The following is a 121153-nucleotide window of genomic DNA, read 5'->3' on the forward strand; positions in this document are numbered from 1 at the left end:
TCTTCCTGTTACAGTTAGAGCTGCAGTATTTCTGGTCAGATGATCTCTTCCTGTTACAGTTACAGCTGCAGTATTTCTGGTCAGGTGATCTCTTCCTGTTACAGTTAGAGCTGTAGTATTTCTGGTCAGGGGATCTCTTCCTATTACAGTTAGAGCTGCAGTATTTCTGGTCAGCTGATCTCTTCCTGTTACAGTTAGTGTTGTAGTATTTCTGGTCAGGTGATCTCTGAGGCAGCACAGATAGAGTCACGAAATGGTGGTTTAAGGCAAGAGATGTAAAAGGGCAATATTTATGTAAATATATATTCCAGTTTGGTAAGATTCTTTAATATGTCATTCAATTTGATATAAACTATCTGTTGCTTTGGGGTATAGTTATATATTTTTGGGGTATAGTTTTGGTGTCTGTGGTACTGAGAGGAGGAGTTGCTGTCTGTGGCACCGAAGACAGCAGAGGAGTTACCTTTGATACTGAGAATTGCCAAGTAGCTGTCTGTAATACTGACAACTGCCAAGAAACTGTATATGGTACTTAGAACGACCAAGGAACTGTCCCAAGAACTGCTGGTGAACTGTCTGTGGAATGGGACTGCAAAGAACCCATTTATAGTATTTAGAACTACCACAGAGGTCCTGTCTATTTTACTGAAGATTGAGGACAAGGAATTGTCTATGGCACTGAGAGGAGGACAATGTACTTTCTGTGGTACTGAGAGGAGGACAAGGAACTGTCTGTGGTACTGAGAGGAGGACAATGTACTTTCTGTGGTACTGAGAGGAGGACAAGGAACTGTCTGTGGTACTGAGAGGAGGACAAGGAACTGTCTGTGGTACTGAGAGGAGGACAAGGAACTGTCTGTGGTACTGAGAAGAGGACAAGGAACTGTCTGTGGTACTGAGAGGAGGACAAGGAACTGTCTGTGGTACTGAGAAGAGGACAAGGAACTGTCTGTGGTACTGAGAGGAGGACAAGGAACTGTTTGTGGTACTGAGAGGAGGACAAGGAACTGTCTGTGGTACTGAGAGGAGGACAAGGAACTGTCTTTGGTACTGAGAGGAGGACAAGGAACTGTCTGTGGTACTGAGAAGAGGACAAGGAACTGTCTGTGGTACTGAGAGGAGGACAAGGAACTGTTTGTGGTACTGAGAGGAGGACAAGGAACTGTCTGTGGTACTGAGAGGAGGACAAGGAACTGTCTTTGGTACTGAGAGGAGGACAAGGAACTGTCTGTGGTACTGAGAGGAGGACAAGGAACTGTCTGTGGTACTGAGAAGAGGACAGGGAACTGTCTGTGGTACTGAGTTGAAGACAAGGAACTGTTTGTGGTACTGAGAGGAGGACAAGGAACTGTCTGTGGTACTGAGAGGAAGACAAGGAACTGTCTTTGGTACTGAGAGGAGGACAAGGAACTGTTTGTGGTACTGAGAGGAGGACAAGGAACTGTCTGTGGTACTGAGAGGAGGACAAGGAACTGTCTGTGGTACTGAGAGGAGGACAAGGAACTGTTTGTGGTACTGAGAGGAGGACAAGGAACTGTCTGTGGTACTGAGAGGAGGACAAGGAACTGTCTGTGGTACTTAGAGGAGGACAAGGAACTGTCTGTGGTACTGAGAGGAGGACAAGGAACTGTCTTTGGTACTGAGAGGAGGACAAGGAACTGTCTGTGGTACTGAGAAGAGGACAAGGAACTGTCTGTGGTACTGAGAGGAGGACAAGGAACTGTTTGTGGTACTGAGAGGAGGACAAGGAACTGTCTGTGGTACTGAGAGGAGGACAAGGAACTGTCTGTGGTACTGAGAGGAGGACAAGGAACTGTCTTTGGTACTGAGAGGAGGACAAGGAACTGTCTGTGGTACTGAGAAGAGGACAAGGAACTGTTTGTGGTACTGAGAGGAGGACAAGGAACTGTTTGTGGTACTGAGAGGAGGACAAGGAACTGTCTGTGGTACTGAGAGGAGGACAAGGAACTGTTTGTGGTACTGAGAGGAGGACAAGGAACTGTCTGTGGTACTTAGAGGAGGACAAGGAACTGTCTGTGGTACTGAGAGGAGGACAAGGAACTGTCTGTGGTACTGAGAGGAGGACAAGGAACTGTCTTTGGTACTGAGAGGAGGACAATGAACTTTCTGTGGTACTGAGAGGAGGACAAGGAACTGTCTTTGGTACTGAGAGGAGGACAAGGAACTGTCTTTGGTACTGAGAGGAGGACAAGGAACTGTCTGTGGTACTGAGAGGAGGACAAGGAACTGTCTGTGGTACTGAGAGGAGGACAAGGAACTGTCTGTGGTACTGAGAGGAGGACAAGGAACTGTCTGTGGTACTGAGAGGAGGACAAGGAACTGTCTGTGGTACTGAGAGGAGGACAAGGGACTGTCTGTGGTACTGAGAGGATGACAAGGAGCTGTCTGTGGTACTGAGAGGAGGACAGGGAGCTGTCTTTGGTACTGAGAGGAGGACAAGAAACTGTCTGTGGTACTGAGAGGAGGACAATGAGCTGAATGTGGTACTGAGAGGAGGACAAGGTACTGTCTGTGGTACTGAGAGGAGGACATGGAACTGTTTGTGGAACTGAGAGGAGGACAAGGAACTTTCTGTGGAACTGAGAGGAGGACAAGGAACTTTCTTAAAACTGAAAAGGGAGTGGCTTATGACATTGAGAATTGCTAAGGAGCTGTCTGTGGTCCTAAAACTGTAAAATGTGCTCTGTCATCTTCAGAACCAAAAAATTAGCCATCTGTGGTACAGAGAAGTGCCAAGAAGCAGAGAAGGAGTTGTCTGTTGCACTAACAACTACTGAGCTTCTGTCTGTGGTACTGAGAACTGCAGAAGAGCTGTTTATGGTAATGAAAAGTGTGTCATTAAAATGACCCATTGTTGGTTCCAATCCACTGTACAGACCTTTCTCACACTCACAAATAAAACACTAACGCTCAGAACAAATCCCCCTCCATTTCCCCAATGTGTTTGTCCCTGATGTGTCAGAAACAAATAATGTGATTTTATTGAGAGGCAACAGCTTTGTGATTGTGAGGATTCTGCTCATAAAACCAATAAACTGGAATCTCCCCTCCGCTCTACAGGGACCAGAGACTGGGGGCAGGCGAGAGAAGCACAGGGGGCACAGGGATAGGTTGTAAACACCAATATCTGTGGCTGAACAAAAGCCGTCACATTATTTTAAACACAGAACATTTACATAAAAATCCTAGTAGATATTATTTGGGGGGTTGCAGAAAAGCTGGAGTTGAAGTTGCATATTGTACCAACTCTTTGTATACCCATACTCTATAAAATATCCTACTGCCACAGCCCTTTCCCATGACACAGTCTTGACTTATTATATAGACAATATCCCACAGTTATAGACCTATCTGACTCCACCTTGTCATGCAAACTCTCCCACTATCCTGCATTCTCAATACTTCTCACTATCTGTAATAGCCCCTTCCCTTGACCAATTCCCCTTCAGGGTCTGAATTAGGTGTAGGCTTCATAGGTATGTGCCTAGGGCATTGGGAGGGGGCATTCTGGAAGTGGTACAGCAATGGTAGGGGGTGTGAGGGGAGGGGCGGCGAGGGCATTGGTACAGAGGGTGAGGTTGGGCATTGCATCAGGCAAGTAGTATTGCCTTGGGAGTCAATACTATTTAGCATTGCCTTGCTATCCATGTATTCCACAGCTCCTCCTCATGACACCATCTCCCCTTGCTATACACACATGTTCCTATTCCCTTGGCACCATCTCTCATCTAACAGGTAAAGTCCATTTTTCTGACTGCATTACTAGATCTGCTGTACCTCAGCTACAGCCCCTTCCCAGATAAACCACTGAAGCACAAGGAAGTCCTACACCCCATTCTGCTAAGTATAGGGCTTGGAGTGTTTGCCCTGTTCCTTCCTCCATAAAGAGTGATATCAGCAATGGGGACCAGTCATTGAGTGAGTTTTTGTCTCTGTCCCTGGTGCTGAAGATTCTCCAGACCATAACAGGAAGGGTAATGTGATTTAATTTGCTCAATGAGGACAACATACCCATGTACTAATGCAGAAGCACTTGCCCACAGAAATACCTCTTATCTTCTAGCAGACACAGTTTCATCCAGTCCAATCAGCCATTATTTTGATGCACCGACTGACCTCGTTGAGGGTTTAGTTGAGAGACTGCAGCTCCTGCCTGAGCAACTGAACACATCCAGGCACAAGGAGAGAAGGGAGGCAGAGAAAAGGGAATAGGAGGGGCACTCGGAATGACTGGAAGCTTTAGAGGGGGCTGAGTGATTTTATTTGTATTTTCCAGCTCACGTCAGCAGGATTAACCCCCTTATACCCAAAGGGAGTGTAAATCAGATCCACTCAGAGCACTGTAGCGCCTCTGCTCCTGAACAGGTTAAATAAAGAGCAGTTGTTGTCTGCATAAGAGAATGGGCGCTTGGTAGCACAGACGCAGGAATACAGCAGCAACTTCTCCCAGGAGGCACATCAAACATTATCACCAGCCCTTGTGCTGCATTGCCCTCACAGCTATCCATTTATAGAGGGGATTCATTAGCAGTTCTGACTATCCCTCTCGGACACCTAGACCACCCCTCCCCAAACACACTCACCCCTCCTTCCCAAGCACTTGGGCTGTCTCTGTCGGAGAGCTGCAGTTGAGCTCTAAGGAAGATGGACTGAAGGCACCTCCTGGGGACGGTGCTACTTCTTGGGAAGGACAATCCAATGGCAGTGGCTAACGGCAGCCTGGATTAATTCAACTCACCGGTTAGAGACAATCAGTGAACTCATCAAGGGTAAGGAGACCAACCCAACCTTCACTGAGAGCCAAGTACAACCTGGAAGTTTTGATATAATGTTATTTTTTGTTTGTTTGCCCCGTGGTAGCTCTCATCTTCTTGTTGTTCAGAGAGAGATATTACTGTTGTGGGGCTGTTATTTCTCTCTTAGGGGCATTAAATTCTCATTCCACCAAAAATATCCAATGCTATAGCATGAAAAAAATAGTCTGTCTGTGCTTTGTTCCAACTCCATTATAGTCTAAAGGGAAATCTGGGGTTTAATGGCTAAACAAGTTTTTCTCATCAACTTGAATCCAGCCCCGTGTGGGAGATGTCACAAGATGTTGTTGCCTTCACAAGCATGCCGATTCTTTTCTACTTCTAGGATCTGGTTAAAGGGGTTGATGGGTTTGTGTAAAATGTCAGGGGTGTCAGGAGGTGACACCATTCTTTAAAGGACTTTGTATTGTGCCTTTTATATCATCTCACCCGCCTTGGCTATGCAATCAATAATGTATCCTAGACTGGTAGTGAGTATTTATTGGGATTAAGAAAATTCTCAGCATGCACAGTCTGAAATTGACAAGATGTTTGAGGGTGATCAAAACTGCAGTTATTGTTGGGGGATTAGTTTAATGACTCAAAGATCAGTGCTCAATTTATGTTAATTTACCATAAGAGGTTTGATGGTGGTCAGACTTATAGTTGCCTTTGAATGGGGGGAATTAGTTTAATGACATCTGAAGGATCATTGGATGATTAAAGTCAAGATTTCTCAGTAACATTGGAGGTTTGAGGGTTATTGGACCTGCAGTTATTGTTGGGGGTGGGGGATATTAGCTTAATTGCATCTGAAGGAACATAGGTTGATTTAAGTCAAGATTTCTATGTTCCATTAGAGGTTTGAGGGTCGTTGGCCTTCCCGTAGTTGGGAGTGGGGGATATTAGTTTAATTGCATCTGAAGGAGCATAGGTTGATTTAAGTCAAGATTTCTATGTTCCATTAGAGGTTTGAGGGTCGTTGGCCTTCCCGTAGTTGGGAGTGGGGGATATTAGTTTAATTGCATCTGAAGGAGCATAGGTTGATTTAAGTCAAGATTTCTATGTTCCATTAGAGGTTTGAGGGTCGTTGGCCTTCCCGTAGTTGGGAGTGGGGGATATTAGTTTAATTGCATCTGAAGGAGCATAGGTTGATTTAAGTCAAGTTTTCTCTGTTCTATTAGAGGTTTGAGGGTTGCTGGACCTGCTGTTGTTGTTGGGGGTGGGGGATATTAGTTTTATGACATCTGAAGGAGCATACTGTAGGTTGATTTAAGTCAAGATTTCTCTGTACCATTAAAGGTTTGAAGGTGGTTGGACCTGCAGTTATTGTTGGGGGTGGGGTATATTAGTTTAATGGCATCTGAAGGAGCATAGGTTTATTTAAGTCAAGATTTCTCTGTACCATTAGAGGTTTGAGGGTGGTTGGACCTGCAGTTGTTGTTGGGTGTTGGGGGTATTAGTTTGATTGCATCTGAAGGAGCATAGGTTGATTTAAGTCAAGATTTCTCTGTACCATTAGAGGTTTAAGGGTGGTTGGACCTGCAGTTGTTGTTGGGGTTGGGGGTTAGTTTGATGACATCTGTAGATAGATAGATTCTTTTATTTGTCACCTACAATGTTATACAAGTACAACCTGTAGTGAAATGTACCCTGATCATTCCAAAACTGTGTAATTTTTTAAAACAACAATATACTCCTGCAAATAAAAATAGTGCAACAGTGCTTACATCCAACTGACAGTGCAGTGCGTTAAATAATACATACTAAATATATAATAAATAAAATGTACTACCATATTTTTTAAAAAAAAACACAGCTGCGTTATGCTTATAATAGGAAATGACATGTTTAATTTCCTGCTGGGGAACACTAACTGCAAGATCAGTTCTTCTTGCTACCTTGGGAGGTTTGAGTGTGGCCAGACCTGTAGCTATTGAGAGGGGATTAGTTTGATGATGTCTGAAGCATCAAATGTTGATTTAAGATCTTGAAGAGTTGAGACTGATAGAAAACATATGAGAAACCCAAGGATCCTATTGATCCCCATTGCTTTACCTGACAAGTCACTAAAATTAAAAGTAGAATTTGGCTGGCTCAAAACATCATAATTACATAATTTCAAAAGCCCAAACCCATAGGTAACCAATCACTTCTACCTTCTGTTACTGGCACAATACCAACGTATTTAGGACTTGTTTGAACCAACTGGGAGATGTTAATTGCCCCACCCCCGCCAAACGTTTAAATCACCAAATTCCCAGATGTATTCCTGTACAATATACCCACTAATGTGTAAGATAAGCTGCAACATCTGTCTCCTGTCTAAGGGTAAATACTTCAGGATTCTCTGTAATGCAGGGGTCGGGCAGCAGATTGAAAGACACATAGGAACATAATAGTTGATATTTAAATCCAGTGCGGTGAATTAATCTGGTTTCAGACACAGGCAGTTCATTTTTATCAGATTTAGCCCAGGCATTTTGGACATGGTTCCCGATGGCAGATAAAACTGATTCAGACAGTTCTGACATTATATCTCAACCGTTTGTTATTGATTAATTGGACCTGTGACTACCCCATAACCCGAATTATGTTCTAAGCACCATCTATTCATCCACTGGTGTAAGATCATCACTATTGTCGTTCAAGAACAAAAAGAAGGCTGTTAATAGACTATGTATTAAGGGCTTGATATTTCTTGAAAAGAAATTAGAGCAGTAAAGCAGGAGATTGTTTTTCACTGAATCAGTCCCAAATTTATCCCAAGAGTAGAAATGACCGTATTGTGATTCCTGGTGTGGAAATTCAGACTGTGACAATTTTCACACCTCAGAAAAGGCAAATCTCACTGCATAAAATATTGAATTTTTACACCTGGAGTGATAATTTACCACCAGCAATTTATTTTTTTCACTTTAAGTATCTGTTGCCCAACTTGAGCAATTTCCTTCTGAAATTACCATTGCTAAACTGAACATCACCTGTCTGTCTCTATGTACCCAGTAACATGCCAGTCTCCACTACTGATCCCTTATGTACCCAGTATCATGCCAGTCTCCCCTACTGATCCCTCTGCCCATGTACCCAGTATCATGCCAGTCTCCCCTACTGATCCCTTATGTACCCAGTATCATGCCAGCCTTCCCTACTGATCCCTCTGCCCATGTACCCAGTATCATGCCAGTCTCCCCTACTGATCCCTTATGTACCCAGTATCATACCAGCCTTCCCTACTGATCCCTCTGCCCATGTACCCAGTATCATGCCAGCCTTCCCTACTGATCCCTCTGCCCATGTACCCAGTATCATGCCAGCCTTCCCTACTGATCCCTCTGCCCATGCAACCAGTATCATGCCAGTCTCCCCTATTGATCCCCCTGCCCATGTACCCAGTATCATGCCAATCTCCCCTACTGATCCCTTATGTACCCAGTATCATGCCAGCCTTCCCTACTGATCCCTCTGCCCATGCACCCAGTATCATGCCAGTCTCCCCTATTGATCCCTCTGCCCATGTACCCAGTATCATGCCAGTCTCCCCTACTGATCCCTCTGCCCATGCACCCAGTATTATGCCAGTCTCCCCTACTGATCCCTTATGTACCCAGTATCATGCCAGCCTTCCCTACTGATCCCTCTGCCCATGTACCCAGTATCATGCCAGTCTCCCCTATTGATCCCTCTGCCTATGTACCCAGTATCATGCCAGCCTTCCCTATATATAGGGTATAGAATATATAGAGAAGCCCCCATTAACTTGCATTACATTTATTAAGCAATTTGCTTTCATTCCCCAGGGCTTAATGATCCAATGGAGTGTTAGTTCTGCCCACCATAGCACAGATCTGGGTAGAAATCCCTCTGCTTATAATATAAGAAGGCTGAAAGTATTGAAAAGGTAAATAGGATGGAAACCATTAAATGTCAGTTGCACTTTAGTGGTCCTGTCTGAAATGCAGCCGCTAAACTACAGCTCCCAGTATCCCCTGACAAATGTAACCTCCACTGAGGGAATCCCTGATAAAGCTGGGAGCTGCCATGGGGCACTTGCCTCCTTCCCTCTCCCCACTGAAAAGCTCTAAATGCTCCAGGCTGAGCTCAGCGGAATATCTGATGCATGTTTGTTATATGTGAGTAAGACTGACCCATGCCAGGCCTATAATTCAGCAGCTGCATAAATTGGCCTGTGATAAATCCCCATTATTGTTTTTATACATTAAACCCTGGGATTTACATTAGCGAGGCCTCCTAATGGCTGCGTGATTAATTTGCCCTTTGTTACGGGAACAAAGCCCATTACGGCCAGGCATCTGATGGAGGAGAGTTAGCATGAAGGCCAGAAAAGAATAAATTACTCCTAATGCAACTTGATTTCCTCTATTGCCTTCCTCTGCCCGGGTAAATGGCACAGATAGATTTCTGGAGGGTTTTCCATTCATACTGAGAGCCGAGGTCAAGTGCCTCCCTGAGAGTTGTATTCGTTGCTTTCCGGCTGACTGATCATGGTAAATAATGGCAGCAACTCGGGGACTTGTCCTTTCCTAACAGGCAGTGCACTCGGTAGGGAATTGTCAGCAGAGAAATTCCTTTGCAACCCATGGGTTTATCTCTTTGGGGCAGGAGCTGCAACAGTAACACATTTACTGAGTGCAAAGAAAGGTGCAAATTGCAATAAACAGTCTGCCATGTTTTCTGCACTTTGTGTTTTGACGAGTATTATGAAAAATTCATATGGAGGTCAGGGACCGGCACTCCCCCGTAAATACAGTGCTGCCTGCATTTGTTTGTGCTGTTTGCAATGGGGCCGGCAGGGGTAGGGCAATAGTGATGGGCGAATTTCTCCCGTTTCGCCGAAAAATGACATTTTTTTTGACACCAGCGACAATTCCAACACTGGCGACAATTCTGATGCCCATTAAAGTCAATGGCCGCCTAGAATTCAACGCCGGAGTCAGAATGGTCACCGGTGAATTTTCGCAGCAATTTTGCGAATTTATTCACTGGCGGCGAAACGCGGAATTCCTGCCGAATAAATTCGCCCATCACTAATGGGCAACCCATTTGGAGCAAGGAAATAATTGTTGTTGAACTTGATGGACCATTAATATCTCTTTCCAGCCTTCTGTAGCGTGGGGCTTGAATTCTGTGGTTACTGGTAAAACTCCATTGACCCGTCCATTGCTTGTCTTGTATAACCTGCTTTTATTAAGTGACCTTTCATATTCTGAGCTCTTTCTCCCAAAGCTAATGAACTTTTACTGCAATATTTAAAGTATCTGCAGGTCCTGTTATTGTTGCTTTTTGGGGGGGGGGGGGTAGTTACTGTGTGCGATGAAGTCTTTGCCATCACTCTGGGCTGACGGCCAATAGAGGTGGATAAAGGAAAGTTCTTTAAATCTGGGTCACCAGTGTCTCTCCGACTCCTCTCTAAAAATACTTTAACTTTGCATCTAACTGTCTCTCTCCTCTAACAAGGCAATGACACCGCTCAGGAGGGACATTTGTTATGATGAGCTATTTCTGAATATTTCTTGGCTGCTCTTCTGGGCTGCTCTTAATTAGCACCACAGGGGGATTCTGGGCCTGCCAGTAAGTGGAGGCTATGAAGGTTTTTCCACATGAATTGGAATTCCAAGGTCGGCATTTCACTAAGTCTAGTTCTAGTCTAGTTCTAGTCTAGTTCCAAATTTATTTCAGGTGGACTTGTTTTTTGTGAGCAGCTGAGCAGAGCAAATGTAATTGTCATTTTTATGGTTTATTGGGTTAAGGTTGAACTTACAAGAGGTTTTTAGAAGATTCATCTTAGATTACTTCTTCAACTCTTTCCTGTTTGATTGGATCACAAAACCTCTTCAAGAGGAACCTAAACCTAGAGAGGGTGTTGAGTTGGAAGCCATATGCTGCTGCCTTAGTTTCATTACTGATCACATGGGGCATATCTGGACCTCCCTGGACATAAGGCACACTATTGATACAGCTCATTTGGAGCTCCACTAGATCTTCTCTAGAATCCACTTGCACATTTATTTCTGGTCCTGTTAACGAAACAATTGACAGTAAGAGCATACCTCAACCTTGGTGTTGTAGCTGGACTGAGTCACATGGCCCACCATAAAATGAACATCTAAAGTCCAATACAATGGATGGGCTTTAAAGTCCTTACTACTCCAGTGGGATTAGGTTCTACTTTCCAACAGTTCCACGAGGTCCTAGTAACACAAGTGGTTCACCAAACTGCTTTTTATAGGTGTATTCTAGGACTGAGAAGCTAGTGAGCATGACTTTTTGTGGTTACAGCACAAGTGTAGTAGATACCTGGGAGCAAGCAGTTGGTGGCAAAGGTACTCCACACTAAAGTATCTGAGCCGGTACATAATTTTAAGGAGGGACCCTGACACTGGTATTTACCAAATATGAATGAAGCATTCCACTGTTGTTGAACTTACAATCCCGGCATGCTCAGTAGAGTCATGATGCTCAGGTGAAGGTAGGAGCACCATGTCAGCAGGCCGCTATAGAACATAAGAGAGTCTGGAAGAGCTGAGTGCATGAAACGAGTGGGAACGTTGATATTTCTGAGATACTTGTAAAGTGCAGAAGAAATATTGTAGCTCAGTGGGATATTATTGCCATAATTCACGTGGAGGGCCCTTGATTTAGAGCTGCTGTAATATGAGCACCATTGTATCTTATCTTCCCCGTGTTTGAGAACAATACTCGAAATGCTATGTTACAATATAATTTAGATGCAGGCTGCCTGTGGAAAGTACATATTAGTAGTAATGAGGAGGGAGCACAAGTGCAGCCAGCTACCTATTCTCATCTAGAGATGTGCACTAACTAGTCAACTGGGCATGAAGAACCAGGCTCAACATAGTAATCTGGTGCAGGCGAGACTTGTTTTGATCAGGCAGTATATGCCCCTTTGGGTATTGGACATGGTGTGTATTGGCATGGTGCCACCAACCCTGCAGGGGAGCTGAGGAACTGGGTGCAGAGCTCTTTTGTGGGGGTCTAGCGGCTGCTGTTGGGGATGGGGCCTTTGAAAAAGTTCTATGACTTTGGAGAAGGTTTTAGGATTAAAATAGAACATAGATTCTTCAGACTTTGCATATGAAAAATATGTCTTTCGCTGTGTTTCTTTGCACGACAGGAGGCTGCTGCCTGCCCTAGTTCTGATTGTTAGAGACTGTAGAGAAGACTATAGAGAATGATGTACTGGGGTGTTGCTGAGGAATAGGGATTGTGCGCACCTTGGCACATAGATATGCCTCACTTAATTGGATTCCCCGGCGTGTTTATCTCTGCCAGAGGTTCCTCAGTATAAATAGGAGTGACAGGCTGTGAATAACAGATCACAATGCGTTGCACAGCGGCTGTGACTGATGAAGGGAGACGTAAAACAATGAGGAGAATAACAGATGAGATCTGGGCTAAATAAGCAAAAAGTTTCCCATTCAGTTACTATTCTCATCATGGTCTTTCACAGATGATTTAAACACGAGCCTCCCTTGTCTCCCTTGTACTGCTCCTTCTGCTCAATTCATTGCTCCGACCCCAGACTCTTGTTCCAATACCCCAACAACCTGCAATTACATAAATTCCAAATCTCATATGTCAAAGCATCACCTCTCCTGTGCAACTCAGACCATAAATACTAAACCCTCTCAGGCATATTTTGACTCCTTCCACTGCAGAGGAATTGTCAGGGCTGCTCTCTCCATCCCAAACCACCAGAGGTTCTCAAGGCTCCCACTACAATTGATCACAAGTCTCTTATATACAGACGTGTCCTCACAACTTTATCCTACTCAACTGGAATATTTCCACTGACCTTGTTGCCCAAGTACTTAGGAAAACATCCTCAGAATCAATTTCCTCTCAGACCCATTTTACTGTCAAAAACTCATACAATGGATTGTTATTTGCAAAACTTTCAGGACATTAAGTACTTTCCAATCAGGTTACTTATCTAAAAGCTAATGAATCACATCCTTGTTGCCAGGACCAGGATACTATATCATTCTCATTCTCCATTCTGCAGCAATTAATACAACTGACCACTCAATCCTTCTAAATATGGTCCATATGCTTGGGATCAGTGGTTCTGCTTTATCCAGCTTGTCTTCCTTTCTTTTTTTAAGTGTTCCTTCAATGTAAATATTTCTTAGTCCTCTTCCCCTGTTGAACAGTGCTCCAAGGGTCTGTCTTAGGCCTTCTTTGCCCGCTAGACCATCTGCCTTGACCCTTCCTTCATTTCTTCCTTTGGTGTCTCACACCACCTCCATGCTGACAACACACAGATCTTCTACTCCTGCCCTGACATTAGCCCTATCATTCAGGCTAAAGAAACACAATGCATGCAGACACCCAAAACGGAACTTCCTAAACTTGGCCGGGAGGGGAAACTACCAGACAGCAGATCTGCCACTGCAAGAATACATCCCTTCTTGTGTCCATCTACTGGCAAAACATTGACCCTTATCCATTTCAGAATCGTCTAATGAAGTCTTCCTCCACCCACTGCATTCCACCCTTAATGCTGCTCCCTATCATCTCTTATCTTATTTACTACTTTCTCTTTGGACTGGTTCTCCTAGGGCCCAATAGAGAACCCAACACCTTGGGCCCACTCTCAACAGTTATATATAGATAGGGCCAAAGGGTATATGCTTGTACATTAGAGCTGTTAGGCAATTCTCTGTAGACCATATAAAACCAGTATATAAAGGTTTCAGTGCTTTCAGCTATGAGGCAGCAAATTCAATATTAAATATGCTTCATTCAGTGCACTTGCACACGTCTCTCTCATGTAAGGGATCTTTTGGTTCTGCACCAGGTGCCCTTTAAAATCATTTAATTCCATGAATTGTTCCCCAGTAACAGAGTCGAGGGAAAGTCGCTTGACGTCAGTGGTGGAAGAACCTCAGGAAATCTCTGAGCCTGCAGCACATAAAGCCAGTGGAGCGTTCTACTACGCACAGTGAAAGTGGAAGATAATTTACTCGCTTTAGTTTTCTGTTGAATAGAGGTTCTAAGACTGCAGAGTGTGCCCTCAGGCCCCCAATTCCAAAGCTTAACCTGTGATGTACCAATCTAACCACATGTGTTTGCATGTGTGGCTTGGTCACATATTAGCAGAACAATTGTCCAGCACAGAGGATGGCCAACTAACCACAGGGTAGTGTGTAACAAACCTCAGGATCTTAATCCGTGCATTTAACCCACTTTCTATTTCCATTTGATCCAGTTCTACAGGCAGCAGCAGCAGGAGGGAGTACAGGGTTGGAATAATTTACAAGTCCAGGGAAGTCATTACTTTAACAAGGTGGAACCAAAGGGAATTCTCCAGCTGTGACCTGCAGAGGGAGACCCATCTATCATCCTACAGGATCAGCACATCTCCCAGTCCATAATTATCTATATTTGTCTTTGTCTTCCTCAGTAAGGGCAGTGCCACATTGTGCCCAAATATAATAAAGCTGTTATATATGGGCAGATGTTCAGAAAGAAGGAAGGCACATTGCAAGCAGGGGGTGGAGAGTACAGGGAAGGTTTTATTCAACAAGTAAAGCTCCAAGAACTTTTATACTTCAGCAGTTCAAAGCAATTTTACTTTTGTTGCTAAAATGTGCACCTCTTTCTTGGCACAAGCATCACGAGCCTTGTTCTTCAATAGAAACTCAATATTCCATCACAAAAAGCAAGCCAAACTCACAGCAGAAAGCAGACACATTAATAAAGTTGTAGTATTTGTTCTAAATATAAGAAAACAGAAGGACTTATTTCAACCCTAATGGCTTGATAGAAGTGTGTCGAGGTTGCTAACGATATATGTTCATGCAAGGCATTTACGTTAGCAGGGGCAGCTGATATTTTTGTTAGGTTTTAAGAAGCCAATAAAGCAACCCGTCATCAGAGGCAGGTCAATTGGTTGAGGGGAGCAGGGAACAAGTTTAGATTCCGAACTTTTATTTTTCATCTGTCCACACAACTGAGGAACCTGCTAATGAATAACAGACCCAGTTGATGCATAAACCTGTCTGACTTAGGAGGAAACTCAAAAGCATGCGTCTGTGTTTTTGGGCCGACCCCACATGACTCTGTTCCGTGTATCAGACTCTGTGCCTGCTAAACATGGAAGTGTAATGGCACGAGATCAGTCTCCACCTGCCTCTGAAATACAGGTGAAGAGAAGTATGGCAGATGCATAGTGTGTCCTTGCCCTAATGAGAAAGATTTGGGGGTGTTTATAGAAAACAGACTGTGCAACTCTAGGCAGTGTCATTCTGTGGCTAATAAAGCAAATAAAGTTCTGTCTTGTATAAAAAGGGCATTAACTCAAGGGATGAAAACATAATTTTGCCTCTTTTCAGGTCCCTGGTGAGGCCTCATCTGGAGTATGCATGAGGCATAGCGGTGGGACAGGCAATTTGTGATTGATAGCTGAGACTTTAGAATGAGTTTATAACAGGTAAAGCTGTTTTACTAATAAAAAAAAATAATCTGGGTTTCATGTTCAATTTGAAAAGAACTTTTATTAAACTGATTTTTATGTCTGGGTGACAGGTTCCCTTTAATAGAAATAGAAATAGATGGCTAAACACAAAACATAAAGAAAACATTGGGTCAATTGAAACCATAAGTAGAAATAACAGTAACTAAATGGTTAATTAGTCAATACTTTTTTGCTACACTCAGTCCCATGTTACCTTGTTGTACAGGTGCCATATCCCATGCGGCAGGTGTTCGGGTATTATATCTGGCTACAAAGAAAATTCAGTAACAATGTACGCTTATATTAAAAGTAACCATATATATATATATATATATATATATATATATATATATATATATATATATATATATATATATATATATATATAGGCAATGTATGGCTGGTGCACACGGTAAAAGGAATCCCATGCCTGTGCCACAGAGCCGAAACGTTGAAAATAAACTTTGGAACTTTTTCCTTATACTAAGTCCTGGTTGGTGCGGTTTGTTTTTCTAACTATTAATATATATATATATATATATATATATATATATATATATATATATATATATATATAGATATATATAAAACCAAAGGAATGGTGCACTCCGTAGACAAAATTAATACCTGGGTGCCAGCATGGAAAATAAGCAGTGAAAAAGGATTGCGGCACTCACAGGGTTTTAGTGAAAAAACAAAAAATATTTTATTATTAAGCCTCAACGTTTCGATCCCCCACAGGGATCTTTGTCAGGAGAAAAAACTTGCAAAAACTTGTTTGTTTTTGCTCCTGACGAAGATCCCTGTGGGGGATCGAAACGTTGAGGCTTAATAATAAAATATTTTTTGTTTTTTCACTAAAACACTGTGAGTGCCGCAATCCTTTTTCACTATATATATATATATCCAAGTCCAAAGGTGCACTCCGTAGACAAAGGCAGTACCTGGGTACCTGGGTGCTTTGTCAGGAGAAAACAAATGAACTCTGTTTGTTCATTTGTTTTCTCCTGACCAAGAGCCCTGTGTGGGCTCGAAACGTTGAGTTCAATAAAAACCTTTTATTTGCACTAAAAAGACCCTGTGAGTGCCGCTATTTTGCAAAGCTATATATATATATATATATATATATATGACAACTCACTCTAGTGCACTCCAAACCAAGCATGGCAACTGCCTGGGCGCTGGTCCAAAATCAATGCATAGTACTACAAACGCACCCCTAGGACTTAATCAGTGAAAAAATCATGTTTCGGCACTGTTACTGGGGTAATATATGATGTAAATCATGATGTAAATCATATAAATCATATAAAGGTCATAGAACTCCGAGGTGACTTCTAATACCCTCATATTTTGCAACAGGAGGTACTTTATTTATTATAATACACAAGTTTTAGTGAGTCTTGTGAAATGACATCACTACTCGCGTTTATAAATGATGACATCACTACTTACCGTTTATAAGGAAATAATTTACAAGATATTCATGGCTTTTGTGTATTATATATATATATATGTAAATTATATCCTTATAATACACAAATGCCATGAATATCTTGTAAATTATTTCCTTATAAACGGTGAGTTCTGATGTCATCAGTTATAAATGGTGAGTTCTGATGTCATTTCTGTCACATGACTCACTGAAACGTGTGTATTATAATAAATAAAGTACCCCCAGTTGCAAAATATGAGGATATTAGAAGTTACCTCGGAGTTCCATGACCTGTATAAAAACACTCGGCCTTCGGCCTCGTACTTTTATATGATCATGAAACTCCTCGGTAACTTATCGTTTTTTGTGCTCCTCGACTATCGAATTGGCGTAAATTCGCCTGAGTAGAATGATTTGAATAGATCGAGCTCAAAAACGATGCGACTATTCGCCCATTCGATAGTCGAAGTACTGTCTCTTTTAAAAATACTTCGACTGCCTACTTCGCCACCTAAAACCTACCGAATTGCTTTAAAAGCCTATGGGAAAGTGTCCTAGGCTTGTTTTCTAAGTTTTTGATTGAATAAAAAGGCATTCGATCCAATGAAAATCCTTCGATCGAATATTCGATCGGGCGAATATGCGCCCATTCGACTATTCGCCAGCGCGTAAATTCACCCGAATTGCCTATTCGATTCTATTCCCCAGTCGAATTTCGAGGGATTTAATTCGTTCGATCGTTCGATTTGAAGGATTTTAATCCATCGATCGAACAATTTTTCTTGACAATCAAAAAATACTTAGAAAGCCTATGGGGACCTTCCTCATAGGCTAACATTGACTTTGGTAGGTTTTAGGTGGCGAAGTGGGGGGTCGAAGTTTTTTTTAAAGAGACAGTACTTCGACTATCGAATGGTCGAATAGTCAAAGATTTTTAGTTCGAATCCTTCGATTCAAAGTCGTAGTCGAAGGTCAAAGTAGCCAATTCGATGGTCAAAGTAGCCAAAAAAAACCATTCGAAATTCAAAGTTTTTTTTTATTCTATTCCTTCACTTGAACTAAGTAAATGGGCCCCTTAGTGTCTCATCAATGTGTATGAATATGTTTATACCACATTATAGTCCTAGCGCTGCTACCCTGGTGCCCCATACTGAATGCAATTATTTAGGGCAGCCTCTGGCTACATTTTACTTTCTGTTTAGAGAGAGAGAGTCATTCGTTAACTTTTTCCTAGGGGCTGTCATCGATCTCCAGGGGAGTAGAATTGATTTTTTTGGCACAATACAGTAATTGCAAATAACATAATGTCGTATACGAGTCCACAGTATAATCACGACACCAAGAAGCAGACTAGGGGGGGAGTGTGTATCGGGCAAGATAAGCTCATTTATTGTGTAACCTCAGCCCAAAACTGCTGAATTTCTGTACAATCCCAAAATACACGTGAGACTGTCCCCATGGAGGTTGTGCATTTCGGGCAGATATCAGATGCTGTGGGTAGAGTTTCGCCAGACTGTACTGAGTATATTCTGTCTGATGTATCATCTCAGGTACTTGTATTAGGGCGACTTTCTCCATATGATCCTCCAGTTGGGGAATATCCCGTCTCCACTTTTGTTTAGACTTATCCAATGGATGGGGGGCCTGTCTGCAAGACCATTGTGTAACGTAATCATAGTGGTTTTCGCAGGCCTGGCTTGAGTAAATATTTTGGGATCCAGTCACATACCCCACAGTCACATTACTGGCAGCTCTGCAAGAATTCTGTTCCACGTCGGCTGCAGGCGTAGGATGGTTTTGCTCTATTTAAATATCCATAGGAAGCTTTATATGTCTGCATTATGTTCATCCGCCCCTGCTCCGTCTGTCAGAACCCGGCGCGTGACAAACCCAACCGACTGTTCTTTGGTGAACAAAACTGTGAGTGTGTAACTTACCCGGCTCCCAGCGGCTGAGGGGCCCAGAGTCTTACCTCCCAACTGCCCGTTTTCTGTGGGACAGATTGTGACAGCTCAGCCCGTAGTCCCGGGTTTCTTACTGAAATGTCCCGACTTTCTCTTTGATCCCCTGCACTGACTTGAGAAAAAGATACAATGTTTTTGAAACTTAATGAAAGGGGTTGTTCACCTTCAAACAACTAGTTGTTTTCAGATAAATCAGCAGAAATAACCAATTACTTTCTATTTTCTACGTGTCACTGTTTTTCTTATCTTGAAGTGTAAAATTTCATTTTTCACTTTCTAAAGCAGCTCTGAGAGGGGGGTCGCCGACCCTGTAAACTGTTTTAAATGGATTCATTTAGTTGATACATTTCTTATCTCTGTCCCTGCTGAGCAGAATCCCTGGGTTTCATTATAATTGATACAATAGTTACTGATACTCCAGAGATGCTGCTGAGAAATGGATCAACTCAATGTTGTAAAATTGTAACAGTTCAGAATCTGCACCTGAATTACTGAGTGTCAGACTCAAACACCAGAGACACCAACATTCAACTTAGACTTTGGAAAAACAGTAAAAAAATAGTCTGATCCTGGTAGAGCACAGTTCCACCAACATTGGGACTCAGTAGGAAACATGGATTCGTAGCTGATGCCCGAAAATTCCTTTAATGGGGATATAACTCCCAAAGTAAAATATCACCTAGTCAGGGAAAATGTAATTCTAAGCAATTTTCCAAAATACACTGAGTTATATACGTCATTGCTATTAAAAGCAACATCGGTCTGTCCCTTTCTGTTCTCTGCACTGCTGGTTCTAACTATTGAAACAACGTAGCAGAAGCTAAGGGGCCTGTGAAATAACTACGACAGGTTGTGTAATACAGTGGAGGTTGCTGGGAATTGTAGTTCTATAGCTAACCCATACCTGCTGTGAGTAATCCTTTCACTTACTATTCAGAAACGACAAACCCTTTTCTCTTGAACGTTCTAAATCTGCACTCGGCCCTGTGCTCCGGATTCTCTGTATCTAGGATACCAGGCAGCCTTGTCATACGCTCAGCATTTCTAATTCACCCGGCATTTCAGGCTAATTTCCTTGTTTTTGCTAAAAGGAACATAGATCTCAGAGATACATATTTTTTTTATATTTTTTATCTGTTCTTTACAGACTTTGTTATCAGCCAGGGAACTGGGGAAAGGCTCATACTGATTGGACAAACATTGGGACTTATATAATCCCAGAGCTGCACTGACAGGAAAAGTAATTAGAAATTGTATTAGACTTAGCAATAAATAGGAACACACATGTAAGGGACACTCAAAATTAGGCATCTCCTATGTAATGTAAGCTTGATGATAACAAGCAATATATGGTTAAAAGAGATCCCTATGGTAAAACGCAATATAGCAGCAGATCAGATATTATAAGCATTTACCCCAAATCTCCCCCTAACTGACCTTCAGGCTGTTACATTGGGGTAACAGTCACCCTGCCATAGTTCCAGGGGTACCCAGGGTACAAATAAGCACTCACCCCAAATCTCCCCCTAACTGACCTTCAGACTGGGCCCCCTTAGCTCATAACAAGGTTACAGATATATAGAAACATTGGGGTGTCACCCTGCTATAGTTCCAGGGGTACCCAGGGTACAAATAAGCACTCACCCCAAATCTCCCCCCTAACTGACCTTCAGATTGGGCCCCCTTAGCTCATAACAAGGTTACAGATATATAGAAACATTGGGGTAACAGTCACCCTGCTATAGTTCCAGGGGTACCCAGGGCACAAATAAACACTCACCCCAAATCTCCCCCTAACTGACCTTCAGACTGGGCCCCCTTAGCTCATAACAAGGTTACAGATATATAGAAACATTGGGGTGTCACCCTGCTATAGTTCCAGGGGTACCCAGGGTACAAATAAGCACTCACCCCAAATCTCCTCCTAACTGGCCTTCAGACTGGGCCCCCTTAGCTCATAACAAGGTTACAGATATATAGAAACATTGGGGTGTCACCCTGCTATAGTTCCAGGGGTACCCAGGGTACAAATAAGCACTCACCCCAAATCTCCCCCTAACTGACCTTCAGACTGGGCCCCTTAGCTCATAACAAGGTTACAGATATATAGAAACATTGGGGTAACAGTCACCCTGCTATAGTTCCAGGGGTACCCAGGGCACAAATAAACACTCACCCCAAATCTCCCCCTAACTGACCTTCAGACTGGGCCCCCTTAGCTCATAACAAGGTTACAGATATATAGAAACATTGGGGTAACAGTCACCCTGCTATAGTTCCAGGGGTACCCAGGGTACAAATAAGCACTCACCCCAAATCTCTCCCTAACTGACCTTCAGACTGGGCCCTTTAGCTCATAACAAGGTTACAGATATATAGAAACATTGGGGTAACAGTCACCCTGCTATAGTTCCAGGGGTACCCAGGGCACAAATAAACACTCACCCCAAATCTCCCCCTAACTGACCTTCAGACTGGGCCCCCTTAGCTCATAACAAGGTTACAGATATATAGAAACATTGGGGTAACAGTCACCCTGCTATAGTTCCAGGGGTACCCAGGGCACAAATAAACACTCACCCCAAATCTCTCCCTAACTGACCTTCAGACTGGGCCCTTTAGCTCATAACAAGGTTACAGATATATAGAAACATTTGGGTAACAGTCACCCTGCTATAGTTCCAGGGGTACCCAGGGCACAAATAAACACTCACCCCAAATCTCCCCCTAACTGACCTTCAGACTGGACCCCCTTAGCTCATAACAAGGTTACAGATATATAGAAACATTGGGGTAACAGTCACCCTGCTATAGTTCCAGGGGTACCCAGGGTACAAATAAGCACTCACCCCAAATCTCCCCCTAACTGACCTTCAGACTGGGCCCCCTTAGCTCATAACAAGGTTACAGATATATAGAAACATTGGGGTGTCACCCTGCTATAGTTCCAGGGGTACCCAGGGCACAAATAAGCACTCACCCCAAATCTCCCCCTAACTGACCTTCAGACTGGGCCCTTTAGCTCATAACAAGGTTACAGATATATAGAAACATTGGGGTAACAGTCACCCTGCTAATACACCTTAGATCCATGGCTGAAGTGCCTAGATTAACTTTACTTTAACAGACAGTAAAGGGAAAATAAAGTCTTCCAATGGAGCGAGAATGTTGAATTGAAATTGTCCATGTTTGGTGCCAAGACAGACTGTGCCCTTGTGCTGAGTGTGTCTGACAGGCCATGGCTGGGCTTATTTACTGGTACAGTGTCACCATAGCATGAAACGTTCAGAGAAATGAACATCTGACAAATCCTTTGAGGGGGAGAAGATCAACGTGACAAGTTACAAGCGTGAGTCGGAGAAGCACTGATATCTATGTATGGAGATGTGACAGGGGCTACTGACATGGTGTTGAGGAGTTTACTAGAGGGAATGTCTGATATGATAGGATCTTGCCATCCTGATGAGTCTTCCATCTGCCAAAGAATGGAGTGTGGGAGGACACTGGCTGATGTTTGCTTTTGGATGAAGCGGAACCATCTGCTTATGTGATAGATCTGTGGCTGGTGCCTCTCTAGTGCGCAGAGACACTAACCATACACAAAAGGCAGATCTTCTTTGAGGTGGGGACCTCAGAATGTGGGTGGTAGATATACATTCTACTGAGTTATTATTAGGCTGAGTGTTTTGCTAGAAGCTATGAAACACAAAATCAAGTTGAGAAGGTGAGACCCACTAACAGCAATTGTTCTTCAATCAGCAAGATGGGCTATGGTTAGAGCTGGTTGAGGGAACCTTCCAGGAGACATTGTTTTGCCTTTGAATCGCCCTCCCCATTCCTTCTCATCACACCAACATCGGAAGAGAAGAAGGCAGTTGATCAAATTCCTTTTTCCCTTTATTTTCCTCCTTATCTGTAAGGGCCATGGTACATGCAGTTTTTAAAGTCACAACGTAGTGACAATCCAAATGTCACAAGCTGGAGGCAGTATAGGGCTCTTTTACACATAGCTAACTTCTCAGATATCAGGGGGTGTGTGTGGGGGGAGGTAGTACGGGCAAATAAAGGAACCACAATCCATTAGTGCTGCCTCTATGATCTTTCCTAGAAACAAGTGACTAGAGCTCAACATCAGATGGAATATCAATACATGCCCAGAAATGTATGCAAATCAATCCTAATTGGTTAATGCGTGAGTCACTAACAATGTTACCAAAGAGTTGATTTAAAGAGGCTGAAGATACAGTCATTAGCCAAGAACTGAAACCGTTGTGATAACGAGAGGCCTTTCCAATGGGAACATCATTTAGAATATTTCAGTTTGCAATGAGGTGTGTCCCTGGGATGATCAGAGATGAAATAACCCTGTGTTGGTAGAATTGGCCAGACTTACTGGAGGGTGACCAACCTCAACTTGGCTGGGATGGGGGAAATCTCAGTCGCAGATGGGGGGGCACAATTATCTAGCCGAATGTGGTCACATAGGGAAATCTGGTTGCTATGGGTTACTGCATTTGGGAAAAGTTGAATTTCCTTGATGTAACCTTGGGTGTAACTTTGTAGTGAAATGTTGGGGCATCCAGGGTCAGACTGGGCTGGTGGGACATGGGAAAAATACAGCCCATAAATGATCTGCTGACCCAGGCCTGGTCCCTGCTAGCAAGAAGAGAGCTAGCTCCAATTCTCTGGCATTGAATACAAAGTACTGTAGATTCTCAGAGACAGGAATATTCAGAATGAAATGAAGATAGCTGAGACAGTTACAGAACTGTATATTGATCTTCTCTGTCTTATGGCTTCTCCTTACGGCTCTTAGATCACTCACTTTCCCCAGAACATCCCAGTTTTTGAGCTTAATGAAAAACTCTTGACTAGCAGAATTTTCAAGTTCTTCTTGTCAGCATGAAGTTTCTCTGCAAGATAAAATGAAAAGCGGGTCTTATACAAAATATTGGCTTGTCATTTTGATTCATTAGACACAATTCTTGGTTCTTGTTTCCGCTGCTCGGTGACAAGACGTTCATTCTTGAGTTTCCTCATGGATCTACTAATGGTTCATCAGCTGTGAGCTCAGCAGAAACACTTTACTGTAGCCTGTCAATACTCAAATCCAAATTCTCTTCATCTGAGAGATGTTCAACCTCCTGTTGCATTTTCTTGGCAAAGAGGAGCAGATTTGCTTCGTGTATAAATATCACAGCGGCTTTTGACACATGTGAGAAGAACATTTTCAGATACTTACTTGAAAGTTTTGTAGTCGTTGATGACATTTTGCAGAAGAGGTGTAAGGCCAAAGGCCTCAGAGGTAGTGAGGACCAAGGGAGGAGGTAGCAAAAGTCCAAATTCGCGGTACAAATAGGGATGAGACGAGAGAATGGTCAAACAGGCAATAATATCAGTCCAGGCAGAAGAGGTTCGAAGTCGAAGAATCGAAGAATCGAAGTCGAAGAATCAGGCAAGAGGTCGGTACACAAAATAGGCAAGAATATCACAAGAACACACCCAGGAATAGCAAGCTAAAACCTATAATTGGGCATAGGTGAATTCCCAGAGCTCCTTAATATAGTCCCAGATTTGGCGCCAATTTGGACGCATCGGCGTCATAACGTGCGCGCGGACGCGCTGGCGTCAGCGACCGACGCGCTGACGTGTGCGACTGACCGGCGACCAATCAGAGTGCGGGAAGAGGACGACATCATCCGGCTGCGTCCGTGAGGAACCAGGAAGCCGCCATCTTGGACACCATCTTGTAAACAAATCTCGGACTCCATTACAGTACCCCCCTCCCTAGGGGGGGCCTCAGGACCACCTGGGTTAGAAGGAAACTGCCGATGAAATTTTCGGACCAGGAGAGGAGCATGGACATCTGAACTTTTAATCCAGGAGCATTCCTCAGGGCCGAACCCCTTCCACTCAATGAGGTATTGTAGGGTACCCCTCGAAACCCGAGAATCCAGGATTCTTTTCACCTCAAATTCCTGATGACCTTCCACCAAGACAGGAGCTGAGGAGGAAGAAGAAGAAGAAGTACCTGCAGGTTTGAGCAAGGAGACATGGAAGGCGTTCGGAATCCGCATTTCCGGGGGAAGATGTAATCGGACCGCCACCGGATTGATGATCTCAGTGATGGAGAAGGGGCCAATAAACTTGGGACCAAGTTTAGGAGAGGGGACTTTGAGACGAATGTTCCGTGTAGACAGCCAAACCTTGTCACCAGGTGCATACTGAGGGGAAGGGATTCTTCTCTGATCGGCAAATTTCTTCTGGACCAAGGAACTTTTCTCCAGATTGACGACAGTGGCGTGCCAGATGGCTGACATGTGGGCAGCTTGGTCATTGGCGGCAGGGACATTGGTGAGTAATAAGTCCTGAGGAAAAGCCAAAGGGTTAAGACCATACATACAAAAAAAAGGGGATTTTTCAGAAGAAACGTGTAAAGCATTGTTATGTGCGAATTCAGCCCATGGAAGTAGATCAGCCCAATCGTCTTGGCACAATGATACATGGCATCGAAGAAACTGTTCCAGGGCCTGGTTAACCCTCTCGGCTGCTCCATTAGACTGTGGATGGTAAGAAGAAGAAAATTGAAGAAAAACACCAAGGGCTTTACACAGGGACCTCCAAAACTTGGAAACAAATTGAGAACCACGGTCAGAGACAATTTCAGCAGGGAAACCGTGGAGGCGAAAAATGTGTTTAATAAATAATGAAGAAAGTTCAGGAGCAGAGGGGAGTTTCCGAAGAGGAGTAAAATGTGCGACTTTACTGAATCTATCAGTTACCACCCAAATAACTGTATAACCAGAGGAGTTAGGGAGATCCACAATGAAGTCCATAGATAGATGAGTCCATGGGCGAGATGGGATGGGTAACGGTAGGAGTAGCCCTTTAGGAGGGGAACGTCCAGACTTGGATACAGCACACACAGAGCAAGAAGAAACAAAGTCTTTGAGATCCTTTCTTAGGGAAGGCCACCATACAAGGCGAGACAGAAGTTCAGTGGTTTTTCTGATTCCAGGATGCCCCGCCTGTTTGGAGCTGTGGGACTGAACCAGAATGGAATTACGGAGTTCAGGAGGAACAAAAGCAACACCAGCAGGGGTTCCTACAGGAGCAGAGGATTGAACTGACAATAACTGGGAGGCCAAGGAAGGAAATAGAGCAGCGATGATCTTTGTAGGAGGTACAATGGATTCTGGTTAGACAGAAGAGATGTCTTCGAGAAGAAAGCTTCTGGAAAGAGCGTCCGCCTTCTTGTTTCTAGCACCAGGACGAAAAGTTAGAATGAAATTAAAACGAGAGAAGAATAGTGCCCACCTGGCTTGACGAGGATTGAGGTGTTTGAGTGTCTGGATATACTCTAGATTTTTATGGTCCGTAAAGATGGTCACAGGGACAGAAGAGCCTTCCAGTAAATGTCTCCACTCCTCTAGGGCAAGTTTAACGGCCAGTAACTCACGATTTCCAACATCATAATTCTGTTCAGAAGAGGTGAATTTTTTCGAGAAGAAAGCGCAAGGATGTAGTTTCCCATCAGTAGACGCTCTTTGGGATAAAATTGCTCCAGCACCGACATCTGAGGCATCAACTTCAATGAAGAATGGCTGGCAAGGTTCAGGGTGTCTGAGAATGGGAGCAGAAGAAAAAGAAGCTTTAAGATTCTTGAATGCTTCCAAAGCTGAAGATGGCCAATGCTGAGGCTTACCCCCTTTTCGGATAAGAGAAAGAATGGGAGCAATTTTGGATGAGAACCCCTTGATAAATTGTCTGTAATAGTTAGCGAAGCCAATAAATCTTTGGATAGCTTTGATACTGGTGGGAAGAGGCCAGTCCTGGATAGCGGAGATCTTGGCAGGATCCATTCTGAAACCCTGTTGAGAAATAATGTAACCAAGGAAAGAGATGGACGACACTTCAAAAGAACACTTCTCCAACTTGGCAATAAGTTATTTCTTCGCAGACGGGAAAGGACTTCATAATGCCCGTCGCGGGTGTTGAATGCGGTCTTCCATTCATCTCCCTCTCTGACCCGGATTAAATTATACGCCCCACGAAGATCCAACTTGGTGAAAAGACAAGCCCCTTTGAGTTGATCGAACAGTTCAGAGATGAGAGGAAGGGGATAACGGTTTTTAATAGTAATTTTGTTTAGACCTCTATAATCAATGCAGGGCCGCAAACCTCCATCTTTTTTCTCTACAAAGAAGAAGCCGGCTCCAGCCGGGGAAGAGGAAGGACGAATAAAGCCTCTTTGCAGATTCTCTTGAATGTACTCCTTCATGGCAAGGGTCTCGGAAGGAGAAAGCGGGTAGGTGCGACCCCTGGGAGGCATGGTTCCAGGAAGGAGTTCGATGGGGCAATCATAGGGACGATGGGGAGGCAGGACTTCGGCAGACTTTTTATTGAAGACGTCAGAAAAGGCTTGATAAACAAAGGGCAAAGAAGAATTTGAAGACACAGATGAAACTTTAATGATGGATTTGGTGGGTAAACAATTTTGTTGGCAGAAAGAACTCCATCGGGAAATCTGAGACGAAGCCCAGTCTATTACTGGGTTATGAATATTCAACCAGGGTAAGCCAAGCACAACGGGAGTAGAAGGACAATCAATTAAAAGGAAGGATAGTCTTTCAAGATGCATGGTTCCCACAATAACAGTAAGTTCATCGGTGGAGTGGGAAATTGTAGCAGAAGACAATGGACGATCATCAATCGCCAATGCACGAAGGGGAACAGCCAGAGATCGCAGGGGAATGGAGTGGCTTTCAGCGAAGACTTTATCCATGAAATTCCCAGCTGCGCCGGAGTCAAGGAAAGCTTCAGAAGAAATCGTCTGGGTTCCAAAACGAATCTGCACAGGAAGGAGGAAGCGTTGAGCAGAAGAATGGGGAGAAGGAGCAATTCCACCCAGGTAAGTCTCCCCAGTCTTACCTAGGTGTTGGCGTTTCCCGGCTTCACTGGGCACTCATAGGCGAAGTGGGATTTTCCACCACAATAGAGGCAAAGTCCAGCCGCCCTTCTCCGAAGCTTCTCCTGTTCGGTCAGACAGGCCCGTCCGATTTGCATAGGCTCTTCCGAAGGCAAGGAAGAAGAAGAGGAAGCCGCAGGAGTAGGAGAAGGCAAGGTGGAAGCCGGATTGGGAAGGAAGGGTCTTTGAAATCGAGGAGCCAGAGTAGGTTGGAACCTGTGGAATCTCTTGGTTGGGGAGCGCTCTCTGTCGAGTTCAGCTTGAAACTCCCTCTGCCGAGTATCTACCTTTATGGCCAAGGCGACTAGATCTTCCCAACGGGATGGAATTTCCCTGGACACCAGATCACTCTTTATGCGTATCGCCAGGCCGTTGTAAAAGGCAGCGTGATACCCGTCATTATTCCACGAAGTCTCTGCAACCAGGATGCGGAATTCAATAGCGTACTCCGAGACAGGGCGAGTTCCCTGTTGAAGATGGAACAGGCGTGCAGAAGAAGCTGTGGCCCGACCTGGAGCATCAAAGACCACATGAAGTTCGTGAACGAAGGACCTGGCATTGTCGATAATAGGATCCTCCTTTTCCCATAAAGGTGAAGCCCACTCCAATGCCTTCCCTTGCAGGCGGGAGAATATGAAGCCCACCTTGGCACGTTCGGAAACGAATTGGCTGGGTGAGAGTGCAAAGTGGACCTCGCACTGATTGATAAACCCACGGCAGGCTGCAGGATCACCACTGTAGAGTGGGGGAGCCGGAATGCGGGGCTCGGAGACGTGGAGTGGAGCCACAGATACAGATACAGGTTCAGGATCAGCGGGTGTTAGAGCCGACAGCTTTGCCAGTATTGTTTCCAGAGCCTGACCAAAATGGGACTGCTGTACCTCATAGGACTGCATCCGGGAAGCCAGACCATGAATCGCTCCACCGACATCAGGCGGCGCTGGATTTTCCTCCGAAGGGTCCATGGCCCAATTATAATGTAAGGCCAAAGGCCTCAGAGGTAGTGAGGACCAAGGGAGGAGGTAGCAAAAGTCCAAATTTGCGGTACAAATAGGGATGAGACGAGAGAATGGTCAAACAGGCAATAATATCAGTCCAGGCAGAAGAGGTTCGAAGTCGAAGAATCAGGCAAGAGGTCGGTACACAAAATAGGCAAGAATATCACAAGAACACACCCAGGAATAGCAAGCTAAAACCTATAATTGGGCATAGGTGAATTCCCAGAGCTCCTTAATATAGTCCCAGATTTGGCGCCAATTTGGACGCATCGGCGTCATAACGTGCGCGCAGACGCGCTGGCGTCAGCGACCGACGCTCTGACGTGTGCGACTGACGCCGGCGCCAATTATTGACGCCGACGTCCATTCCGTCGCCGGCGACCAATCAGAGTGCGGGAAGAGGACGACATCATCCGGCTGCGTCCGTGAGGAACCAGGGAGCCGCCATCTTGGACGCCATCTTGTAAACAAATCTCGGACTCCATTACAAGAGGTTCCTGGGGTGGAATTTTAAGCAGCTGATATATTTTATAAATAACCTCCAGATGATCTAATGAATATCTAAACATGCTTAGATAATGGTTATGCTCAAATGTCCTCTTCTTTATACCCTAAAACTGCCCTATAACTCTGGACTTCATCTGAGAGCAAAGACTTAACAGACAACCTTCTTTGTTTTCTTCCCTTATCTTTCAAGACAATCTAACCATTGTGGTAGGACAATGAATGACCTCCACCCCCCATTGCAAAGGGTACTGGAACAGGAGTTGTGGCAGGGGCTTCAGCCCGAGGGTCACTTAGGGTGAGACCTGAGGAGGGTGGCTATTTACTTTCGTAGATACACCTAAAAGTCAGCTAGGGTCAGAATTGTGAACAAATAGTTTCTGTTTTAGATATTCTTGGAACTACAGCTTAATGGCTGATTTGCAACTGCTTTCCTTTATCTGTAATCTTGTTATAGGCTAAGATGGCCCTGGCCAAATATTGGACCTCCTAGGTGGGCTTGATTTGAAAAAGTCAGACACATACAAGCAAATTTACAAGCACAGCATTGATTTATTATAACTCACCATTGGTAAGTCCAACTGATTTTGAAAAGTGTGCACAAAGGAAAAATTGGGTCACTTACAACCTCAAGGGTAGTATCTGCCAACTCAGTTTGTGATTTTCACCCACAACGTAAAATTTTGTCCCCCATTTAGTCCTGGAATTATTTCCATGTTTAGGGTGGCAGGAGTCAAGGAAAGCTTCAGAAGAAATCGTCTGGGTTCCAAAACGAATCTGCACAGGAAGGAGGAAGCGTTGAGCAGAAGAATGGGGAGAAGGAGCAATTCCACCCAGGTAAGTCTCCCCAGTCTTACCTAGGTGTTGGCGTTTCCCGGCTTCACTGGGCACTCATAGGCGAAGTGGGATTTTCCACCACAATAGAGGCAAAGTCCAGCCGCCCTTCTCCGAAGCTTCTCCTGTTCGGTCAGACAGGCCCGTCCGATTTGCATAGGCTCTTCCGAAGGCAAGGAAGAAGAAGAGGAAGCCGCAGGAGTAGGAGAAGGCAAGGTGGAAGCCGGATTGGGAAGGAAGGGTCTTTGAAATCGAGGAGCCAGAGTAGGTTGGAACCTGTGGAATCTCTTGGTTGGGGAGCGCTCTCTGTCGAGTTCAGCTTGAAACTCCCTCTGCCGAGTATCTACCTTTATGGCCAAGGCGACTAGATCTTCCCAACGGGATGGAATTTCCCTGGACACCAGATCACTCTTTATGCGTATCGCCAGGCCGTTGTAAAAGGCAGCGTGATACCCGTCATTATTCCACGAAGTCTCTGCAACCAGGATGCGGAATTCAATAGCGTACTCCGAGATAGGGCGAGTTCCCTGTTGAAGATGGAACAGGCGTGCAGAAGAAGCTGTGGCCCGACCTGGAGCATCAAAGACCACATGAAGTTCGTGAACGAAGGACCTGGCATTGTCGATAATAGGATCCTCCTTTTCCCATAAAGGTGAAGCCCACTCCAATGCCTTCCCTTGCAGGCGGGAGAATATGAAGCCCACCTTGGCACGTTCGGAAACGAATTGGCTGGGTGAGAGTGCAAAGTGGACCTCGCACTGATTGATAAACCCACGGCAGGCTGCAGGATCACCACTGTAGAGTGGGGGAGCCGGAATGCGGGGCTCGGAGACGTGGAGTGGAGCCACAGATACAGATACAGGTTCAGGATCAGCGGGTGTTAGAGCCGACAGCTTTGCCAGTATTGTTTCCAGAGCCTGACCAAAATGGGACTGCTGTACCTCATAGGACTGCATCCGGGAAGCCAGACCATGAATCGCTCCACCGACATCAGGCGGCGCTGGATTTTCCTCCGAAGGGTCCATGGCCCAATTATAATGTAAGGCCAAAGGCCTCAGAGGTAGTGAGGACCAAGGGAGGAGGTAGCAAAAGTCCAAATTTGCGGTACAAATAGGGATGAGACGAGAGAATGGTCAAACAGGCAATAATATCAGTCCAGGCAGAAGAGGTTCGAAGTCGAAGAATCAGGCAAGAGGTCGGTACACAAAATAGGCAAGAATATCACAAGAACACACCCAGGAATAGCAAGCTAAAACCTATAATTGGGCATAGGTGAATTCCCAGAGCTCCTTAATATAGTCCCAGATTTGGCGCCAATTTGGACGCATCGGCGTCATAACGTGCGCGCAGACGCGCTGGCGTCAGCGACCGACGCTCTGACGTGTGCGACTGACGCCGGCGCCAATTATTGACGCCGACGTCCATTCCGTCGCCGGCGACCAATCAGAGTGCGGGAAGAGGACGACATCATCCGGCTGCGTCCGTGAGGAACCAGGGAGCCGCCATCTTGGACGCCATCTTGTAAACAAATCTCGGACTCCATTACAAGAGGTTCCTGGGGTGGAATTTTAAGCAGCTGATATATTTTATAAATAACCTCCAGATGATCTAATGAATATCTAAACATGCTTAGATAATGGTTATGCTCAAATGTCCTCTTCTTTATACCCTAAAACTGCCCTATAACTCTGGACTTCATCTGAGAGCAAAGACTTAACAGACAACCTTCTTTGTTTTCTTCCCTTATCTTTCAAGACAATCTAACCTTTGTGGTAGGACAATGAATGACCTCCACCCCCCATTGCAAAGGGTACTGGAACAGGAGTTGTGGCAGGGGCTTCAGCCCGAGGGTCACTTAGGGTGAGACCTGAGGAGGGTGGCTATTTACTTTCGTAGATACACCTAAAAGTCAGCTAGGGTCAGAATTGTGAACAAATAGTTTCTGTTTTAGATATTCTTGGAACTACAGCTTAATGGCTGATTTGCAACTGCTTTCCTTTATCTGTAATCTTGTTATAGGCTAAGATGGCCCTGGCCAAATATTGGACCTCCTAGGTGGGCTTGATTTGAAAAAGTCAGACACATACAAGCAAATTTACAAGCACAGCATTGATTTATTATAACTCACCATTGGTAAGTCCAACTGATTTTGAAAAGTGTGCACAAAGGAAAAATTGGGTCACTTACAACCTCAAGGGTAGTATCTGCCAACTCAGTTTGTGATTTTCACCCACAACGTAAAATTTTGTCCCCCATTTAGTCCTGGAATTATTTCCATGTTTAGGGTGGCAGTAGCTCCAGAGGGTAGAGTCCTGCGCGGGTCCATTTTTTGGAACCCGTACGCGACCCGTACCCGCATCCTGCAATACGCAACCCGGACCTGCAACCCACATTTTTACCCGACCCGTCCCGCAAGTACCTTATCCACAATCTGGACCCCCCCGCGACCCGCTGACCATTAAGATTCAGGAAGTGCTGTCCTTGTAAACCGGAAGTGATATCATCGGAAGTAGCCGTGATCCAAAAAAAGAAGTAAAAATCGATATTGTGAAGACCCGCGGCCTGACCTGCGACCCGCAAACCCGAAGAACTGGCCATCACGCGTCTATACCCACACCTGGAGCATCTACCCACAACCCGCAGGGAACCGCAGGTTTTTGTGGGTAACCCACGGGTACCTGACCCGCTGCAGGACTCTACCAGAGGGTTCCCTTGGGTGGACACAATGGCACTTGGCACAACTATAAGGAATAACAAGGAGTGTTGGGACACAAGTACTTGATTACACACAACAATTGCATCCATTTTATCACAACCTTTCCTTGCAGTTGATCATAAATGAGCCCTAAAATAGAGGCTAAGACTGTGAGGCTAAGATGGTGAGCCAGAATTTTAAAGACAGGGCCATACCAAGGTGACCTTGTAGGTCCTGATTTTAAAATGTCTTCTTCCCAACATTTAGGGAAAATGATTGCGTTTGGGGCCCAGTAACTTCTAGTCAAGCCACTGGTCACAGTCTACAATAAAAATTAAAAAAATGTGCTTCACACCCATGTGATATCCCCTTAGATCCACCATGTATAAGGGGGCAGTAGAACGTGACAAATTCCCATTTACCCACGGATCTTCCCTGTTTTCTGTCTGTGGCCAGATCCAGTACTTTTTCACATTTCCTTGTATATTTCAGCCAAAAACCGATTTAGTTCTGAATGTAGACAACAAGCTCACTGCATTATTTATACGCCTTCACTGGAGCAACTTATTCAAAATATGCATCTCAATTACCAACGCTGAGCTGTAATGGCTTGAATAAATTATTAGGGGCAGGTTGATAAAGAGGCAGCACTCGTCCCTGTATTATGGTTCTTCTGGGAGCCTGAAACTTTCATGTGCTTTCTCAGCTGCAGAGTAAAGGCCTCCCCAAATCTCTATGTCATTTCTCATTACTGCCTGACACTTGCAGTTCCAAAATGAGATGGAAATCCATTCGGGGGAGGATATGGGGAAGCATTGTGATGCTCTAAGATTACCATCTCACTCTACTGTCTTGATCTTTTCCTAAAGTCTCTATCTCTTATGCATTATATCCCTTCAGTTTTCCCTATTTTCTCCATACTTCCCTATGTCCCCATATTGTCCTGCTATCTCTTGTCATAAGGTCTCTATCTCTCCTGCCTTATGTTCTCCATGTTGCCTTATTTTCTCCATCTGTCTAATTGTCTCCATCTTGCCTACTGGCTCCATTTTTCCTACTGTCTTCATCAGAGCCTTCTGTCTTCATTTTGCCCTACTGTCTCTACCTTGTCCTACTGTCTCCATCTTGTCCTGCTGTCTCCATCTTGCCCCATCGTCTCCATCTTGTCCTGCTGTCTCCATCTTGCCCCATCGTCTCCATCTTGTCCTGCTGTCTCCATCTTGCCCCATCGTCTCCATCTTACCATGCTGTCTCCATCTTGTCCTACTGTCTCCATCTTATCCTTCTGTCTTCATCTTGCTCTACTGTCTCTACCTTGTCCTACTGTCTCCATCTTGTCCTGCTGTCTCCATCTTGCCCCATCGTCTCCATCTTGTCCTGCTGTCTCCATCTTGCCCCATCGCCTCCATCTTACTGTGCTGTCCCCATCTTGTCCTACTGTCTCCATCTTATCCTTCTGTCTTGATCTTTCTCTGCTGTCTTACCCTGTTGTCTCCATTTTGTTATAATGTCTCCATCTTATCCTACTGTCTCCATCTTGCCCTATCGTCTCCATCTTAACCTGTTGTCTCCATTTTGTTCTAACGTCTCCATCTTGTCCCAACATCTCCATCTTGTTATGTGGTTCCTACTATCACCATTGTGTCCTACTGTCTTGATTTCTTTCCCTACAGTCACCATATTCCATCTGGTCATACTGTCCTTATCTCCATTCAGACTCATCTTGCCCTACTGTGTCAGAATTACTCTGCTGTCACCATCTTGCCATACTGTCACCATATTATGTCCCAGAAATAATATTGGTATTGGGCAGGTAGGAAGTGTGGGCTGGAGTATTTGTCAGGAGGTTGTGGCTCAACACAATGAAATCTATGCCCACCACTTTCATGTAGATACAGGTACGGCTCAATCCTTGGCTGCTCCAAGCCCATTACAGTCCATGGGAGAACTGGAGAAAGCAGACAAAAGTTTATGTAAGCAATAACCCAAATAGAATTCCAGGTGCCTTCCCTCTTCTTTTGTGTCTTTTCCAGGGGGTTGTGGGCCAGGCTACAAATTAAACTTCTTTTACATGTCCCTGAACTTTGATGATGTCACGTCCCATCTCCATAGCTCTCAGCTGTCACTGTTTCAATGGTGCAGTCCCAAATGATGAAGTTAATTAACCCTCGATATTCGACCAATAGTAAATGTGCCCCATAGTGTCAATCAATTAGTTACAAAGTTATTACTTATAACAGAAACAGTTTACTTTATACTGGTTACACCCGATCACTGTGTTCAAAATCTGAAAGACATAATTGAAATAAAAAACATTAAAAACAAAACTCAGTGGAAGACAGCTTGGAGATCATATTCTCTAGTTTCTTCTGTCTCTAGTTTTCTTATCCATTTAGCCTCTTTCCTCAACAGGATCTTCACTCAGTCCCCGCCCCCCTTGTCTAGGAATAGGTACATGATACACCAAATGTATAAAGGGATACTGTTTTTTCAAAACGCATCAGTTAATAGTGCTGCTCCAGCAGAATTCTGCACTGAAATCCATTTCTCAAAAGAGCAAACAGATTTTTTTATATTCAATTTTGAAATCTGACATGGGGCTAGACATATTGTCAATTTCCCAGCTGCCCCTGGTCATGTGACATGTGCTCTGATAAACTTCAATCACTCTTTACTGCTGTACTGCAAGTTGGAGTGGTATCACCCCCTCCCTTTTCCCCCCCAGCAGCCAAACAAAAGAACAATGGGAAGGTAACCAGATAGCAGCTCCCTAACACAAGATAACAGCTGCTTGGTAGATCTAAGAACAACACTCAATAGTAAAAACCCATGTCCCACTGAGACACATTCAGTTACATTGAGAAGGAAAAACAGCAGCCTGCCAGAAAGCAGTTCCATCCTAAAGTGCAGGCACAAGTCACATGACTGGGGGCAGCTGGGAAATTGACAAAATGTCTAGCCCCATGTCAGATTTCAAAATTGAATATAAAAAAAATCTGTTTGCTCTTTTTAGAAATGGATTTCAGTGCAGAATTCTGCTGGAGTAGCACTATTAACTGAAGCTGATAACGGCGTTCCCTGAATTTCCCCTCCATTTCGTCTAGTCTCTGGGGCAATATTCGCTCATCTGTCACAATCCGTTTAACCCTGCTGAGTTGGGATTTTTTCACCTGCGTGGGATGAAAGGAGTCGAAGTGCAGTGGGTTTGGTATATAAATCCACCCACAGGGATGTGCCATAACTCGCCACTCTTGTGCCAAAAAGCACCGGGACCATTGAGCTCAGTGAGTGGGGTTTCCGTCTGCCAATTGAGAGTGTCATGTCATACTGTTCTTCTTGTATCTCTCCTCTGGCTTACTGGAATGTATCTCATAAATAGCCTCACGCGTTTCATGCCATGGGCACATAATCTGTGTTTATAACTGTAATAATGTCTAATCTCTTTATAACAACAAGTTGGGCTGCCTGTGAGTAACTGCTCATTATGATCACATTGTAGGACTAAACCAAGGGTGTCCCAGGTCCAATAGGGAGGGATTCTTAATATTCTGGCTATTCACATTATATTATAACCCCCCTGATACTACTGGGGGTACCTCTTGCTATACCAGGAGAATTCTCTTTGTTTTGCCAGAGCAGCTCCATTTATGTCTCATTTTCTGTGTCGTTCTTGGTACATCGTCTGTATTGAAGCCAGTGAATAAGATGTGATTCATTATAAGACAAATTCCCCGGCATTGTAACACATTCTATTGCCCCACGGGGTTCCTTTATGTTAGAGAAGAACATTTCTCTGTGTTTGTCTCTTTCACTTTAAGGCTATTTCAGATGTTTTCACAGAAATGCAGCCAGAATTCACTGCAATATACAACATACAGGTATGAGATCTATTATCCAGAATGCTCCGGACCTGGAGTTTTTCAGATTTTCCATAATTTGGATCTCCTTACATTAAAGGGGTGGTTCACCTTTAAGGTAACTTTTAGTATGTTATAGAATAGCCATTTCTAAGCAACTTTTCAATTGGTCTTCATTATAGTTTTTTTATTTGTTTTTTTTTTCTTCTGACTCTTTCCAGCTTTCAAATAGGGGTCATTGACCCCATCTAAAAAACAAATGCTCTGTAAGGCTACAAATGTATTGTTATTGCTACTTTTTATTATTGATCTTTCTGTTCAGGCCTCTCCTAATTATATTCCAGTCTCTTATTCAAATCAATGCATGGTTGCTAGGGGAATTTGGACACTAGCAACCAGACGGCTAAAATAGCAAACTGGAGAGCTGCAGAATAAAAAGCTAAATAACTCAAAAAACACAAATAATAAAAAATGAAAACCAATTGCAAATTGCTCAGAATATCCCTCTCTACATCATACTAACAGTTAATTTAAAGGTGAACAATCTCTTTTAAGTCTTCTTAAAACTAATTTAAACATTAAATAAACCCAATAGGCTGGTTTTGCTGCCAATAAGGATTAATTGTATCTTAGTTGGGATCAAGTACAAACTATTGTTATATTATTACACAGAAAAAGCAAATCAATTTTAAAAATCTAAAAATGATTTGATTACAATGGAGTCTATAGGAGACGGCGTTCCTTTATTTCTAAGCTTTCTGTATAAGGGATTTGCGGATAACAGATCCCGTACCTGTATATGTATATAAGAGAGTCACATTTCTATTCCGAGGGGTCTCCTACTTCCCCCCCACCCATCCCTATTGAGCCGACCTGTTCCCTGGCGGCTGTCTCGTGTCAGGTTTGTTAAATGGATCTCTCCAGGCGGGAAACGAATGTCGTATTTTCCATGTTGACAGAACATCTGCTGGGCCACGATGGAGCCTTCTGAATGGACTCGCTGCACAACGGAAGCAGTCAATCTCTCCTCGTCTCACCACTGCTTGGGGTCTGGGACCCTCTGCTCTCAATAAGTCAATGTCTTCATCATCCTCATCATCCTCGTCTCCCTTCCCCTGTCTCCTGCTTCATAGGGACGTTATCTCGCTCACAACGTCTCTTTCTCTCCTCTGTCTCCTCATGTCACTCACTGGCCCTAGTAATGAATTACAGGTATGGGATCTGTAATCTGGAAACCTGTTACCCAGAAAGCTCCGAATTACAAGAAGACTGTCTCCCATAGAATTTTATCCAAATAATCCAGATTTTTAAAAACAATTTCCTTTTTCTGTGTAATAATAAAACAGTAACTTGTACTTGATCCCAACTAAGATATAATTAATCCTTATTAGAGGAAAAACCAGCCTATTGGGTTTATTTAATGTTTACATGATTTTCTAGTTGACTTAAAGGGTAAGTAAACCTTTAAAATAAGTGAATGTAAAATTGATGAGGGGGCTATTCTAAGCACTTTTGCAATGTACATTCATTATTTATTTTCTTTTGATTCCAAGATATTAAGGAATACATGTACTGTTAATATGAATGAATTTTGTTACAACAGCGCCACCTGCTGGTCAGTTTCCCACCAGTCTGACCAGCAAGTAGTCAAGGAAGTTGTCAGGAGAAAGAAAGAGGCTGATGTTCTTCTGCTTAGGAATAAAATTAGAAACCTTTCTCACATCTTTCCTAAGCAGAAGAACATCAGCCTCTTTCTTTCTCCTGACAACTTCCTTGACTACTTGCTGGTCAGACTGGTGGGAAAATGACCAGCAGGTGGCGCTGTTGTAACAAAATTCATTCATAACAGTACATGTATCAATTAATATCTTGCAATTAAATAAATAATGAATGTACATTGCAAAAGTGCTTAGAATAGCCCCCTCATCAATTTTACATACACTTATTTTAAAGGTTTTCTTATCCTTTAAGGGATGAAGATCAAAATTACAGAAATATCCATTATCTGGAAAACTCCAGGTCCCATACCTGTACCTCACCTGGTATATATATATATATAACCATTGGCGCATAAATGCTCCTTTATTAAAGACAATTTGACTTAAGCACCAGCAATTTGTTCTGCCAAAATATTCAGTTTGGTAATGAAAGAAATTGCGTCTCTCAGCCAAATTACTGCTGAATCTTTATTTGTTGTGAATTCTGCAGTTTTGGAACAGACTGTACAAAAGTAGCTGTTTTACAGAATCCCCCTGATTCAGCTCCCAAATGGATTTAATCATTTCCTTTTCTATGCAGGAAAATAGGGATATGATTCTGAGTGAAAACAATACTATTGCCCCTCACTCTAGGTTGCCTGTGAGATACAGTGAATATAGTGAATACTGTACCCCCTACTGACAAAAATAAGGATTTTATGTCACCTCTTTCATACAGGCCATGGAACACCAAGGTGACTGATTATATCATTATACAGAGACCTGTTATCCAGAATACTCAGGACCTGGGGTTTTCTGGAAAAGGAGTATTTCCGTAATTCAGATCTTCATACCTTGTCTACTAGAAAATCGTATAAACATTAAATAAACCCAATAGGCTGGTTTTGCCTCCAATAAGGATTAATTATATCTTAGTTGGGATCAAGTACAAGCGACTGTTTTATTATTACACAGAAAAAGGGAATTATTTTTTAAAATGTGAATCATTTGATTAAAATGGAGTCTATGGGAGATTGGAGATGAACTTTCCATAAATCTGAGCTTTTCACCAAGCTCTGTTTATAAGGATATTATTTACAGGATATTCATGGCTCTTGAGATTTATATATATATAATACACAAAAGCTATGAATATCTTTTAAATGATATCTTTATAAACAGTGAGTTCTGATGTCATTTCTGTCACATGACTCACTGAAACGTGTGTATTATAATAAATAAAGTACCCCCAGTTGCAAAATATAAGGATATCAGAAGTTACCTCGGAGTTCCATGACCTTTATAAAAACACTCGGCCTTCGGCCTCGTACTTTTATATGGTCATGAAACTCCTCGGTAACTTATAATATCCTTATAATTTACAATAGGGGCTACTTTATTCAATATATATATATATATATATATATATATATATATATATATATATATATATATATATATATATATATATATATATATATATACACACCTTAAAGGGATACTGTCATGGGGAAAAAAAAAATTCCAAAATGAATAAGTTAATAGTGCTGCTCCAGCAGAATTCTGCACTGAAATCCATTTCTCAAAAGAGCAAACAGATTTTTTATATTCAATTTTAAAATCTGACATGGGGCTAGACATTTTGTCAATTTCCCAGCTGCCCCTGGTCATGTGACTTGTGCCTGCACTTTAGGAGAGAAATGCTTTCTGGCAGGCTGCTGTTTTTCCTTCTCAATGTAACTGAATGTGTCTCAGTGGGACATGGATTTTACTATTGAGTGTTGTTCTTAGATCTACCAGGCAGCTGTTATCTTGTGTTAGGGAGCTGTTATCTGGTTACCTTCCCATTGTTCTGTTGTTAGGCTGCTGGGGGGGGGGAAAGGGAGGGGGGTGATATCACTCTAACTTGCAGCACAGCAGTAAAGAGTGATTGAAGTTTATCAGAGCACAAGTCACATGACCAGGGGCAGCTGGGAAATTGACAATATGTCTAGCCCAATGTCAGATTTCAAAATTGAATATAAAAAAATCTGTTTGCTCTTTTGAGAAATGGATTTCAGTGCAGAATTCTGCTGGAGCAGCACTATTAACTCATTCATTTTGAAAAAAATTTTTTTTCCCATGACAGTATCCCTTTAAGTCTACTAAAAAATTCTGTAAACATTAAATAAACCCAAGGCTGGTTTTGCCTCCAATAAGGATTAATTACATATTATTATTACAAGCGACTGTTTTATTATTACACTGAAAAAATAAATCATTTAAAGGGCACCTGTTGGGTAAAAATGTTATCCCCAACCAAAGGTGTGGGCTAATAGATTTGGATAAGATGATTTGGATAAAATGGAGTCTATGGGAGATGGCCATTCGGTAATTTGAAGCTTAACCGGTTTCCAGATAATGGATCCCATACCTATATATTTATATATTTCTGGTTAGCACCCGGTTATTGGTACTAAAGAGTGAGTGCCGGTTACTAGCACTGTTTATATATATATATCCTTGAAAAAGGTCCCCAGGTGGGACCGAAACGTCAGATTAAGATGTAAAATCACTTGAATAAAAACTATTTTCTTTATCTACAACATTGTGAGTGCTGATCCTCTCTATACTATCAATGTAAATTTGATCGTGCACCACCTGCAAAATAATATATATGTATATATATATAGAGATGTCGCGAACTGTTCGCCGGCGAACTTGTTCGCGCGAACATCGGGTGTTCGCGCTCGCCGGAAGTTCGCGAACGTCGCGCGACGTTCGCCATTTTGGGTTCGCCATTGTTGGCGCTTTTTTTTGCCCTCTCACCCCAGACCAGCAGGTACATGGCAGCCAATCAGGAAGCTCTCCCCTGGACCACTCCCCTTCCCTATAAAAACCGAAGCCCTGCAGCGTTTTTTCACTCTGCCTGTGTGTGCTGAAGAGATAGTGAAGAGAGAGAGCTGCTGCCTGTTAGTGATTTCAGGGACAGTTGAAAGTTTGCTGGCTAGTAATCGTTTTGATACTGCTCTGTTATTGGAGGGACAGAAGTCTGCAGGGGTTTGAGGGACATTTAAGCTTAGGTAGCTTTGCTGGCTAGTAATCTACCTTCTACTGCAGTGCTCTGTATGTAGCTGCAGTGGGCAGCTGTCCTGCTTCTGATCTCATCTGCTGACTGCTGCAATAACAGTAGTCCTTGTAAGGACTGCTTTTATTTATTTTTTTGTTGTTTTACTACTACTACTACTACTACTATAAGAGCCCAGTGCTATTAGTCTAGCAGTGTTGGGGAGTGGGACTGGTGTGCTAATCTGCTGCTCCTAGTAGTTCAGCAGCACCAACTTTAATTTTTTTTCTTTAATATTCATTTTTTTTTATTTTACTTTTTTTTATTTTACTACCGCTGTAGTAGTGTATAAGTTGACCTTTTAGGCATTATTTGCCCTGTAGGCTTTATTTGCACACTGTTTTCTTCAACCCGCCATCTAGCTGTGTGACCTTGTTCACATTCTGTCTAAATATCCATAATATTACCGTCTCCAGAAAAAACACCGGAGTGACTTTTTTCAAGCAGCCATAATATATTTTACGTAATCCGTATCCACCGCTGTAGTAGTGTATACGTTGACCTTGTAGGCATTATTTGCACAGTGTTTTCTTCAACCCGCCATCTAGCTGTGTGAGCTTGTTCACATTTTGTCTAAATATTGATAATATTATCGTCTCTAGAAAAACCACTTGAGTTACTTTTTTTCAAGCAGCATTCATATATTTTACGTAATCCGTATCCACCGCTGTAGTAGTGTATACGTTGACCTTGTAGGCATTATTTGCACACTGTTTTCTTCAACCCGCCATCTAGCTGTGTGACCTTGTTCACATTCTGTCTAAATATCCATAATATTACCGTCTCCAGAAAAAACACCGGAGTGACTTTTTTCAAGCAGCCATAATATATTTACGTAATCCGTATCCACCGCTGTAGTAGTGTATACGTTGACCTTGTAGGCATTATTTGCACACTGTTTTCTTCAACCCGCCATCTAGCTGTGTGACCTTGTTCACATTCTGTCTAAATATCCATAATATTACCGTCTCCAGAAAAAACACCGGAGTGACTTTTTTCAAGCAGCCATAATATATTTTACGTAATCCGTATCCACCGCTGTAGTAGTGTATACGTTGACCTTGTAGGCATTATTTGCACACTGTTTTCTTCAACCCGCCATCTAGCTGTGTGACCTTGTTCACATTCTGTCTAAATATCCATAATATTACCGTCTCCAGAAAAAACACCGGAGTGACTTTTTTCAAGCAGCCATAATATATTTTACGTAATCCGTATCCACCGATGTAGTAGTGTATACGTTGACCTTGTAGGCATTATTTGCACACTGTTTTCTTCAACCCGCCATCTAGCTGTGTGACCTTGTTCACATTCTGTCTAAATATCCATAATATTACCGTCTCCAGAAAAAACACCGGAGTGACTTTTTTCAAGCAGCCATAATATATTTTACGTAATCCGTATCCACCGCTGTAGTAGTGTATACGTTGACCTTGTAGGCATTATTTGCACACTGTTTTCTTCAACCCGCCATCTAGCTGTGTGACCTTGTTCACATTCTGTCTAAATATCCATAATATTACCGTCTCCAGAAAAAACACCGGAGTGACTTTTTTCAAGCAGCCATAATATATTTTACGTAATCCGTATCCACCGCTGTAGTAGTGTATACGTTGACCTTGTAGGCATTATTTGCACACTGTTTTCTTCAACCCGCCATCTAGCTGTGTGACCTTGTTCACATTCTGTCTAAATATCCATAATATTACCGTCTCCAGAAAAAACACCGGAGTGACTTTTTTCAAGCAGCCATAATATATTTTACGTAATCCGTATCCACCGCTGTAGTAGTGTATACGTTGACCTTGTAGGCATTATTTGCACACTGTTTTCTTCAACCCGCCATCTAGCTGTGTGAGCTTGTTCACATTTTGTCTAAATATCCATAATATTACCGTCTCCAGAAAAAACACCGGAGTGACTTTTTTCAAGCAGCCATAATATATTTTACGTAATCCGTATCCACCGCTGTAGTAGTGTATACGTTGACCTTGTAGGCATTATTTGCACACTGTTTTCTTCAACCCGCCATCTAGCTGTGTGAGCTTGTTCACATTTTGTCTAAATATTGATAATATTATCGTCTCTAGAAAAACCACTTGAGTTACTTTTTTCAAGCAGCATTCATATATTTTACGTAATCCGTATCCACCGCTGTAGTAGTGTATACGTTGACTTGTAGGCATTATTTGCACACTGTTTTCTTCAACCCGCCATCTAGCTGTGTGTATTATCGTTTCCAGAAAAAAACTGAGTTTTTTGTTGTTGTTGTTGTTTTTTTAAAAATAATGCCAGGCAAAGGCAGGCCGCCACGCAGAGGCCGTGCTAGGGGCCGTGCTGCTATGCAATCCTGTGGCCTAGCAAATTGCCCAGTTTTAAAAAGCCAATGACCCTGAACTCCCAAAATGCTGAAGAGGTAGTTGACTGGCTTACACAGCACACCCATCCTCTACCGTTCTAACTTTACCACAACATCCTCCTCATTCCTCCACTGCTATGGCCACCCACGTAACACTTCCTCCACCACCGGTGCCCCTTCTTCACTGGGGTCAGAGGAGTTATTTTCCCATTGAGTTTCTTGAACTGAGTAATGCGCAACCATTATTGCCAGAAGAAGATGAAGGAGATGAGGACCTTACACCAGATTTAATTCTGGCAGAGAACACGATAGAGATGGACATAATGAGTGATGAGGAGGAGGTCCCGCTGCTGCTTCCCTTCTGTGATGTGTCAGAAGAAATTTGATGCATCTGAGGAGAATGATGATGAGGAGATTGATGTTTTTGTGGGTGCCTAGTAGAAGAGAGCAAGAGGAGGGTAGTTCAGATGGAGAGACGGAGAGTCAGAGAGGCAGTAGGAGAATAAGACTTAGAAGAAGCAGGGAGGACAGCCCGCAGGGATCAGTAGGGCAACAACATGTATCGGCACCTGTGTTCAGCCGGCCAACGCACCCGCCATTGCCGCCAATACCGCCAACTCCGCCAACTTCTACTGTTACCGCCAGATCGCACACTTCCAAAAAGTCAGCAGTGTGGGATTTTTTTAATGTGTGTGCCTCTGACAAAAGCATTGTAATTTGCAATGAGTGCAGTCAGAAACTGAGCCTTGGTAAGCCCAACAGCCACATAGGTACAACTTTCTATGCGAAGGCACATGAGCGGCAAGCACAAAGCACTTTGGGAGCAACACCTCAAAGGCAACAGGCAAACTAAAAGCCACACTCTTCTGGTCCAGCATCTTACTGCTCTACCTCTGCTCTCCTTGACCCGTCTGAACCACCCTCCACTCCGCCTTCCACCTTGACCAACTGTTCCCATTCCCAGTCATCTGCCACCAGCCAAGTTTCTGTGAAGGCCATGTTTGAGCGTAAGAAGCCAATGTCTGACTGTCACCCCTTGCCGGCGTCTGACAGCTGGCTTGTCTGCACTCTTAGCCGCCAGCTTTTACCATACCAGCTGGTGGACTCTGAGGCCTTCCGCAAATTTGTAGCAATTGGGACACCGCAGTGGAAGGTACCCAGCCGCAATTTTTTTTCTAAAAAGGGAATACCACACCTGTACCAACATGTGCAGAGCCAAGTTACCGCATCTCTGTCACTTAGTGTTGGGCCAAAGGTCCATATGACTACTGACGCATGGTCCTCCAAGCATGGTCAGGGCAGGTATGTCACCTACACTGCCCACTGGGTGAACTTGGTAATGGCTGGGAAGCAGGGAATGGGTAGCTCAACAACAACAGTGGAGTTGGTGTCACCGCCACGGATTGCACGCGGTTCTGCACCACCTCTACTCCTCCATCGCTCTCTACCTCGTCTTCTTCTTCTTCTTACTCTGCTGCTGGGTCCTCCTTCTCCTCCTCCACACCTGTGCACCCCCAGCTCCCCCTAGGCTATTCGACGTGCCAGGTACGCCGTTGTCACGCTGTCTTGGGGATGACGTGCCTGGAAAGCAAAAACCATACCGGATCTGTACTCCTGTCATCTCTGCAGTCACAGGCCGATCGGTGGCTGACCCCACACCAACTGCAGATCGGAAAAGTGGTGTGTGTGACAATGGAAGCAATCTGTTGGCAGCGTTGAGACTAGGCAATTTAACACATGTGCCCTGCATGGCACATGTGTTAAATTTAATAGTCCAACGTTTTGTCTCCAAGTACCCAGGATTCCAGGACGTTCTCACCCAGTCCAGAAAGGTGTCGGCCCATTTCAGACGTTCCTACACAGCCATGGCACGCCTTGCTGACATTCAGCAGCGCTACAACATGCCAGTCAGGCGTTTGATTTCTGACAGCCAGACTCGCTGGAATTCAACGCTCCTTATGTTGGAACGTCTGCTGCAACAACAAAGGGCCGTCAACGAGTACCTTTTTGAACTGGGTGGTAGGACTGGATCTGCACAGCTGGGGATTTTTTTCCCCCGTTACTGGGTGCTTATGCGCGATGCCTGCAGGCTCATGCGACCTTTTGAAGAGGTGACAAATATGGTCAGTCGCACCGAAGGCACCATCAGCGACCTAATACCCTTCGCTTTCTTCCTGGAGCGTGCCGTGCGACGAGTGACAGATGAGGCTGTAGACCAGCGTGACGAGGAGCTGGAAGCGCACGATTTCTGGTCGGAATCACCAGAACGAACCCAGGCACCTGCTGCAACGCAGGGAGAGGTGCCAGAAGTGGAGTCAGAGGAGGAAGGTGGCTTTGTGGAGGAGGAGGAGGAGGACCAACAGGAGCAGGCTTCCCAGGGGGCTAGTGGTGACCTTTTGGGGACCCCTGGTCTTGTACGTGGCTGGGGGGAGGAGACCGTGGATGATGCAGTCCTTGATAATGAGGAAGCGGAGATGGATAGCTCTGCATCCAACCTTGTGAGAATGGGGTCTTTCATGCTGTCATGCCTGTTGAAGGACCCCCGTATCAAGAGGCTTAAGGAGAAGGACCTGTACTGGGTCGCAACGCTACTAGACCCTCGGTACAAGCATAAAGTGTCAGAAATGTTACCAACATACCACAAGTCCGAAAAGATGCGGCATTTACAAACCAGCCTGCAAAACATGTTGTACAATGCTTTTAAGGGTGATGTCACTTCAGGAACTCATCAACATTCCAGGGGCAGAGGTGCCAGTAATCCTGCCACGAGCACACCTGCAAGGACAAAGCCCTTTGGCCAGTCTGTAACGTCAGACATGCAAATGTTTTTCTGTCCAAGGCAGCGCCACAACCCTTCTGGATCCACCCTCAAAGAACGCCTCGACCGGCAGGTAGCGGACTACCTGGCATTAACTGCAGATATCGACACTCTGAGGAGCGATGAACCCCTGGACTACTGGGTGCGCAGGCTTGATCTGTGGCCAGAGCTGTCACAATTTGCCATGAACCTCTTGTCTTGCCCAGCCTCAAGTGTGCTCTCAGAAAGGACCTTCAGTGCAGCAGGAGGGATTGTAACTGAGAAGAGAACTCGCCTAGGTCACAAAAGTGTCGATTACCTGACCTTTATTAAAATGAATGAGGGGTGGATCTCGGAGGGTTACTGCACGCCGGAAGACTTGTTCTGACTTCTATGCAGCTGTCCTTCTCTTCAAGCCTCATGACTCCACACACAGCTGTCCTTTAGCGTCCTCCTCCTCCCTCCGCCACCGTTACAAACTAGGGTGCAAACCCTACTGGTTTAATTTTTTCTGGCCTCTGTGCTTCAGTGGCTGCAACCAAAAAAACTGGGCAAACAATGTCTACAAGGTCAACGTATGGCAAAAAATGACTATTTTCAGCATTTATATGGCATATTTTTTCTGGCAACTGTGCTTCAGTGGCTGCGTCCAAAAAAATGCATATTTTCTGCATTTATATGGCATAATTTTTCTGGCCTCTGTGCTTCAGTGGCTGCAACCAAAAAAATGCATATTTTCAGCATTTATATGGCATAATTTTTCTGGCCTCTGTGCTTCAGTGGCTGCAACCAAAAAAATTTATATTTTCAGCATTTATATGGCATAATTTTTCTGGCAACTGTGCTTCAGTGGCTGCGACCAAAAAAATGCATATTTTCAGCATTTATATGGCATAATTTTTCTGGCCTCTGTGCTTCAGTGGCTGCAACCAAAAAAATTTATATTTTCAGCATTTATATGGCATAATTTTTCTGGCAACTGTGCTTCAGTGGCTGCGACCAAAAAAATGCATATTTTCTGCATTTATATGGCATAATTTTTCTGGCCTCTGTGCTTCAGTGGCTGCAACCAAAAAAATTTATATTTTCAGCATTTATATGGCATAATTTTTCTGGCCTCTGTGCTTCAGTGGCTGCAACCAAAAAAATGCATATTTTCAGCATTTATATGGCATAATTTTTCTGGCAACTGTGCTTCAGTGGCTGCGACCAAAAAAATGACTATTTTCAGCATTTATATGGCATATTTTTTCTGGCCTCTGTGCTTCAGTGGCTGCGGCCAAAAAAACTGGGCAAACAATGCCTACAAGGTCAACGACGTTGACCTTGTAGGCATTGTTTGCCCAGTTTTTTTGGCCGCAGCCACTGAAGCACAGAGGCCAGAAAAAATATGCCATATAAATGCTGAAAATAGTCATTTTTTGCCATACGTTGACTCAACGTATATGGCAAAAAATTACTATTTTCAGCATTTATATGGCATATTTTTTCTGGCAACTGTGCTTCAGTGGCTGCGACCAAAAAAACTGGGCAAACAATGCCTACAAGGTCAACGTATGGCAAAAAATGACTATTTTCAGCATTTATATGGCATATTTTTTCTGGCAACTGTGCTTCAGTGGCTGCAACCAAAAAAACTGGGCAAACAATGTCTACAAGGTCAACGTATGGCGAAAAATTACTATTTTCAGCATTTATATGGCATATTTTTTCTGGCAACTGTGCTTCAGTGGCTGCGTCCAAAAAAACTGGGCAAACAATGCCTACAAGGTCAACGTATGGCAGTTGTTTAAAGAGAACAGTAGATTACTAGCCAGCAAAGCTACCTAAGCTAAAATGTCCCTCAAATCCCTGCAGACTTCTGTCCCTCCAATACAGAGCAGTATCAAGTAGATTACTAGCCAGCAAACTTACTATCATCTGTCCCTGAAATCACTAACAGCTCTCCCCCTACACTATCTCTTCCAAGCACACACAGGCAGATTTTTCAGATACATTTTTGCCCTTGATCCCCCTCTGGCATGCCACTGTCCAGGTCGTTGCACCCTTTAAACAACTTTAAAATCATTTTTCTGGCCAGAAATGTCTTTTCTAGATGTTAAAGTTCGCCTTCCCATTGAAGTCTATGGGGTTCGCGAACCGTTCGCGAACCGCTCGCATTTTTGCGCAAGTTCGCGAATATGTTCGCGAACTTTTTTTCCGACGTTCGCTACATCCCTATATATATATATATATATATATATATATATATATATATATATATATATATATATATATATATATATATATATATATATATATAAATATAATACACAAAAGCCATGAATATCCTGTGAATTATATCATATATAAACGGTGACTAGTGATGTCATCAGTTATAAACGGTGAGTAGTGATGTACTTTTTGTTACATGACCCACTAAAACGTGTGTTTTATAATAAATAAAGGACCCCTTTTTGGAAAGTCTGAGGATATTAGAAGTAACCTCGGAGTTCCATGGCCTGTATAAAAGCATATAGGGTCATGGAACTCCTCGGTGACTTATAATATCCTTATATTTTACATTAGGGGCTACTTTATTCACTATAGGTAGAAGATCACAACAAAAAGGCAGTACTGCAGCTTAACTGCTCAAACAATCACCAACACTACGGGGCCGATTCACTAAGGGTCGAATATCGAGGGTTAATTAACCCTCGATATTCGACTAGGAACTAAAAGTCGAAGGATTTAGCGCAGATAGTTCGATCGAACGATTATTCCTTCGATCGAACGATTAAATCCTTTGAATCGAACGATTCGAAGGATTTAAATCCAACGATTGAAGGAATATCCTTCGATCAAAAAAAGTTAGCCAAGCCTATGGGGACCTTCCCCATAGGCTAACATTGACTTCTGTAGCTTTTAGATGGCGAACTAGGGGGTCGAAGTTTTTTTTAAAGAGACAGTACTCCGACTATCGAATGGTCGAATAGTCGACCGATTTTTACTTCGAATCCTTCGATAGTCGTAGTCGAAGGTCGAAGTAGCCCATTCGATGGTCGAAGTAGCCCAAAAAAATCTTCGAATTTCGAAGTTTTTTAACTTCGAATCCTTCACTCGAAGTTAGTGAATCGCCCCCTACATGTTTCGAGCCCTATGAGGCTCTTTGTCACTTGCCAAACCATATAATGACACTAACACTGTGCAATTTAACAGACTTCTGCTTCCGGGAATAGATTTCTCTATCTAAGGGCCCTTACACACGGGCAGTTTTTCCATGCGTCTGGGTGAGTACAGCCCCCTTCAAAATAACTGAGTGCGTCTATTGCTGCGCTCCCGTGCGGCTGAACGGATAAAAGCGCAACGCAGGGGAGCGCAGACAAAAACAGCCGTGTATAAGAGGCCTAAGGGTCGAATGAAATGGAAAGTCAGGTTCAAAGAACAAGAGGTTTCAATGGCAGCCAGAAGCCCCCCCGTCCTGTAAGTAGTGGGATAAAGAGAGGGGGATAGTGACGTCCATGTTGACCCAAAACCCACAGGATCCACAAGATCCCCAAGACCAGAATCGGTTACACTGCAAAGCACTGTGGGTAAAACAAGTTGTGCCATTGTTAGTAAATGAGACCCAGTTCTAATGGCAGGAGGCCCCCAGGCTGATTGTCTCCTTATTACAACACATAGAAATCCAGTGCAGGTCAGTGGGGATCCCACATCCAGGAGTAATAACATTGGCGCATGCTGGGAGAACTCATGCAAGTCAATGCAAAGGTTCCAATCACACTGGGATAATGACTTTCAACTTTAGCTCAATCAATAGCAGCCCCGGCCCATTACCTCTCTGGGGCCAGAATACATACATATATATATATACACAGAGATATTCTGCTCGGCTTGTGTGGCTAATGACTTACTGTTTGCGCTGCAGGTAGCCAATCTTACTCAGAATAATTCTGATATATATCTAATCGCTGCATCTGCCGCTCCTGCACCATGAGACTGGGTTTAAAGGCCAATTTACCTTCAATTTTTTATTTTCCCTTTTTGAACAGAAACCTCAATGCTGCTATAACATAAGCTTTCTGTTTCAGCCCAGCATTTCAATGAATCCCAAAATACCCAAAGCTCAAGGGAGTAAGTATAATGGCTGAATACACCATGCGTAAACTTAAAGGGCTGTTCCTGCAAAGCTTTATGGGATCTCTCTGTACAGACTATGAGCAAACTTAGGGGACTGTTCCTGCTGAATTGTGCTTAGTACAGGGGAATACCTATGCTGCCATAGTTTTATGGGATCTCTCTGTACAGACTATGAGCAAACTTAGGGACTGTTCCTGCTGAATTGTGCTTAGTACAGAGGAATACCTATGCTGCCATAGTTTTATGGGATCTCTCTGTACAGACTATGAGCAAACTTAGGGGACTGTTCCTGCTGAATTGTGCTTAGTACAGGGGAATACCTATGCTGCCATAGTTTTATGGGATCTCTCTGTACAGACTATGAGCAAACTTAGGGGACTGTTCCTGCTGAATTGTGCTTAGTACAGGGAATACCTATACTGCCATAGTTTTATGGGATCTCTCTGTACAGACTATGAGCAAACTTAGGGGACTGTTCCTGCTGAATTGTGCCTAGTACAGGGAATACCTATGCTGCCATAGTATTATGGGATCTCTCTGTACAGACTATGAGCAAACTTAGGGGCTGTTCCTGCTGAATAGCATTTGATTTCAAAATGTAAGGTTAAACTGAAGGATGGCATAGGTCTTTCTGCAAAAGAGCAACCAGAGAGGTTGTTCCTGCAGAATTGTGTTCTACCTTACTATCTATATTTTTTCTTGCCCTAATACTTGTCTGCCCTCTTTTCCAGACAGCAGGATGGGTGTCCTAATGTCCAAGAGGCAGACGGTGGAGCAGGTGCAGAAAGTCAGCATCGCTGTGTCCGCATTTAAGGACGGATTGAAGGAACGGCCTCCCAGCAAGAGAAAGTCTGAAGGCTGCATCAGAAAAGGCAGCAAAGCTGATGTGTTGGACCAGGTGCTGGAGGAGGAAAAGGAGGAGAGTGGATCCAAACCCGACTCCCCGTGCCAGTCTCAGCCTCATCAGGAAAACCCTATAAACCGGGCAGCTTGGGAGAGACTTCGAGACGGGCGAGGGGTGGAGCCGGAGGAGTTTAATAAAAACAGTTGCTTCACTCCACCTGCCTTCATTAGGCCTAAACGAGCTCTGAACGATGATGAACCTCTTGAGATCAGCTTGGAGCAGCGGGAAGAGGTGAGGATCATAGGGAAGATAAAAGGGAAATGGATTATTTTTTTATGAAAAGTTTTAATTTCAATTAAGTTCAGCAAATTGAATGGGTCTCAATCCACTTACATGGAAACTGCCATATGTCTTCCTCTGTTTCATATATATATATATATATAATAGCCCAAAACACACGGCAATATAAATACATGTTTCATTTATATACTGTATTAATATGTCTCAAATGAGGGGATAAATGCACTGCTTACTCCGTGTATAACCAATTCTATGTAAAATATCCTAGAACACATGGATGACAAAATACAGTGCCAATTCCATGTATAATACCCCAGAACACACAGCAGGATAAATACAGGACCAATTCCATGTATAATACCCCAGAACACACAGCAGGATAAATACAGGGCCAATTCCATGTATAATACCCCAGAACACACAGCAGATAAATACAGGGCCAATTCCATGTATAATACCCCAGAACCCACAGCAGATAAATACAGGACCAATTCCATGTATAATACCCCAGAACCCACAGCAGGATAAATATAGTGCCAATTCCATGTATAATACCCCAGAACACACAGCAGGATAAATACAGGGCCAATTCCATGTATAATACCCCAGAACACACAGCAGGATAAATACAGTGCCAATTCCATGTATAATACCCCAGAACACACAGCAGATAAATACAGTGCCAATTCCATGTATAATACCCCAGAACACACAGCAGATAAATACAGTGCCAATTCCATGTATAATACCCCAGAACACACAGCAGATAAATACAGTACCAATTCCATGTATAATACCCAGAACACACAGCAGATAAATATAGTGCCAATTCCATGTAAAATACCCCAGAACACACAGCAGGATAAATACAGGACCAATTCCATGTATAATACCCCAGAACACACAGCAGGATAAATACAGTGTCAATTCCATGTATAATACCCCAGAACACACAGCAGATAAATACAGGACCAATTCCATGTATAATACCCCAGAACACACAGCAGATAAATATAGTGCCAATTCCATGTATAATACCGCAGAACACACAGCAGGATAAATACAGGACCAATTCCATGTATAATACCCCAGAACACACAGCAGGATAAATACAGTGCCAATTCCATGTATAATACCCCAGAACACACAGCAGATAAATACAGAGCCAATTCCATGCATAATACCCCAGAACACACAGCAGGATAAATACAGGGCCAATTCCATGTATAATACCCCAGAACACACAGCAGGATAAATACAGTGCCAATTCCATATATAATACCCCAGAACACACAGCAGGATAAATACAGTGCCAATTCCATGTATAATACCCCAGAACACACAGCAGATAAATACAGAGCCAATTCCATGTATAATACCCCAGAACACACAGCAGATAAATACAGGGCCAATTTCATGTATAATACCCCAGAATACACAGCAGATAAATACAGTGCCAATTTCATGTATATTACCCCAGAACACACAGCAGGATAAATACAGTGCCAATTCTATGTATAAAACCCCAGAACACACCTCCTTTGTTTTGTGGTTAATTCATTGGTATTGGGGGCTTAAATCCACCATTGGCAGTGATGTATATTAGTGCAGTGATTCCCAATACTGATCAGGAAACAAAGAAATTGGGCCATATCACATAACTCTCCCATGAATCCATGGGGTGCGCGGTGGCTTATTAAGCTGTTACCTGGAGCAGGGTGACCCCAGCAGACTGTATAATTAGGCACCCCCACATCTCTTTTAGCACTCAGCAATTTGTTTTAATTAGACCCAGGGGGACGTGAGCTGCACAAGAGGTGTAAGCGGCAAATCATCCCTGAAAGGTTTAATCTCTCGCACGTCACGGAGCTCAATGGCGGCACTGACGCTTCTCCTCCGTTTGAGAAAAGCAAGTGTCACACTGACCTTTTCAGCAAATGAGAATCTCACATCAATGAATTATTAAACAGGCGACATACCACTAATATAGATGGCAAGATGGGATTAAAGGGTAACTAAAATATAAAGGGCAAAAAAATGTAACATTTTCCATTGATAGTGACCTTTCATGCCCATCCTCCTCCTTATTCACCTCTTACTTGCCCTAAACTGTGTGATTGAATGAAGGACAATTTAAAGGCGAGAAGGTTTCTTGGCGCCTTTTCAGTTGGTCTTCAATTTTTTTAAATATTGACCTTTGCCTACTGCCTTTTTCCAGATTTAAAATGGGGGGTCAATGACCCTAGAAGCCATATAACAGTGGCTCTAAGAGGCTATACTTATATAATGTTACAGCCATAATAATTTAAGATCCACTGCAAACTGATTGCATCATTTTAAAAGTTAATTCAACGCTTATTTACCCCGACAAGGGCATATTTTTAGTTCCATTTATTCAGATCTTTTTGACTATAACATACAGAATGAGCTGCACAATGAATAGTAGCAGTGAGACTATCGACATACAAAGGGTTTGTATCTGACCTTTTGTTTATTTCTGATTTATACAAAATGATTAAAATGTTGCTCTGTCACCTTCATTCACAAGTTCATCCATTTCAAACGTCAGAATCTCAGCAGCACAATCCTGGCACGGTCCTCTGGTGCCCCGTAGGGAAAATTGCTTGTTGCCTGAAATTGCTGAGAAGCTGAACTGCAATTAATCATCTGTAAACCTATTTATTTTATATTTATCTGCAATAACATTTGAATAAAATCTTTTCCATACCTTGCAGAACCATTGTTCTAATTGTCTAGCTATACAGATATAGAATCTCTGTTATACAGATAGCTAGAATCTCAGCTGCCATAAAGCAGGACAGGACTGCTGCTTACAATGGGGATCAGATAGGATCTGTGCAGCCACTGGGACAGAATGTTCTGTTATACAGATAGCTAGAATCTCAGCTGCCATAAAGCAGGACAGGACTGCTGCTTACAACGGGGATCAGATAGGATCTGTGCAGCCACTGGGACAGAATGTTCTGTTATACAGATAGCTAGAATCTCAGCTGCCATAAAGCAGGGCAAGACTGCTGCTTACAATGGAGATCAGATAGGATCTGTGCAGCCACTGGGACAGAATGTTCTGTTATACAGATAGCTAGAATCTCAGCTGCCATAAAGCAGGACAGGACTGCTGCTTACAATGGGGATCAGATAGGATCTGTGCAGCCACTGGGACAGAATGTTCTGTTATACAGATAGCTAGAATCTCAGCTGCCATAAAGCAGGACAGGACTGCTGCTTACAATGGGGATCAGATAGGATCTGTACAGTCACTAGGACAGAATGTTCTGTTATACAGATAGCTAGAATCTCAGCTGCCATAAAGCAGGACAGGACTGCTGTTTACAATGGGGATCAGATAGGATCTGTGCAGCCACTGGGACAGAATGTTCTGTTATACAGATAGCTAGAATCTCAGCTGCCATAAAGCAGGACAGGACTGCTGCTTACAATGGGGATCAGATAGGATCTGTGCAGTCACTGGGACAGAATGTTCTGTTATACAGATAGCTAGAATCTCAGCTGCCATAAAGCAGGACAGGACTGCTGTGGGCTAATATACACAAAACTGGCAATGCATTATTCTACATTGTGTAATGTACAAGGGGGATTAAACATACAATTGTCACTGCATTGTGTACTTTAGGAGCTATTATACTTGGAATTGGCTCTGGGATGCCATGAGGAAATATTTGTATAGATATAAAAACCCTCCCCCAACACAAAAAAAACACCCTCTGCTGATGGTTGTGTTTGTGCCTTATAGGCCGGTACAGTAAGATCCTCTCCAATGACATACACACTAAAATATACAGTACACAGTTTAAATAAAACATTTATCCATTTTCCCCTTATTAAAATCTCAGGATGAAATGATGTCCCTGGATTGGAGCAGCCAAGTGTAATTCCCAATGGAAGTCACTGGAGATCCCGTGCCAAGTTATCACCCTTGCACAATAAGCTCTTGCCAACATCAGCTACATTCGGCCATGTGCCCAATGGCTACTCCAGGAGTAGGGTTACCGGTGGTCCAGTTTTCAACTGGGTAGCCTTGTTTCTGAAGGGGCTGTCTGATTCTGACTAATGCTACTGAACTGCACAAATCCACAGAGCCACAAGTATGTAGTAAAAACACTGTTTATTTTAGTTTAATACAAAAGGAAACATTGGCCCTATGTCTTTTGTGCCCTATAGTTCATGGTCTCAATGTAACAACCTCCCACCCACAACATCACAGGCCACCTCCTGATGTAATGACTTTGCCCATGACATCATCAGTCCGACTCTTGGTTTTTGTGCCAATAAAGGTGAAAACCATAGCCAGGAAAGACTATAGGGTTCATTTAGTTATTGCACCACAATTTATGCTTAAGTGTGGGTGTCCTGGAGTCGTAATTTCTGCCATCTTGGGTGGGAGTGACATGTGTATCCTATTCTTTTGGTGCAACTAGGCTTCGGTGAGCTGTGGTGTGGCTACCCTGGAGCTCCTACCTGGTTCAGAGGTCGTGGTTGCTCCAATGTTGATGTTGTTGGGTTTGGCGCTTAGTTCAAATTCTGCTTAAAGTCAACATTAAACTATAGCCTAACTAAAGAAGTAGCTAGAAATGTTGTACATGATGTTTTGTGCTTCTGTACCAGCCCAAGGCAACCACAGCCCTTTAGCAGTAAAGATTTGTGTCTCCAAAGATGCCCCAGTAGCTCCCCATCTTCTTTTCTGCTGATTCACTGCACATGCTCTGTGCTGCTGTCACTTACTGAGCTTAGGGAGCCACTCACAATATACAGTACACATAGAATAGAAATGTCACAATATAAGGCTGATTAGTAATTAATACACATAATTACTACATGGCAGCACAGAAACCAGTGCAATTAGCATCAGAATTGAATAATCAGCAAACCTGTAGCATCAGCTTATATTACAGCCAGGGAAGCTCATTTTCTGCTGGATAATTAGTGACGAGCCCTAAGCTTAGCTTCTCAACAGCCAATCAGAGCCCACTGAGCATGTGAGTGTCACAGACACTTTCCAAGATGGTGACCCCCTGTGACAAGTTTGAAGTCCTGGATCATTGCTGCTATTGACAAGCTCAAACTTTAGCCTCGTGCAATAAGTTCACTATATAAAATAGGACATTTTTAGCCATATTAATTGTAAGGCTTTAGTTGTCCTTTAAATGAGCAAATGATGATGAAGTTGATACTGCACCAGCAGGGACATCTATGGGGCCAACGTGCACCATCATTTCCAACCAGAGAATGGGACCTTCTCATTGGGCTTGTTGAACGGATAGGGCCACACCCTGTGATTTAGTTGCCGGCATGGCCCCAGCATGAAGACAAAGGGCAGCAGGCTGAATATGAGACCATTTTAGGGGCCATGAAACGCACTATAGAGGCACTGAATCTTATTTATCCTTTCCAGGAAACAAACACTATCCGAATTCCATAGAACCCTCAGCCAAGCCATTACCAGGAGGCTTTTAGCTCCATGCCTCGCAGGTCTTTAAGGGAACGTGAAAATCGTTGCAGCTTTTGTTTGTTACGTTTTAAATTCCGCCGCAGACACGAGCTACTCAATCCATACGCTGCACTTTCCTCCCTGAGATCGGAAGGAATCAATATCCCAGCCATTTATAACTCTATCCGGAAGCTCAATATTCCATTTAAGCGCTTGCACTTGATGCCTAAAGTAAATACTATTCAATTACCCGAGTCGGCACAAGGCAGGGCCTTCGTCTCTCCTTTCTAGAAGGGGCCCCTTATGTCCGACTTGTAATGAGAAAAACTTTGTTCTGCGCCGGACAGTAATAAAATAGAGGAATAGGGATTTACTAACAGACACAATGATTAAATCTGCAACTTATGGCTGCAGGTATAGGGGCCCCATGAGAACCTTAATTCATATACAGTTTCAATAAATATTGGTAAAACAAGTCAACCTCTAAACATTGTGGGGGCCTGAAATGTAATTTGCTGTGGGGCCGGGTAATATCTATTTGCGCTGCTGTATATGAGGCACCTTCTGTATTTAGTTATTTCCCCCTTTTCTCTGCAGGTCACCAACGATGAAATGTGTGAGATCTGTGAGGTGTGGACAGCAGAAAACCTCTATCCGTGCCGAATCTGCTCCAGGGTATTTCATGATGGCTGCCTACGTCGGATGGGGTATTTACGTAATGATAACACCCTGGAGGTGACGGAAATGGCGCACACAGAGACCGGCTGGAGCTGTTACTATTGTGTAAGTAAAAGAAAAAAGGGCAAACAAGGTGGGACTTGTAGCTTTCGGTATTGCCAGAGGGGTCCCTATTCAAAGGGTTACACATCTCTATAATAACAATATCCTGATGGTATAAAACAGTCTCTATGATGGGAATTCAGCTATTGGGGTGGGACTTGTGTCTCAGTATCACACTTTATATCATATATTAAATATCATGACAGCCAGCGGCTGAGTACAATATGTGCTGTGCCTGGTTCTGTAGATAAAACCTTAGAGGAGCCAAAGAGCAAAATGCCCTCAGGGGAAAGCAGAAATCAAAGGGAACGACTGGGGGAATTAGAACCTCGTATGGAGGATGGAATAAAGCCAGTCTTGCCATCATTGTATCAATAGAGATCCTCGCACACACTCTAAAGTCTTCCAACAAAGATGCGCTGCCTGTTTTTATCTATTCCCAAAGCATTTCACAAAGAGGGAATATGAAATAAAGGGCCAAAGGGCATCCTGGGAGTTCCATTTCCAACCACTTGTCCTAAGCCTAATTGGGAAGAGGCTGGGAAAGAAAGAAAATATATTAGAGGTCAGGGAGGGGTTTTAAAAAAGTGGGGTCTTGTTTTTTGTAATTGGATCGGAATTGTCCCTGCCCCTTCCTGTCTGGAGGAAAATCAGATTATAAATGAATTAAAGGTGTATTTGGAGACCAAATTCATCTGAATGTAAAAGAATTTTATTTTGCTTCAAAAAATTTTCATTTAAAACCTGGCCGGCCAGGAACCCAACATATAACAATATAAATACATAAAATTGTTTATAAATGATTCAGGTAGGTAAATTCACAGTAATGGGAATTTTCCAAAATTCAATGATTCCCCCGGTCTTATAACAAGCATTATGTAGAGCAAAATCGGTGTGAGTTACAGTTCTCCAACTTGGAAGTATTACGGTGGGAGTTATAGTTCTCCCATTTGATAATCAAGTAAAAGATAATTTTCCCAAATGGGTTGTCAGGCTTATTATGTGGAGATATATGTAGAGAAGGTTACAGAAGGGGTTAATTGGGGCGTCCCGCACACCCCTCTCTTTCCAGCTACATGTGACCCTGCGTTTCGGTCCTTCCTCAAGGTACAGTTGGGCACGGTCACTTAGCGCTGGATCCAGTAGCCTTTTCGTGATGTCTCCACTTTACAAGTAACTCTTTCCGAAAATCCAAGATGGCGTCTGATGTGTCTCAGCTCGTGCGTTCCACTGCGGAGCTCAAAACTCCGAACTTGCTCACACCGTATCTCAGCAATTTACTGGTTTTCACAGTTTCACAATTTCACGAGTCCTGGTATCTTGCAAGCGCTTGATCAAGTCTTTTATAGGCGAAACGCGACGCAGTATCTAGGGGCCCATTTACTTAGTTCGAGTGAAGGAATAGAGGAAAAAAAGTTCGAATTACGAATGGTCGAATATGGCTACTTTGACCATCGAATAGGCTACTTCAACCTTCGACCACGACCTTCGAATCAAACGATTCGAACTAAAAATCGTTCGACTATTCGACCATTCGATAGTCGAAGTACTGTCTCTTCAAAAAATTCTTCGACCCCCTAGTTCGCCACCTAAAACCTACCAAGGCCAATGTTAGCCTATGGGGAACGTCCCCATGGGCTTCCTAACAATTTCCTGATTGAAGGATAATCCTGTGATCGATGGATTAAAATCCTTCGAATCGTTCGAAGATTATTCCTTCGATCGTAGGAATGGTCAAAATCCTTCGACTTCGATATTCAAAGTCAAAGGATTTTACTTCGACGGTCGAATATCGAGGGTTAATTAACATTTTTATTTTTGTTGAATTTACCCCATAATCGTGAAATCATGAAAATCGTCAAGCAATCGGCATTTAAAAATTATGTATTTATATAAAAACTGGCCGGCCAGGTTTTAAATGAAAATCTTTTAAAGCAAAATAAAATTCTTATACATTCAGATTAATTTGGTCTCCAAATACACCTTTACTTCATTTATTACTGTTTTGTTATCTTCAAAAAGAACCTTGGGGATTTAAGGTGTGTTCCAGACCAATTAAAAAGACTTCTCCTTAATGCCACATGAGCTCTATTAATTCTTATTTTCAAAATCAGATTAGGCAGTTTATATGGAATTGAGATTGACTGAAAGCTTTTTTTTTTGGTGGTTTGGCTCCTAAAGGGTCAATGTGATATATTAATATATTGGCTCAAATGGAGTTTCATTTTCTTGTTATTATTATTATTATTATTATTATTATTATAGCGCTTTCTGGGTGCTCTTCCTAATGTAAAGATTGTAACGATGACACTTGTGTATTTGTATATAGTCAGCGAGACCCAGGAACCTGCTCCTCAGTATAGGACTGTGGATCCAATGCACAGAATGTCCTACCAAGGGAATAACTTACCCAAATATACACGGAATTACATACAATAAACACATGAGCTCCCAGCAGAGGAACAAACAGATAAGGTGTTGGTCAGACAAGGAATGTGCATTGGAAGTAGGGATGCACCGAATCCAGGATTCGGTTCGGGATTCGGCCAGGATTCAGCCTTTTTCAGCAGGATTCGGAATCCTTCTGGCAGGCCGAACCGAATCCTAATTTGCATATGCAAATTAGGGCCAGGGAGGGAAATCGGGTGACTTTTTGTCACAAAACAAGGAAGTAAAAAATGTTTTCCCCTTCCCAGCCCTAATTTGCATATGCAAATTAGGATTCGGTTCGGTATTCGGCCGAATCTTTCACAAAGAATTCGGGGGTTCGGCTGAATCCAAAATAGTGGATTCGGTGCATCCCTAATTGGAAGTGCCACAGTTGTTGTTTCCCAGTGATTGGGGCAATGCAGGGGGGGGGGAATGTATTTCTGTTGTTACTTAGGTGCGTCCCACTTAGTTATTCTGCCCTACACTTTCCAAAGGATGATTCTGCCGCCGCATGGATTCATTATTAATGGCCCATTATTATGCTCAGAATGGAGTGTCTCTGCTTAAAGGGACGGAGTTGACAGGCGATGGAATAATCAATGCTGAGAGCTGGGGGCAGACACGCGGCACCAAAGCTGAAATGGCAAATTCTTGCCTAACTCCCAGGGGGGCGTCACTCTCACTCTCTATAGAAATAATCAGCCCCCCCTATTCTCAGAGCTTTCTGACCCTAAAGCTCCCCATAGACACAAAGATTATTCTTGCCGAAGACCGATTTTAGCGAAGTCCGACCAATCCTTTGAAATTATCGTGCGGTTAGTGGGATTCGAACGATCGAACATCTTGCGATTTTTCGGCCGACATCTGTCAGGAAATTGATCGGCCAGGTCAAAAAACCTTTGTCGGTCCCAGTGCAATGTATCTATGTTTGCAGGGCCAAGCAGCTCCCCTTTGTTTTCCTGCCAAATTGGTCTTTTTAATTGAGGGTAAATTCGTACGATCGTTCCGAGAAAATCGTGGTCTCAGATCTTTTAAAAATCTCCAGCTTAAGCCTCTGATTCTGGGGCAATTTGTATGGCGGCTGCATTAGTAATTACTGCACTTCTGCCCTCGTGTTCTCAACTTTCTATCTGCATTACCCAGAACCCCCCATTGCAATTCATATATGTATATAGGGGTTATGGGCAGCGTCCTTGCAGCTCTAGTGTCAGGGCCCTTTCCCACATCAATATATAAATGTGCTTTAATTGAAATACATGTTGAATGTTTGCCCTTTAGAGGGAGATTTGGGGTGAGTGTTTATTTGTGCCCTGGGTACCCCTGGAACTATAGCAGGGTGACACCCCAATGTTTCTATATATCTGTAACCTTGTTATGAGCTAAGGGGGCCCAGTCTGAAGGTCAGTTAGGGGGAGATTTGGGGTGAGTGCTTATTTGTACCCTGGGTACCCCTGGAACTATAGCAGGGTGACACCCCAATGTTTCTTTATATCTGTAACCTTGTTATGAGCTAAGGGGGCCCAGTCTGAAGGTCAGTTAGGGGGAGATTTGGGGTGAGTGCTTATTTGTACCCTGGGTACCCCTGGAACTATAGCAGGGTGACACCCCAATGTTTCTTTATATCTGTAACCTTGTTATGAGCTAAGGGGGCCCAGTCTGAAGGTCAGTTAGGAGGAGATTTGGGGTGAGTACTTATTTGTACCCTGGGTACCCCTGGAACTATAGCAGGGTGACTGTTACCCCAATGTTTCTATATATCTGTAACCTTGTTATGAGATAAGGGGGCCCAGTCTGAAGGCCAGTTAGGGGAAGATTTGGGGTGAGTGCTTATTTGTACCCTGGGTACCCCTGGAACTATAGCAGGGTGACTGTTACCCCAATGTTTCTATATATCTGTAACCTTGTTATGAGCTAAGGGGGCCCAGTCTGAAGGTCAGTTAGGGGGAGATTTGGGGTGAGTGTTTATTTGTACCCTGGGTACCCCTGGAACTATAGCAGGGTGACACCCCAATATTTTTATATATCTGTAACCTTGTTATGAGCTAAGGGGGCCCAGTCTGAAGGTCAGTTAGGGGGAGATTTGGGGTGAGTGCTTATTTGTACCTTGGGTACCCCTGGAACTATAGCAGGGTGACACCCCAATGTTTCTATATATCTGTAACCTTGTTATGAGCTAAGGGGGCCCAGTCTGAAGGCCAGTTAGGGGGAGATTTGGGGTGAGTGCTTATTTGTACCCTGGGTACCCCTGGAACTATAGCAGGGTGACTGTTACCCCAATGTTTCTATATATCTGTAACCTTGTTATGAGCTAAGGGGGTCCAGTCTGAAGGTCAGTTAGGGGGAGATTTGGGGTGAGTGCTTATTTGTACCTTGGGTACCCCTGGAACTATAGCAGGGTGACACCCCAATGTTTCTATATATCTGTAACCTTGTTATGAGCTAAGGGGGCCCAGTCTGAAGGCCAGTTAGGGGGAGATTTGGGGTGAGTGCTTATTTGTACCCTGGGTACCCCTGGAACTATAGCAGGGTGACTGTTACCCCAATGTTTCTATATATCTGTAACCTTGTTATGAGCTAAGGGGGTCCAGTCTGAAGGTCAGTTAGGGGGAGATTTGGGGTGAGTGCTTATTTGTACCTTGGGTACCCCTGGAACTATAGCAGGGTGACACCCCAATGTTTCTATATATCTGTAACCTTGTTATGAGCTAAGGGGGCCCAGTCTGAAGGCCAGTTAGGGGGAGATTTGGGGTGAGTGCTTATTTGTACCCTGGGTACCCCTGGAACTATAGCAGGGTGACTGTTACCCCAATGTTTCTATATATCTGTAACCTTGTTATGAGCTAAGGGGACCCATGGGGTTTTAGCCTGTAGTATATATTTATATAAAGATGTATTTGTACAGATGACTTTATGATCAGTGTATATGGATGGGTAGAAAGGCACCAGAGCTGTAGAAGCATCTCGTCTGTATATTAAAGCTTTGGCAGGGAGCTTAGATCATGCAGGAGCAGCTGGAATTGAATAATCAAATTAAATGCGTATTTCCGTGGGTGCAGAGCATGGCTCCGAGAGCCTCAGTGAAGGGTTAATGTATATTCACTCTGGTGAAGCCGGATCTTTCTTTGAAGTCTCCTGACGCAGAATCTCAGCGGTGGATGACTAAAGCCATTTTCTTGCCCTGCAGTTATGGGCTGTCTGTTCCCGACTTGTAATTATCCTTCCCTCGTCACAAGACGTTGCTTCATCTGCTTTCATCTCCCCCGGTGCTCGCAAGGTTGTGCCAGGGGCAGGACATATTAGGGCCCACACCAGCAACAGCCATTGCATCTCGGTGCCAAGAGCTAACAATCTAGAAAGAAAACGTGGCTAAATGAGGACTTGAATATTTTAACCCTATTGTCTGAATGGGAAAAGTCATTTAATGAGTTGAATTTTGTTTAAATGAAAAGGAATATTGTCTAATATTAATGTCCTACTGCCCAGGCCCAATTGGGTTGACGTGCCCTTTGCCTGTGACACTGAAAGCATGATGGTATTTACTAACGCGGCACAATGATAAATACAATATATTAACAGAAAATAACCAACCTTGTTTCCCAATATTAATATAGGAAATATAAAAGTTCCTGCAGGCTTTAAAAATGTAGAGTTATTGCAGCAGATAAGTGGGGTGTTTTTATGGCTGTTATTATCGTGGAGGCTCCAATGAAATCTTCTAATAAAACACATTATTCTCTGCTTGGGTCCCGCAGCGTCTGTTAATAAGAGACTGAGAAACATTCATGGAGTTATTGCCCAGAGATACAGAGACTTGTAGTTTAACCTCAGAACGTCTCACTGTGATTGGCTTCAAGGTCATCTTTAACCCACCAGGGAATTCTGCACTTTCAGAGGAAGACTCCATGGCTCTGGGTTCAGGATTCTCTGCTATATCACATAAAGTTAATGATAATAAAACAATCCTCTATCTCTCTCTATAAAGATAACTGGATATAGTATAAAGGGGTTGTTCACCTTTAAATGAACTTTTAGTACAGGTATGGGACCAGTTATCCAGAATGCTCGGGAGCTGGGGTTTTCCAGATAACGGATCTTTCTGTAATTTGGATCTTCATACCTTAAGTCTACTAGAAAATCATGTAAACATTAAAGGGATACTGTCATGGGAAAACATGTTTTTTCTCAAACACATCAGTTAATAGTGCTGCTCCAGCAGAATTCTGCACTGAAATCCATTTCTCAAAAGAGCAAACAGATTTTTTACATGCAATTTTGAAATCTGACATGTGGCTAGTCATATTGTCAGTTTCCCAGCTGCCCCCAGTCATGTGACTTGTACCTGCACTTTAGGATGGAACTACTTTCTGGCAGGCTGTTATTTCTCCTACTTAATGTAACTGAATGTGTCTCAGTGGGACCTGGATTTTACTATTGAGTGTTGTTCTTAGATCTACCAGGCAGCTGTTATCTTGTGTTAGGGAGCTGCTATCTGGTTACCTTCCCATTGTTCTGTTGTTAGGCTGCTGGGCGGGAAAGGGAGGGGGGTGATATCACTCCAACTTGCAGTACAGCAGTAAAGAGTGATTGAAGTTTATCAGAGCACAAGTCACATGACTGGGGGCAGCTGGGAAACTGACAATATGCCTACTCCCATGATAGATTTCAAAATTAAGTATAACAATCTGTTTGCTCTTTTGAGAAATGGATTTCAGTGCAGAATTCTGCTGGAGCAGCACTATTAACTGATGTGTTTTTAAAAAAACATGTTTTCCCATGATATCAGTAGCGTTCCAAGAGGGGGGATGGGCCCTGGTGCGTGACGCGCACCCGGGCCCCGCCTCCTCCGTACAGCCGAATTTCAGTGGTGTGCGGCGCTGCCAGGGGGCCCTGAGGGGTGCGGGTCCTGGCCCGCTCGCACCCCCTGCTCCCCTGGTAGTTCCGCCATTGCATGACATATCCCTTTAAATAAAGCCAATAGGCTGGTTTTTCTTCAATAAGGATTAATTATATCTTAGTTGGGATCAAGTACAAGCGACTGTTTTATTATTACACAGAAAAAGGACATTTTTTAAAATTTGTATTATTTGGATAAAATGGTGTCTATGAGAGATGGCCATTCCATAATTTGTAGCTTTCTGGATAACGGGTTTCCGGATCAGGAATCCCATACGTGTATGATGTAGAAAGGGATATTCGGAGCCAATTTCAATTGGTTTTCATTTTTTAGTATTTGTATTTTTTGAGTTATTTAGCTTTTTTTTCAGCAATTTTAGCTGTCCAAATTCCCCTAGCAACCATGCACTGATTTGAATAAGAGACTGGAATATGAATAGGAGAGGCCTGAATAGAAAGATGAGGAATAAAAAGTAACAATAACAATACATTTGTAGCCTTACAGAGCATTTGTTTTTTAGATGGGGTCAGCGACTCCCTTTTGAAAGATGGAGAGAAACAGAAGAAGAAGGCAAATAATCAAAAAGCTATAAGAAAAAAATGAAGAGCAACTGAAAAGTTGATTAGTATTAGTCATTCTATATTCTATATCCTATGACCCCCATTTGAAAGCTGGAAAGAGTTAGAATAATAAGGCAAATAATTAAAAAACGATAAAAAGAACAAAAAATGAAGGCCAATTGAAAATTTGCTTCTATAATTCTAAAACATACTAAAAGCAAACTTAAAGGTGAACCACCCCTTTTAAAGTGATATGGACTCTGATGTAGGTGCTTGGGTCAGACATATGTCCCAGGCTCATGTATAACCAATGGACTGTTATTGTACAGGAAAACTGGACTTTTTGCCTGTTGAACCCAATAGTTGGAGGCAATAAAACCATACACATGTGTATAGCTACAGGTATAGGAACTGTTACCCACAAACCCATTATCCAGAAAGCTCTAGTGGAGAGATCATCTCCCACCCACAGCAAGGGGGCACACTATGGGCTACATTTAAAGGGGACCTGTCACCCAAACAGAAAAGGCTGTATAATAAAAGTCCTCTTAAAATAAACATGAAACTCAAATTCTTTTTGTATTAAAACATCCTCTACCTGTTAAATTCGCATTTAAAACTCCCAGCTGTCAATCATATATTGCCTGCCCCTCCTCTATGCCTGAGGCACAAAGGCGGGGCAGGCAATTAAGTGACTCTCCATTCAGCACTTACTAAATGTCACTGCACTTCCCACATTCCCCCTCTCTCCTCACCATCTAATTGTGTAGCCAGTGCAGGCGCTCGAGCATCAGGCGCTCTATTCTGGAGCATAAACAAGATTTTGGCATGATCTAATGTTTGCCTTAATAACAGTGTCCACAAAATGGCGGCTGCCTGTTTCAAGTGATTGTGAATTCCAAGACTAAAAGAAACAACATTTGAGTAATTTATATAGTTTGAGTAAAGTTTATTTTGTTTGCGAACATCATAAAATAGGATTTGGAATTATTTCCAGGTCCCCTTTAATAAAGGATGAACAGACGGTTTGGCACAATGTTCATGTCTGGACTGGGATTCCAACTAGGCCCTGGCATGTCAAGTAGCCAGAAGCCCAATAATCAGTGAGTGTCTATGGAATCTTACGTTGGCCCTTCAGCATTTCTTACAACCCACAGATTTCCAGACCAGACTTGCCAATGACCATACAATTAATTACAATGTGGAGCCTTTTCAGCTTTTGGTAAACGTTTAGAGGAAATGTGTTTTTTTCTTTTTTTGTCTTTGGAGTCATTTGATGTTTCTCCATCTCACCAGGATAATCTCAATCTGCTGCTGACGGAAGAGGAGATGTACAGTTTGATGGAGACGTTCAGCCAGTGCAAAGTGATACCCGGTAAGTAGCTCCCACGGACGGGCGCATGTACTAACAGCACCAGAATCACTACTGGCACCAGGGATTACAGCACTGTTGCAATTAAATGTAAATTGGGTGCTCCACTGCATCCATAGTGCACTATTGAAATTGAATGTAAGTAGGGGCTCCACTGCATCCATTGTGAACTATTGCAATTAAATGCAAGTAGGGGGCTCCACTGCATCCATAGTCCACTGTTGCAATTGAATGTAAGTAGGGGGCTCCACTGCATCCATAGTGCACTGTTGCAATTGAATGTAAGTAGGGGCTCCACTGCATCCATTGTGAACTATTGCAATTAAATGCAAGTAGGGGGCTCCACTGCATCCATAGTGCACTGTTGCAATTAAATATAAGTAGGGGCTCCACTGCATCCATAGTGCACTATTGCAATTGAATGTAAGTAGGGGCTCCACTGCATCCATAGTGCACTGTTGCAATTGAATGTAAGTAGGGGCTCCACTGCATCCATAGTGTACTATTGCAATTGAATGTAAGTAGGGGGCTCCACTGCATCCATAGTGCACTGTTGCAACTAAATGTAAGTATGGGGCTCCACTGCATCCATAACGCACTGTTGCAATTAAATGTAAGTAGGGGGCTCCACTGCATTCATAGTGCACTATTGCAATTGAATGTAAGTAGGGGCTCCACTGCATCCATAGTGCACGGTTGCAATTGAATGTAAGTAGGGGCTCCACTGCATCCATAGTGCACGGTTGCAATTGAATGTAAGTATGGGGCTCCACTGCATCCATAGTGCACTGTTGCAATTGAATGTAAGTATGGGGCTCCACTGCATCCATAGTGCACGGTTGCAATTGAATGTAAGTATGGGGCTCCACTGCATCCATAGTGCACTGTTGCAATTGAATGTAAGTATGGGGCTCCACTGCATCCATCGCGCACAGTTGCAATTAAATGTAAATAGGGGGCTCCACTGCATCCATAGTGCACTGTTGCAATTAAATGTAAGTATGGGGCTCCACTGCATCCATAGTGCACGGTTGCAATTGAATGTAAGTATGGGGCTCCACTGCATCCATAGTGCACTGTTGCAATTGAATGTAAGTATGGGGCTCCACTGCATCCATCGCGCACAGTTGCAATTAAATGTAAATAGGGGGCTCCACTGCATCCATAGTGCACTGTTGCAATTAAATGTAAGTATGGGGCTCCACTGCATCCATAGTGCACTATTGCAATTGAATGTAAGTAGGGGCTCCACTGCATCCATAGTGCACGGTTGCAATTGAATGTAAGTAGGGGCTCCACTGCATCCATAGTGCACGGTTGCAATTGAATGTAAGTATGGGGCTCCACTGCATCCATAGTGCACTGTTGCAATTGAATGTAAGTATGGGGCTCCACTGCATCCATAGTGCACGGTTGCAATTGAATGTAAGTATGGGGCTCCACTGCATCCATAGTGCACTGTTGCAATTGAATGTAAGTATGGGGCTCCACTGCATCCATCGCGCACAGTTGCAATTAAATGTAAATAGGGGGCTCCACTGCATCCATAGTGCACTGTTGCAATTAAATGTAAGTAGGGGGCTCCACTGCATCCATAGTGCACTGTTGCAATTAAATGTAAGTAGGGGGCTCCACTGCATCCATAGTGCACTATTGCAATTGAATGTAAGTAGGGGCTCCACTGCATCCATCGCGCACAGTTGCAATTGAATGTAAGTATGGGGCTCCACTGCATCCATAGTGCACTGTAGCAATTAAATGTAAGTATGGGGCTCCACTGCATCCATAGTGCACTGTTGCAATTAAATGTAAGTAGGGGGCTCCACTGCATCCATAGTGCACTATTGCAATTGAATGTAAGTAGGGGGCTCCACTGCATCCATAGTGCACTGTTGCAATTAAATGTAAGTAGGGGGCTCCACTGCATCCATAATGCACTGTTGCAATTGAATGTAAGTATGGGGCTCCACTGCATCCATAGTGCACTGTTGCAATTAAATGTAAGTAGGGGGCTCCACTGCATTCATAGTGCACTGTTGCAATTGAATGTAAGTAGGGGCTCCACTGCATCCATAGTGCACTGTTGCAATTGAATGTAAGTATGGGGCTCCGCTGCATCCATAGTGCACTGTTGCAATTAAATGTAAGTAGGGGGCTCCACTGCATCCATAGTGCACTATTGCAATTGAATGTAAGTAGGGGCTCCACTGCATCCATAGTTGCAATTAAATGTAAGTAGGGGCTCCACTGCATCCATAGTGCACTATTGCAATTTAATGTGAGTAGGGGCTTCACTGCATCCATAGTGCACTGTTGCAATTAAATGTAAGTAGGGGGCTCCACTGCATCCATTGTGAACTATTGCAATTAAATGTAAGTAGGGGCTCCACTGCATCCATTGTGAACTATTGCAATTAAATGTAAGTAGGGGCTCCACTGCATCCATAGTGCACTGTTGCAATTAAATGTAAGTATGGGGCTCCACTGTATCCATTGTGCACTGTTGCAATTAAATGTAAGTAGGGGGCTCCACTGCATCCATAGTGCACTATTGCAATTGAATGTAAGTAGGGGCTCCACTGCATCCATAATGCACCGTTGTAATTGAATGTAAGTATGGGGCTCCACTGCATCCATAGTGCACTGTTGCAATTAAATGTAAGTATGGGGCTCCACTGTATCCATTGTGCACTGTTGCAATTAAATGTAAGTAGGGGGCTCCACTGCATCCATAGTGCACTATTGCAATTGAATGTAAGTAGGGGCTCCACTGCATCCATAATGCACCGTTGCAATTGAATGTAAGTATGGGGCTCCACTGCATCCATAGTGCACTGTTGCAATTAAATGTAAGTATGGGGCTCCACTGTATCCATTGAGAACTATTGCAATAGATGTAAGCAGGGGCTCCACTGCATCCATAGTGCACTATTGCAATTAAATGTAAGTAGGGGGCTCCACTGCATCCATAGTGCTGTATTGCAATAAATGTAAGTAGGGGCTCCACTGCATCCATAGCGCACTGTTGCAATTAAATGTAAGCAGGGGCTCCACTGCATCCATAGTACCAGATACAATGTGAATGCACCTTCTCTGTGTGTTGCAGTGTCCGCTCCTTGTGCCCAGCCTGTGTATATGAACATAGCAGCACATTGCAGGTATCATAGCATTTTATAGAATAATAATCAGCCTCTTGTTTATGATCACACATACGTGCCAAGTTCTGCCGTTTGCTAATTAGAGTTGGCAATGATGTTCCGCAGAGCAATCATTTCATTAGGGAGTATTATTACATATCTGTCCCCTTAAAGGGGTGGTTCACATTTACATTAACCTTTAGTATGTTATAGAATGGATTATCATACTTTTAGATTGGGCCCCCTTGACCCCATGTAAAAAACAAATGCCCTGTAGGGCTACAAATGTATTGTTATTGCTACTTTTTATTACTCCTCTTTCTATTCAGGCCTCTCCTATTCATATTCCAGTCTCTTATTCAAATCAATGCATGGTTGCTAAGGTAATTAGGACCCTAGCAACCAGATGGCTGAAATTGCAAACTGGAGAGCTAAATAACTAAATAACTCAAACACCACAAATAATAAAAAATGAAAACCAATTGCATATTGTCTCTGAATATCCCTCTTTACATCATACTAACAGTTAATTTAAAGGTGAACAACCCTTTTAAAAGAGAAATAAACCCTAAAAATGAATGTGGGTAAAAATGTCATATTTTATATAGTGAACTTATTGCACGAGGCTAAAGTTTCAGCTTGTCAATAGCAGCAATGATCCAGGACTTCAAACTTGTCACAGGGGGTCACCATCTTGGAAAGTGTCTGTGACACTCACATGCTCAGTGGGCTCTGATTGGCTGTTGAGAAGCTAAACTTAGGGCTCGTCACTAATTATCCAGCAGAAAATGAGCTTCCCTGGCTGTAATATAAGCTGATGCTACAGGTTTGCTGATTATTCAATTCTGATGCTAATTGCACTGGTTTCTGTGCTGCCATGTAGTAATTATGTGTATTAATTACTAATCAGCCTTATATTGTGACATTTCAGAATGCCCCCTGACTCTGGATGACTTTCTGCATTACAAACACCTAGTGAACCGGCGCCTGCAGGAGAAGCAACTGGGAGATGATCTAGAGGAGCAGACGACCCTCCAGTTCTCTTCTATGGATCCGGAGAAGAAGGGGCAAGTGGAGTGGGGGGATTTTCTTTCCCATGAATCCATTTGTCTGCTGCAAAAGCTACGCACAGAGGTAAGAACACTAGTGATGTTTGGATCAACAATAAGTCGACTCGGACTCCGCATTGGACTGGGGGGGTCTGTGGCCCACCAGGACTGCTCTCAGGGTCCCCCACCCCAGTTGCAACCCCCTCTGGTCCTCTACCCCAGTCACAACCCCCCAGCTGCAACCCCCCTTCTGTCTCTCCTTCCTGATGTGTACCTTGTAGTGATGGGCGAATTTCTCAAATTTTGCTCCGCCAAAAAAATTCGGGAAACCGCGCGTCCGAAAAGTCGATCGCGTCAATCTTGTCGCCGATGTTAAAGTCACTGGGCGACCGAATATTGTTGACGCGCTGCGATTTTGATGCAAGTGACTTTACGGACGCGGGGTAATTTTTTTTGACGCCAATGAATTTTTCGCAGGAGTTTCATGAATTTATGCGTTAGCGGCAAAATGCAGAAATTCACAGTGAATTCGCACCAGGCGGATACCAGGTAGAGTAAGGTTGTGGGTGGCAGGGCTGTAGAGCTCAGTCAGAACCGACCCATGACCCCGAAATCCTGTGCTAATGTTTTCCCAAACCCGAGGGTCCCACAGGATTTGCGCTGGTCCGCATATTACTAGAACCATCTTTTATTAAAAGAACTTGAAAAGAATGTCTTTTTAACTTATCAGAAGTTGTTTGTCTGTTTATATTCTCTGCACTGCTGCTTCTGACTCCTAAAACCACTGTTGCATACAGCAGCTAAACTCACCGTCTTTTTTCTTTTATAGTCTTGAAATGCTATTTAAGTTAAGGTTAATGGAAGAGGAACATTAATTACACATTAGATGTTTACCCTGTAAATCCTTCGCTTTAAGTGCCCACTATATGCAAAGAATGAATAATTGATTTGTCTATAGTGAGAGGAATCCGAGACGTCAGCATTTGTGGAGTGGAGAAGGGCACAGATGGGAGGGACTGAAAGCACAGAATTTCATAATTAGGCTAATTACTGAAGATAAAGTTTTAATAATTAGGACTGATTCTCTTTCTTTTTGATAGGGAAATACTCAGTGTTGCTCGTCTTGTAGGATAATAATAACGAGTGAGTTTAATTAAAAGATCATCCAAGTGGAAATAATATTACAATATTGTACAGTTTCATATGAACAGGGAAATTAAATTGTCAGTGGCATGATCCTTGGCTGCATTGGTCTATAAATGATTATACAGTGGAGTCCATTGCCGCCATATTTATGCTATTACTTTATATTTATGGAGGAGGGATGTATTTATTATTATGTGCAGCATTTTCCTGTTACCATTGTGTGAAGATACAAAGCCAATCATATTGTTCCACGTTGGTCTTGCTATCGCTTCTCCCATTCTTATGCCATTCTAATCACTGTCGGGTTGCTAAGGTCAGCAGGATGCTGTCTGGTTGCTAGGGTAAGTGGAATGCTGTCTGGTTGCTAGGGTAAGACGGATGCTGTCTGGTTGCTAGGGTAAGTGGAATGCTGTATATATACCCATTGTATGTTTATGCAGAAAATACAGCTTTTGTATTGCCAAACACTTTCCTCCCCAAACCTTGATCCAATGAAATGTCTCTTGTTTGCTGCACCCAGAATTCCTTGCTGCGGCTGCTCACGGCTAAAGAGCGAGAGAGGACTCGGGCCACGTTCCTGTCTCTGGACCAAGACAACGACAAACTGATCAACGGCAACGAATGTCGCAGGGCGCAACACGGCTGGTTCCGCAAACTATCGAAAGAGGCCATATCCTGTAATGTCAGGTGAGTGGGTCCCCTCCAGTGTGTATTGTAAGATAGGGGATCCCTGATTTATATTCCATTGTTGCACTATATACTCTCTATATACTCTATACACTCTATACACTATATACACTATATACACTACATACACTATATATACTATATACAGCATCCGACTGGGGGCCCCTAGGGTTGCCACCCGTCCGGTATTTTACCGGCCTAGCCGGTAAAACACCTGCCAAGGCCGGGCCGGTATTTCATATTTAACGGCTATGTACTGTAGCTGCTGGTAAATTTGTAATACTCCCAACAGTAGCCCTCGGGCCATCCCCAATCTGCTCAAAATTTACCTTTTTTATGCTTTCTGGCCAATCGCACATTCTGGCTCCGCCCATTTACATCACGGCCCGCCCCCTTTTACATCACACCCCGTCCCCACCATTTATTTTTATTAAATAGAGGCCCCCCAGCCACAAATTCCTCTCTGCCACCAACCCCCACCACGTGCGCATGTGCCTTTTTCTGGCATTTCACTGTGTCCCGGGGTCAGGGAGGGAGGTAAAGAGAGGGAGTGCAGGTTTTTTCTTGGTTTCTTGAGGCCCAGTCTGACCCTGACTATGAAGATTATGCAGAGAGGGATATTCTGAGACAATTTGCAACTGGTTTTCATTTTTTATTATTTGTGGTTTTTAAATGATTTAGCTTTTTATTCTGCAGCTCTCCAGTTTGTAATTTCAGCAGTCTGGTTGCTAGGGTCCAAATTCCCCTAGCAACCATGCACTGATATGAATAAGAGACTGGAATATGAATAGGAGAGACCTGAATAGAAAGAGGAGTAATAAAAAGTAACAATAACAATACATTTGTAGCCTTACAGAGCATTTGTTTTTTTAGAAGGGTCAGTGACCCCCATATGAAAGCTGGAAAGAGTCAGAAGAAGGCAAATAATTCAAAAACTATGAAAAAGAAAAAAATGAAGGCCAATTGAAAAGTTGCTTCGAATTAGCAATACTAAAAGTTAACTTTAATAACATTGTAGCATGAAGCATTGTCTCCAGCCCCAAAATATGAGATTAAACTTCCCCTAATGAATAATGGGCAGAGGCAATGACTCCCCAACTGTACAAGTAGATGCATCCGAATAACCCAGAGCCTGGGGCCGATATACAGGTCCTGCTGCTGCCGCTGGGGGATTTTATATGTGTAGCAGAAATACATTTAAACATAATAATCCCCTTGTGAATTTTACTAAAAATGTAAAAAGTGTACTTATTGAGAGGGCAGGTCAGTGAGCTGAGGGAGAGGGACGGGAAATATACACAGTTACAGCCCTAATGTTATATTAATAATCCTTAGCAACCAGTTATAGATTAGCTGCAATTATTCTACTGCAGTGCAAACTATCACTGAACCGGTTGCTATGGTTACCAGGCAGTGGCAGTTTAGCAAGGGTGGTACTAAGACCTCTACCCCCCACAGCTCTGAAATGTATTGACTACCAGTTCCTGCCAGAATGTAAAAAAATGGGCAGATTTGGGGAAAAACTCCACTTCAAATCTTCCAGTCTCTCTCTTGCCCCATAGTGAGCCCTGAAGGGAGGCAAATAGATTCTGCGTCTGGCTTTGTACCTCTCCCGGCTCACGGCTATCGACTGGAACCAAGTGAAAGGCTGGAGGGGGAGGCGGATTTGGGAATCTCAGCAGTTAGTGGCTCATTAAATTGTGCCGTTTGCACAGCCAGTCTCATGGATTTGTGCTAAAGGGGAAGTTGGACTGAGTCTTGGGTCACTGCTCTTAAATCCCAGTAATGTAACTTGTGCCAGTGTAGGGGGGGGCTGGGACTATTGTACAATCCCATTACTCAGAACAAGCATCAGGGGGGGTCGGCGGCACAATGTTCTAGTGACTTGTAGGTAACGGGTGGGTATCTGGGTAGTGGCGACTAAACTGAACTGATCCATCTCTCCATGTATCTATATTATTTATCACTTGCTATCACTCTCTTTCAGAAAGTTGACACATTTAAGTCATTGTCATGTCATTGCTATCAGGCACCATAATCACCTCCCCTTATCCAGAGTCAGACTGGGGGGTCTGGGCCCACCGGGGCTTATCAGTGGCCTGCATGCACCTGCTCCGGGCCCCCAACTCCACCCCGCCAACTTCAGGGCCCACATTAAGCAGCCGCCCACAACCCACTTCCACCCTGGAAGAAATCTCCAGGCAGGTCAGGCATGTGGGAGCGAATCTGGGCCAGTGTGCCTACGATGGCTGGAGCCCACCAAGCTTTTTCCCGGTGTCCCACTGGCCCAGTCTGACTATGCCCTTATGCCTCTCCCCACCGCCTGCTCCTCTACACCCCGCTGAGCTCATTCTCCCTTCAATATCATGCTGTTCTTCTGGAGGGGTGACTGGGAGAGCATTGTGCTTAGACAGAAGCCCCGGCACTTGCCTGGTGGGGGGCAGATTTGCTGTATCAGCATTTTCTATACACTGTAGCACGTAATATAGATTCAGAATAGCAAAGCCTCCCCGCCAGCGAGTAATTAAACTGCCAGCTACCTGGGGAATTGCTTCTCTCAACATTCAACATTCTCACATCCCTCAGAAGGGAGGGGTAGATCCATCCAGCAGCAGTCTCTGTAGGGGAGAACATGGTCACCCTCGCCACGTGCTTATTTATATGCCTGAATAGCTCACTTGCAAGTAAAGAACATGATAATATAATAGAATTGTAATGTATTTATTTGTTCAGCAGTTTTACTTGTTATTCTCATGCTTTTTATGTTCCATAACCTTCAACTTCATTGCCTTTCACCATAATCTGCCTTTGCCTTATTCCCATTGGTTCAGCCATTGTCAAGCTTTTTTTAGCCATTTCTGTCCCTTTAAGAGCATCTCTTGTGCCTTTTCTTTTCCCCCCCACTCCCTTCTCTCTCATGCTCTCTCTCTTGTACTGTTTTGGGCTAATTTCCACTATTTCTGCATTACTTGGTTGCTAGAGCCTGGCTGGTTTAGACTGAATACCGTATCTAACCCTACACTCTGCTTGACCAAGTTGCTGACCCTGGATAGCATTTCCGACTGGATAAAGGCACAAATAAAAAGGCTTTAAATTGCTATATTCACAGTATATTTATCTCATGCATGTTTTTTACTGAGTTAATCCCCACCACATCTGCAGGGCAGCTTTTCCATGTAGGTATAGGAGATAGATACATGGGACAAACCAACCCTGAAACAAGGTTTCTATTAAGAAGCATTTTCTAAAGTTCTTTTAAAAGGGGATGTTCTCCTTTGAGTTAACATTTAGTAGAGTTATTTAGGTTTTTATTCAGCAGCTCTCCAGTTTGCAATTTCAGCCATCTGGTAGCTATGGGTCCAAATTCCCCTAGCAACCATGCACTGATTTAAATAAGAGACTGGAATATGAATAGGAGAGGTCTGAATAGAAAGAGGAGGAATAAAAAGTAGCAATAACAATACATTTTGTAGCCTCACAGAGCATTTGTTTTATAGATGGGGTCTGTGACCCCCATTTGAAAGCTGAAAAGAGTCCAACGAAAAAGGCCAATAATTAAAAAAACTATAAAACATAAATAATGAAAGCCAATTGAAAGTTGCTTAGAATTGGCCATTCTATAACATATAAAAAGTTAACTTGATGGGGAATCACCCCATTAATGTTTCCTCCCTCTGCTTTCACATTGTGTCCCTTGGTTCTAGGTATGGTCTTTTTGTCTTTAAATCCAAACTTCATTCTCTCCTTCGTTAGATTATTCATGGTTTCAGCTAATATTTAAAAACTACTCGGAGCAATTGCCCAGAATGTATCTACTCCCCTGATGAAAAATTATTGCAACAATATTATCTTATGGGGTGGGGGTTCAACGGAGGAAATTATAACTTTTTTCCCAATTAATAACATTGGGATCAGCCATAATTTTTACCGGGGGTGCCAACCACGTACCTCTTCTTTTGATTATCCCTGGTCCGGATCCTTGTTCCCCCAACTGGTACTCGTCACACTCCTCTGTGGCCCAGGCCTGTAGTACAGCTACTATTACTGCTGGCATTTGTAGGATACCAAATGTGCACTTATTTAGGCTGATTTACTAAGATCTTGGTGGTCTAGACGGTAATAAGGTGCTTATAATATTATTTTTAAGTTCTTAAGTTTTTAAATCTTGTGTGTTATATTTGTATGGCTTGAATATGTGTAATATAGATAGACTTCTTTTTGCTACACTATTTCCTGGAATGGTTCTGTGTTGAGGAGGATTATGGGAATTGTAGTTTGGTTTGCCTGAAGTTTTCAAGGCCTTTGAAAAGACAAAAGCCATGAATGAAAAGCCATCAGGATAGACAGAAGCTTCATGTTTTGTAAGACACATTGGAAAGGTTTGAGGAGAATCAGTAGATGAGTTGAGGAGAAAGAACCAGTAGAAGACATTGACCTGTAGGTCTAGAGAAAACCTTGTAAATAGGTTTATTGGGAGATAAGAAAAAGTGACTTGATTGGATATTGAGTTGACAATGCCACGGCCACTTTGAAAGATCACTTTGTAGGAAAAAGTGGATACATAGGCTATGATGGTGGGTATCATTTAGAAAAAGAACTGCAGATGGCTTTAAAGCACTGCTTCCCAAACTCAATGGGGCGCACCAGTAGGGCTGTGGGTGAACTCAGGCTAAAGGCCAGTTAGAATGAGATTAGGGAAGAATATCTATTCACCCCTGGAATCCTTGCTTGAAGGTTATTTGGAGTGAAGTTTGGGATGGACCCACTCTAAATTACACTGACACTTTCTGCTCCACCAAAAATTTTCTGAAATGCATTGAAGTCATAGAGCGACAATATTTTTTGTCGCGTGAGGTTGTGTGACAATTTTTTTTATTGTGAGACAATTGGGAGTCATTTTTATGGGGAAACTTGGTGAAAATTTTTTCTCATCACTACAGCTGATTGTTTTATACTGCATATATATATATATATATATATCAAATATCAGACCTCAGAAAGGGGGTCTTGGACCCCCCAAAAATAGATTTGGGGTAAATGCAGACAAAGGGCCAAAGTATCAGGGTCACTCAAGACTTTGCTAAAGTGTAAGAGTTTAATTAATAAGAAATTGTGACAATGAGATCACACTAAAGGTTCTATACAAGGGTGGTATTACTGCCCCAGTTGATTTCATGCTTTTGTGTCCTTTCCCAGTATAAGCCATGTTGGGCCAATGTCAGAGAGCAGCCCCGCCAGCAGCACCAGTGGGAAAAGCCAAGACAAGACACCGCTGACCTCCGACCCAGATGAGGGCAGGTAAGATCTACTGAGAACACAAACCCATTGCTTGACTGTAAGCTCCACTGGTGCAGGGAATGATGGGAATGATGCATAATGCCCCAACTTCTCTGCAAAATATGATGGCGCTATATAAAGGATAATAATAGCAGATTCTTCAGTGTTGCTGTTCCTTTTAGTTTGAGCCTGTGTGCATTTAATCACAAGACTGTGATACCATCAATACGACAGGCCTTTCCCTTTTACTGGCCCCGGGTGGGTTGGGAAAAGGTTACGGAGTCGAGTGATCCCAGATCAAATCTGAAATATTAGATGGAACTCATTAGCATGTAATTACATTTAACACCTCATTTTCATCCATTTCTTTCTGCCTGTAATTAAAGTGCAGAGATGTAATGTCGAAGGGAACCTTAATTTATCATTGTGCGTAGGAATATGTAAAAGCCTGTCACCGTTAAATTAGCCGGCTAATAAGACGTTTCTGACAGAAATTAGAGGGAAATGCCGGTGTCTCTGGCAGAGTTGGCGTATGGGCCGGAGCCGTGTAACAGGAGATGGGCAATGTCACTGGCATATTCTGCAATTATTCCCTGTTGGCAGTAGGGTAGCGGAAGCGGCAGTGTCTCATAAACACCAAGTCCATTTCACTTCGGCTGTTCTGGAAGGATCTGGATTATATTCATGGCTTATTAGTCACTTACCTCAGGCCATATCAATGTTCTTGCTAGCCCCCACAGCAGCTGTTTGGCTCAACCTTTAGCTCTATGGCTCTGATGCTGGTGGTGCAACCAAAACATAAGCTCCTGAGTGTGAGTTACTGCAATGGTTCTGGAAAGAAAAGGACACAAATCTCTGCCTTTCTTAGAGCCACAATTGTTCTTAATCCTTGTTTGGTTCAGCACACCAGATCTCAGCAGTCTCAAAATATGGCAAAATGGGGTTTGGACATGATTTTCTATGGTAGCTCATGAACACAACAAGTCTATTTGGGGCCCAAGATAAATCATCTGGTATCATGCCCTACACAAATAACCCATCATGTGCTGATGTGCATAAGTTATTTGACCCTTTTAGCATGTTTGTTGCACACAGGTGTCTTCATCATACCTGGAGGCATCTCAACTGTTCCAAATCTTGGAGGGTTGCATGAGCCAGCTCCCAAAGTTGTCAGCCCCTCTTTATCAGAATGGACTTAATTCTGCAAGTGACCGGGTGCTATCTGCCTTAGAGGGTGATTTAACCCTTAGAGGGTTAATCAGTTATCCTGAAGTGTGTTTTATGTAAACCAGACCTAGTCTTGTGCTTCCTAAGCTATTCCACGTCTACTATTTACTCCACCAAGACCACTTATGGCGTTAGTCTAACCCAGTGGTTCCCAACCAGTAGCTCGCGAGCAACATGCTGCTCACCAGCCCCTTGGATGTTGCTCTGAATGGCCTCAAAGAAGGTGCTTATTTTTGAATTCCTGGTTAGAGGCAAGTTTTGGTTGCATAAAAAACAGATGTACTGCCAAACAGAGCCTTCTGTACGTTACCAGTCCATATAGAGGCTACCAAAAAGCCGATCACATCTTTTTATTGGCATCCCCATAGACTTTTTCATGCTTGTGTTGCTCTCCAAGTCTTTTTACATTTAAATGTGGCTCACGAGTAAAAACCGTTGGGGACCCCTGGTCTAACCCATCTGATATCATGTATTAATAGCCTCCTCTTATGCTTTAAACTTGGGTTGAAAGAGTCCATCAAATTAATCTCTTGGAATCTCCAAATCCCTTGCAGAACAGTAGTAAATTAACCCTCACAGAAGAAACTGCGATCTTTTGTGATTCCCAAATGCCAATCAGATTGCTTCCTGGGCCAGTTAATAATGATAAAAATGACATATGTCCTTTCTTGTTACAATGGTATCTGACACATGTTTGGACCATACCAATGCGTCACTCATTACTGCCTTTCTTGGTTGGGAATTCCCTGAACCTAATTCCCTTAAAATAAAGATTGTGCCAATGGTAACATCTATCTTCTCAAGCCTTAGTGGATGTCATCCTTAAGTTCATTACAAAATTCAGATTTATTTGTCAATAAGAATATAATGGTTGGTCCCATCAACAGAATCTCTAAACCTCTGCATGATATATAAAGTCTTCAGTATAACATTGATTTAAGCCCAAATAACCCTAATTATCTTTCTTTACAGACAAGTCAGCTGGGAAACCTTCCTAAAGGAGAACGCCATCTTCATACTTGCTGCTCGCCCAAATAGTTCTGCCATCCACCTGAAGCCATCAGCATAAAATGTAACAGTTCCATTTGGGAGATCCCACCCGATGCCTGATGCATGTGGGGACGATGGGGTATCTGGAGATAGGAATGTTCTCTACATTAGATGCTGTAGATCATCTGGAGATGTCACAACAGCTCGATGCCCCCTCAATAAACGTCTTGCCTTCCCAACCCTTTGCTAAAAGACTTTTTTATTGGACAATGTTTTTACGAGATGGGCATCATCACTCTGTCCAACTGGAACATGGACGGTCAGGTTCCGGAGACAATGTAGCCAAAATTGAGGAGAGGCCCGGTGGTTTCATTAGTCAGAACTTCTCTTTAAGATGCCAAAGAGCTCAGAATCAAGGCAGGAGAGATGACTATAGAGCAAATATAATGGAACTACTTCATGGACAATGGTTATTTTTCTTCTGTAATGTTTCTTTGTGCTGATGTTTTAGGGAATTTTGAACAAAATGATGTCCTGGGATGAAATAAGTGGAATTCTCTTTGCCTAGGAGTCAAGAGTTTCAGAGCTTTTAATAGGCTGAGAATCTGAGTCTTCTCCACCATGTCACTCTGATAAGCACAAATCCCTATTCCAGGTAAATTAATCTCAGTAAAACAATGTACTGTTGCTGTCCCCCCAACTTTAGAAAAAAATACCGAAGCCCCCAGACTGCAGGACACCTCCAGTTTGGACATCCCCAACACCATTCCTACCACTAATAATTATCACAGTACATGGGGTAAATGAATTATAATATGCTTGTTTCTACTGCTCTAAAAGCTGTCCTGGTCCAAAGATGCTTTGTGGAAAGTTCTAATGAAACATTGCTTTTGGTTTTCTGGTTTCAGATGAGAGATTTAAGCCTTTAATGTTTGTTTTAAACTCAAGTAAGTTGTATAAAATAATTAAAAAAGAATATATGTGCTATAAACAATGCAAAGTGATATATTTGTCCTTTAGCAAGAGTCTCCTTTTCTTTCTTGCTCTACAGCAGAACTTTTGGAAGACAGATCTCAGACATGGTGCTGGTGGCCAGTTGAAAGCCCAGGTTACTTCTGGGGTTATTGTCTTGAGAAGGTCTGTTTGGCAGTTTCAGCCTGGGCTTCTTTAAACAAAGACGCAAATGGTCCTTGGGATGCAACCAGGGCTGGAGGTGGGCACCAGAGGCATATTTAGCTCAGCTCTAGATGGTACTATATCCACTATTGTTCAACGTGTCCTAATCAGTAGGTGGAATTCCTGCTCTTACTACTAACTGTAACCAAAAGTTCCTTATCATTTACAGTAGGGGTACATTATCCCTTATAATACATGAGTGATACTCAGAGTTCCCTGTATAACTCAGCCTGCAGCCTTGTGCCTTTATATGGTCACAGAACAACCCCTCAGTGACTTCTAATATCCTTATCATTTACAGTAGGGGGTACATTATCCCTTATAATACATGAGTGATACTCAGAGTTCCCTGTATAACTCAGCCTGCAGCCTTGTGTCTTTATATGGTCACAGAACCCCTCAGTGACTTCTAATATCCTTATCATTTACAGTAGGGGGTACATTATCCCTTATAATACATGAGTGATACTCAGAGTTCCCTGTATAACACAGCCTGCAGCCTTGTGTCTTTATATGGTCACAGAACCCCTCAGTGACTTCTAATATCCTTATCATTTACAGTAGGGGGTACATTATCCCTTATAATACATGAGTGATACTCTAGTTCCCTGTATAACTCAGCCTGCAGCCTTGTGCCTTTATATGGTCACAGAACAACCCCTCAGTGACTTCTAATATCCTTATCATTTACAGTAGGGGGTACATTATCCCTTATAATACATGAGTGATACTCAGAGTTCCCTGTATAACTCAGCCTGCAGCCTTGTGCCTTTATATGGTCACAGAACAACCCCTCAGTGACTTCTAATATCCTTATCATTTATAGAGATGTCGCGAACTGTTCGCCGGCGAACTTGTTCGCGCGAACATCGGGTGTTCGCGCTCGCCGGAAGTTCGCGAACGTCGCGCGACGTTCGCCATTTTGGGTTCGCCATTGTTGGCGCTTTTTTTTGCCCTCTCACCCCAGACCAGCAGGTACATGGCAGCCAATCAGGAAGCTCTCCCCTGGACCACTCCCCTTCCCTATAAAAACCGAAGCCCTGCAGCGTTTTTTCACTCTGCCTGTGTGTGCTGAAGAGATAGTGTAGGGAGAGAGCTGCTGCCTGTTAGTGATTTCAGGGACAGTTGAAAGTTTGCTGGCTAGTAATCGTTTTGATACTGCTCTGTTATTGGAGGGACAGAAGTCTGCAGGGGTTTGAGGGACATTTAAGCTTAGGTAGCTTTGCTGGCTAGTAATCTACCTTCTACTGCAGTGCTCTGTATGTAGCTGCAGTGGGCAGCTGTCCTGCTTCTGATCTCATCTGCTGACTGCTGCAATAACAGTAGTCCTTGTAAGGACTGCTTTTATTTATTTTTTTGTTGTTTTACTACTACTACTACTACTACTACTATAAGAGCCCAGTGCTATTAGTCTAGCAGTGTTGGGGAGTGGGACTGGTGTGCTAATCTGCTGCTCCTAGTAGTTCAGCAGCACCAACTTTAATTTTTTTTTTTAATATTCATTTTTTTTTTATTTTACTTTTTTTTATTTTACTACCGCTGTAGTAGTGTATAAGTTGACCTTTTAGGCATTATTTGCCCTGTAGGCATTATTTGCACACTGTTTTCTTCAACCCGCCATCTAGCTGTGTGACCTTGTTCACATTCTGTCTAAATATCCATAATATTACCGTCTCCAGAAAAAACACCGGAGTGACTTTTTTCAAGCAGCCATAATATATTTTACGTAATCCGTATCCACCGCTGTAGTAGTGTATACGTTGACCTTGTAGGCATTATTTGCACACTGTTTTCTTCAACCCGCCATCTAGCTGTGTGACCTTGTTCACATTCTGTCTAAATATCCATAATATTACCGTCTCCAGAAAAAACACCGGAGTGACTTTTTTCAAGCAGCCATAATATATTTTACGTAATCCGTATCCACCGCTGTAGTAGTGTATACGTTGACCTTGTAGGCATTATTTGCACACTGTTTTCTTCAACCCGCCATCTAGCTGTGTGACATTGTTCACATTCTGTCTAAATATCCATAATATTACCGTCTCTAGAAAAACCACTTGAGTTACTTTTTTTCAAGCAGCATTCATATATTTTACGTAATCCGTATCCACCGCTGTAGTAGTGTATACGTTGACCTTGTAGGCATTATTTGCACACTGTTTTCTTCAACCCGCCATCTAGCTGTGTGACCTTGTTCACATTCTGTCTAAATATCCATAATATTACCGTCTCCAGAAAAACACTGGAGTGACTTTTTTCAAGCAGCCATAATATATTTTACGTAATCCGTATCCACCGCTGTAGTAGTGTATACGTTGACCTTGTAGGCATTATTTGCACACTGTTTTCTTCAACCCGCCATCTAGCTGTGTGACCTTGTTCACATTCTGTCTAAATATCCATAATATTATCGTCTCTAGAAAAACACTTGAGTTACTTTTTTCAAGCAGCATTCATATATTTTACGTAATCCGTATCCACCGCTGTAGTAGTGTATACGTTGACCTTGTAGGCATTATTTGCACACTGTTTTCTTCAACCCGCCATCTAGCTGTGTGACCTTGTTCACATTCTGTCTAAATATCCATAATATTATCGTCTCTAGAAAAACCACTCGAGTTACTTTTTTTCAAGCAGCATTCATATATTTTACGTAATCCGTATCCACCGCTGTAGTAGTGTATACGTTGACCTTGTAGGCATTATTTGCACACTGTTTTCTTCAACCCGCCATCTAGCTGTGTGACCTTGTTCACATTCTGTCTAAATATCCATAATATTACCGTCTCCAGAAAAAACACCGGAGTGACTTTTTTCAAGCAGCCATAATATATTTTACGTAATCCGTATCCACCGCTGTAGTAGTGTATACGTTGACCTTGTAGGCATTATTTGCACACTGTTTTCTTCAACCCGCCATCTAGCTGTGTGTATTATCGTTTCCAGAAAAACCAACTGAGTTTTTGTTGTTGTTGTTGTTTTTTTAAAAATAATGCCAGGCAAAGGCAGGCCGCCACGCAGAGGCCGTGCTAGGGGCCGTGCTGCTATGCAATCCTGTGGCCCTAGCAAATTGCCCAGTTTTAAAAAGCCAATGACCCTGAACTCCCAAAATGCTGAAGAGGTAGTTGACTGGCTTACACAGCACACCCCATCCTCTACCGTTTCTAACTTTACCACAACATCCTCCTCATCCTCCACTGCTATGGCCACCCCACGTAACACTTCCTCCACCACCGGTGCCCCTTCTTCACTGGGGTCAGAGGAGTTATTTTCCCATGAGTTTCTTGAACTGAGTAATGCGCAACCATTATTGCCAGAAGAAGATGAAGGAGATGAGGACCTTACACCAGATTTAATTCTGGCAGAGAACACGATAGAGATGGACATAATGAGTGATGAGGAGGAGGTCCCCGCTGCTGCTTCCTTCTGTGATGTGTCAGAAGAAATTGATGCATCTGAGGAGAATGATGATGAGGAGATTGATGTTTTGTGGGTGCCTAGTAGAAGAGAGCAAGAGGAGGGTAGTTCAGATGGAGAGACGGAGAGTCAGAGAGGCAGTAGGAGAATAAGACTTAGAAGAAGCAGGGAGGACAGCCCGCAGGGATCAGTAGGGCAACAACATGTATCGGCACCTGTGTTCAGCCGGCCAACGCACCCGCCATTGCCGCCAATGCCGCCAACTTCTACTGTTACCGCCAGATCGCACACTTCCAAAAAGTCAACAGTGTGGGATTTTTTTAATGTGTGTGCCTCTGACAAAAGCATTGTAATTTGCAATGAGTGCAGTCAGAAACTGAGCCTTGGTAAGCCCAACAGCCACATAGGTACAACTTCTATGCGAAGGCACATGAGCGGCAAGCACAAAGCACTTTGGGAGCAACACCTCAAAGGCAACAGGCAAACTAAAAGCCACACTCCTTCTGGTCCAGCATCTTACTGCTCTACCTCTGCTCTCCTTGACCCGTCTGAACCACCCTCCACTCCGCCTTCCACCTTGACCACCTGTTCCCATTCCCAGTCATCTGCCACCAGCCAAGTTTCTGTGAAGGCCATGTTTGAGCGTAAGAAGCCAATGTCTGACTGTCACCCCCTTGCCCGGCGTCTGACAGCTGGCTTGTCTGCACTCTTAGCCCGCCAGCTTTTACCATACCAGCTGGTGGACTCTGAGGCCTTCCGCAAATTTGTAGCAATTGGGACACCGCAGTGGAAGGTACCCAGCCGCAATTTTTTTTCTAAAAAGGGAATACCACACCTGTACCAACATGTGCAGAGCCAAGTTACCGCATCTCTGTCACTTAGTGTTGGGCCAAAGGTCCATATGACTACTGACGCATGGTCCTCCAAGCATGGTCAGGGCAGGTATGTCACCTACACTGCCCACTGGGTGAACTTGGTAATGGCTGGGAAGCAGGGAATGGGTAGCTCAACAACAACAGTGGAGTTGGTGTCACCGCCACGGATTGCACGCGGTTCTGCCACCACCTCTACTCCTCCATCGCTCTCTACCTCGTCTTCTTCTTCTTCTTACTCTGCTGCTGGGTCCTCCTTCTCCTCCTCCACACCTGTGCACCCCCAGCTCCCCCTAGGCTATTCGACGTGCCAGGTACGCCGTTGTCACGCTGTCTTGGGGATGACATGCCTGGAAAGCAAAAACCATACCGGATCTGTACTCCTGTCATCTCTGCAGTCACAGGCCGATCGGTGGCTGACCCCACACCAACTGCAGATCGGAAAAGTGGTGTGTGACAATGGAAGCAATCTGTTGGCAGCGTTGAGACTAGGCAATTTAACACATGTGCCCTGCATGGCACATGTGTTAAATTTAATAGTCCAACGTTTTGTCTCCAAGTACCCAGGATTCCAGGACGTTCTCACCCAGTCCAGAAAGGTGTCGGCCCATTTCAGACGTTCCTACACAGCCATGGCACGCCTTGCTGACATTCAGCAGCGCTACAACATGCCAGTCAGGCGTTTGATTTCTGACAGCCAGACTCGCTGGAATTCAACGCTCCTTATGTTGGAACGTCTGCTGCAACAACAAAGGGCCGTCAACGAGTACCTTTTTGAACTGGGTGGTAGGACTGGATCTGCACAGCTGGGGATTTTTTTCCCCCGTTACTGGGTGCTTATGCGCGATGCCTGCAGGCTCATGCGACCTTTTGAAGAGGTGACAAATATGGTCAGTCGCACCGAAGGCACCATCAGCGACCTAATACCCTTCGCTTTCTTCCTGGAGCGTGCCGTGCGACGAGTGACAGATGAGGCTGTAGACCAGCGTGACGAGGAGCTGGAAGCGCACGATTTCTGGTCGGAATCACCAGAACGAACCCAGGCACCTGCTGCAACGCAGGGAGAGGTGTCAGAAGTGGAGTCAGAGGAGGAAGGTGGCTTTGTGGAGGAGGAGGAGGAGGACCAACAGGAGCAGGCTTCCCAGGGGGCTAGTGGTGACCTTTTGGGGACCCCTGGTCTTGTACGTGGCTGGGGGGAGGAGACCGTGGATGATGCAGTCCTTGATAATGAGGAAGCGGAGATGGATAGCTCTGCATCCAACCTTGTGAGAATGGGGTCTTTCATGCTGTCATGCCTGTTGAAGGACCCCCGTATCAAGAGGCTTAAGGAGAAGGACCTGTACTGGGTCGCAACGCTACTAGACCCTCGGTACAAGCATAAAGTGTCAGAAATGTTACCAACATACCACAAGTCCGAAAAGATGCGGCATTTACAAACCAGCCTGCAAAACATGTTGTACAATGCTTTTAAGGGTGATGTCACTTCAGGAACTCATCAACATTCCAGGGGCAGAGGTGCCAGTAATCCTGCCACGAGCACACCTGCAAGGACAAAGCCCTTTGGCCAGTCTGTAACGTCAGACATGCAAATGTTTTTCTGTCCAAGGCAGCGCCACAACCCTTCTGGATCCACCCTCAAAGAACGCCTCGACCGGCAGGTAGCGGACTACCTGGCATTAACTGCAGATATCGACACTCTGAGGAGCGATGAACCCCTGGACTACTGGGTGCGCAGGCTTGATCTGTGGCCAGAGCTGTCACAATTTGCCATGAACCTCTTGTCTTGCCCAGCCTCAAGTGTGCTCTCAGAAAGGACCTTCAGTGCAGCAGGAGGGATTGTAACTGAGAAGAGAACTCGCCTAGGTCACAAAAGTGTGGATTACCTGACCTTTATTAAAATGAATGAGGGGTGGATCTCGGAGGGTTACTGCACGCCGGAAGACTTGTTCTGACTTCTATGCAGCTGTCCTTCTCTTCAAGCCTCATGACTCCACACACAGCTGTCCTTTAGCGTCCTCCTCCTCCCTCCGCCACCGTTACAAACTAGGGTGCAAACCCTACTGGTTTAATTTTTTCTGGCCTCTGTGCTTCAGTGGCTGCAACCAAAAAAACTGGGCAAACAATGTCTACAAGGTCAACGTATGGCAAAAAATGACTATTTTCAGCATTTATATGGCATATTTTTTCTGGCAACTGTGCTTCAGTGGCTGCGTCCAAAAAAATGCATATTTTCTGCATTTATATGGCATAATTTTTCTGGCAACTGTGCTTCAGTGGCTGCGACCAAAAAAATGCATATTTTCTGCATTTATATGGCATAATTTTTCTGGCCTCTGTGCTTCAGTGGCTGCAACCAAAAAATTTATATTTTCAGCATTTATATGGCATAATTTTTCTGGCCTCTGTGCTTCAGTGGCTGCAACCAAAAAAATTTATATTTTCAGCATTTATATGGCATAATTTTTCTGGCAACTGTGCTTCAGTGGCTGCGACCAAAAAAATTACTATTTTCAGCATTTATATGGCATATTTTTTCTGGCCTCTGTGCTTCAGTGGCTGCGGCCAAAAAAACTGGGCAAACAATGCCTACAAGGTCAACGTATGGCAGTTGTTTAAAGAGAACAGTAGATTACTAGCCAGCAAAGCTACCTAAGCTAAAATGTCCCTCAAATCCCTGCAGACTTCTGTCCCTCCAATACAGAGCAGTATCAAGCAGATTACTAGCCAGCAAACTTACTATCATCTGTCCCTGAAATCACTAACAGCTCTCCCCCTACACTATCTCTTCCAAGCACACACAGGCAGATTTTTCAGATACATTTTTGCCCTTGATCCCCCTCTGGCATGCCACTGTCCAGGTCGTTGCACCCTTTAAACAACTTTAAAATCATTTTTCTGGCCAGAAATGTCTTTTCTAGATGTTAAAGTTCGCCTTCCCATTGAAGTCTATGGGGTTCGCGAACCGTTCGCGAACCGCTCGCATTTTTGCGCAAGTTTTTTCCGACGTTCGCTACATCCCTAATCATTTACAGTAGGGGGTACATTATCCCTTATAATACGAGTGATACTCAGAGTTCCCTGTATAACTCAGCCTGCAGCCTTGTGCCTTTATATGGTCACAGAACAACCCCTCAGTGACTTCTAATATCCTTATCATTTACAGTAGGGGGTACATTATCCCTTATAATACGAGTGATACTCAGAGTTCCCTGTATAACTCAGCCTGCAGCCTTGTGTCTTTATATGGTCACAGAACAACCCCTCAGTGACTTCTAATATCCTTATCATTTACAGTGGGGGGTACATTATCTCTTATAATAGATGAGTGATACTCAGAGTTCCCTGTATAACTCAGCCTGCAGCCTTGTGTCTTTATATGGTCACAGAACAACCCCTCAGTGACTTCTAATATCCTTATCATTTACAGTAGGGGGTACATTATCCCTTATAATACATGAGTGATACTCAGAGTTCCCTGTATAACTCAGCCTGCAGCCTTGTGCCTTTATATGGTCACAGAACAACCCCTCAGTGACTTCTAATATCCTTATCATTTACAGTGGGGGGTACATTATCTCTTATAATAGATGAGTGATACTCAGAGTTCCCTGTATAACTCAGCCTGCAGCCTTGTGTCTTTATATGGTCACAGAACCCCTCAGTGACTTCTAATATCCTTATCATTTACAGTAGGGGGTACATTATCCCTTATAATACATGAGTGATACTCTAGTTCCCTGTATAACTCAGCCTGCAGCCTTGTGCCTTTATATGGTCACAGAACAACCCCTCAGTGACTTCTAATATCCTTATCATTTACAGTAGGGGGTACATTATCCCTTATAATACATGAGTGATACTCAGAGTTCCCTGTATAACTCAGCCTGCAGCCTTGTGCCTTTATATGGTCACAGAACAACCCCTCAGTGACTTCTAATATCCTTATCATTTACAGTAGGGGGTACATTATCCCTTATAATACATGAGTGATACTCAGAGTTCCCTGTATAACTCAGCCTGCAGCCTTGTGCCTTTATATGGTCACACAACAACCCCTCAGTGACTTCTAATATCCTTATCATTTACAGTAGGGGGTACATTATCCCTTATAATACATGAGTGATACTCAGAGTTCCCTGTATAACTCAGCCTGCAGCCTTGTGCCTTTATATGGTCACACAACAACCCCTCAGTGACTTCTAATATCCTTATCATTTACAGTAGGGGGTACATTATCCCTTATAATACACGAGTGATACTCAGAGTTCCCTGTATAACTCAGCCTGCAGCCTTGTGCCTTTATATGGTCACACAACAACCCCTCAGTGACTTCTAATATCCTTATCATTTACAGTAGGGGGTACATTATCCCTTATAATACATGAGTGATACTCAGAGTTCCCTGTATAACTCAGCCTGCAGCCTTGTGCCTTTATATGGTCACAGAACAACCCCTCAGTGACTTCTAATATCCTTATCATTTACAGTAGGGGGTACATTATCTCTTATAATACATGAGTGATACTCGGAGTTCCCTGTATAACTCAGCCTGCAGCCTTGTGCCTTTATATGGTCACAGAACAACCCCTCAGTGACTTCTAATATCCTTATCATTTACAGTAGGGGGTACATTATCCCTTATAATACATGAGTGATACTCAGAGTCCCCTGTATAACTCAGCCTGCAGCCTTGTGCCTTTATATGTCACAGAACAACCCCTCAGTGACTTCTAATATCCTAATAATGTACATTAGTTGAAAGCAGACGAGCAATGCTTATGTAAGTCGCATATTTCTCAGCCATTCAGGGATTTGGCTCATCTAATGAGCTCAGCACAGTCAACTCTGTCCCCCCCCCCCAAATTGACACACACTGCGTTGAATTAATGAATACGAGTTCTTAGCAAAGGAGACGTGTTTTTTATTTATCACTTTATTCCTTTTATAGGAAATAACAACTTTTAGATGTTCTCCTAACGTTTGGTTTGTAAAGGACAGCAGTCGTGTGAAGCTGACCGAGCAGGCGGCCTCTGTATAAATAGGGAATGGTAATGAGGCGACTGGCTCTGACTCACAAACTATTTTCAGCCGCCTAAATCTTTTTGTTAAAGGGCAGAAATCCAGCTGAAGAGCTGTTCTCTAATGGGGCTCATGTAATCATTTCCCAGGGGCCCCATTATTTAGAGAGATGCCCAGCGTACATATTTACATACGTCTATTGCCTCCAACCTTTACTAAATCCTACATTTAACTTTAAAGGGGTCTTTTGCCTTTGAGTATCTGTTACTATGGTAGTGATAAGACAACTTGCAATTGGTTTTCATTTTTTATTTGTGGAGTTATTTAGCTTTTTATTCAGCAGCTCTCCAGATTGCAATTTCAGCAGTCTGGTTGCCAGGGTCCAAATAGAATAAGGATATTAGAAGTCACTGAGGGGTTGTTCTGTGACCAGATAAAGGCACAAGGCTGCAGGCTGAGTTATACAGGGAACTCTGAGTATCACTCATGTATTATAAGGGATAATGTACCCCCTACTGTAAATGATAAGGATATTAGAAGTCACTGAGGGGTTGTTCTGTGACCATATAAAGGCACAAGGCTGCAGGCTGAGTTATACAGGGAACTCTGAGTATCACTCATGTATTATAAGGGATAATGTACCCCTACTGTAAATGATAAGGATATTAGAAGTCACTGAGGGGTTGTTCTGTGACCATATAAAGGCACAAGGCTGCAGGCTGAGTTATACAGGGAACTCTGAGTATCACTCATGTATTATAAGGGATAATGTACCCCCTACTGTAAAAGATAAGGATATTAGAAGTCACTGAGGGGTTGTTGTGTGACCATATAAAGGCACAAGGCTGCAGGCTGAGTTATACAGGGAACTCTGAGTATCACTCATGTATTATAAGGGATAATGTACCCCCTACTGTAAATGATAAGGATATTAGAAGTCACTGAGGGGTTGTTCTGTGACCAGATAAAGGCACAAGGCTGCAGGCTGAGTTATACAGGGAACTCTGAGTATCACTCATGTATTATAAGGGATAATGTACCCCCTACTGTAAATGATAAGGATATTAGAAGTCACTGAGGGGTTGTTCTGTGACCATATAAAGGCACAAGGCTGCAGGCTGAGTTATACAGGGAACTCTGAGTATCACTCATGTATTATAAGGGATAATGTACCCCCTACTGTAAAAGATAAGGATATTAGAAGTCACTGAGGGGTTGTTGTGTGACCATATAAAGGCACAAGGCTGCAGGCTGAGTTATACAGGGAACTCTGAGTATCACTCATGTATTATAAGGGATAATGTACCCCCTACTGTAAATGATAAGGATATTAGAAGTCACTGAGGGGTTCTGTGACCATATAAAGGCACAAGGCTGCAGGCTGAGTTATACAGGGAACTCTGAGTATCACTCATGAATTATAAGGGATAATGTACCCCCTACTGTAAATGATAAGGATATTAGAAGTCACTGAGGGGTTGTTCTGTGACCATATAAAGGCACAAGGCTGCAGGCTGAGTTATACAGGGAACTCTGAGTATCACTCATGTATTATAAGGGATAATGTACCCCCTACTGTAAATGATAAGGATATTAGAAGTCACTGAGGGGTTGTTCTGTGACCATATAAAGACACAAGGCTGCAGGCTGAGTTATACAGGGAACTCTGAGTATCACTCATGTATTATAAGGGATAATGTACCCCCTACTGTAAATGATAAGGATATTAGAATTGTTCTCAACCCTAAAGCTCTGTACTGTTCACACCTGCGACCCAGACTGAAAGTGCCCCCATTGTTCACCTGTTCACACTCATACAAACTACTGTTGCTCCTGTCCTGTGCTCCCTGTATGTCCAATACTCTGCCTGCCCTATGATCCCTGTGTGTGCTATTCACTAGACTAAAGGAGCAGAACTTACATTTAAAGCAGAGTAGGGGGTTCTTCACTTTGAGGGCAGTGAGGGGAATGCCCTGTCGTATGATGTGTGTGTATATGTGTTATATATATGTGAGTGTATAGATAGGACTGTATAGGTATCTAATAATGTGTATGTATGCATGTTTTATATAGTGCTACTTGAGAACAAAGCCCTGTACAGCAGAACTATAAATTAGTAGAACAAACAGGGGTTCATTACAATAAACAACACAAAATACAATACAAATAAATACAACATATAGAAATAAAGAGCTTAGTGACACTCCAGGAGGATGGAGGTCCCTGTCCAACAGAGCTTACAATATTTAGTGCTGTAGGTTACAGTGGCTGCCATACTGTATATAAGTGCCAGTCTCTAGATAGAACTGTATAGGGATGTGTATAGGGATATTTACTGGGGTTGAACTTTAGACTGTGCCAGTGAGTGGTGGTGCATTCTGTGCCATTCAACTATAGCCCTTATTTGTGCCGTGCCACTCATACGCCTGCCATTTAGATACAGTGCTAATTAAAGAGACATGCACACTATACAGCCAGCAGAGGAATGCATGGCTTTAAACATAAAAGCAGCCATCAGTTCCACAGAGTTTAGAAAGGTTGGACCCTAGTTATTTCAGACCCCATGTTGGCTGGAGAGATTTGAGTGATGAGGGGTACGGGGGTGACCATAGGCAAGCTGCACCCCAGTAGGGAGGGGAGAAGATGAAAGTTTTTCTTATTCTCTGGTTAATAGGAACCTGTAACTGTATAAGTGCAGGGAGGGGGAAAAATCAGGCGTGGGGTTGCCATGGTGTAAGAAATATATTCCTTTTTAAATGAAATCTCCCTATTGATAAGTGATTAAGCAAGAAATAAAGTAGGGCATTTAGTAGCCAAACAATAGCTCACGTATTATTGGCAGATTATTTACTGGGTTACTGTCGAGGCCACAATGGGGAATCCATAGACACATTTACATTTATAACATTGATTTCTGGATCACCCGGATCCAAGCGTGTAGCACGCAACAGAGCGACAGTAACACATGTGCATGAGAAAGAAATTGGGTATTGGAGCCAGACCTCGAGAACAAAGGGGAAGAATTAAAGGGCAATTAAACCCTCCACTGACTAGGGTTTGATATGGATTTCCCTATTTGCTGTACCATTGCATGAAGAACAATTTACTTCCAAGTCGTTGGTTCCTTAAACTGCAGGAGGGGGTTCGGTATTTAACTAGATTCTCCCTCCCATTTAAACCAACATGTGCAACTACATAGGACATTGGGTGCTTGGGGCAGGGACAAAACTGTAAGGGGCCCCAAGTTCACTACATGATTATGTAGCGCTATAGTAAACTGACTTGTGCTAGCGCAGTTTTAGCTACTTTCCTTGGTGGGCTGAGACCACCAATCAGCTCTCTTTCTCAGGGGTAAGCCCTCGCAACGGTGTGGAGGCAAGGGTGTAGTGTAACTGTAACCTGGTGCGATAGCACAATGATGGGCGCCAGTAGTTCTTTAACAGTTGAACAAAGAACAGTATTTATTGAACAATAGCACATAGATCATTTAGCACATTGATCCACAATGGAGCATAGAACATACACAGCAGCATAAAGGAAGCATATACTCACAGCACGTATAGGCTGAATCCCCACAGGCTAGGGAATATACAGCAGAGAGTAAGTTGACAGCATGTGATGGGTTTTGCCCAGTTTTCAGGATATCTTCCAGTGGCAGACTAGGGGAACTCCTGACATCCCTATCTCAACACTTGGTTCCTTACTCGGGTCAGTAATACCCTGATATCTTAATCCCTCTAATCTCCTCGGTGGAGCCTTGAGCTGCTCAACTAAATAACCTCTCTATCACTCCTAGAGCGATCTATAAAACGAGTATAGCTGTCTAATTACTAGGGCCAAGGCGCCTAGGATCGACACTACCCATTCCCTTCCAGCCTGCTTGGTTGGGCTAAAGCAATGGACCCAGAGCACATGGTTCCTAAACCTTTTATACTCTGGCACAGTGCCATCTGGTGTACACTGTGTGAACTGCAGGGGTTACATAAGCACAAGGTCCCCATAAGGACCCACTGAGGTGTCCATATTACTAGGGATGTGCCTGTCTGTAATGTGTAAGGGTGTCTAAGATTTTCACATCCCTACAATTATAAAACAGATCTTCTTTCCCAATAACTTGGAGGAGGGGACACTAGTTATATGCCCAGTGCATTGGATTCCTCCTTCTTATTATGCTGAACTAGATATTATGGAAAAGAAGGGGATACACATTATACAGAGGGCGTAATGTATCTTTAAATTGACTTGGCTTATACCATGGAGAGGGTAGGGGTGGTGGTAAGAATTACAGTAAAAACATCCACCCATCATTGCTTTATAATTGACCAAATTATGGAGTTTTCTCATCAAAACAACATTTTTAATACAAAGAGAGTTTTCTGGCTCATGTTCTACTGCATTTTGACCCACGGAATAAAAGAAGCCTATGTGCTGAATGTGTATGTCTCAGCCCAGCCTAATAAAGACTCCCCAGGGAAAGCAATCAGAAAGAGAGATATTCTAGAAAAAAAAATCTTATTAAAATTCTGAAGTGAGACGTAATACGGAGAAATCATTATTCCCTTTAGATGGAATGAGAACCATTTCTAATCTCAACCTGTGAGAAGCACAACATTTGCACGCATGAGAAAATGCACCGACTGCGATATTAATGCCGGGAGGAGACGGTCGCTGAAGTCACCGCTGCACAGGGGAACATGAGATACACCCCGCATTCTACACGCTCCATATTAATGTGATATTCAACAGAAATTCAATTGTTTAACCCCTTGCACAGATTCTGGAGAAAACAGATCAGCATATAAAAGAAAAAAATAGTGCAACTATATATATATATATATATATATATATATATATATATATATATATATATATATACAGTTTATAAAGGAAGTCTTGTACATTTATTTGGTCTCAGACTTCTAATATCCTTATCATTTACAGTAGGGGGTACATTATCCCTTATAATACATGAGTGATACTCAGAGTTCCCTGTATAACTCAGCCTGCAGCCTTGTGTCTTTATATGGTCACAGAACAACCCCTCAGTGACTTCTAATATCCTTATCATTTACAGTAGGGGGTACATTATCCCTTATAATACATGAGTGATACTCAGAGTTCCCTGTATAACTCAGCCTGCAGCCTTGTGTCTTTATATGGTCACAGAACAACCCCTCAGTGACTTCTAATATCCTTATCATTTACAGTAGGGGGTACATTATCCCTTATAATACATGAGTGATACTCAGAGTTCCCTGTATAACTCAGCCTGCAGCCTTGTGCCTTTATATGGTCACAGAACCCCTCAGTGACTTCTAATATCCTTATCATTTACAGTAGGGGGTACATTATCCCTTATAATACATGAGTGATACTCAGAGTTCCCTGTATAACTCAGCCTGCAGCCTTGTGCCTTTATAAGGTCACATAATGACCCCTCAGTGACTTCTAATATCCTTATCATTTACAGTAGGGGGTACATTATCCCTTATAATACATGAGTGATACTCAGAGTTCCCTGTATACCTCAGCCTGCTGTATTGTGCCTTTATATGGTCGCAGAACCCTCAGTGACTTATCCTTATCCTTTACAGTAGGGGGAGCATTCTCCCTTATAATACTCTTCTGATGCCAAATAGTATAGATGGACTCCTGGTTTGAGTGCTAGTGCACATTCACATTTTGCTCTCTCCCTTGTTCTAACTACAGCCCCGTTCCAAACACACACACTTGAAAGAAACCAATAGGTAGAAAATCTCTACCCCTGAAGGACCAGATTAACCATTGGGTGAATAGAGCGGCAACTCTAGACCCACCAGGGACCAATGTAACATTAATTGGCTCAGACAGTGGAACAACACTGATATTTAGAAGCAGATTTTCCCTTGAGTGAATGCCTATAGATCATGTAGATGTAAATGTAGATGCATTCTGATCAACTGGAGCCACTTTTTGTACCCAGAGGATTAAAAGCACATAACACATGTATCCTATAGAGCGACAATCAGGAGGACTGTAGTTATACACTGCAGCTCTCTTTGTAAAACACAGTGACATTCACCATGTCCAACACCCAAGGGCTCCAGTGGCTCCATCTGGCACTGACTGAGAACTCTTACAATTAATAGGTTTACTAATTGCTGCTTTCTGCTAAATACGCTGAGCCAGGCAGCAGCAGGTGGATCTGCAGTTCTTTTTTTTGCTCTTAACGTCTTCCCTTGACTGTCCTGCAATGTATTTATAGTATTAGAGCCTAGGAAGGTGCCCGGTAATTCCCAATGGTTCTGCAGTCAGTAAGCAATCAGATTCCCGGGGGTCTCATACTGATTAGGAAGTGGCACAATGTTGCTGAAAGAAACGGAAAAATAACCATGCCCAAATATGACTTTTCATGGGCACCCTGCTGAGATTAGAAGAACCAATGTTAATAATAGGGAAAAAAGATAAATATATAGGAAGAAAAGGTGACAACCCTAAGCCTATGGCATGTTTGCTGTCACTGGTGCTATAGGTGCAAAGGCTCAATGAGTACAAGGACTTTCATTGCATTTAATGTTCTGTTAATGTGCACTGTGAGTCACTTTATATATTATATGCACTTTATATATATATAATACACAAAAGCCATGAATATACTGTAAATTATATCCTTATAAACGGTGAGTTCTGATGTCATCAGTTATAAACGGTGAGTTCTGATGTCATTTCTGTCACATGACTCATTGAAATTTGTGTATTATAATAAATAATGTACCCCCAGGCCTTCGGCCTCGTGTTTTTATATGGTCATGAAACTCCTCTGTAACTTATAATATCCCTATATTTTACAAAAGGGGGTACTTTATTCACTATATATATATATATATATATATATATATATATATATATATATATATATATATATAAGAAGGCTTAAGCACACACTTGCAAGAACTTATACCTGGGTGCAAACCCGAAAAGTTTGCATATAGTGATTAAATGCTGATGCACACCAGGATTTTTTTGTATAAAAGTAGCTTACTTTATTTTATCGACGCTTCGGTAAATCGACATCTTGATAAAGGTCCCAGTCGTGGACCGGAACGTCGATAAAATAAAGTAAGCTAGTTTTATACAAAAAATCCTGGTGTGCATCAGCATTTAATCATTATATATATATATATATATATATATATATATATATATATATATATATATATATATATATATATATATATATATATATATATATAAATTCTGCATAGCCATGGGGCAGCTGTTAGGACAACGGGGCAAAGCCAATTACATAGAAGCTCTCTAGAGTTTTGTAAATATACATCATAAGGCATTTTCAGCCTTGTGCCCTGAAAGGGTCATGGAGCTCCCTTGTGAGTTCATATGATTAAATGTTACAGCAGGAGAACATTAGCACTTGGCTGGGCCTATTTACCCAATTAAAGCCTGGAGTTGAATTAAATGCAATGTGCAAGTGTTCCTGCAGAAATACTGTATATATTGCCAAGTCGTTAGGGGCGGAATCCAATTACTTGCCTCAGTTCTTACTTCTTCTGTATTCTTTACTGTAATACAGTGGGACCACAGGTGGTTTCTCCAAAATGCTCTTCAACTTCTGCTCGTCAATCAGCAGAACTACTGGATTCCATTCTGTTCTCCCCAGTTGCTGCTGTACAGCTTTGCTTTATATGCCCTTTGTGGACTGGGGTACCTGGGGCTCACCAGAAAACCTGACTTCATGGGCCATCGAAATATATAAGCCAACTATAAAAAAAAAAAAGTCCATCACATTAGAAAGTCAGGAGGCAGCAGGCCATTCTACCCCATGATATTAAGCCTTCTCCTGACATGCTCTTTGGGCGGCTGATAACTGACAGGACTGGGGCTCCACCTGGATTTTCCCTGATATCTTTATGGACCAGGCTGATCCTGCATTATAATTGATCAGTTCTACTTCCTGACCCCACCTAGAATGGATCAGCAGAACGTATCTAGAGCATAGCTGCTGTACACCCAATCCATGTCCCTTTAACATTCTAAATGTTAGACAGGTGGCAGTTAATAACGCTATCACCTCTCCCTTTTAAAACCAAAGGCAAAAACGTAACACGCAAAACCTGTGCCGCCATTAAGTGTACCTGGCCCCAAGTTATAGGCTCTCGGTACGAGAGGAATGAAATGTTTTCAACTCCCGGCTGGAAACTTGTTTACCAAAGCTTCGAGTTGCTGCTGGATGCAGATTCAGTGAGTGGGATGGGGAACATGTGTTATCGAGGTGTTTTTGTTCTTCAAATTAAACTGTCAATTTAAGGAGATTAAAATGGATTGAAAAATTGGAGGTGACAAACATATTCAGAAACATCATAACAAATCACAGGGAGAGACAGCGCTGGCCGGTGCCAGGCAGGTGCTTCTTCTTGGCAGTACAAGAACATCTGAAAGCCCTGACTGGATTTATGGATGTCAAATAAAGAAAACTTAGAGGAGAAGTACTGCCAGCAAAAGAGAACAATAAATCCTATTACAATACAGTCATATGAAAAAGTTTGGGAACCCCTCTTAATTCTTTGGAGTTTTGTTTATCATTGGCTGAGCTTTCAAAGTAGCAACTTCCTTTTAATATATAACATGCCTTATGGAAACAGTAGTATTTTAGTAGTGACATAAAGTTTATTGGATTAACAGAAAATATACAATATGCATCATAACAAAACTAGACAGGTGCATAAATGTGGGCACCCCAACAGAGATATTACATCAATACTTTTGCAATCCTTTTGCAAATGTAACAGCCTCTATATATTCAAGTCGAGGGACCGTGACGTCCATTCCAGAATAATTGACTTTTTTAGTGAGTTTGGGGTCATTGTGTTGTTGGAATATCCGACCCCTGCAGCGGAACTTCAACTTTGTGACTGATGCTTGAACATTATCCTGAAGAATTTGTTGATATTGGTTGAATTCATCCGACCCTGGACTTTAACAAGGGCCCCAGTAGTCCCTGAACTAGCCACACAGCCCCTGAACTAGCCACACAGCCCCACAGCATGATGGGACCTCCACCAAATGTGACAGTCGGTAGCAGGTGTTTTTCTTGGAATGCCGTGTTCTTCTTCCGCCATGCAAAGCACTTTTTGTTATGAGCAAATAACTCAATTTTTGTCTCATCAGTCCAAAGCACTTTGTTCCAAACTGACTGTGTCTTGTGTAAATGATCTTTTCCATACAACAAGCGAGTGTGTTTGTGTGAGTGCAGAAAGGGCTTCTCATCCCCCTGCCATACACATGTTCTTTGTGCAAATTGTGCTGAATTGTAGAACGATGTACAGATACACCTGCATCTGCAGCAAGATCTTCTTGCAGGTCTTTGGAGATGATCTTTGGCTTGTCTGTAACATTCTCACAATCCTCCGCATATGTCGCTCCTGGATTTTTCTTGGCCTGTCAGACCTGGGTTTTACAGCAACTGTGCCTGTGGCCTTCCATTTCCTCATTACATTCCTTACAGTTGGAACTGACAGTTTAAACCTCTGAGATCGTTTTTTGTAGCCTTCCCCTTGACCCTGATACTGAACAATCTTTGTTTTCAGATCTTTTGAGAGTTGCTTTGAGGATCCCATGCTGTCACTCTTCAGAGGAGAGTCAAACAGAAGCACAACTTGCAATTGGTCACCTTAAATACCTTTTCTCATGATTGGACACACCTGCCTATGAAGTTCAAGGCTTAATGAACTAATCCAACCAATTTGGTGTTGCCAGAAATCATTATTGAGCAGTTACATGCATTCAAATTAGCAAAATTACAAGGGTACCCTAATTTTTGCACAGCCAGTTTCTCACATTTGATTTAATTTCATACAACTGAATACTGCTTCACTAAAAATCTTTGTTCAGAAAACACCCCAGTACTCAGATGTTCCTGGGAAATGAAAGACATACCACTGTCATCTTTTTTGTTGAACGTGGAGTAAATTATTATGAAGGCTGAGAGGGGTTCCCAAACTTTTTCATATGACAGCCTGGGAATTATAGCTGACCTTTTAGGGTTAGTGTTTGTACTTTTAGCTGAGATATCTTCTGCATTAACCTGCTCCACCAACATCTGTCACTTTGGATTCTAGTTAGTGATAGGAGAGCACAACTTCGATTCTGAACTGGGAATTAGGTTGGTTGATACATCACAACAAAACCACCGATTCACCAGTTCAAGTGATCCTTATTTTAGGGGCACCAATTAAAGATCACACTCAGATAAGAGAGAATATATGAGAAATGAAACACCAATGAACTGTTTCTGCAGGATCAGTCAGGCCACAGCGCTGAAGTTTCCAAGGTTGTGGCCATGACCAAGTGTTGGTGTGGGGCCAGATCCATGAATGGATACCTGAACTGAATATTCTGAATATTCTGGAGAGAATAAACTTGGATTACAGAGATAAATACTGTACCACAAATCCCTTTACAGCCACAAGCCCTGAAGTGGTGGCTCTACGAGGACAACTTGCTATGCATCGAGTCCTTTACTACTCAGAGTGGACAATCATCACTACAGATGTGAGCGCATGGTACTGAAGAGCTCATATGGGTAACCATGGGGGTCAGTGGAACAAGTTCCAGAAACATCACAGTTCTAGTTGGAAAGTGGTTCACCTAACCCTCCTACACTGACACCAATTTCTCCTTGGTCACTAATAAATCAGACTAATCAGACAATATGACTACAGTAGGAGGAAGCAAGACACATAGAAGAAGTCTTCTGGATTTCGGACCAGAGAGATTTTCAACATGGCAGAGCAGAAACTCTAGGACATCTCAGCCATATCCGTATTTTGGGCAAAGTTCAATCTTATAGCAGACAACCTAAGCAGAAAACTCCTGGACCATAGAGATTGGTCTTTATCCATAGAGGCATTTCCCATGATTGCCCAGCCTTGGGGATGGCCATAAATAGACCTTGCAAACATGAACCAGGTTTTACCAGAGGAATGCTTTTTCACTGACATGGAACTTTACACTGGTATGTGATTTGCTGACACTATTTTTAATTTTAAAGTCTAGAAAAGGCAAGGCAAGAATCATTTGAGAGGCTAAATAGACCCTGTTATCCCCAACTTTGCTTTATGGCTATGGGCTAAGCATTGAAACCATTCCCTCTACAGATTATCAGTTCAAGCCTGCCACTACCTGAATATTATTATACATTTTAACAAACATTCATTATAAGGTGCAAGAAGCATAAATTCAGTTCTGTGTTGGCATCAGACAGGCAGTAATAATTGGCAGTGACAATGTTAATATAATGAGACAAGTCAATGAACAACCAAATAACCGACTCGCTTGGTGAGTAATAAATAAAAGGGGAGGGGTGACTACTCTGTTGCCTTTGGGAAATAAAGTGATAACTAGAAAAAATGACTCTTTCATTATTAGAGCTCGATAGCAGGTCAATGAGTGGCAGAAGCCCCCCCTAAAGAGACTACTGAAAATAAGAAAATAGAGGTTTCCCAAGAGACAACATGGCTGTATCTCAGAGTGGAGAATGCAATGAGCCTAAACAAAAAAAAATTCCATAGGGGTAGAGGTACCGTGAAGGGTAACTAGAGAATATAAAGAGACTACCAGTACAGGTATGGGATCTATCTGGGAACCCTTTATCCAGAAAGCTTCGAATTATGGAATGGCCGTCTCCCATAGACTCCATTTTATCCAAATAATCCAATTTTTAAAAATGATTTCCCTTTTCCCTGTAATGATAAAACAGCAGCTTGTACTTGATCCCAATAAAGATATAATTATTTGAAGCAAAACCAGCCTATTGAGTTTATTTATTGTTTACATGATTTTCTGTTAGGCTTAAGGTATGAAGATCCAAATTACAGAAAGATCTGTTATCTGGAAAACCCCCGGTCCCAAGCATTCTGGATAACAGGTTCCCTACCTGTAGTTTTATGGAGATAAATAAATATGAGGAAACTAAAAATATGGCACCAAAAACAAAATAGCATGAAATGTGACCACAGCTGAAAGAATCAAAATGGCCTTTATAGAAGGTGCAAGTACCTTTGCTCACCTATCTGAGAATAGGAACTACGAGAACCACAAATACAGTAGAATGTATGAAAGAAGAATAACTTAATGTCCCAGAGAAGGCCACAAGTGCCAAAGCCCATGCACAGTTCAAGAGCCTGAAGACTGTTTGGTCATGTTCAGTGAGTTTGAGGAAAACCGAAACCTAATTCTGGAGGCCAAATAGGAAGACCTGCCTCCAGAGGCTTTGATGCTACATCCCAAAAGTGTACATCCAGTTTTTAAAATCTTTCTAAGGAATGCAGTCCTAAGGTCACCACTGAAGAACCCCTGAGGTATCTCATTGGGTCATCTGTAGATTTGTAGATATCTCAGTTGAATTCACAAGTGAAAGGAGAGTCCGAATATGAGGAAAGACTGGCCAAATTGGGGTTGTTTATGCTGGAGAAGAGGCGCTTAAGGGGAGATATGATAACTATGTATAAATATATAAGGGGATCATATAATAATCTCTCTAATGATTCATTTACCAGTAGGTCTTTCCAGCTGACACAAGGTCACCCATTCCGATTAGAAGAAAAGAGGTTCCACCTAAATATTGGGAAGGGTTTTTTTACAGTGAGAGCTGTGAAGATGTGGAATTGTCTCTCTGAATCAGTGGTACATTAGATAGGTACAAGGAAGGGTCGGATGCTTTATTCACCAGTAGCTCCTCCCAGCAGACAGGAGGGAGCCAATGAGATTAGAGGAGGGAAAGGGGTGTTACAGGGAGAGCTGGGAAGTGAATCAGTGGTACAGGCTGATACATTAGATAGGTACAAGGAAGGGTCGGATGCTTTATTCACCAGTAGCTCCTCCCAGCAGACAGGAGGGAGCCAATGAGATTAGAGGAGGGAAAGGGGTGTTACAGGGAGAGCTGGGAAGTGAATCAGGGGTACAGGCTGATACATTAGATAGGTATAAGAAGGGGTTGGATGGTGTTTAGCAAGTGAGGGAATACAGGGATATGGGAGATAGCTCATAGTACAAGTTGATCCAGGGACTTGTCCCATTGCCATTTTGGAGTCAGAAAGGAGAATTGGAGAGGCTTTAGATGGGTTTTTTTTGCCTTCCTCTAGATCAACTGGCAGTTAGGCAGGTTAAAAAAAAGTTAAAAGGTTGAACTTGATGGACATGTGTCTTTTTTCAACCTAACTTACTATGTTACAATGTAATATAAAGCAGCCAAAGTAGAAAGAAAATAGGTCTTTACCATTATGGCACATTGGCCAGTGCATCTCTTCAAACACATTATGAATCCACCATGAATGAATTCAAAGGGAAAAACAAAGTTCAACCAAAAAAAGGTTACATCAGAATGGCTACATAACTCTCCACATGAGGTCACCAACAAGGAAGACACTGGCATATTTCATGAACCAGAAGAGCAACAAAAGACAGTTTTAATGGAGGCAGACAAAATATATTCCTACAGGCAACATTGGCTTTACTTGTGAAAAGTTCAAACGAAAAGTCAAAAACTACATATGCAAAGATGAATATAGCTCAACCCTATCATTCATTGGTCTGCCTTAGTCAAAGAGCTGCTACAGGAACATAATAATGTCAACAGGGGGACAAGTTGCACAAGAAAAGTCAGAAAAGAAGATGAGAAGAACTAGTGATATAGTCGGTGAATCAGAGGAAACTCTTCAAGGAACAGAAAAGAAACCAAATGCTCAATGAAGAACTAAAGTCAAAGGAAATCTTGAATACTTGGCTTGGGAGGAAGAGAAGATACAAAAAGGAAACAAAGAGGAGGAACCTTCAAGTAACTGTGACAGTAACAAGGAGTTGCCACAAGTTTTTCTGTAAGAATAGTTGGCTGAGAGAGTCCAGGACTACATGTTTGTTTGATTTTCCCTCTTTAGTTACTGTATATTTTCTCCAGTTACAGGTACAGGAGACGGTCACCTAATTACCGACCTTTAGTGGAATAAAAAAAGTCTGTCAAGGAAATAAGATGAGCATTCCCAGTTGGTCAGCTACTTTTGCATTGTATTGATTGTGTTTCTGGGAGTAATGTTGATAAGGTCCTGTATAGCTGGTCTCTCTGGAGGTCAAATACATAAAGCTCCTGCAGTCTATTGCTAGTCTGTTCAACGGTCTATTGTCATGGTATTGCAATTGATTATTGGTCTCTCAGAAGGCAATATATACAAAAGCCACTGAGTTGTAATACTGCTATGTAATATATGTAAAGTCCATTTTATGTGATATATAAAGTCCATCTTATGTTATATAAATAAAGTCCATCTTATGTAATATAAATAAAGTCCATCTTATGTAATATATATAAAGTCCATCTTATGTAATATAAATAAAGTCCATCTAATGTGATATATAAAGTCCATTTTATGTAATATAAATAAAGTCCATCTTATGTAATATATATAAAGTCCATCTTATGTACATCTTATGTACTCTGTTGTTTTAAGGTAATATGCCCAAAGCTTATGTTATGCATTGTATTGCTGGTCCCTTTGCAGTATTGATGCAGCTCAAAGCTCATTACGTTTCCTTTCCAGATAAGTGTACCAATGACTGCACAACACAACAATTCCTTAGATTGTAATTGGCTATTAATTATCAATACACGGGTGACAACAGTTTAGCTTGTGCAGCCCAGAGTCAGTTTCTGTGCAAGTGGGCTTGAAGCAGAATCAAATTTGGATCCGTATGGCATATCCACAACCAGATAATGATGTGAAGAAAAGACAAAGTAGGGGGTTTTATACCCTTTTGCTGGGTTGGGGGGTATTGGATATGCTTCCCTGCACCTGCATTAGGTCATGTGATTTGAATGCATTGTGGTATAAAAAAACACATTCATATTGTTCAGCTGTTAAAAAGGGCAGAATGGGTACAAGTATGGGACCTGTTATCCAGAATGCTTAGGACCTAGGGTTTTCCCAATAACGAATCTCTCCGTAATTTGGATCTTCATACCTTAAGTCTACTAGAAAATCATGTAAACATTAAATAAAGCCAATAGGCTGGTTTTGCTTCCAATAAGGATTAATTATATCTTAGTTGGGATCAAGTACAAGCGACTGTTTTATTATTACACAGAAAAAGGGGACGCAAGTCTGGCGGGATGTGGGTGGAGTCAGGGAGGCATGTGGGCAGGCTGAAGTGGCACATGGGCGGGGCAGAGGCAGGGTGTGGGAGGAGCAGGAAGTGGATCGGAGGATGGGGATTAGAGTGCGCCGGGCCAGTCTAAAGATTTTTTTTGCAGTAGGGCCCGGCGCACTCTAGTTATGTCACTGACTGCAACGTTTTTTCCGTGAGCCCTCACCCCCCCCCCCCATCAGAAATCATGGTTGACCTGCTGCATGCAGAAATTTGGGGGTGGTCACTGATTTCAAGTACACTGTGGGTCACCCACGTACCCTCCTACAGAGGAGCAGAACCAGGTCTCTCTGCAGCCACAGTGCCTTCTACCTCTGTAGTCACCGATGAACCTATGAATATATATTTTTTCTTTTTTGCATATGTAGGGATGTGAAAATCTTAGACACCCTTACACATTTCAGACAGGCACATCCCTAGTAATATGGACACCTCAGTGGGTCCTTATGGGGACCTTGTGCTTATGTAACCCCTGCAGTTCTCACAGAGGATGCTAGATGGCACTGTGGTATAATATAAAAGGGCTTGAAAGCCGTGAGGTAGAGGCCATTGCTGCTGAACCTTTCCTCTGTTAGGCCACAGAGGTTAGGGGTGGTGGAACTCAGCCTGAGTATAGTGAAGTGATAGTTATACCCTTTAATAGATCACTCTAGGAGTGATAGATAGGGTATGTAGTTGAGCAGCTCAAAGCTCCGCCGAGGAGATTAGAGGAATTAAGATCCCGGGTATTACTAACCCCATAGTAGGGCCTAAGTGTTAAACTCAGGGAAGTAAGAGTTTCTGAGTTCCACTTAAGGTTATCCTGAAGATTGGGGAAATACCTTCCAACAAGCTGCATTGTTCTCTACATGTACTCCTTACTCTTCAGAGAGTTGTTCTATATTCATACAGTGAGTATATTGTGTAACTTTGATTGATCTCTGTTTTACTCTATGTTTCATGCTCCATGGTGAACTCTGGTTTTGATTAATAAACTCCGTTTATTGTTTAAGCAAATAAAACTACTGGCGCCCAATCTCTTGTGCATTGCACACAGTTACAGTTACACTACACCCTGCCTCCACCCCGCTGCGAGGGCTTACCCCTGAGAAAAAGAGCTCATCTGTGGTCCCAGCCCACAAAGGAAAGTAGCTAAAACTGCCCTCACATAAAGCAGTTTACTATAGCGCTACACATATTTTATATGTTGTTCCCTCTGGCACATTGTACTTTAGTACGTATTGTTTACAATAGTTGCAAAATGCACTCAAATGTATGGATATCGTAAGTGTTTCCCAGTAGGTAATTTAGTATGTATTTTCATATTAAAAGCATGCTGCAGCTGCGTTTTTGAAAAATATGGTACTACATTTTATTTACTATATATTTAGTATGTATTTAATGCATTGCACTGTCGCTGTTTGTTGTATTTAAGCACTGTTACACTTTTTTTTTTTATTATTCTGTACAGGTATAGGATCCGTTATCCGGAAACCCATTTTCTAGAAAGCTCTGAATTACAGAAAGGCTGTCTCCCATAGACTTCCTTTTATCCAAATAATTCACATTTCTAAACATGATTTCCTTTTTCTGTGTAATAATAAAACAGGCGCTTGTACTTCATCCCAACTAAGATATAATTAATCCTTATTGGAAGCAAAACCAGCCTGTTGGGTTTATGAAAAAATGGAGGTTGTTCTTACGCTCTGCCCATGTTTAGTTGATATGTTGGTGCATCGATCCTCATCTGGGTTACCGCAAACCCTAATGTAAGCTCATACAGTAGTAATTATATGTTTCGGGCCTTGTGTGTGGCATTTCTTACACTTGAGAAAGACCACGCTAAGCCCAAAACATGTTGTGTAGGCTCTGAATAAAATTTCACAGCAGAATTGCTTCTGAGTGCTCTCCTCTAATTACTACTGTATGACTTGTTGGGTTTATGTAATGTTTCATGAATTACTAGTAAATTTAAGATATGAAGATCCACATTACAGAAAGATCCATTATCCGGAAAACCCCAGGTCCTGAGCAATAAGGATAACAGGTCCCATACCTGTCTGTCTCTCTCTGGGGCAAATTCACTAAGAATCAAAGTTGCGCCAGGCGCAACTTCGCCGCTCTTCGCCGCACTTCGCCAGGCGAATTTTCGCCAGCGCTCCGCAAATTCACTAAAATGCGAAGTTGCGCACAGGGGTAGCGAAAGGTTGCGGAGTTGCGCTAGCGTTGTTTCGCTATATAAAGCGAAGTTGCGCTAGCGAAGGCTAATTTGCATACGGCGCGAAATTCAAATTTCAATGGAGGTATACGTATCTGCACTACAAATGCCTAGAAAACCTTCAAATCAGCCAATAAAAATTTTATTTTGCCCTACACATGTGCCCACTGTCTAGGTAAGTTGCCATGAGTCAGGAAATGTAGGGGGGAGGAAGGGGAGCCCCAAAAATTTTTCGATCTTTTTCAGCCTATCACCCGTCATGTAGAAAACACGCCAGCGTTTTTTGGGACTTAGAAAAATTTTTGACTTTTTTTGAAACAATCCCTATCTACTCTATTGCGCTTCGCCAGGTCTGAGGTGGCGAAGGAAGTCTAGCGTAAAAGGTAGCGTTCGCTACACTGCGCAAGTTAGTGAATTTGCGTAGTTTCGTCGCTAGCGAAGATTCACCTGGCGTAAGGTTGCGAAAAACACTAGCGAAACTACGCCAGCGTTCGTTAGTGAATTTGCGCAGTAGCGAAAATGGCCAACGCTAGCGAATTAACGCTAGCGTTCGGCGCTTCGCGCTTTAGTGAATTTGCCCCTCTGTCTCTTACAAAATGATCCAAATAGGTTCAGCTTTCCCTTGTCAGAAGGCAATACAAATTCAGATTCTAAACCATGTGCATGTTTGTCCCCATGGAAGTGACAGGTTGTGTCAGGTCAGGAAGGAAGTTCCAATATCCATAGGGGCAAGTGTAAGTTGTGTGCCCAGTTCTGTTCAGGCCAAGGTACAACACAACGTGTGACTATTGCCCTACAGACATGTCATCCACTCAGCACCTTCATTATCAGCTGCCATGTTCTCTTCCCCTGCCTCATTTTCTCCAGATATTGCCTGTCAGGAAGAGAGCACTCCAGCTCCCAATCCAATTACACAGTAATTAATGAGGAAATGAAGCCGAGGGGGAAGTGTCCGTTGTTACAATACGGGAAAGCACAGAGAAGGATTATAATACTGGGAGGTGGATGAAAGGGGCAAGTGCTAAATAGATAAAAATATCTTAACTCTTGCACTGATAGTTCCGCAGTCTCATTATCACATGTTTGGGGCCCAGGGAACTGACACTCCATAGGATCCATGAATAAAATGGCAAGAAGTCTTCACAAAGAGGTTCCTTTCAGTAGAAAGTTGGCTATTTAGAGGTGTCAGAGCCATGACTCCTGGAGAATGGGGAAGACATATAACAGAGCAATGTTGCTCTAAGAATCCATCCCAGATGATGCTTTATCCCTTGACAATATGCAGGAATGTGCTGGGAGTTTAAATCATTGACTGTAGCACAACTAATTGTTGAGCAAGAGTGTAACCCATGAGAAGGTTAATTTCAGAGAATAGCTCAATAATGTTCCAATCTCAAGGGGCAACTAATGAAACCCATTGAAATGATCCACTGCAAGACACATGAAGGGGAGCAGACAATTCTTTACTGTTTTTCTGTCTGTCACACCGAGTCCGGTTACAGGCTGGAAAGCCATCCGGTGCACTGTCCGAGTGTGAGAGTAAAGGAGCTGCAGTAATGAGTGAGTCTGTGTTTGTGCTCAGCTTGGACAAGGTTTGAACTTCAGAATAAAGGGAGAGTTTGCCTTTAGTCCAAATCAGCTGTCTGATGCCTGTTGCAACCCTTGTGTGTCCCCAGTGTGAGGACAGGAGTTTCTCGTGAGACTGCAATGTGGGAGCTACACAGCCTATATCCTAAAGGAGAGGTACATTGGGGCAGGTAACACTACCTGGGGAATAACAGCTCTGGGGAAAGGGACTGTGTTGTCCATTGTAGACTCATATCCATGTTTCCCCAGTACAAGAATATTATTGCATTGCACATGTTAACCTCATTGTTCTTTAATTCTTTATATAAATTGTTTTTTTTGCAAACTGTGTATTTTATTTTCCTAGTAGAATTCCACCTGAAGTGTGCTCCTCAGTTCCGTACTTGGTGCAGGCATTGTGTTGTAAATCCCAGTTCCCAGTATTTTTCATGCAAAGGATTAATTGCTATTTAAAAGAGTGTGATCTAATTCATCAAGCAGTGTGGTGAGGAAAAGGTTAAAAACATATAGAGATGTCTTCAGGGGGTACAAAAATGACTGATTGCTCTGGGCTTAGCAAATAGTGGAATCCAGCAGGGCAGCATCAGGAAGGAAGAGTGGGGAGAATAGTACGACAAAATGAAGATATTAAGGCAACATAGAGGCAAGAGCAAGATGAAGACATTGAGGCAAGATGGAGACATGGGCAAGATGAAGACATTGAGGCAAGAAGGAGGTAGTAGAGCAAGATTGATACAGTAAAGTAAGATGAAGACAGTAGGGCAAGATAAAGACATTGAGGCAGGATGGAGACAAGAGCAAGATTAAGATATTGAGGCAAGATAGAGACAGTAGGACAAGATGGAGGTGGTAGGGCAAGATGGAGACAGTGGGCAAGACGAAGATATTAGGACAATTTAGAGACAGTAGGGCAAGATGAAGAGAGAATGTCAAGATGGTGAATGTAGGGTAAGATGGAGACAGTGCTTCAAGACTGAGGAGAATGATAACTGGTGACAGTAGGGCCAGATGGCAAATGTAAGGCCAGATAGTGAAATTACAGTAGGATGGCAATGACAGACCAAGATGAAGACATTAGTAACACTAAGGCAAGATGGCATTGCCACCTAGATAGAAACAAAAGAGCAAAATGGTGACAGAAGGACAACAAAGCAACAGTAGGGCAAGATGTTGACAGTAGGGCATGCATGCCCAGATTTGAGGTGAGGCCACAAAGACCCAGGCCTAGGGTGGTGAAATTTTAAGGCTGGCATGCGACCCAGCTGCATCCTAATGGGCATTGGGAATGCACAGTTCCCCAAAGTAATGGCGCATGCACGCACACGGGGGAGTGCGGAGGTGGAAGGGCAGCACTAGGATCATAAGGCCGCTGGGCGCCGCTGAGGTAAATCCGGCCCTGAGTGCATGATGAAGATAGTACCTCCAATTGACTAATTAGGATAAGATGGCAGCAGTAGGGCAAATGGCAGAAGTAACACTGTTTACTACATCTGTCAAGCCTGTGGCCCTTCAGCTACTAAAAAATACAACATTCAGCAGTCACCAACAGACAAAGTGCGGTTTGTAGGTGCGGAGATATATAGTTCAGCAATAACTGGAAGGTCGAAATCAGTATTGCCTTAAGCCCTGCCTCAGCCAAAGCCGCCTGAATCACTTAATACTCTTGCGACTGGGTCCATGTGAATATTACTGCTCCAATATTGATCTATTTCTAATGAAAGCCCATTACCTTGTAACAGGCACAGGACAGTCATGTTCCATCCTCACCGGTACAAACAACCAGCTAATTAGATTTCTGTAGGGTTAGAGATCCAAGTCAAGCTCAATTCATCCACAAACCTCCTCCGAGACATCTCCCCTCCCAGTGTCAGACATTTCCTCTCCGGAGATCATTAAACCGAGCTGCTTAATGGCCAGTGTGGGCGTCTAGTCAGTGCTGACCTGTCCAAAGGCTTCCCCACCTGAACCTTCCCCCCACCCTTGGCTGCTTTTAGAACAAGAGAAGCAACGGCTGCTATAGACCAAAATCTCTGGTGCGTGGGATGGTTCATCAGCAAGGAATAAACGAGGCAGCTCATTAAGTCTGTTCCCAAGTGAAGGAGAAAAGATTAAAGCTGCAAAGAGCTCCGGTGTTAAAGTCTCCATTGTGAATCCAAGTGTGCAAAGGGTGGAGACCCAGGGTGGGATGCTGGGGGGACACAAAGACCATGCACATTGCTATTTGTCCATGCTGGAGTCCAACAATTACACAATTCAGTATCCACCAAGTTTGTATTCATTATACAATGATTTCTGCTTTCTCTTATTAAAATCATTTGACGTCATTTATGAAAGAGCAGCAAGCAAAATGCCATGATTTCATTGCCAAGTCCAGGATTGTGCACTAGAGTTCTCCAGCATCAGTATATCAGTATAGGTGCAGTTGTGCACCCGTTGGCAACCATGTGAAGAAGTGTGTTTGGATGCAAGTACCCTAAAGGATAAGTAAACCTTTTAAGTAAGTGAATATAAAACTGATGAGGGGGCTATACTAAGCACTTTTGTAAAGTACATTCATTATTTATTTATTTATTTCAATTCACAGATATTAAATGATACATGTACTGTTAATATGAATGAATTGTGTTACAACAGCGCCACCTGCTGGTCATTTTCCCACCAGTCTGACCAGCAAGTAGTCAAGGAAGTTGTCAGGAGAAAGAAAGAGGCTGATGTTCTTCTGCTTAGGAATAAAATTAGAAACCTTTCTCACATCTTTCCTAAGCAGAAGAACATCAGCCTCTTTCTTTCTCCGGACAACTTCCTTTTTTTAATCTTGGAATTAAAAAAAAAAAGAAAAAATGATAATTTCAAAAGTGCACCCGAATCAATTATACAGTCACTTATTTTAAAGGCTTACTTACCCTTTTATAAAGTGGTGCCAATAGACGCTCTCCATTGCATCCAATTGAGTAGGTGGGGTTCATAAATGTGCTACTTTCCCAATTTTGCTCCACATGGTTGCAGGAGATTCCTATTAGATTCCATGCACAAAAGCTTAACCAATCAGAATTCAGGAGGCATGCTTTCCAATCCGCCTTTCATAATCATCTTTCATCTTTACGGGAGCCGAGTTTTCTACGTTTTTTCCCTCCTGCGTTATTAAGAATTTGTTTTTCTCATGTATCTGATTTATTGCTGCATGTAGGGCATTGACACTGACTTCCAGGCACAGCCAATTTGTCTTTGAGAGGAGACGTGAGAGAAATTGAATTCATTTTTTACCTGAGGACAAACCTCTGGGGAAAGTATTGGATGTAAATTCAAAGTTCCCTTTTCATGCAGAACCAGAACTAACTTGAATAACTTGGTACCAGGACTATTTGCTGCATTTAAATAAATTTTCATGTAAGGGGAACATTCTGATACAATGCCAGTAGATGGCACCACCCGCTGCCTTTATTGCTTGTGCTTCTATACTGGTTTAAAGATACAAATTTGGCACACACTTAGGGGCTGATTCACTATGGGTCGAATATCGAGGGTTAATTAACCCTCGATATTCGACTAGGAATTGAAATCCTTCGACTTCGAATATCGAAGTCGAAGGATTTAGCGCAGAAAATTCGATCGAACAATCGAAGGATTATTCCTTCGATCGAACGATTAAATCCTTTGAATCGAACGATTCAAAGGATTTTAATCCAACGATCGAAGGAATATCCTTCGATCAAAAAAACTTAGGCAAGCCTATGGGGACCTTCCCCATAGGCTAACATTGACTTCGGTAGCTTTTATCTGCCGAACTAGGGGGTCGAAGTTTTTTTTAAAGAGACAGTACTTCGACTATCGAATGGTCGAATAGTCGAACGATTTTTAATTCGAATCCTTCGATTCGAAGTCGTAGTCGTAGTCGAATGTCGAAGTAGCCCAATCGATGGTCGAAGTAGCCCAAAAAAACCTTCGAAATTCGAAGTTTTTTTACTTCGAATCCTTCACTCGAATTTAGTGAATCAGCCCCTTAATTATCTTAATGAACGTCATTAACTGTATGTGTTTTATAGATATATATACACACGCACATACACTCACACATTTATATGTATGTGTGTAGCTCCTGTATCCTCTTTATTGGAGAGAAATTGTCACATTACTGGTGTAAGTAGAAGGAAATATCCAGGGCAGCCCCTGCAATGCCCCCCCAGCACTTACTTTCCCTGAGTGGAGGAGGGTAGTGATGGGAGAAATTATTCGGCAGCCATAGATTGACGAAAAATGTCCACGAATGCCTGCGAATGTTTTCGGGAAACTTTGACTAAAATTCACATTGACTTCAATGTGTTTCACAAATGTATTTTCGACGTTTCACAAATTTTTCTGCAAATCTAAACCGGGACAGATTCGCCCATCACTAACGGAGGGTCTGGGTGGGTGGGTGGTGAATTACTAGTGTGGAGAGCGCAAAGTACCAGGAGCAGCTTTTTGAGACTCCTGATAACCTGATCGCTGCTGTTGCCTGTCACCTCATTGGTACAACACCCCTGCCAATGGGACATGGACATCGTAGGTCCCACTGATTTAGACCTGATCTAAATATCACTGGCCTTCCTATATATTTATCTTTATTCCCTATTAATAACATTGGGATCACTGACCTTCCTATATATTTATCTTTATTCCCTATTAATAACATTGGGATCACTGACCTTCCTATATATTTATCTTTATTCCCTATTAATAACATTGGGATCACTGGCCTTCCTATAAATTTTTCTTTATTCCCTATTAATAACATTGGGATCACTGACCTTCCTATATATTTATCTTTATTCCCTATTAATAACATTGACCTTCCTATATATTTATCTTTATTCCCTATTAATAACATTGGGATCACTGACCTTCCTATATATTTATCTTTATTCCCTATTAATAACATTGGGATCACTGGCCTTCCTATATATTTATCTTTATTCCCTATTAATAACATTGGGATCAACCATCATTTAAAAAAAATACCAGCCTGATGGCAACCCTAATTGTGATGTAAATGGCTATGATGCCATAGGGGCAGGATGAAAACGTCTGGGAGTCTGGAGTGGCTGTGGATTTAGAAAGTAAGAGCAGGGGAGCTCCGCCAGGTAAAACTGGTGTGTTTGCTTCAGAAACACTACTATAGTTTATATAAAAAAGCTGCTGTGTAGCCATGGGGCAGCCATTCAAGCACAGGATACACAGTAGATAACAGATAAGTACTACTATAGTTTATATAAACAAGCTGCTGTGTAGACATGGGGGCAGCCATTCAAGCACAGGATACACAGTAGATAACAGATAAGTACTACTATAGTTTATATAAAAAAGCTGCTGTGTAGCCATGGGGCAGCCATTCAAGCACAGGATACACAGTAGATAACAGATAAGTACTACTATAGTTTATATAAACAAGCTGCTGTGTAGACATGGGGGCAGCCATTCAAGCACAGGATACACAGTAGATAACAGATAAGTACTACTATAGTTTATATAAACAAGCTGCTGTGTAGCCATGGGAGCAGCCATTCAAGTACAGGATAGACAGTAGATAACAGATAAGTACTACTATAGTTTATATAAACAAGCTGCTGTGTAGCCATGGGGCAGCCATTCAAGCACAGGATACACAGTAGATAACAGATAAGTACTACTATAGTTTATATAAAAAAGCTGATGTGTAGCCATGGGGGCAGCCATTTAAGCACAGGATACACAGTAGATAACAGATAAGTACTACTATAGTTTATATAAAAAAGCTGATGTGTAGCCATGGGGGCAGCCATTTAAGCACAGGATACACAGTAGATAACAGATAAGTACTACTATAGTTTATATAAAAAAGCTGCTGTGTAGCCATGGGGCAGCCATTCAAGCACAGGATACACAGTAGATAACAGATAAGTACTACTATAGTTTATATAAACAAGCTGCTGTGTAGACATGGGGGCAGCCATTCAAGCACAGGATACACAGTAGATAACAGATAAGTACTACTATAGTTTATATAAACAAGCTGCTGTGTAGCCATGGGAGCAGCCATTCAAGTACAGGATAGACAGTAGATAACAGATAAGTACTACTATAGTTTATATAAACAAGCTGCTGTGTAGCCATGGGGCAGCCATTCAAGCATAGGATACACAGTAGATAACAGATAAGTACTCCTATAGTTTATATAAACAAGCTGCTGTGTAGCCATCGGGGCAGATATTCAAGCACAGGATACACAGTAGATAACAGATAAGTACTACTATAGTTTATAGAAACAAGCTGCTGTGTAGCCATGGGGGCAGCCATTCAAGTACAGGATACACAGTAGATAACAGATAAGTACTCCTATAGTTTATATAAACAAGCTGCTGTGTAGCCATCGGGGCAGATATTCAAGCACAGGATACACAGTAGATAACAGATAAGTACTACTATAGTTTATATAAACAAGCTGCTCTGTAGCCATGGGGGCAGCCATTCAAGCACAGGATACACAGTAGATAACAGATAAGTACTACTATAGTTTATATAAACAAGCTGCTGTGTAGCCATGGGGGCAGCCATTCAAGTACAGGATACACAGTAGATAACAGATAAGTACTACTATAGTTTATATAAACAAGCTGTTGTGTAGCCATGGGGGCAGCCATTCAAGCACAGGATACACAGTAGATAACAGATAAGTACTACTATAGTTTATAGAAACAAGCTGCTGTGTAGCCATGGGGGCAGCCATTCAAGCACAGGATACACAGTAGATAACAGATAAGTACTACAGATATGGGACCTGTTATCCAGAATGCTCGGGACCTGGGGTTTTCCGGATAACGGATCTTTCTGTAATTTGGGTCTTCATGCCTTATGTCTACTAGAAATTAATTTCAATATTAAATAAACCCTATAGGCTGGTTTTGCTTCCAATAAGGATTAATTATATCTTAGTTGGGATAAAGTACAAGCCACGGTTTTATTATTACAGAGAAAAAGGAAATCATTTTTAAAAATTTGGATTATTTGGATAAAATAAAGTCTATGGGAGACAGCCATTCCGTTATTCAGAGCTTTCTGGATATCGGGTTTCCGGATAAGGGATCCTATACCTGTTCTATAGTTCATAGCAATGGCGGAAAATTTAAAAAAAGCTATATGGCACAGGTTAAATAGTGGATAACCGATAACACCATTATGTTCTACAGAGCTTATCTACTATCTGATGTGTAACCTGAGCATTTTGTCCTTTGAATAGTTAATGGTTAAAATGGAGTTAAAAGTTTGAACTTGATGGACATGTGTGTTTTTTCAGCCTAACTTATTATGTTACTATGTTACTAAGTTGCAAGTAAAACTTAGTCCCTGTGTAAAATGTATAATAAAGCAATAGAATTCTTAATGAATCAGATGAAAATTGAGCGTAGGACTGGCCATATCGGGGATAACTGTGACGTAGTTTTTATTGAAATATATGGACAAACAATCCCTGTTTTGTTTAAAGGGGAAGGCATTTTTAGTAGCTTAAGGCACAAAATGTTTCAATGTCCTTAATATAGTGATAATGGGTTGAGTGCAGAGGACTCTTGTATTTGTCTATGTTACTAAGAAAAGGACACAAATTAAAAGGCATGTAAAGGCAAAAAAAATGTTTTGCTTTCTTTAATGAAAAAGAAACCTATCTCCAATATACTTTAGTTAAAAAAATGTCTACTGTTTTTATAAGAAACCTGACTGTATGCAGTGACATTCTCCCTTCATTTACTGCTGTGGATAGGAATTGTCAGACGGTCCCTAACTGCTCTGCAGGGAAACAATCATACTTATGAACAGCAGGGGGAGCCCCCGCCTTACTTCCCAGCCATGCAGAACTCAAGCAGCTTTGTTTGTTTCCCTGTAGGCGACTGTGTAGAGATTTGTATTGGATTTTATTTTGACTTTACATTCCCTTTAAGGCAGAGACCCACGCTGCTATTTCGGGAGATTAGTCGCCCATGGATAAATTGCTTCTTCTTCGGGCGACTAATCTCCCTGAACTGCCTTCCCGCCGGCTAGAATGTAAATTGCCAGCAGGATGGCACTCGGATTGCTTTGGCTTTCCGAAGTATCCTCATGAGACAACTTCGGCGACTTCGGAAAACAAAATGTTCTGAGTGCCATCCCGCCGTCGATTTACATTCTAGCCGGTGGGAAGACAGTTTGGAGAAGCAATTTGTCATTGGGCGACAAATCTCTGCCCTTACTGTTTCCAACTCCAGCTGCAGGGACAAAGATCATGGAGCCAGATTTAAACAGATAAACTGGGATTCTATTTGGAGGATTATTTTGCTGCAGCCACTGGTTCTGCAGAGTTGGAGAAAGTTTGTATTAAACAATACAAAAACTATAAAATCCACATTAGATTACATGACAACACAGGACCCAGTGCAGTCTGTATATTCTGATTATTAATCAGTCTTGTTGTATCGGCTTCTGGCAGATATTATTTGACTTGTGCTGTTTTGATCATTTATGACGATCCCTAAGCAGCCCAGACCACACTGAGCATGTGCACAGTCTTGGTCTTGCAAAGATGTATAACAAAGTTACAAGATGGTGACCCCCTGTGGCCAACTTTGAAAGCATAAATCATTTGTTTGATTAGGCTTGTGGTGTAGTAAGTTCATGTTTATGTAAAGTATACAAAATACAGCATTTCTAGCCTTATTCTATTTTACACTTTACTTCCCCTTTAATACTGTACTGGTGTGTGTTTCCGGCGTGTGTTTCTAGATGACTATATAACTATAACTATATAACAGTGGAAGTCACAGACAGAACCAGTACTCTGGGTGGGCTCCAGGCAAGAGAATCAGGCAGAGAGCAATGAACAGACATTACACAGAATATAAATGGGATAATTAAAGCTAAAACCAAACATTGTTGTCCTGTATTCCGGGCCTCTGTGTGTCGAAGCAGCTGTTCCCCTCTCCAGTATTCAGTCAAAGAAATAAACAAAATAAAACAATCATTTTTCTGGAATAACATCAGTGCCGGCAGCGTGAGTCTAATGCTGACATGTCGCCCTCTGCTGTTCTGCACACGATATTCTTACCCCCCCCCCGTGACAATATTCATTGAGAAAGAGAGAGATCCCCAGGGAAGAAAACACATTTATTTGGGGACTTATCCCTCACACTGACACTTTCTATTCAAATCCTGAAATACTCCCCTCGCACTGCTAATACTCATTTGTTAAAATGATCAAAATTAACAAGGAAAAAGTGATTTATAGTAAAAGAAAACTGAATTTCTGAATAATGTGTAACTCCACCCAAAAATTGTTGTATTTGCCTCATAAATTTTGGCGATATATATCCGAGGAAATACGAAGGAGGTGAATTATTTTTAGGGATGCCACGAATCCACTATTTTGGATTCGGCCGAACCCCCTCATCCTTCTCGAAAGATTCGGCCGAATACCGATCCGATTCCGAATCCTAATTTGCATATGCAAATTAGGGGTGAGAAGGGGAAAACATTTTTTGAAAAATGATGTATAAATATTTGTTTTTTCACGACATACAGTATCTGATTCCACAGATTGAAAGGAAGCAATGACAGTCTGCCTCTGACAAAAAGGAACCATTTTCGTAACTACAGAGGAAGCAGACCCTGTGGCTGCAGGGGGGCCCAGGAGTTATAGGGGCCCCAGGAAACCCAAATAATGAGCAGTTTCAACATATATTGGTAAAACAGAATAATCTCTGGATATGTTGGGGGCCCTAAAATTAATTTGCTGTGGGACCCGGTAACATCTAGTTACTCCACTATAACTTACCTTAGTCTCACAAGGAGTCAGTAAACAGAAATAATGAGTATTCAATTCATTTATCCATATCTAACCGTCTTGGAAGTTGAAATCAGATGGAAGCAATCATTTTAGTTTCCAAAATTAAGGTCCTACACAAGATCCACTGTGCAGTCTGTGACCAAGCTGGGAGTTCAATCATAGGATGGATGAAAAACACAAAGGGACTGGAACAAAAACAGAAAAACCCCGGCAGATCCAGAAGGTGCAACCGGGAAGCAGAACAGCAGGACCTTATGGAGGGCAAGGTAAGTTCTCCAGAAGATCAGTTAGCAGCAGCATAGGTATTCCCTGTACTAAGCACAATTCAGCCCGTAAGTTTGCTCATAGTCTGTACAGAGAGATCCCATAAAACTATGGCAGCATAGGTATTCCCTGTACTAAGCACAATTCAGCAGGAACAGTCCCCTAAGTTTGCTCATAGTCTGTACAGAGAGATCCCATAAAACTATGGCAGCATAGGTATTCCCTGTACTAAGCACAATTCAGCAGGAACAGCCCCTAAGTTTGCTCATAGTCTGTACAGAGAGATCCCATAAAACTATGGCAGCATAGGTATTCCAGTGTACTAAGCACAATTCAGCAGGAACAGCCCCTAAGTTTTCTCATAGTCTGTACAGAGAGATCCCATAAAACTATGGCAGCATAGGTATTCCCTGTACTAAGCACAATTCAGCAGGAACAGTCCCTAAGTTTGCTCATAGTCTGTACAGAGAGATCCCATAAAACTATGGCAGCATAGGTATTCCCTGTACTAAGCACAATTCAGCAGGAACAGTCCCTAAGTTTGCTCATAGTCTGTACAGAGAGATCCCATAAAACTATGGCAGCATAGGTATTCCCCTGTACTAAGCACAATTCAGCAGGAACAGTCCCTAAGTTTGCTCATAGTCTGTACAGAGAGATCCCATAAAACTATGGCAGCATAGGTATTCCCTGTACTAAGCACAATTCAGCAGGAACAGTCCCTAAGTTTGCTCATAGTCTGTACAGAGAGATCCCATAAAACTATGGCAGCATAGGTATTCCCTGTAC

At 42.8% G+C, this 121153-nt stretch overlaps 1 protein-coding gene across 1 annotated transcript; it reads left to right on the forward strand.

Annotated features, from left to right (window-relative positions):
* The first annotated feature begins 3963 nt into the window (after positions 1-3963).
* phf24.L (PHD finger protein 24 L homeolog) lies at positions 3964-81828 on the forward strand. Its single transcript, XM_018267287.2, has 8 exons — positions 3964-4790; positions 51380-51783; positions 57860-58045; positions 67223-67301; positions 71367-71569; positions 73151-73317; positions 78514-78615; positions 80794-81828. Exons 2-8 carry the CDS (start codon positions 51388-51390, stop codon positions 80888-80890), a joined length of 1230 nt encoding a protein of 409 aa, XP_018122776.1. The 5' UTR covers positions 3964-4790; positions 51380-51387; the 3' UTR covers positions 80891-81828.
* Positions 81829-121153: the final 39325 nt, after the last annotated feature.

The sequence above is a fragment of the Xenopus laevis genome, chromosome 1L (genome assembly GCF_017654675.1).
Source record: "Xenopus laevis strain J_2021 chromosome 1L, Xenopus_laevis_v10.1, whole genome shotgun sequence".
In the NCBI taxonomy this organism is placed as follows: domain Eukaryota; kingdom Metazoa; phylum Chordata; class Amphibia; order Anura; family Pipidae; genus Xenopus; species Xenopus laevis.

Excerpts from the sequence above, each read along its gene's own strand:
- phf24.L (XM_018267287.2), top strand. The coding sequence starts at position 51,388 with ATGGGTGTCCTAATGTCCAAGAGGCAGACGGTGGAGCAGGTGCAGAAA. Across the intron at positions 71,570-73,150 it reads TGCAAAAGCTACGCACAGAG|AATTCCTTGCTGCGGCTGCT; the intron begins GTAAGAACACTA and ends TGCTGCACCCAG. Across the intron at positions 73,318-78,513 it reads GCCATATCCTGTAATGTCAG|TATAAGCCATGTTGGGCCAA; the intron begins GTGAGTGGGTCC and ends GTCCTTTCCCAG.